Source organism: Cupressus sempervirens, chromosome 5 (genome assembly GCF_028749045.1).
Source record: "Cupressus sempervirens isolate cs-2001-9-10 chromosome 5, ASM2874904v1, whole genome shotgun sequence".
NCBI classification, from domain to species: domain Eukaryota; kingdom Viridiplantae; phylum Streptophyta; class Pinopsida; order Cupressales; family Cupressaceae; genus Cupressus; species Cupressus sempervirens.
In genome coordinates this window covers 164,140,210-164,284,388 of record NC_143122.1, presented here as the reverse complement: position 1 = coordinate 164,284,388, position 144,179 = coordinate 164,140,210, and the positions used below count along the sequence as shown (strand labels likewise).

General features: G+C 36.3%; 1 protein-coding gene across 3 annotated transcripts; it reads left to right on the top strand.

The window, feature by feature from the left end:
* Nucleotides 1–52,630: 52,630 nt before the first annotated feature.
* On the top strand, nt 52,631–116,971 carry LOC149554940 (LYR family of Fe/S cluster biogenesis protein). 3 transcript variants are annotated; one of them, XM_089828953.1, is made up of 3 exons: nt 52,673–52,738; nt 91,798–91,852; nt 116,428–116,971. In XM_089828953.1, the coding sequence occupies exons 2-3, from the start codon at nt 91,846–91,848 to the stop codon at nt 116,763–116,765; spliced, it is 345 nt and encodes a 114-aa protein (XP_089685079.1). In that variant the 5' UTR covers nt 52,673–52,738; nt 91,798–91,845; the 3' UTR covers nt 116,766–116,971. The 3 variants fall into 3 exon arrangements, with proteins under 3 accessions (XP_089685080.1, XP_089685081.1, XP_089685079.1); XM_089828954.1 differs by lacking the exon at nt 91,798–91,852 and having other exon boundaries at nt 52,631–52,738; XM_089828955.1 differs by lacking the exon at nt 91,798–91,852 and having other exon boundaries at nt 52,663–52,760.
* The last annotated feature ends 27,208 nt before the right edge of the window (nt 116,972–144,179 follow it).

Genomic DNA, 144,179 nt, shown 5'->3' with positions numbered 1-144,179 from the left:
TTAACATTCAATTTGTTTGTTTCCAACTTTACAACAATGGTCAACAAAAGGAAATCAAGTCAACAAAAGGTAAATTGTGTGTGAAAGTTTTGAAAAGGAGGGAATAAGAATGAGTTTAAGGCATTCAAGATTTCATGATTTCATTTTAAGCACTAATTTGAGGTGTTTGCACACAATATTTATTTGCACCTTTAAAATGAAGTGTTCATCACATTGGTTCAATTTTTAGTATTTGAAATTCAAGAGTGAATTATTTATTTAAACTATCCAAGCAATCCAGTCAAAAAAAGAGAAAAAAAATGCTCTAAAGACTTAGCCATTCATTCCATGAAAAAGCAAGATTTGTTCAATTTTAAGCCTTAAAACACAGTTATAATGGCAAAACCTGCAAAAACTTGTTAGTGTTTTGCTCCAAAAGGTACCTGTAATAGAGAAATGTCAAAAAGTACCGCTAGTTGGTCAAACCCACAAACCCGTGGGTTTAGGTCACGATCTCATGGCGCAGGAATGTGATTAAAAGTCGCTGGATTGAGGTATAGGGACTAGTGAAAAAAATAGAAAAATAGGTCGCAGGTTAAAAAGTTGCAGAGTGTTCCTGCAAATAGATGGGTTAGTGGGTTTGATTGGAGAGAGAAAAAGTGAGTTTTTAAGGTTGACTAACTATGTTAAGCATTCCTGCTAATCTTTTCTAGTGATCTTGTCGGTAAAAAATAATGTTCCCGCGAGAATAGGTTGGCAAGAATGCAAGGGATGCAATTAGTGACACATGGTAATGGTGGCTGAAGGCAAACAACAATCCCATCTTCACGAGTTTGTGTTCCCATTGGTTTATGATAGCGATCCCGCAACTGCAAGTTTGCGATTCGAAGGTGGCAGGATTGTGAACAAAGTGCATATGGAAGTGGTTTAAATCATAAATCAATTTTATAGTTGGGAGCGCGATTTCCAATTAGACACCTATGTATCTACAAAAATATTAACAAAACCACCTGCATATACATATAAGCACAAAGTGTCAATTTGGTTAGTCTAACATATAGCAAACAAAAACATGATCATAGTGACCCGAATGTGAGGTCCCATTGGACGTGCCAAAATGTATTACCTAATCTAGTAGTGTAAAATGAATACTAATCTAATAATGAAAGTATTAACACAACCAAAGTAGTTAACACTTATGATAGGATGGGATTATCACCACAAAAGGAAGCAAACCAAGAGTGGTAGGCTCCTTACGGTATAGCCTACGATGACATCACTAGTACATTTGAGACCATATTTTGACCATTATTGGTCGAAATTTTGACCCAATTTTTGACCAAACTTCGACCAAATTTGACCAACCCATTGGTCAAAATTTTTTTGATCAAAATTTTGACCAACCTTCTGGTTGGTCAAAATTTTGACCAATATGTTGGTCGAAAAACCTCCATAGCCATGGTGCAAGTTCTGCTAGGAATTGGTCGAAATTTTGACCAATGAAGGTAGAAAATTTTGACCAATAAAGGTAGAAATTTTGACCAATAATGAAAAAAATTTGGACCAATAAAGGTAGAAATTTTGACCAATGAAGGTCAAAACTTTCGACCAATAAAGGTCAAAACTTTCGACCAATAAAGGTAGAAATTTCGACCAATGAAGGTAGAAATTTCTACCAACAGGTAGGTGTAAATTTTTTTCAGGCATTCTATAAAATAGTCACATGCCTTGCGTATGATATGACATTTTGCATGCATCCTGCACTCTCTCATCCAGCTGATGATGGATTACGGAGAGTGATATGAAACCATGATGCTAAAAAACACACACAATCAAATCCAAAATGAACTTGCATTACAAATGGATTGTGGAAATCTGATATTGTTAATTTTGCATGCATGTCTACGAGGACAAATATATGTTTAAGTTGTGATTGTCCTGGTAGACATGCATGCAATTTTACCAATATCGGATTTCCACAATCCATTTGTAGTGCAAGTTCATTTTGGATTTGATTGTGTGTGTTTTAGCATCATGGTTTCAGATCACTCTATGTAATCCATCATTAGCCAGATGAGAGAGAGTGCAGGATGCATGCAAAATGTCATATCATACGCAAGGCATGTGAACTGTTTTATAGAATGCCTGAAAAACACTGATAGTAACTAATATGAAAAATATATAATTAGTTATATGATTGAGACAAATCATGTACCAGTGAGTTGGTCAAAATTTTGACCAATGGGTTGGTCAAATTTGGTCGAAAATTTGATCAATGAAGGTTGAAAAATGAACCCAAATGCACTAGTGCAAGTATGCTCGCCAAGTTGACTCTTTGAGTTTGGTCATCAAGTCACCCCACCAAAGTGCCTCATCAAGGTCAATCTTTAGGTCCGCTCATCGAGCTTGCTCACCAAGTCAACTCACCATGTCACGTCTCTAAGTGGCCTCGCTAAGTCGGCTCGCCAACTTGCCCCACCAAGTTGCCACTTTAAGCCCACTCACCATGTTAGATCGCCCCTGGGCTGACATCCCAAGTTAGCTCGCCAAGCTGACAATTGAAGTATGCTCACCAAGTCGACTCTCTAAGTTCACTCACCAAGTCCACCCCCTAGGCCAACTCTCCAGGTCAGCTCACCAAGTCACCCCCACCCAGTCAGCTCAATGAGGTGACTCATTAAGTCAGCTCATGAAGTCGACTCACCCAGTGGTTTTACCGCCTTGCTACATAGAGTTGCTTCTCTAAGCTCGCTCACCATGTAAACTCACTTGGTCAGCATGCCAAGTTGACACTTTAAGTTTTCTCATCAATTCACCCAACCAAAGCGCCTCATCAAGGTCAGTCTTTAAGTACACTTAGTAGGTCAGCTCACCAAGTCGCTTCGCTAAGTCACCTCACCAAGTGGCCTCGATAAGTCAGCTCACCAACTTCACCACCAAGTCGCCACTTTAAGTCGACTCGCCATATCAACTTGCCAAGCCAACTCCCATAGTCAACTTGCCAAGCTGACAATTCAAGTACGGTCACCAAGTCAACTCTTTAAGTTCGCTCACCAAGTTCGCCCCCTAGGTCAACTCTCCAGGTCAGCCCACCAAGTCACCCACACCGAGTCATCTCAACGAGTTGACTCTTTAAGTCAGCTCACCAAGTCTACTGTTCAAGTACGCACACCAGGTCAGCTCGCCAAGCCCACCAAGTCATCTCACCAAGTTGATTGTTTGAGTAAACTCACAAAGTTGACTCTTTAAGGTCGGCTTGCCAAGCCAGCCCACCAAGTCGACTCGCCCACATGTCCCACCAAGTCCCCAAGTTTGCTCGCCAAGCCGACAATTCAAGTGCTCTCACCAAGTCGACTCTAATTTTTCTCACCAAGCCCATCCCCTAGGTCAACTCTCCAAGTCAGCTCGCCAAGTCACTCCCACCCAGTCACCTCAATGAGTTGACTCTTTCAATCAGCTCACCAAGGCATATCGACTGCATAGTATCAACTACAAAAATAAGATATCAATTTGTGTGTGTGTGCGCGCACACGCGAGCATGCATGCGTGTGCCATGTAAGTATGTTTAAGCACATCAATGGAGATTAATTTTTGTGTGCACATAATTTGTAGCATATCCTTAAATACTCCTTTCTATGAGCATTTCTATCTTGATATATGTCAGTATGATTTAAAAATTGAAAGACTCTAAGCACTTTGCAATTCATGTTACCTCAAAAACTCATGAGCATCTTCTTGTTTTCCATATCCAAGGTGATTGCCAATGTTTTTAATTCTAGAAAGTATTCTAATTGGTGATAAGGCACCATCTCCTCTTCTCACCCTCGAGACAAGAAACTCAAGCTCACACATGAAGCACTAGTCTTTCTTCTGACCTGAGCAGACCCAGCAAATAGTATAGGTTATTGTTTTTGCAAGCCACAACTAATATTGCAATGCCTGTGTCTAAGGATAAATCTACTGAGAAATGATAACATACATTTTTGAGAATGTGATCCATGGAGTAGATAGGCTGCAAGAGGTTTTGTGTATATCAGGAACTGAAGCAACACGTTAGCAAAGCAACTACCAATAGACTAGTGGAAAGGCAAAGATCATGAATAACAATCTAGCCAGAAACTAATTCTTTATGTTTAAAAATTACATGACCGTCTTTTTACAGACAAGAAAAAAAGAGCTTCAGAGAGAGAAAAAAGGTATTAAATTGAAGCTAAAAATAAATAGATAGAATATAATGATACATGATTTATGAGAATATACATGATGAAGTATCACCCCAGATTGTATTGCCAATTCATCATTTGAATGAGAATATTCAAATTTTAGATCATAAACATGAGGGAAGTAAAACTTTGCTCATGGAACAAAATCTACTATGGATCTAGTAATGTCAAATTCAATTTCAAGAATACTTGTATAAATATTTGAAGTTTTGACCTCAATTGTGTAGCAGGACTAACCATTTCAATGGTCCTTATTAAGATGGGGAACATGCTTTATTTTGGGAAATCAAAAAACATAAGAATGTACAGGATTGAACATCAACCAACTTGTATTAGAAAAAGTGTCATACAAATCATTAGCAATCTATGCATTTCCAATTGTAGTTGTGTTAAAATGCATTTAATTGGGGAAGTTGTCAATTACAAGTATTTAGATTGGTTCCTTTTAAGTAATGATGTGCATGGCACATGATTAGGATCAGTTGTTGTTAAATAATCAAATGCATAAAGCACAAATGATATGAATTGTGCACTACAAAAGTAACATGAATTAAGAAGCCCAACTTTGAATGGCTCCTCTTTTGCTTCAGTACTAAAACTTTTATAAAGTTTTTCCATCATAAAGGTGATTGATAAGGAATTTTTTCAGCCAGACAAAGTAAGCTGCTTATTTCCATGCCAAAAAATAGCTAAGTATTTAGATAGCATCCAAGAGAATTACTTTGCTCATAACAGACAACATTTTAGAGAACACAAAAGGAGACCAAACATAAATACGTAACTGATCCTTTGCAGCTATGGTCATTGACAATTACAACAATAGTTGTGTCCAGCTGGCAACAGTAGACTTCTTGCTACAACTGTGTGTCACATAATGTTTCAACTAAATGTTTCAACTAGTATACAGCCAGCTCCACTGAACTGAAGCAATTGAGTGTCACGAATACATTCTTGATAAGAAAATATAATTATCATAGTACATAGAATGAGGTAATTTACAAAATCATTATAATAATGAATAATAGAATGAAATGCTACTATCTTAATCTAGACTCCAATTTTTATCTAGCAAATGAACAGGAAAGGAGTTTGAATGAGAAGCCATAGTGATTTCTTTTCATTTGATTAACTTTGAGAGTTTCGGATTTTAGGTTGCTTGGTGATATTTGCAAGGTCCAATAATGACAAAAGGGGCTGAGGAATTGGTACATGTAATGATCTGTTTCTAACATTTTCATGAAGTGACCTGGGATGCTTGCAATGGCTATTAAAACTCAAGAAGCTCTCTTCCATCATGTAAATTTACATGCAGCCTACTTGTTCACTATCACTTGCACCATATTTTTTAGGACTTGGATGGTCAGTATAGTCAAGTGGATGCTCACTCTCTTCTGAATGGCCACTTAATACATGTGGCTTCTTCACTTCCTCATTGATATGCAAAGCTATCCTTCCAGATGACTGTGTGTAGTCCTCTGCATGATCTATAGAGCTTTTGGATTCATCATCAATCTTTCTAGCCCTTACTGAATCTATAAATTGAGATGTTTTCTTTCCACCACACATAAAATGCTTAATATCTTCTATTTCTAATGTGGCTTCTAGCTGGATGCAATATACCAATGTTGAAATAGTCATCTACATTGAACGTCTCCTTATAAATTTCCTAGTGAGACACATAATTAATAATATAATAGATATCCCTTTGAATAATCATTACCACATGATAATTCCACCAACAAGCATCATACAAATTGCTAACTAGTAAGATTACCACTACAAATGCACACCGAGACATTGACACTCTCAATAACCAAATAGTATGAATTAATATGATTACCCTTAGGAAATATTTGTTAAGAATCTAAGTAGCCATGATATTAGTAATATGGGACATTGTGATATCACGATCAAAATTTAACTATGTAATTTTTTTTTAGTCAAACTCATTGACCTATGCTTCATGAGTTAAATCATGATAGCAATATCACAATTTGACTTGCTGTGGAAAATATCTCCTACTTATCAATGCGGAACATGACTTATCATTCCATATTGACTAGATATGAAGCTTCTCAATCTCATTTTGGAGAGGATATGGGATTAGACCTTGGTCCCCTTTTATTCATTAGATCTATGTATTTGAACAATTGGCCATTTGACTTTAACTGTTGAATATTTACACAAGGAAGAAGTACAGAAAAAGGTCATAGATTCCAAGATATGTTCAGACAAGAGGAGAAATCATGAAAAAATTAAAAGAAAATAAATCAATAGCAATCAAAGTCAACTGTTGACAAAGACAGAGAAGAAGATAAGGCACAACACTACTTGAAATCTGAATTTTTTGACAGGAAAATCAATAAAAACTGATTAACTGAGAGTCCGAGCTGTAGATCCCACCACGACACAAGGAATTCTAGTTTATTTTTCTTCCTTCAATTGACTTTCCTTTGGACCAATCTCAGATTTCTTGAAACCATTTTGCCTCCTGCAATCCAACAAAGAGTGTGTATCAAATCTAGCAAATTTATAAATAATCAAGTCATCTACACAATCATGTTCATCTCATTTCAAGATCAAAAAATACATAGTTAAATGTAGTCGAATCATGGTGTCATTACAAAAAAAAATGCATGTTGAAGGAGATTGTACTCCAAAGTTCAATCAAGGGTTGAGATAACTAATTGCCTTAGATTTCCATATTGGAAAAGATAATCCAAGTTTCGGGGCTAGATATCATTAGTGTCGAGTTTGTGCAAATTGACCAAATGGATAATGGTTAGATTTTTCTACATGGAACTGAAAGACATTGTTTGAGGGTTTGATGAAAAAGATTTGTTTTTGAGCATGCAGATTGATGTATCTTTGAATGGGATGCAGGAGCTCGGTGACAAACTATTTGCCAAAGTACAAGAGGAATGAGTTATTTTTAATTGCCCTAAATTTTCTACGTGTTGAGTTTCTCCTCAATATAGAAGTTGTTGTGAAGGTCCTCCAATAGTGAATAGGGAATGAAATTGAAGAAGTATAGGAATCTCCAAGGTAAGTTTATAAAGTTGCTATTGAATTTTAATATATCAGAATGTGCAAAGTAAAGTTCTACAACAAAGATTTATGCATAGAATCGATGTCCAGATTTGACAGTAGGGTAAAGATAGGATTGTGGTTATGATAAACCCATCTAATGATAATACAAGGAAAATTTGGAATGTGTTTGGTCATTAATAGGCTTGAGTTTTCAGAACTGTGCATAGAAGCTAGCATGTGGGAAGTCTCCAATTTGTAGATTCACTTAAGTTATAAGTTGCTCCTCGTCATGGAAATAGTTTTTTGGAGGTTGTGTGAAGTATCTCTGCATCAAGAAGAGTCTCTTTCAAAATGCAGATTGAAAGAGAGTGTAGCAATTCAAACTTTTCAACAAAACAAGGCCAAACACCCACAGAAGATAGATCGTGTTAAGCAATTTTTAAATTTTAGTTTTCATGAAATAAGAGTACCTTTTAATAATAAGAGTGTTGGGTATTGACCATATGTTTACAAGTAACCTTTCTAACAAACATAAGGAGATTCTCTAGATGATGGATGCTTCATCATCTTGCATGATTTAGATATTGAATGATGTGCTTGACATGGGTAAAATTGAAGATGGAAAATTTCATCTTGAAAAGAAACCTTTCAAGATTGAAGAGCTCGTAAGTTCTTTGTGATGCAGGAGCATCCCATGCTCATCAAGGGCATATTGGAGATTCAAGGACATATAGAGGTCTTGGAACATCTTGTAGGGTCAATTGGGCAATCCTTGCACCAATCATGGCTCATGGAAGCTTAAAAAGTTATAATGTTGTAAAAGGTCCTGATAAAGCCCTATGGGCAACATAATGTAAAAATGGCCAAATGAGCCATAAGGGATAGTTGGGAATAGTTTCTTGATTTAAGGCCTTTAATAAGGTCATAGGAATGATTCCAAGTTAGTAGCATAAGTTAGAAGGTTAGAAAATGCATAGAAACCATAGTTTGCAATTTGAATTTTAAACTTGGTATTTTGGAGGGAAACCTTCTAATTTGAATTTTATAAAGAGATAGTTAGTAAAACGAATTGAAGTCAGTTTAGGAGTTTGAAAACTAACTCTTGAATATATTAACATGTGCTGGTACAACCTATAGTGGAAGATGTACAGACTGTTACAGGAAAGCAATAAAATCTTTTCATTTTTTGTCAAAACTTGTTGTTTTCTGAGTTTCTTTGGCATTAAACCGATTTAGGGATTGATAAGAAGATGTTTTGAAGGTTTCTTTGAAATTTTTTTTTGCATGATCAATACACTTTTAGGTTCTAAAAAGGATAATACTTTCTGGTTTGCATTGGCTATCACAAGCATACAACATTTTCTATCTATTTTGTGACTTTTCAAGGATGTTTGGGTCCATCCTATGAATGTTCTAGTCTGATTCTCATAGGATGGATACCTCTTAACATGTATGATAGGCCACTAACCTTTTCATGACAAGAATGAAGTGAAATTGCAGGTGTACACCGTGGGAGTTGGCTGAAAAGTGCATTGAAGGGCTGCCATAGGTATAGCAATAGAGAATCTGCCTTAATAAGGGTATGTTTTTATGTTTGTAGGAGTTAGGGCATGTCCCAAATATGGTGTTCCATCTTTGAATAGATTCTAGAAGTTATTGAAAGTGGGAGAACCGTAAAACCCTTGTTTATGCCATTTATTGAGAGGGTTTGTTGGAAAGCATGCTTAGAAAGGTCAACTTGGAAAAAAGACTGAGGAATCCTTAGTTTGGCATCAAAATACCATACTGTAGAAAGTTTGAGAGGTGGGGGATAAGTTTAAAGGGTACTTTCTTTGTAAAAGTGGCTTAAAAGGCCTAATTTTGAGACAAAACTGCCTTATTATGTACAATCTATCCAAAATAACGATATCTAATTTTTTAATATGTTATAAAAATCTGAAAAGGGTATCTAAAAATCATATTTTTTTGCTTGGTTTTTTGTAAAGTTTGGGAGAAAAGTCAAGAAAACAGGGTCTGTTGATCCAAAGAAGAGAGTAGCCTAGTCAAGAGGGGTAACTTGGGTTTGTGCATGAACTTGGTTTTGGGATTGTAAAACATATTTATACATGTCATATTGAGTCTGTTGAAACACTTTGTGGGGTTCAAAGAGATAGTTGAAGGTCTATTCCATATTTGTGGTATTTGCCCTTTAAGGTGTCTTAGAACCTAATAGGAACCTTGGGAGTTTGAATCAATTTTGTGGGAATCCATCACCTTTTGCATGCCACTCTACATCACTTTGGTATGATCTTTCAGGATTTCTTCCACATCTATGGCATCTTCCGCCACTTTGGTGGTGTTGGTTTAAGCAGCCCCATGCAAAAGTAGTGTAAAAATCACAACACACACATTTGGCACTACCCCAATTGCATGATGTCTTCCTCTCATCAATTGCAGCCTACCCCTACCATTTCATATATAAGAGCTCCACTTATCTTCATTATCTTTAGACCTACATGATGTCTTCAACTTGCTACTGCAACATGTGAGTACCTAAGCCAAGTTATGCAAATCTAGTAACTACTACTTAAGGAAACAGTTATGGTTTATCCTCACAGGGATAAATTATGTCAAATGATAAAATTATACCTTTGATGATCTTGTTAATAAAAAGCATTATATTTTACAAAAAATGTGTTGATATATGTATACACATTATGTTATCCGACTACCATATACCGGGTTAATGCAGTGGATGCAGGAGAAGTGCTTTCCCTGAGTGTGTGTGTGTGTGTGTGTGTGTGTGTGTGTGTGTGTGTGTGTGTGTGTGTGTGTGTGTGTGTGTGTGTGTGTGTGAGAGAGAGAGAGAGAGAGAGAGAGAGAGAGTATCTCCGGGGAAAGGGAAGTAAATCCTGCAGAAAATCCATGATCATCAAGAATATGAAATCACACATACTCACACACTGGCAATTGTTTTCTGTGGAATTAATATGGTTAACTATTAATTTGCAAACTGTAAGTGCTTTTTTGACTTCTTATCAATGTTTGAACTACTCACCAAACTCTTGCAACAGCATAGAATAAAATTTTGACTGTGTGATTTTCTTTGGTACTAAGTGATCCTCCCTATCCTACATCTATATCTTCTTAAGAAAAAATAATGTGTGGTTATAACATTTTTTACATCTGAAAGGATGCTTTTATGTTTATAAATCTGAGAAACAAAATCATGTATACTTGTTTACACATATATATTTGTCTTCAAGATTCGAGTAATATATAAATAATGGAAAATCAAATACAATGAACAATCCATTATCTAACATAAACAAAATCAGCCCTTTCAAAGTGAAACAAAGATGTCTATAAAAGAACAAAAACTCACCAATTTCATATCGCCTTTACGTGCTCCAATATGAAGAGGAGTCCAACCCTTGTCATCTATTTCATGGGGGTTGGGCATAGACCACCTGCGGGTCAACCTTCAAAATGAAAACTGCCTTTCTTGAGGCATAATACACCCAACTCAAATTCAATTCAGCAAAGTGTTCAATTATATCTCTCATCTTATCATCTGGAAATGGAAGAGATCTACTAAAACCCCTGAAACTCTTATTTGTGACTTTTCATTTTTGCCTAATTTAAAAGATGAAGGAATGTTTCTAGTGATACGCACACCAAAACAACATCTGTGGTATAAGCCTCCTCAAACTCTTCATTAAGTATATTGTCCTAACGAATAGCGAAGGTTGGTGATTGTGTTTGTATCAAAGCCTTGTAGGCACATATGAAAAGGGATCAAATTTATTTAACATATTTGTTAATCCTATTTGTTCAAGTATTGGCTCTCAATGTTTGAGTCTCTATAGGTCTATCTAGTGAGCTGGCTGATAGGTGTCTCATCCACTCATTTCAAAAAGAATTTTACCAAATTCATCTCAGAACTAAAATAATGGATTCCAAATGAAAATCATAAATAGAAAATGTAACTTACAAAGTTGTATCGACAAGATGCATCACGCGCTACTTATAAGTATGATATTGTCCAACAAGATCTATAATCACTTCCTGCTTTAGACCCTACATATTGTAGCTATTCCAATTACAAATCTAATATGTCCTTGAAAATCGTTATGTTGATATTTAATCCAAAAATCTACCCTCATATTATAAAGTAAAAAAAGTAAAATATGCTCCCAAATGTTGCAACATATATTAAATGGAAAGCATCTACAAAAGCAGCCCTCAAGAAAAATACCATGCAGCTAGCAAAATATGCTTAGGATTGAAGTAGAGACTTTGAGTAGCATAAAAACTATGAGGAATTTAGTCTTAACATGAAACTTAGTAAATTAGTTGTATGTTAGACCTACGACATGCAAAGTGTCCATTTTATGTTAGTTTGATCTTCACTTGGTTTCAAGAATACTATAATATTATCTACTTAACAAGGCCAACCACGTGAAGGTGGAAGCTCATCCGGCCTCACCCCCCTCCCCTTAACATCAATCTAAAGTACCCATTATCATCTAATTACATATTTCATTCATTCATTCATCCATTTATGAACTATAACATTCAATCAATACAATCACATAACATTCATTAATATGATATAAAATTCATTAAATGGATGCACATAACTAGCTCAGAGAGATGCTTTCTATTTCATTTGCATCCATTGAAGGCTACACAATTCGCACCAATTTGATCATTATTTTGGAGGAAAAGCTATGTTGTACAACTACACATTGAGGAATCCATCGTCAATAAACATAAAATCTATTTCCTGAGTAGCAGCATTAACAAGCATGGCACTAAACATTATCTTTGTAAAAAAATGTCAATTAATTTAAAATATTTTTTATTGGAAGACTTTTAATGTCAGGTAGGAGGAACACAAGGTCACATGGATATCATGTCAAATTGATCCAAATAACCTGGAGGTCTTTAACCTCGGCCAATTCAAAGTTTACATTGATGAAAATTGAAATACCTACAAGAAAGAAGTTCAACCACTTAGCTGAAATACTCAGCAAAAATATAGTTGAAATAAAATAGAAAAAGAACACTGTGAATTGATTATGTTAATTAGCATGGCACTAAACATTATCTTTGAAAAAAAAAAATCAATTATTAAAATATATTATTTATTGAAAGACTTCTAATGTCAGGCAACAAGAACACAAGGCCACATGGATATCATGTTAGATTGATCCAGATAACCTAGATGTTTTTAACCTGGGCCAATTTAAGGTTTACACGTTGAAATACCTACAAGAAAGAAGTTCAACCACTCAATTGGAATGCTTAGCAAAAATACAATTGAAATAAACCAGAAAAAGAACATTGTAAATTGATTATATGCCTCCCAAAACCAGATCTAACAAGCCTTTCTAGTCATCGCCTATCTTCAAGGCCAACATCAATTTTAAGACAAAAAAAGGTTTGGAAGTTAGCACCACGATGCCAGGTCTGAATGGAGAATGGACTTCAATCCTTCCAAAGATAAACTATGCTACTCAACAAATGACAACATTCCATCCATAAAGGTGAAGGTATCAAATCCTAGAGCATAATAATAAAGAGATTATTGAACTACCAACATCCAAAACCAAGGAAGACTTTACTAGTAATCTATTTTGATCAGCATGTGAATTTTGAATATGGAATCTTCTGCTTTCACATCTTCACATCTTGAAAGTTATTTTCTGAAAAACATGTATCCCTGGTCTATAGATGAAGATTTCAAATATTTTCTTGGAATCGTTGACTCATACTCATTTTAAACTGAAAAAATGTAGCCTGGAAATCATTGCAAATTTGTTAACATCTAATAAGTATATATATAAACTCTTACAGGTAACTGTCTCAAAATTATAGATACCAAGGCTATAATCAACAGAGATTTAGCATCATTAAATTGCTAAGCCAAATAATTACCAAGATCATTTTATGGGGAAGTACAACATTGATTGCAGTTAAAAAATATAAAAAGTTGTGAGACTGAAAAGAGAAGATGTATTATGCATGCATTGGTTAAACTTAAAAATGTGACCCACCTTTCATGGGCAACAACAAGCTGAACCCTAATATAAAATGTGTCTGTATTCCAAGTTATTTTTGACATTTTTATATGTGTCACAACTTTATAAAACTATGTCTTAATTTTACATGTTTTAACTGCTATGTTTCTATTCTTAAATGTTAGTATTACACGAACTCCAGAAATATGCAATTCGGGCAAACTAATTCCTGAAGTGACTCTTTAAGTAAGATATAGGTAGATGACCTCAATAAAGAACTACTTTTTAATAGACTTTTTAAGTGATAAGAATAATGTGCAGTAAGTACAGATCTACGTAAAATGACTAAAAAAGATCAAATTGTATTATCTCTAAACATATACTTTACTATTTAATATCATGTGATACAATGTGAAAATGTGCCTGAGTGCAACCACAACAGGCAATTAAATCAATATTTTACAGATAACCTAAGGATACCAGAAATGAAGCAAATATTTTCTCATTCCCCCTGAATAAAAACCTCACGTATGCTAAGATTACCTGTTTCCACAATTAATCAATCCACGAGGTGCAAGTTCCAGATTGTTCCAGTTGAAAAGCTTGGTAAAATATTGATATGGGAAGAGTAACTGATAAAATGATAAACTTATTCAGAGAAGTAGTGATTAAAATAAAATAAAAACATTATGATTGTAGATAAAATTCATGATAATGGAGGACTTTGTTTGAAAACACAAATTGGGTCTACTTTGATCTTTTCTTAATTTGTCGAGTATATTTATTCGCAACTTTTAAAAGTGAAAACTCCAAGTAGAGTCTGGATTACCTTGTGAGGTTCTAGTAGAAATTCATGTGTTCTTTTTGCAATGTTTGTTGTCACAGGTTTTGGAGATCTAGAGTGCCATGAAGATTTCTCTTTAGTTCTATTCAAAAAATTGGTAGTGGGATCTAATTTATGCATGGAAATTGAGTCATCATTAATGTCAGAATCATCCTTGTTAGAAACAGTGCAACGTGAAGCCCTTTCCTTATTTTGAGAAGAACTAATCGCAGTTTGAGGAGACATTTCCATTGCACCATTAGACATGGAAGTGCTATGACCCTGAAGTTCATCTTCTGGAATTGTAGCATTATACTCATCTGACTCCTGATTTAGAAAATGGTGATTTAAACAAAATGAAAAAACATTACAATCGAAGATAAAATCCATGAAAATGAAGGACATTGTTTGAGAACAAAATGGTTCTACTTTGATCTTTTTGTAATTTGCCAACTATACTTATTCAAAAATTATAATAGTGAACACTTCAAGCAAAATCTGAGTTACCTTGGCATGTTCTACTAAAAAATCATGTGTTCTTTTTGGAGTATTTTCTGTCACAGGTTTTGGAGATCTAGAATTCCATGCAGATTTCTTTTTAGTTATATTCAGACCATTGGTAGTGGGATCCCGACTATGCATAATAATTGAGTCATCATCAATGTTGGAATCATCTTTATTAGAAACGGTGCAACCTCAAGCCCTTTTCTTATTCTGAGAGGAACAAACAACAGTTTGAGGAGACATTTCTTTTGTGCTATTAGATATAGAAGTGCTTGAACTTTGGAGTTCATCTTCTGAAATTTTTGTATTGGATTCATTTGGCTCCTGAATTTGGAACTTAATGAAATTCAATAATGAGCTAGAACTAGGATCACCGATTAGCAAAGCTCCTTCTGAACCTAAGCTAGTAGAAATCTGAAGAAAAGGGACATTGATGCTCGAAATGGCAGAACTAAAGATACTAATATCAGAGTTTCCAAAAAATGGAACATCCACATGACATAACTCACTAACAGTATCTGAAATATGATTTTCAAAAGTAACAGTATCAACAATATGATGATCAGTACTTGAAGAGTCATCAAGAGGATGGTCACAGATGTTATTCTTTGTTTTAGATCCTTCATGTGTACTATCTGGAGTTATTTCAGTAATAAACCCACTAGAATTCAAAAGATCATAAGTGTAGCTCAAAGACCTATTAATTTTCTATTCAAAAACTAGAAACCCTGTCACATTTTTTATGAAACTGGGAGAGACTGGATCATCACACATTTTGATTGTTCTCTCACTGAAACAAGGGATAATATTTGCTTCATCTGCCAGGAAGGTGACTTGATTCACATTATTTTCAGAGGAAAGACTGATTCCTTCACAGGAGCTACTAGTATCTGAGTTGACATAATCTTGTAAAGCCTTCGTACCTGTAATGCAACAATTCGAGAGTGTACATTAACAGCCATGCTTGCCATCCATGGGAGAAGTCTTTGCATAGACATATGTTGAGATGCTACTTGATAGATGGATATCTAAGTTTTTTACTTCAGGTTCAACAACAGAAACAACTGGTTCTCTAGGTTCAGTTGCATTAGAAACTAAAATCTCTGAGATTTCTTCTGTTGCTTCAAAATTAGTCTTTTGCAAATCAATCACTCCTAAAGCAGAGGTTTTAGAAACTTCAGCACTAATAGAAGAACCCAACATTTGAGATCCAGAACTGCAGTTTCTTGCCTCTTGTATGTTCACATCAAAAGATTTAACTTCATCTGTCTTGAATGGAATTGGAAAATCAGATTTAGTGCTGCTATTTGGTGGTTGACATTCTTGCTTGTGACCTTTTCTCCAGTGAACTATCTGGCACTTTCCAGAGTTGCAAATATAGAAAGAAACTATAAGACTATGGTAAAAAGGAAGCAAGTATTTTTTTCATTTTTTAGGCATTTAAAAACTTGAGGTAGGCCTCCACCTCATGATGGAGTGCTCACTGAAGTAGCATTTTACCATTTTTTCTGTAGAAGGTTGATATTCAATCATTTATAATCTTGTACAATTACATGGCCTATCACTCAAGTAGGCCCATGTTCTATTACCAAATGCCTAAGGGCTATCTTCCTCGACCAAATTAAGGCCACGTTCTACTCCAGCCATTACCAATTTATATTTTCTCTCTCTAAAGACAAACAATAATGGATTCTAATGAGGGAACTTGCATATAAGAAAGACCAAGAAAAATAAAAGGGTGTTGTACCTTAGGATTATTAGAATTATTTTGATTGCTTTTTGTACACCAAAGTTCACTTTCAAGAAAAAAAAATTGGTGTTCTGATAAACTATCAACGTTGCATGGGTACTTGTACCCACACCCCTGGAACTCGTACCCACATACCCAAGTACCAGGTACACATATCCCAAGTATCAGGTAATCGGTAGAGAGCATGATAGCTAAGGACCTTGATTGAGATTTCTGAATTTTTTTCCAATTTTTTGTTTGTGTATCAGCTCGTTGTTTATCAAGCTTAATTCAATACCTAATCAATTTGAAACTTTGATAGAATATTGATTAACAATAAACTTTATCATTATTCAAGAATAAGTTTATCATTTCCAATATGTCATCATCATATGATTTATGATCTTGTTCATGTTTAAATTTTTCCTTCTCTGTTCTACTGTTATAATCTACTTGTTATCATCATACATATTAGGCAGGTCACTAATAGAACTAAGGCTTATGATAAATTGGTTTTGATGCAAATATTCCACAATTCCTCAGTACGGTGTGGATATTTGAAGTGAGTGCACAAGATGAAATCATTAAAGCTTTAATATTACTACTTTTTAACTCTCCTTCTCCTTCATTGATCTATTGTTTCGGTCAATTGGCTCTCGTACTTCAATCAAAAACTATGCCTATTAAACTCTCTCCACTTGTGAGTCTGTGACTGAGACATTACAGTGAGAGATTTATTAAAGGTGGTAACAGCATATTACATAGTCTAATAAGTGAATCAATAGTATGTAGAAACAAGAAAATGTAAAATTTTCTCACAAAGTCTCCTAACACAAATCTTTCTCATAGCCTGACAAAGCAAATACAAGATGCCTGCACTACAAGAGGTAGAAGAAACATTTCAATACTACCTATGACTAATCTCTTGAAATCTAGAACATGTCCCACTTTGCAAACATATTTTACTGAGGCCTATATAATGTTTGAAATTTCTTTTGTAGCAACCTTCAAAATGAAATGAAATTCACAACCTTACACTAGGACATTATGAATTTTAAAGCACAAATGAAGGATATAGAACAGCTTAAAAATTAGACACAGTCCACAAAAGTAAAATATGATTAGCTTCCCACTACAACAAGAACTCGTGTTACAAAAAACTTATATACAATCTCCAAATTAATGTTGAATTGAAGGCTATAGCTTCTTTTCACATGTTTACATATTTATAGCAATTTGTTATGTAAGTGATCTTATTCTCAAACTATCGATCCTGTCTTATATCAAGGTGGTTTATTCCTTTTAGTTTCTATTCCATATGCAACTCCATCAACATCATAGTTGTTTATTAATCAAAGGAATCCCAATTGGTTATGTAGGCTGATGACTATTATGTATGTGCAAATATCTGGAAAGTTAAAACAGTCACTCTTGTTAGATCTACATCTCTAGAAGCTTTTACCATGGCTTGATATGAATAATTGATACTCCCAAAAAATATCACAAATTAATAATCTACACTTTTAAGTACAAAAGAGCTTTACACATAGACTCCACGGAACAAGGTTTGCAAGGTGTGACAGTAATATGGAACAATAGAGGAACTATAAAGAAATGTCACTGATACCTGTAATCAACCATGAATTATATTTAGATATTTATTTGATGAATATGTTAGTTAATACCTACTTGTTGTAACTAACAGTATTTTTTCTATAACAGGAACACTAGAACAGGTCTATACAAACAAGAAAAATAATTTTATGTATGTTGTCACTGATTCTCATTGCTCACCATCTATTGTAGCTTAATTATTAGAGTTCCAAGTATCTCTTCGTATAAACCAAAGCAAAATAGAAAGATATCAACAACAAAAATGTGAATGAGTCAAAAGAGGTTATATCCATGCTTTAACTTTTACTCCACGGTTAATGCTATAGTGTCCGAAGTATACCTTATATTATATCTACTAGAAAATGTAAATTCTAATAATAACATAGGTGAAAAGCCTACACTAGAATCGTAAACTAACAAACACATTTTGTTCCCTAAGATGATTCTATTCTTAAGAGAAGCAACCATTCCTTAGCATTATGGAAATTTCACAGCATTGTAAATATAATTATAAATAATAAACGTAAAATATGCAAAAGATTGTACACCATATTCAACATGAGTAGAAATATAATCTGAATACATTAGACATAACAATTCACAATCCCTACAAAGAATAAATTGGGGGGTGGTAATTTTTTAGAAGTTGCATGTATCTGGTTGAGGCCAGTTCACAAACCCTACAAAGAATAAATTGAGGGGCAAGTTTTAGAAGTTACATGTATCTGGTTGATGGAGAAATTTTGTAGAACAAATGAAAATTTGTAGTAAACGTGGGAACAAAACACAAGCATACAAGGCCAGTTATCAAAAAAGAGCAAGAACAAAAACAAGGACAGGAAAATAAGAAAGAACAGGCAAACCTAGAAATATGATTGTGCTTATTACGCCCTCCATTCCTCCTTTTGAACGTCATCTCTTGCTTCAAAAAACCCTGATCTACCTCCTATGCTCGACTCCTGCGCCTCTAGAATGGAGATTAGCAATAGGAAATCAGAAACATCAAATTGTGCAACCATTTTTGCCTCTTCACCAAACTAGCTTCTTCAATCTCAATCTCAGTTTCATGACAAATTTCGCAAATTAAAACTTAAACTTTGGCTCCTTCCTGCACTTGGTGAAATGATTTAAAGTTAAAGCTCGTGTTGGTCAAAATTTTGACCAACACGGGTTAGATTTTTAAAAAAGAGAAAACTTTCCTTCTACAATCCGACCAACCTAAACTTTTTTAATTGATGGTCGAAATTTTTGGTCGAAAAATAGGGTCAAATGTAGTAGTGCGTAGTTGTGTCCCTGATGGGTAGAGATGTATGCTCAAGCTTTCGATTGATGGATGATGATCAAGTACGAGGGTGGATGAATGATTCAACAATGGAAGCATGGAGGGGTTTCAACATTATGATGGTATTTTGGTAGTTTTTAGGCTCTCAAAATATCATGATAACTTTGCATGGAAGGTGGATGATGGATTGTGAAGGGAGAGGGTTTCATTTATAGGCCAAGGGGTAGAGAGATGGATGGTTAGGATGGAAGGATCGAAGAATGGTGAGGGAGGGCTAGGATGCATTCAAAGGAGAGCACATGGATTGTGCTTCTTTAAGGCTCTAGCCTTGTGACAACTATCACAAGGGGATTGGATGGTCAAAATGGGGGGTCAAGAGGAGTAATGAGGGAGGATGAGTGTGTAAGAGGGATGTAAGAGGCATTAATGACATGTAAGAGTCATTAATGCTCTTGGATAGGAATGGAAGGGGTTAAGGGAGACTTGTTGACTTGGCTTGGGTTAACAAGTCTTAACCCTTGCTTAAAGTTGTGCATATGTTTAGGAGGGGGATTAAGCTTAGCTTAGAAAGGAGGTTGGGGGGAAGGTGACTTAGCTTTGATGGGATGGGTTAGTTAGGAGGCTAAGTGAGATTAGTATGGGTGAATGGGTTGGACTAGGGGTAAAGATAGGGTTTATGGATGTTTTAAGGGTTTGGAGTGATTTATTAAATGATTTATTTAATAAATGTGGGATGAGGGGTTAAATTAAATAGATTTGGACATTTATTTAATTTAATGGAGTAATGGGGATTTAATTGATAAGTTGATTTTGGGCTATCGTTCAATTTTATCAATTAGACTATAGTTAGTTAAATCAATTAATTAACTAGGGGATGCCGATTAATTAATTAAATAATAAATATTTAATCAGTAATGTCCTAGGAGATGACTGAATATGATTACCTATTGTGTAATCAGATTTAGGTGTCTACATTAGGTACCAAGACATATATGACATCTAAACCCAGAGGCAACAATGACACGTAGGAAATCTACTATGTAAGAGGGCAAGTGTCATCGCATGAGCCAACTCTAAGCTTACCTTGGCAACTTGATTGGACTTTGGTCCCCTAGTGACTCTATGCATCACTAGTATCCTTTCGTACTGACAAAGCATACTAACAAAGCAAGGTCGCAACCAAGCACCCTCTCTACTCCCATCCTAGCCCATACTAGCACTCGAGGCATGGGCAAGGAAAAAACAATGACTCTTATTAATTCATTTTACTCTCATTTAATTTAGTGTTATCACTTATTAAAATAACCTACAATGGGTTACCCAGGCAACTTCTTTAGGCCTCCAACCTCCATTGCAAGGCACTTCCCAACATGACATACAAATAACCTACCCTAAGCTTAGTAAAAGTAGAAGGTCTCATACAACCATAAATCACCGTCACTTCTAAACAAGCAACTGGAAAAATACTGAAATAAGACTGATTGAAAATCAAAAATTTCACCAATATAATCATCCTAACAAGACTGATCCAAAATCAAGTACATATATACAAAACCATGACATCACCTAAAAAACAATAACTAATAATCACCTCAGTCCTAAACAAGCAACTATGAAGCAATCCAAAGATAAGTGATCAAAGACTCAAAGGTTACACCAGAAAAGTCACACCATTCACCTCAGTTCCACATACGAACAATGAAAAACAATAACCACCAATAGATCAAACTCATCATAGACACACACGACACATCACCAAGTTTGGGTATAAAAAATTGTATACAAAACATCATCATGACATCACAGAACAAACCCCCAAGCCTCTAGTAAACATCCTGAGTTGGTCAAAGAACTAAGTCAATCCCAAAGCCAACACACAAGAAAACATATATCTGACAGTGTAGTTTTATAATTTTTGTTTGGTTTTGAAAACATATAGTTTGAGCTAATAGTAAGGTTCAAGTTTTCATTTCGTTGTAAGTTTTTAGTTTGATAAAGTTTACAATTTTCACTAAAGGTTGTCAAGTTTTCATTTCGTTGTAAGTTTTTAGTTTGATAAAGTTTACAATTTTCACTAAAGGTTGTCAAGTTTTCACTACCAACGCAACAAAATTACTAAGGTTTTCAAATTATCAAAAGATGAATTACATTTCTCCTAATACAGAAATCATTTTCGTATAACATTGAACTATCACAAAATAACCCTAGTTTTACTAAAATAATCATTTCACCAACTACCATTTTCAAAATTACTTTCCAAATATATTTACAACTTCATAATTAAATATTATTATTACAATTGTATTAACTATTATTAAATTATCAATATATATATATATATATATATATATATATATATATATATATATATATTTTTTGATCGATAAACGTCCAAAGCCTTGATCTATATTATAAAATAAAGGCATTACACCAACATATCTCTATTCAAACGGGCAACGGTAGGAAAGAACGGAGAAGAAAACCTCCAGTCATGCTCGAGACAATTTGTCCTATATTATTACAATTTTAAAGGGGCATACCCCAGTGAAATAGATTACCTACTGTTACATTTATTCCTAGGTTATATCCCTGGTAATTACACTTTACAGAATTCCTTTGTCTCTGTCCAATGGTGCTAGGATGGCGAATCATAAAAGGTTTACAATTTCCCATATTTCCTGCCTACATTCAACCATCTAAAAATACTATACACTTCAAGCTAAGGTTAGTAACGTATCAGAAGAGGGCTAAACACCTAGCAACCAAATTAGCTAAATAACAAGTTTAAAACACTAGCTAACTAAAAAGAAACTCAAGAAAAAATGAGCCAGAAGTGCAGTGCTCTATACTATTAGTTAGGTATTATCTTAGCAACATACAAAATGACCATAATGCTGTAATCAAAAAATAAAATAACGCCATTTATTTGATAGGATATCCTCCTTATTATTAAGCAACATGAAGAGGGGGAAAGGAGGCCTGAGCTGAGATTCCACTTTTCAGACATAACTTATCCCATAATTACAAATCATAACTTAATCAGTAATAGAGACAAAGAACCTCTTTAATGATATCATCCGGAAGTAACTGATGGAATCAGTATTCATAAAGGTGGAGAAAAGGGATTATCAAATGAAACATCTGTGCTAAATCCACCCACTTTTATTTCATTAGTTTTAATTAGGGTAAAGGTGTCTTATCCCTATTAAACCTGGATTACATAGATTACCAATCACAGAGATTTCACCTAATTTGCTTAACTTGAGAAATTTACTAAAATTGGGAGTTGTTGGGTATCCATGAAAGCAATGTAATTATCAATTACCTCTGCTGAGACATTTCTTACTTGAACCACCGCCAGATTTATTATATCCTTATTGTAGTTTTCACATGCTAACACTTTATCTATATCGGTTACTTATGAATTTTAATGAGCCTAGAGTTTAAAAGTCTGAGAATTTCATATGATTAATTCTAATCTTAGAGATCTCTCATATACAGGTGTTGTAAAAGTAATAGCAAAATGAACCAAAGTAAATTGGGCATAGAGCGACCACATATATAAACCTTTATCACAAGCCTCCTCCAAAGAAAGGAGTAGAATTTTAGTCAACTAAGATGAGAGTATAGAACATAGCAGAGCATGAAATACAAAATGCTTAGTACTTATAACCTTTATATATATTTCATTGCATGTTGTCACTCCAGTTTACAACAGATTGTTGATCATCACTTACATACCAACATATATACTATTACCATGCTGATTTACAGACTATATACTAATGGCTAATTCCGAAGGACAAGCATCTAGGCTAAATTATGCGTAGTATCAAAATCGCTACCAAAATTAACATCAAGGATTTCTAAAATATACTAATTAACCAGAAGCTAGCACCTATCTAGCCTGACCCCTTCCTTCCTTCCAAAACACCATAATCACATGCACCATGTCGTTTGGATACTCGACTTGGAAATTTGGAGGAAATATGTAGTCGTGTTTCATCCTGCTTAATTTCTCTGAATTTGGAGTGATGAATTCCAGATCATTCAGATTGTCAAAAGACACCCCCGGCTTGATATAAGTGTTGAAACGGTGAAGGTATCTAAGGAGCCAGTCTTTATTTTCCTCTATGATGATCCCTCGCCAATGCAGAAGAAAATGCAGGCTTGCCTCCATTTTTGGCCATTCTTTATAGAAGGCAAGGTTTTTTCGGATAAACAGAGACTGGCGACAAGGAGCTGTGATAAGGTCCAGGTGCCCTACAGGAAGACTCATGTATCTTTCAGGGAGGGGGATCCTAAACTTATCATCAATGCTGAATACTGCTTTTTCCAGACCCTTTCTCCATGATGGGACAAATAGATTACGATAGAGACTGACTATGTCGTTCACCTCTATTTTAGCTCTTACCAAACATCCGATGAAGGACCCGATAATGTCACCATTGGTCCTCCAGGTATATTGATAATCAAACACTCCCTCTCCCAGAGCTCTGCAAATAGCAAAGCGTGTCATGTCATCCACCGGATTTAAGAGACGGTTCCACCTTTCTGGTTTTACCGACCCACAAAAGGCCACAGTCCGATTCTTAGAGGCATGAAACAGGTGAATGTTGGATTCCATGATTACACTGGGAAATTGGGGATGGGAATAACTGGCAATATTTCCTATAAATAATCAAGGGGAAACTTCTATACGAGATCATAAGCTATACACTCTCTTAAGCCTTTTAATGAAAAAGTCGAAGCTTACCTATGCAACGTACTTAACACACTATCTTCGCTTAAGGGGAGATCATAATACAAGATTGTGATCTGCCAGCATGCTACGGCTTACACAACAATGATGACAAGGGTACCTAAATCATTTAGACTATACTTCACATACTCGTGATACCAAGATAGGTTACCCAAGATATTAAAAATAGTAAAGCGGGGATGACTGAAAAGGTTCTTTAGTGCGGTCACTAAAGAAGGGGAAAGCTAAGTACTATTGATTGGCATAAATTAACTATAGAGACTTAAAATATACACTTCTATTAAGACAACTATTAGTTCTCATTTGAGAATTCCTTATTAACGAGCAGGGAATTGACTCCATCTGCTCCTAAATTAGCTAGCTGATCTGCTAGATGATTACCTTCCCTGTAAATGTGACAAATCCTATACTCTTCCAACTTATCCAATACAAGGAGAATATCTTCTAGATGCGAATTTAGATCCAGTTGTAATACCGCAAAATTGGCTCATTGCCATTATACCAATTCTGGTCTATTCCTGATAATTTCAAAGTCCTATTCTAATAGGCAATTCTCATTCTGCTATTCGCTACTTGACTTAATTGTCAGATGCAGAAAACCTAAATCTGCATTCATCATGCTTATTATTTAATTCCTATAGTATTTACTCATATTAGTCACATTAAACCTATTGATTAATATTTAATTTAATTATTAAGTATTTATACTTTAATTAAATTATAATTATATCCTAAGGCTAATGTACTATGGAATTAAATTTATTTAATTTAATAAATACACCTATCTTAATTAATTAAATATAACTATTTAATTAAATGGGAAAGGTATTTCTAATTAATTAAAAGAAATTATTTAATTAAATGGAGTACTTACTTCTAAATAATTAAACAAAGTTATTTAATTAAATGGGAAGACATTCCTAATTAATTAAATGAAGTTATTTAATTAAACAAAAGTGTCTCTAATTAATTAAAGATTATTTAATTAAATAGAAAAAGTAATTATGAGAGCATATTTCATTTTATTAAATTAAATATCTCAACAAAATCTCTCTTCAGTTCAAAAAGGGGAATTTCCAGTTCACTATTGATCAAAAATGAGTTAACTTAGTTAACTCCTTTTTCTACTCAAATTAAAACAGTTAACTCCTTATTTTACTCAAATTAAGTCTGTTAACTCCCTTTAATTTGGGAATCTCCCTTTATGACTGAAACTCATCTTCAATCCTGACCGTTGATCTGAATCGATCTCAACCGTTGATGGATTCCAGGAGACTCTATTTAAGAGACCCTCATCTCTTCATTTTGGAGAGGATGAATTGATTTGCTATCGAATTGCTGTTGAAATTCATGCTCATATTTACTTACATTTCTTGCATATATTCTCATTTTTAGTTTAATCTCATTTTAGTTTAATCATGCATATGCTTAATCTAGTTTGCTTCATTTGTTCTTAGATTACATTGCATCTTTCATTTCTTAGATTAATCTGTATACTCATTCTTAGCTTAATTTCATTATCAAATCCTTTGTTCTTAGAGGGTCTGGTTGTCTACACCTTGATTCTGAGGATATTAATAGGCAAAATCCCTTTAGATAGAAGGCAACAGGTCGCTTTGTAGGGAAAATTTCGGATGAACAATTCAATGTTCATTCTGCGATGAATCTGCAAATAAGGACCGTGTTGAAGTGTGTGTGTTAGCATAGGCCGCATTTCCACGCATACATTTCTGGCGCCCACCGTGGGGCCTGAAAATCAATTTTTCTAGCCTCTTTCTGTATTTTTTAAATCATTTTTTTGTTCTCTGTCCATACGCTTCCGTACATGTTCGAATCTTCGTGCGAAACTATTCATTTTCACGCGAAGATTCTTTCCGCATCACGCGAGAAAGTTCTTTGGCGCGCGAATCTTCACGCGAGACCTGTTTCTTTGCACGAGCCGAGTTTAATTTTGCGCGAGTAAATTTAATCTCGCGCGAGCCGAATTTGATTTCGCGCAAGCCATAAAACTTCTTCGCGCAGACTGTCAGGAATTTTGCGCGAAACTCTGCTGACAAAGGCAATTTTTTTTGCATTGATTTGCGTGTTTTCTGATTTTTCTACTGACTGTTCGCAATTTCTAGTGTTTTTGTGTTTTCTGATTTTTTTTAACAGCATAGCAGCAGTTTGTGGAATAATGGGAAAAGCGTGCTAAAGTTGTCAGAAACAGGTAAAAATCTACTAAGCGCGTTGCGAGGATCACTAGGTAATCTTCATCAGTTGATAACATTTCATTTGGATCTAAAACAAACATCTTTCGTGTTGAGCTTGTGTGTTTTCTTCTGTATTTTCATTTTACAACACATGCATAAACTCATACTAGGGTGTGATCTCTGTTAGTATTCATTTAGCAGGCTTAGTCTTTAGTGATAGATCTAATTAGCTATCTTGGGTTATTGGACTTGCTAATCCGCCGGCCCCTCGTTCCACCCTATGGTTGCAAGCTCAGCACCATGTTAAATAGGGGAGGGGTCTACAGGACATAAGCGTTAAAGGCTCCACAAGGCAACCCTTTTGTGCTTTTTAGAACTCACTAATTTCTGAGTTGTGGACTTGTTTTGGCTTGTGTGAGGGGTTAAATGTTCCACATCTTTGGACTCACCTCACATTAGTTAAAGCGTTAAGTGTACCACCTTGTGCTTTTTGATTACTTTTAGATAGATTTGCTTTCAGGAATTAACATCTGTACACACATAGTAATTAAGCCCCCATGAACACCATTTGTGGATCTTGAGGGAGTGGGTTCCTAGTGAAACTCCTCTCTAAGACGGATTCCTTATGGGTGGGGAGGATAATTTGAGCATCTTGTAGATAGATGAATCTTTGACTTGTTGATTAAGGCATCCTTTCTCCGGAGAGGTTGATAGATCACAGGAAGATGATATCATAGATCTTTAGGAGATAATCTTAGTCTAGCGTGTCGGATTAATCTGTTTGCTTTGATTGGGCTAAAGGTGAAAAGGTGTCAGAACCTTGAATTTGGAAGCTAAGTCCCCTTGTGGTATACTATTGTGAGTCGGTCACCTTTAGAGAGGGTTAACCGTAGCAGACAATCCCTCTACAGGGAAAATTGTGATGACGGAACCTCAAGCGGTAATAGCCATTTTCGCCATGGTAGTGACAACCGCTATATAAATGTCCTTGTGGAAGAAATCTCCACGAGTGTGGTTCATTGTGGGTTGTCAGATCTCCCTAGCAGCTCTTGAAGATTAAGTTCTCAAACTGTGTCAAAACCTCGGTGCGCCGGGATTGGAGGTCACCCCTGTGAGCCATAAAAGTTGCAGAGTCAAACCATTATTAAATACCTTAGAGAAGCCAACTTTTATTTTTCTAAGAATGTGTGCGATGATTGCAAAACTCTTTGAAAATGTACACAAATAGATCTCTTAGGGATTAACACAAACTAAGTCACTTGATTGTTCATGCGCAAGGTTGCTTTTGCCCTTGCTCATTGTTTTCAGACGTGCTTGAAATCACTTGCTTGCTGTTCTACATGCCTGTTTATCTGCCTGGTTATTGGATCGATCAAAAATTTTGTCAAAATTAGTCGTTGTTGTGAAACTGTTATGTCCTTTCGCGCGAAATCATTTTGGTCTCGCGCAAAATCATTTTGCTCTCACGTGAAATCATTTGGCTCTCGTACGAAGCCATTTTGCCCTTGCACGAAATTAAAGTTCTGTTGCACATCTTTGCGCGATCCAAAAACATTCTCGCGCGAAATTAAAAACTGTCACTGATCTTTGCGCGAGACAGAAACATCTTTGCGCGGCCCGTAAAACTTCTTCGCGTGACCCGTAAAGGTTTTTCACGTGAAATTTTGTATCAACATTTACAATATGGGTCTGTTCTAGCTATCTGCAGCCTACACGCTGTCTTTTTTTGCATCCGTTTATCGCTCTCTGTTTGCAAACAGTCCTGGAGCAGCGACACTTCGCTTAATTGAAAACTTGTGTCTTATACCTTGACTAGTCTCGTCTCATACGTAATCTTGGTCCTCGTCTTAATGCTTGCCATACTTTGTGCTACAGTGGTCATAATCTCTAGCTGTTCTAGCCTTTAAATCAGACCATTTGTGCCTTAGTGAACAGCATTCTTGCTACTATCTTGTCCTTTTTGAGACTCAATCTTAGTATAGTCCTTGTCTAGGTTCTAGCTTCTTGTCCTTGCCTATGACTGTCAAAACCAAAAGCGGCAACGTGTTTTATCCTGATAACATTAGACGTGGTCGTGCTAGGGGTCGTAATCACAGTAAAGGTAGCTTACCTTTCGCTATGCAATCTATATCCAGTTTGGCTAGTGAGGCATCTTCACGATCTTCCTCACTTGCAAGGTCATCTCAAGATCAACGAACATTTTCAAATTTGCAACAAATTGGGAATCCTTTTTACCAAAAGGATACTAAGACAAGTAGGAGTCCTGTATTCTCAAACACAATGTATGACCCTTTCTCCACGGACCCTTTTCAAACACAACGTACGGAAATTGAACGAGTTCCTATAATGACTAATCGTGAACCTGAACCGGGTAGCCATAGTCGATATCAAGAACAACCTAGGGATGACAAGGAGAAAGAGAAAGAAAATGACACTGATGAAGAACAAGAAGAGGTGGAAATCCTTCCTAAACACATAGCAAGATGTCGAAGAGACAAAAACTTTTAGAAGGTCATGGGAATCCTAATCAACAAAGAGAAAGAAAAGTACTTTCTCAAACTCGCCCAAGAGGGAGCTAAACTGCCCACACATTTCGATGTCGAGACCATTATCACACGTGAAGAAGAAACTAAGACCACTAAACTCCAAAAACAACTGAAAATTATGCAAGACCAATTGGCTCAGATGATGCATGAGAAAGAGAAACCCAAAAAGACATACACATTGGACGCTCTTTGTTCATTTCCATTTGACAAAAGTATAAACATGCCACCTTTTCCAAGAGGTGTAGAACTACCCAAATATGACAAGTACTTTGGTACTACTGATCCCCAAGATCACTTGCAGGAATTTGGTGCTTTGTCTATGGAGTTTATACACAATCAAACGTACCTCATGCATTTATTCCCTAGAAGCCTAGGTGGTCAAGCTTTGGAGTGGTTTTCACATTTACCTCCTGGTATCAAGACGTTTGACAAAATTGCTAATTCATTTGTTCAGCAATATTCTCATAACATTCAACATCCTGTAAATATTCAAGATCTATGCAACCTTAAATAGAAGGTTGGTGAGCCTTTTCTCACTTTCCTCCAACAGTGGAGACAGCTTTATACCAAGTACTCCCATAAAATCCCAGAAACGGAGAAGCTTGACATTTTCACTGATAACCTCTTACCTGATTTCGAGTATAGAGTCCAACTACAAGGTCCACGTACCTTTGAAGACATGATTAAATAGGCTATCTGTATCGAAGAATTTATGGTCAAGAAAGGTGAGCTCACTCTTCAGAGAGACTCAAAACAAAGTTCCACTTCCAACAAGGATAAAACCAAACATATCAACAAGAATCGAGAAGTTGTACATGATGGGGTTGTTGATAATGTCACACCAAAACCTGCTAAAGCAGCATTTAATCTCACAGACTGCTTCAAAGTGGCCAAAAGTGCTGAGAAGCCTCCTCCTGACAATAAAACGTCTGGGAACAAACCAAGAAACTCATGGGCAGCACGACCCAAGCGAGAGTATACACCTTTAGGAGAACATTTGGATGTGGTTTACAAAACATTTCTACAACACAAGCTTATCTCACCAATGGATAACCCTCGTCCCTATGATCCACAACCACGTCCACCATGGTGGAATGAGACCTCATTTTGTGAGTATTACCAAAACAAGGGACATAAAACCATCAACTGTATAAACTTACATCATAAATTCCAGGACATGATTGATGCTGGTGAACTTGTGGTAGATGGACATAACAAAAACTCAGACCACAAGGCATTCAAAGAGCCTTTCCCACCTTATGAAAAAGGAGAGACTTCGCAACCAGAACCCTACAATAAGGTCAACTATATATATTCCAATGATGACAATGTCATTCACATGGTTGAACCTGTAGATTTTGAATACTACGACGTTATTACCATAAAGGGGAAGCAAGATAACGATAAACCTAAGACACCATTTGTCTTGAGAGGCCCTACTTCCAATAACATGGATAATACATCTTCGCAACACTGTGCTAACGCTGTTACTCACTCTCATGCAAAATTGGTGCTCAAAGGCCCTACACCTCCTACTTCAAATCTTGAACAACACAAGGACAAAGCCCTTGTTGGTCCATCCGGTAAAGGTGCAAAACACACGACAAACTTGACTGCAACCAGTTATAGTGTTCTAGATCAATTGAAACGAACCAATGCTCACATTTCTATATTTGAGCTGCTTAAAATCTCGCCCGCTCATAGGCAAATTTTGGACAAAGCCCTCACTGAGGCAAACGTTCCTCAAGATCTTGATCTTGAACAATTTCAATCCATGGTAGGTCACCTGACCTCACCTCATCTTATGACCTTCTCCAAGGAGGATGACAACTCACTGAATCACCCACACAATCAGCCTCTACACATTGAGGTTATGATCCACCAGACACGTGTTCGTCAGGTACTCATTGACAATGGCGCTGGCCTAAATATTGTTTCTGCGGATCTGCTTAGACAATTGGATTATTCTAAGGACTCTATTGATCCTCGACGAAAGATCACTATTAAAGCATACGATGAAGTAGAACGAAAGTCACTAGGTCTTTTGACTTTACCAATTCGCGTCGGTCCTGTCGAAAGGGATGTCACCTGTCAGGTGCTTGACATTCCCTTAGCCTACAACATTCTGTTGGGACGGCCATGGATACATGAGATGCGCACTATGCCATCCACATACCACCAATGCATTAAATTCCCATTTCATGGCTCTGAAGTTACTATTCCTGCAACTACTAGCTACACTTGCAATATGCTCAAAGCTGTTGAATCTTTCGTCCCTGCTAACCGTGAGTCTACTGATTGTCACAACAATAAGCTAAAACAAATTGAGAAGTCATTTAAATTGAAAGAAACTGGTATGGGAGAGTACCACATGGAACCAGTGTTATCATTAACATCAATTCCAGAATCCCCTCGACATTTTGGGAAACCCTCACTAGCAAAGAAGCCATTCGTGTTGGCACCTCAAACCAAGTTTAATGGCTCTTTTGTCAAAGCTACAATTCCCTTAGAAGATGAAAGCGAAAATAGAGCCATTGCTGCATGGCTTTACAAAGAAGAGTCTCCAGTAGACCTAATAGAACAAGTTCAAGAAATCACTCCTAAGAAGTATGGACCTGGTCTTAAGCTTATGAAGCGTTTTGGCTACAAGGGAATTGGCTCTATTGGGTGCAATAACAATGGTCTAATAGATCCTGTCAAAGCAACAACTCAAAGCAACAGTGATACAACTGGCCTGGGGTTCAAGAAGGTCCCTTTCCATTTGGGATCCAATAAATTCATACCCGTACCTGAGAGTTCATCTGAAAATGAGTCACAATCTGAATCAGGTACTCAAAAGGAAGAATCTGATGATGAGGATTCTTACCCTCATCCTATTCCTTACGATCTTGCTAAATTCTTTGCTGAGCCAGATGACTTTGTGCCATGTGTTAGCACTTTGGATGATACTAGTGATTCTTCTGAGGACAATACTGAGCAACTCAAATATCATTCAGAAAAGGGAGAATCTAGTCAGTCATTCCATATTGAGTATTTGTGTAAGAATCTAGAAGCTAAAGGAGAGTATGTCCCTATCACTATTGGGGAGTTCTATAGTCTCTCACCATGTAGCACCGATTCTCATGAATATGAATTTGACAATCTTTCAGAAGCAACTACTGATAAAGATGACTTCCCACTCCCTAATATTGATATGATTGTGGACATGACAGCTGGCTATGAGATGTACTCACTTATGGATGGTTTTTCTAGATACAATTAGATAAAAATTGCACCAAAAGATCAAGAGAAAACAACCTTCACATGTGCATGGGGAACCTTTTGTTGGAATGTGATGCCATTTGGTTTAAAGAATGTTGGAGCTACATATCAGCGAGCTGTTACTACAATTTTCCATGACATGATGCATAGAACTATGAAGGACTATGTTGATGATACTTTGGTCAAAAGCGCTAAACGCAATACCCATTTGCACGATTTGGGACCAATCCTAGATCGTATGGAAAAATTTAGTCTTCAGCTCAATCCTAAGAAGTGTGCATTTGGTGTCACATCAGGAAAACTGTTAGGATATATTGTTTCTGCAAAGGGAATTGAAGTAGATCCAGAAAAAGTACAAGCAATAATGGACATGCCACCACCTCGAAACATCAGTCATATGAGAGGACTACAGGGAAGGCTTCAATCTATTCGCAGATTTATTTCACAATTCGTGAATAAATCACAACCCTTCACAAAGACCTTACATAAGGGTGTGAAATTCAATTGGAGTTAGGATTGTGAGCAAAGCTTAACACAGATTAAACAATATCTTGTCAATCCACCAATCCTGATGCCTCCTATGCATGGGAAACCTTTGCTTTTATACATTTTAGCTACTGAAACATCTTTGGGAATCCTGTTGGCTCAGGAAGACAATGATAACAAAGAAAGAGCTATTTATTACTTGAGCTGAACATTGGTCTCTTATGAGAAAAACTACAGTATTATTGAGAAAGCTTTCTTGGCAGTTGTCTTTGCTTCCCAAAAGTTGAGACACTACATGCTTGCCCACACTACACGGGTTGTGGCTAAAATAGATCCATTAAAGTATTTTCTTAGCAAGGCAGCTCTCACAGGAAGATTGGCTAAATGGGTCATGATACTAAGTGAGTTTGACATCCAATATGTTGAACGCAAAGCTATAAAGGGACAGGCAATTGCAGACCAGCTGGCTGAGGCACCAATACAGAGTCTTCTACCAATAAACATTGATTTTCCAGATGAGTAAATTCTAACACTCACTCACCATACATGGGTTATGTTCTTCGATGGATCCTTCACGCAACAAGGATTAGGTGCTGGATTACTTTTCATCACACCACAGAAATACTCATTGCCCAAAGCATACAAGATTTTGTTTCCTTGTACAAATAACATCGCTGAATATGAAGATTTGATCAATGGTATGAAAATTGCAGCTGAATGGAGAGTAGATCAATTGGATATCTTCGGTGACTCTCAGCTTGTCATCAACCAAGTAAATGATGTGTATCAAACAAAGGATGAAAAACTAGTTCCTTACAAGTGCATGGTTGATGACTTGACGAAATATTTTGCACACATCACCTTCCAACAAGTTCCGCGCGCAGATAATAAAGCGGTTGATGCCATGGCCACTCTGGCCTCCCTTCTACAAATGCCAAAAAATGATCTCCGACATGAGTTCTTGGTGGAAGCGTTACACTACCCAGCCTATGACACACCTGATTCCAAGATGATCTATTTTATTATAGGACAAGAATCATCCCGCTACCATCACATCTATTCCTACCTTCGTAATCAAACCGTTCCGAAAGGTCTGACCCGAAATGAGAAATGTTACCTAATCTACAACGCTTCACATTATGTCATTATTGCTGACGATCTGTATAGGAGAGGTCTCAACGGAACACTTCTTAGGTGTTTAGAACCCGACGAGTCCAAACGTGCGCTAATTGACATTCACAAAGGCATTTGCGGATCTCATTCCAATGGCCTAACACTAGCTCACAAACTCCTTCGTGCTAGTTACTACTGGCCTAAAATGGAGCAAGAAGCTATTAAATATGCTAGGTCCTGCAAACAGTGTCAACTACACGGGAATCTCATTCATGCTCCAGCTAGAGAATTGATTCCCTCTACTACAAGATGGCCATTTCAACAATGGGCCTTTGACTTGGTGGGACAGATTCACCCAACCTCTTCTAATGGGCATAAGTTCATTATCACCGCTACAGATTATTTCACGAAATGGGTAGAGGCAGTCCCTCTTACAATTGCTGATGGCAAAACTGTAGCACTTTTTATCACAAACTACATCATCTGTAGATATGGTATACCGTCCTCACTCATTACTGATAATGGAGGGAAATTCAAAAATAAAGACCTTAAGGAACTGTGCAAGAAATTCAAAATTACACAACATTGGTCTTCCATTTATTACCCCCAGGGTAATGGCCAAGCTGAGGCATCCAATAAGGCAATCCTCAAAATTCTTCATCGCACAGTCAGTAAGTTAGGGCGAGACTGGCATCTCCAGATCAATCCAGCCCTGTGGGCATATAGAACAAGCATTAGAACTCCAACGGGCACGACTCCTTTTGCGTTGGTATATGGGGCAGATGCTGTGCTTCCGATAGAGGTCGAGATTCCTACCTTGAGAATCTCTATGAAAGGCCTTATCACAGATGATGACTATAGGATAGCCCAGCTTCAAGAACTTGTGTTGTTGGATGAACGATGACAAGTGGCCTGTGATCATCTACGAGCATATCAACAAAGAATGGCACGAAGCTACAATAGGAGAATTAGGCTACATGACTTCCAGCTGGGTGATCTCGTCCTAAGAGAAAATCCTAAGAATCAACAACAACGAATGCAAAAGGGAAAGTTTGAACCAAACTGGCTAGGTCCTTACATCATTACTGCAGTATATGGATCTGGCGCCTATCAACTTTCCACAACTGAAGGAGAAGTGCTTAAAGAGCCTATGAACACTCTCCACCTGAAGCGGTTTTACAGTTGATTCAATCTCAGCAAGCTCTCTGTACATATCTAAATGTCCTGAAAAAATTTTAAAAATCAGAAAAAGTCCTGAAAAAATCCTAAAAATCAGAAAAAGTCCTGAAAAAGTCGTTACCCTGATAAAAACCTAGCAATAGGTTCCTTTGTAATACCAAAAAAAAAAAAAAATCCTGCCAAGAAGGTGAAAACTTGGTAAACAAGCGCCTCTTGTTAGTCACTTTCATGCTTTTGCTTTCCTGCTTTTCTTGTTCATGTATCCATGGATTGAGTCTTGTCATAGCTCGGGGGCATTTCCCCTTTAGTGTCACTCTTTTCGAGATTCTCCTCATAGAATCTCCTTCGCGACAGTCACCAGTCGTTTTGACTGCATCTGCCTACTGTCACCAATGTCACTCTTTTCGAGATTCTCCTCATAGAATCTCCTTCGTGACAGTCACCAGTCGTTCTGACTGTGTCTGCCTACTGTCACCAGTGTCACTCTTTTCGAGATTTTCCTCATAGAATCTCCTTCATGACAGTCACCAATTGTTCTGACTGCATCTGCCTGCTGTCACCAGTGTCACTCTTTTCGAGATTTTCCTCATAGAATCTCCTTCGTAACAGTCACCAGTTGTTCTGACTGCGTCTGCCTGCTATCGCTAGTGTCACTCTTTTCGAGATTCTCCTCATAGAATCTCTTTTGCAACGGTCACCAGTTGTTACAACTGTGTCTGCCTACCGTCGCTTGGGTCATGTCTCAAGATTCCTTTTTGGAAGATCTCTTTTGCGTTAGTCACCAGTTGTTCTGACTGTGTCTGCCTACTGTTGTCACCCTACTAAAGAGGTTTTTTTCTTACATGTTCTGGACATTGACACTTGACATCATCCCCAAAACATTAAACTCAATGATATACTTGTTTGGATATGCGGAGCATTTTCTTTTATTGCTTTGTTTTGCTTTATCATATCTCCTCGACCAACTCGATGATGTCATCTTCGACTAGAGAAGTAATGACTGGGGGCATGATCTTTTTATATGCTTTCTGTTTGCGATTTAGTTCCAATAAATTGATCTATTCCTATAAGAGGGGTGTCCACTATAAGAGCCTCCATTTCATATTGGATGGCCGTGTGTACCTCAACTCCTTTTATACAGATATGTCAATGATATTGGTTCTTCTCCTTGTTTGTTCGAGTGAACTCTTCATGCTATAGTACATACTGATACTCGTCCTATTAAGTGAACGTACGGGTCACTGCGAGTATATTTAGCACACTTCTGTCTCAGGTTACGAACGCAAGAGTCGTTGCGGACAACATGAATATTGAATACTTTGCATAAGAGGAATCTCCCATGTGTTTGGTGTGCCTGTCATGCAAGCAACATTCAGGTCATCCTAGCATTCATGCTTTGATGCTTATGTTAACTTGCTACATTAAAAGGGACAAATGTTCTGGTCATTCTGGCTTCTTGTGCCTCGAATGCTTATATTTAATCCCGACATCCCAATAACATATGTTATATTCATATTTTCATGATTGCAATGTCAGTGAGAGTTGTATAACATATGAGCTTTATTTTTTATCCAGTGATGATAAATCGTCGAGGCTTGGTAACTAGACCTAGGGTTGCATTTAACATACTCTTGCATTACATACTCCATTTGCATTAGCATGCAATTCGATGGTAATTCTATTCATACTCCACATGCATCAGATTCTTCCACGGTAGCACAAGCGTTTGGTTCGTCAATTCTCGCTCCTCAATAGAATACTTGTGACTGTCAAACAAAAACACACAACACTATGTCAGATGTCAGTTCATACATATGCATTCTATCTAAACATACATCTCATGTACATCAGAGCAAAACAAAATAGACAATGACATGTACACAGGAATACTCGACTCAAAATCTTGTATATATATATCAAACAATGGGTCAGTACAAAAAAAAATGGGCGCTACTCGAGCACAATCGATCAAAAACGATACATCTGGTGCTGGCACACCAATCGATACATAGCCAGAAATCAAAATAAAAGTTAGGCATAGAGCGTCTAACTCTGTCCCGAACTCTTGCCTCTAGGAGGAGCAGGAGGAACAGGGGCAGCAGGTGGCGGAGGCGGTGGTGGCATATCTGGCCTGACAGGAGGTCGTGCACCTCTGGACTCTCGTGCGTACTGAGAGAATTGCTGCACCTGCAATGTCTCATCAGGTACTGCACTAGTGTATGTAGCATAATAATATGTAGCTCGAGCAGACTGGAAGCAGATCTCATCTTGTGCCAGCTCTAGCCTCCGCTCTGCAGCCTCCGTGCGCTCTCTCTGGCGATCTGTCTCTCTCTGTCTCTCTACTAGCTGCGCATCCCTAACTACCACTGCAATCTGCAACTCTCCCAACTGTCGGGAGGCTGCACGAACCCGCTCTTGGTACCACCATACCGCATCCTGTACCTAACCTATCGGCTGATCCGGCATATCCTCATCGACCATCTCTGGTGCATGCTGCTATGGAGGTGCCTGCTGCGGTGGAGGTACCTGCTACTGTGGGACCTCCTGTTGAGGGGCCTGCTCCTCTATCCTCTACCTCCTCCGTCGACTGTGTCCCGCTCCATTGCCCCTAGCACCTGAGTCTGATCCCATCTGTCGTGGGGGAATAGGTATCTACTGTACCCGGTGCTAGATCGGTGGTAGCACCTGTGGCTGTACCTGTCCCTGCCCCTGTACCTGTCCCTACCCCTGTACTTGCCCTACCATCCCTAGTGGATCTGTGAAGCGTAGGAATGGATGGCTCATAAAAAATGCCTGATATGCAGGCGTCATCCCGGCATCTACTACCTCTGGTAGGTAGTCCCACTGAACTGCAACAAGGCTGCGAATATCTATCATGGATTGTCCTGGATCCATCCGTGGAGGCCATCCCCGCTCTATATCCTTCTACACCCTGGCATAGGCGCAGTACTTAGCTGAAATGTCCTATGGTCGGCCATACTGCCGCCACACTCGTGAGATGACAAATCTCTCTATGACTGATTTCGTCCTGCCTACCAGCGATCGATAACTAAACATCCAGGGCAGCTCTCTCAAGGCATCATCCCAAACCTCTGTCTCTCTCCAGGGTCACCATATAACAGACACCAGGTCATCGAGATGTGTCCGCCAATGCTCAGTCTTACCCAGGTGGGCCTGGGTAATATGCCCTCGATATCTACAGATGTAGGGCTCCATGGGCTCCCGAGAATCCTAAAAAATCGGCCTACATACAGGGCGATGCTCCCAGGCCCAGATCTGTAGGACATAAACACCTGTTGCCATGGTCTTCTTCTCATGGAAGACAACCTCATGCATCTCATGAAAAATATGGGCCAACATGCACTGACCCCACCCAAAGATCTCAGGTGCCTCAACCATCCTACGGAGCATGACACCCCATCCACACTCCAACCCATGTTGTCCCTGTCAGGACATAGGAAGCAGCTCAAGAAAATACCCAACACAGATGCTAACCTGTGTGTAGGTCCATAAGTATGCATCAACTCATCCCAGCTGATGGCCCTGCCTCTCGGTAGCTCTCTCTCAAAAACAATGGATAGTGCCTCTGTCCCTAATCGAGGCACTGTATCATACATGACGCGGGCACCGTGAAAGGGGATCCTCAAGATCCTCCATATGTCCTCTGGTGTGATGGTCATCTCACCCATCAGCAAATGAAATGTTTTCGTCTCTGAATGGAAATGCTCTACCAATGCAGTTAGTAAATCGTGATTCACCATCACGACTGGAATCTGGCATAGTGAAGACAAACCCAATTGGGCAATGTGTGCTCGATCTGCGTCATCCAAACTCTGCAATAACTCTCCATAAGGCGAATAATGAGATCTAAATGATACGTCTCCGAATACCTCCTGCACACACAACAAAAAATAAAATGACAAACAAACGATCAGTATCAAGTCCAATCGAAGCATCAAAACAAAATAAAATGCAATTTCTAAATGTAAAAATCACAAAACTGGCACAGAATTTCGTGCGAGATTGGTGAAATCTTGCGCGAAGACATATGGTTTCGCGCGAAATAGTTCTCTTTGCGCGAAAAATCTCGCCTTCGCGCGAAAATAGATCTCCTCGTGCGAAGATAGATCGCGAAACAGGAATTGCCTCGCGCGAAGAATCTCCATCTTCTCGCGAAGCCAAAATCGCCCCATGCGAAGATATTCCGACCGCGCGCGAAGAAACAACACATACTATTTCTTCGTGTGAAGAAAGATCTTCACGCAAGAAGAGATTGGTCTCGCGTGAAGAAAGAATTGAACATCCTAAAACATGCTAAAAACGTGCATAAATGAACTTGAAATGCGTGAAAATGAAAGTACGAAGATGGAAGATCGATGACTCACTGGTGGTCCGTAGTCTGTTGGCCGGCTGTGTCGTCTGGAGCGCTCAAAACGATGATATCTCAAGTTCACTGCCATGTCTATATCAGAGCTCAAAATCACTACAAGACAAAAGCTCAAATGAATTGAAAATGACCCTTCGAGCCTTTATATAGGTGTTGACCAAATTATTCAAAGTGCTCGAATTTGCGCAAAAATCACACCCCTGGCTAATTGGACCATTCCGGATCCATTTTCGGGATCAAATTCAAAATTTGACACACCTAAGAGCCTTAAAAATGTGTTTTAAAATTTTGGGGACCGACGTGATCGAACGCTTGTGCAGCCCAAAATCTTTCTGATACTTTATGATTCTTGGAATCCTTTCAACTTTACATTCTCCATATTTTCAAAATTTATTTTGAAAATAGTCAACTTAAGTCAACTGTGGTTGACTCTGGTCAACTTTTGGTCAAACTTGATTTTTTGCGACTTCGCAATCATTCCAAATCAACCCAATCTTTAGATTGTTCTAATCCCTTCTAGATTCTGCTGACATGATATACTGCTTCAAATCATATTTCTGGTGTGTCATCTTTCGATTTTGCTCCCGAGGGGGCAGGATGATTACATCATTAAATACTTATTGCTCGGGGCATCTAGTTCCCATCTTATGTCCTAGTCACTTGGGGCATCTCATCACTTGGGGCTTTTTGTTCCCTTCTATCTGACATCTCTGCCATCTATCTTATCTTTTCATCAATTGATCAACCTTATAACAACTCTTCTCAGAGTTCGATGGACAGGTATTGGGACAGTCTAAACCCCGACTCCTGAGGATCAAACCTCGTTCTGGGGATGATTCTATGACTCATGATGGGACCTTGTTATCTTTTATCAATCTCAGGTATCTAGGTGTTCTATCTGGATCCTTGAAGGTTAAGTTCCGTTCTGGAGGTAACCTTCTAAATGCTTATCAATATTAGGTATCTAGGTGTTCTATTTGGATCCTTGAAGATTAAACTTTGTTCTGGAGATAATCTTCTAAATACTATCATTCTCAGGTATCTAGGTGTTCTATCTGGATCCTTGAAGGTTAAGCTCCGTTCTGGAGATAATCTTCTAAATGCTTATCAATATTAGGTATCTAGGTGTTCTATCTGGATCCTTGAAGATTAAACTCTGTTCTAGAGATAATCTTCTAAATGCTATCATTCTCAGGTATCTAGGTGTTCTATCTGGATCCTTGAAGGTTAATCTCCGTTCTGGAGATAATCTTCTAAATGCTTATCAATATTAGGTATCTAGGTGTTCTATCTGAATCCTTGAAGATTAAACTCTGTTCTGGAGATAATCTTCTAAATACTATTACTCTCAGGTATCTAGGTGTTCTATCTGGATCCTTGAAGGTTAAGCTCTATTCTAGAGATAATCTTCTAAATGTTATCAATTTCAGGTATCTAGACGTTCTGTTTGGATCCTCAAAAAAAAAATTACGTTTTGTTCTGGAAGTAGTCTTTTAAATGTTATTAGGTATCTAAGTGTTCTACTTGTATCCCTTAGGATTAAGCTCTGTTCTAGAGATGGTCCTTAAAAACTTATCAATTGGTCTCCATGTCATCAACTTCGGAACCAATCTCATCTTTGCATCATGCTTTCTGATTTTCTTTGAATTAAACATGCTGCTCGCACATTCATTCAAAGAGGGGCAAAATGTAATACCCCAAAATTGGCTCATTTCCATTATACCAATTCTGGTCTATTCCTGATAATTTCAAAGTCCTATTCTAATAGGCAATTCTCATTCTGCTATTCGCTACTTGACTTAATTGTCAGATGCAGAAAACCTAAATCTACATTCATCATGCTTATTATTTAATTCCTATAGTATTTACTCGTATTAGTCACATTAAACCTATCGATTAATATTTAATTTAATTATTAAGTATTTATACTTTAATTAAATTATAATTATATCCTAAGGCTAATGTACTATGGAATTAAATTTATTTAATTTAATAAATATGCCTATCTTAATTAATTAAATATAACTATTTAATTAAATGGGAAAGGTATTTCTAATTAATTAAAAGAAATTATTTAATTAAATGGAGTACTTACTTCTAAATAATTAAACAAAGTTATTTAATTAAATGGGAAGACATTCCTAATTAATTAAATGAAGTTATTTAATTAAACAAAAGTATCTCTAATTAATTAAAGATTATTTAATTAAATAGAAAAAGTAATTATGAGAGCATATTTCATTTTATTAAATTAAATATCTCAACAAAATCTCTCTTCAGTTCAAAAAGGGGAATTTCCAGTTCACTATTGATCAAAAATGAGTTAACTCAGTTAACTCCTTTTTCTACTCAAATTAAAATAGTTAACTCCTTATTTTACTCAAATTAAGTCTGCTAACTCCCTTTAATTTGGGAATCTCCCTTTATGACTGAAACTCATCTTCAATCTTGACCGTTGATCTGAATCGATCTCAACCGTTGATGGATTCCAGGAGACTCTATTTAAGAGACCCTCATCTCATCATTTTGGAGAGGATGAATTGATTTGCTATCGAATTGCTGTTGAAATTCATGCTCATATTTACTTACATTTCTTGCATACATTTTCATTTTAGTTTAATCATGCATATGCTTAATCTAGTTTGCTTCATTTGTTCTTAGATTACATTGCATCTTTCATTTCTTAGATTAATCTGTATAATCATTCTTAGCTTAATTTCATTGTCAAATCCTTCGTTCTTAGAGGGTCTGGTTGTCTACACCTCGATTTTGAGGATATTAACAGGCAAAATCCCTTTAGATAGAAGGCAATAGGTCGCTTTGCAGGGCAAATTTCGGATGAACAATTCAATGTTCATTCCGCGATGAATTCGCAAATAAGGACCGTGTTGAAGTGTGTGTGTTAGCATAGGTTGCATTTCCATGCATACACCAGTTGGGGGTTCATCTTTTCCTAATAGCGTTTAAGATAATTTGAGAGTCACCTTCAATGATAACTTTGGGTAAATTGAGCTTAAGGCATAACTGAATCCCTTGGTGAAGAGCCTCCAATTCTGCTATATTATTTGAGGTGGGTTGGATAGGCATAGCTTTTTTGGCTATCCAAGTTCCTACCTCATTGTTAATGATGCAACCAATCCCAGCTATACCCGAGTTACCACGCGCAGCTCCATCGAAATTCAGCTTGACCCATCCAATCGGTGGAGGCTCCCATTTGCAGATTTTCCTAGCCTCTATACTTTTCTTAATGTAGGTAAGGGCGGGGGTTAATCAACTTTGACCATCGCTTCTTCATGAGGCCGTCCCAATCTAAAAAGGAACCTTCCTCTAGTCTTGAATTACTTAAGTGGGAGTTGACCAATTCTACTATACTAGCTTCAATTTTGACAATAAGTTCTATCAGATTGAGTTCCAAGTTTTGGAAAACACGTCGATTCCTCTCCTTCCAGATTTCCCAAATAATGATGGAAGGGGAAATGTTCCAAAGCATACTATAGACTCCCTTGACCATATTCGTGGTCCAGCCAAAAAGCAAGTCAGCTAAGGAATTCGGAAGAGGTGTAGACCAGCCTAGCATCCACCTAATCCATTCCCAGCAACTTTGAGAGAAGGAACATTTAAACAAAAGATGGTCAGCATTTTCAAAATTACAATGGCAAAGGGCACACCTGAAGGGACCCTGAAATCCAAGCATGTATAGTCTATCCATAGTTAGGATCCTCTTTTGGATAGCTAGCCAAAGAAAAAATCCGACTTTAGGTAGACAAGATGGATCCCAACATAGTTGTGATGGGATGTCCACAAACTTTGGTTGTTTCGCTTTGACAATAGCCCTATAACCATTACTAACAGTGTATTGTCCATCATTGGCAGCAACCCAAATTAAGGTATCCTCTTTGTTTGTTAGTTTGATATTTCTACCTTCCAATAGCTTATCAAAGCTTTCAGAAATATCATCTTCAAAACCTAACCCTTTGATCGATTTCCAAGACCATTTTGGTGAGCCTTCTGATTCTACCAGAATTTTGTAATCTTTAACTCTATTGCCCCAGAGGGTTTTTAATTTATTCAGGAGGGTCGAGCCATTGAGTTGGATAGCGAGAGGTGGTTTACCATCCCAGGAGTCCTCCTAGAACATGGCTTCATCACCCAAACCTACATCCCATGTTAGAAATTTATGAACCAGACTACGACATCTTATCATGAAGTTCCAACATTTTGACCCTTTGGGAGGAGAGACAATTCTAAAAATTGAAAGCGGATCCTCTGGGATGAGATATTTATTATAGAGTATCTTAGCCCATTTTTTATTATATTCTTTGTAGAGACGCTAAATAAGTTTTTCTCCCAAAGCTTTATTTTGCCATTGAAGGTTTTTGACCCCTAGACCCCCAAGTTCTTTGGGTTTACAAATATGCTCCCACTTGATGAGAGCCCACTTATTGTCTCCATCCCTATCGTTCCAAAGAAATTTCCTCATCTTGGACTCAAATTTCTTAAGATTCTGCTTAGAAAGAGGGAGACAAGAAAGCGAGTAAGTAGGAATGGCTGACAGGACTGCCCTAATCTTGGTGCATTTGCCTGCCTTAGTTAGCCATTTATCTTTCCATGTATCTAGCTTGGAATCTAGTTTTACTAGGGTATCATCCCACACTTTACTCGATTTAGCACCTTTCTCTAAAGCAATACCAAGATATTTGCAAGGGAAGGTTCCTTTCTTATAACCCATGATCCGGCAAATTTGCTCCTCTACTTCTTTCTGTGTGTTTATAAAGAAAATTTCAGATTTGTGATTGTTGACTTTCTGACCCGAGGCTTCCATATACAGGTTAATAATGCTTTTGAGTGATCGAGCTTCAGCAGTCGTACTTTTCTCGGGCAATATAGTATCATCAACAAACTGTTGATGGGTTATATTAGAAAAAATTTGGAGACTGTGATACCTGAGATCTATTGTCTGTTATATGCATCCTGAACAGCTCTTCCAAAGGCTTTCGCCATAATAATAAATAGTGAGGGGGATAGGGGGTCCCCTTGTCTAATTCCTCTAGATATGTCGAAAAAACCTTCTGGAGTTCCGTTAATGAGAACTGAAATTTTACGAGTAGAAATAATTTTAAAAATTAGGTTAATCCACTGATGTGAGAACCCAAATGCCTCTAATGTTTTACATAAGAAACTCTAGTCCACCATATCATATGCTTTTTGGATATCTAGTTTCATAAGCATATAGGCTTCTTTGTTTATTCGTGCAAAGTGAATCATTTCTTGACTGGTGATGATGCCATCTAGAATGGATCTACCCGGCATAAAACCAGTTTGTTCCTCCAAGATAATCTTAGGGAGGATCTTTTTGAGTCTGTTTGCTATAATCTTGAAAAAGATTTTATAGACAGTATTGCATAAAGCTATTGGTCTATAATCTCCTGGGGAATCCGGATCAGACTTCTTAGGGATCAATGCAATGAAGGAGTAGTTAATTTCAGTCAGGAGAGAGCCTCCATTTTTGGAAGCTTCGATTGCTTTCCAAAGGTCAACACCTATGATATCCCAACATTTTTGGAAAAAGAAAGCCTGGAATCCATCAGGACCTGGAGATTTATCCAGATTCATGTTAAAAACCACATTCTTAACTTCTTCTAAGGTGATAGCTTTGTTCAGATCAATGTTATCCTGCTGATCAACAACTTTAGGGATGACTTTCAGAAGGCTAGTTTGCGCTCTATAGTTTGAGCCATTCTGGTTATTTAGTAAGTTTTTGAAGTGATTAACTAAGATGTTCGCAATTTCTCCTGGCTTTTCAGTTGAAATTCCTTGCTTATTTTTGACACTCGTGATTCTGTTCTTTGCTCTGTTGTAAATGGTTGAGTTATGAAAGAATTTAGTATTGCGGTCACCTTCTGCCAGCCATCTTTCTCTCAATTTTTGTCTCCAAAATATCTCTTCTTTGGTTAGAATATTTTCTTGTTTGGCTAACAAATCTTTTTCCAGGAGAAAACTCTTATTATCCATACCTTTTCTAATCACTTCCGAGTTAAGTTCTTTAAGTTGGTTTTCTATATCCAATTTTACTTTGAAAATGTTGTTAAACTGTTCTTTATTCCATCTTAGGATATGTTCCTTAAGCATTTTTAATTTGTTACCGAAGATGAACATTTTAGACCCTGTGAAGCTCTCTTGGTCCCACCAAGATTTTATGTTATCGAGAAAATTAGGATCTAGGAACCACATCTTCTCACATTTGAATGGGTTTCTGACCGGTTTAAGGGGCTCTATGAATTCAAATCTAACTGGAAAATGATCTGATCCTGCAGTAGGTAGAATAGAAGAATGAAAATTAAGGTTGTAGGAATCAAGATCCCCTTTAAGCAAAAATCTATCAAGTTTCTCTGCTATGTAAGCAAAGTCTTTTCTTCTATTGTTCCATGTATATATGCCATTATTGGTAGGAGTGCCAAATAGGTTATGATCGATACACCATTCTTTAAATGTTTTAGAAGCTTGCGATAGCATCTAAATACCACCTACCTTTTCATTGAGGTTAAGGATGGTATTAAAGTCTCCTCCTAATAAAAACAATTCGTTATTATGACTATGCAAGAGTTGACCAATTTCTTCCCATACTAGTTTTTTATCAATATTACTAACCGAACCATACACATTAATGATAATGAAATTAAGTTTTGATTTTAAGCTTTGTACTTTACCGCTGATCCAATTATTGGAACTATTAAGGATGCCAAAACTAACCTTCCTGGGGTCCCAGAGGATTCCCAGTCCCCCTGATGCCCCTGAAGATTCCTGAAACATAGACCGCCAGACTCCAAGCATCCTGCTAAACTTATCTATTTCTACAGACTTTAATTTAGATTCTTGAATAAGAACAATATCCGAGTTAAAACTTTTTAGGTTATGTTTTAATAACCTTTTTTTGCTAGGGGCGTTGAGACCCCTAGCATTCCAAGTAGTGATCTTCATACCTGACCAGGAAGGTGCTTCCCCTTCCCATTGTGGAAAATCTGATCAATCTTCTGCTGTTCTTTGCTCAGGCCTTCTGCTTCTCGAAGTAATTTTAGAGATTTTCTGCCTCTTTTACCCTTTATTCTGCCACAATTTGGTGATTTAGGTCCTTCTTGGAACATGTAGATACCTAGCTGATCCAGGTTTACTTCCGCGATCTGTGTTGTATCCTTTTTTCCTATTATGGACTGATCCTGCTCTTTTGGTTCGACTTCTGTTAGAATCTGTTTAGCTAGACTCTTGTGACTGACGAATTCTGTTGCCAAGTCTTCCATTTGAATATCTATTATATCTCTTCTGAGATCTGCATAAGTGTAATCCTCACCCCCTAACTGTAAAATTCGCTGAATAAGCTCTTGCTTCTGCTCTGCTATAGTATTGTCATAATCTTCAGGGCTAAAAGCTAGGACTAATTCATCAGTGAGTTGATTAATCTTCTCCCCTTCTTCCTCTGACACATCTAGTGTGATGTTATATGTATCTGAGAAATTTTCCTTGTTCAAGAATTCCTAAAATTCTTTGATTGTTAACCTAGCTTCTTTGTCACTGTCTTTATCTTGATCCTGAAGTCTATTGTTAGGAGTGAATGGAGAGCTGTAGGTAGTTGCTGGAGTTTGCCAAAACTTATTTTTTTCTTTGGGCTTCTCTGGCATGTTATCCTCAATCCTTGGCTGATTAGGTTTTGGTGAACTTACATCCTTTTGAGGTTCTTGAATACTGATATCCCTGCACGAAGTGAATAGTATGCAGTTTTCTATCTCTTCTACTTGATCTTCTTGGAAATCTTCTGGATCATCTATTTGTTGAGGATCATGGATCTTTCCCTGTTGACAATCTTTGCTTTCTGTGGCTATAGTTCTCTTATAATCCTTGTGTTGTTTACCAGTTGGCTCTTCCATTTCTTTGTTACAATTCCTTCTGACGCTTGAAAACTGTTTCTTTAAACCATCATATCCACTTTTATTAGTCTTGTATTTCTTTCTTCGAGTTCCCGTTTCCTTAAATTTCTTGTTGTTTTTGGGGAAACACCCTTCTTCACTACCCTTATATCCTTTGTTGAATCCTCTTTTGAGGCTATTGATGAGCTTACTATCTTATTTGAAATTATACTTTTCAATGAATTCCTCTGCCCTATCTGAGGAGCTTGAACGATCTGTAGATCTGGATGTTTGATTTGTTTTTCTTGATTTTTGTTTCTACTGACAATCTTAGAACTTAGCTTTGGAAAATTGTTCTTGAAGTTTGTGTTGAGGGGAAGGACCTCAACGTTGTTACTATGCTTACTATTAGATTTCAAAATATCAATGATTTTCCCTTTATAAGCTTGAAAGCTTATAACATAGGAGGCTTTCTTGGTAATAATTTTCTTTTGAAACTCTGAAGGGTGATTGATATATAGATTAATGAGAATTTTTACACTGTTGCAACTAAAAAAGGAAGCGTCAATAGCAATAACTTTACCTATTGCAGAGCCTATCTCAATAATAATGTCAACATCACATAGCTCTGGAGGGAGAGATACCATGGAGAACCATAACGGAATCATACAATCCACCCTATCTATATGGAAATTTGGAAGCCATTCTACAAATTTTACACATAAACCTTTAAAGAAATATTTAGAGACAACAATAAATTCATTTTTAATCGATTCTTCTTCACATTTTAAAAACAAAGTGTTTTCATCGTGGTGGAAAATACTTACCTGTTCCTGGCAGTTACCTGAAAGCCAATCCATTAGGGGATGGATATCTTTGGGAGGACTAGTCCAAATTGCAAAGATCCCTTTTGATTGACATTCAAACCAAGAATTATCAATATCTTCGATGGTGATGTGAATAGGTTTATCGAGGGGGGTTTGACCGCAGCATTTCGGGAGAATACTTGCGGATGGATGATTGGGGATTCTGGGTATGCCGTTTGTGAGGAGGTATATAAGATGAAGGGGAAGCTGGTTTCATATCAAATTCAGCAAATGAAAGGTCAAGATAAGATATGGCATTCCTTTGTACAATTTCGGATATGAATGGGTTTGGATAAAAATACTTCGTCATATTAAAAACTTTGATCTGTTTATCAAGTTTATCTACCATAAAAATAGGCAATTGTGGGTGACTTCCATGTTGATCTTTGCAATCAGAGGGGGCTTCCATATTGGTTTTGGCTACTGGAAGCCCTTCTTCCTGACTCAAGTTAATTGTTGCCACTGTTGATTTATCCAGTGCCCTAAATCTGTTGGCCGTAGGGACCTCGAACCTTGTATCTATAGTTCCAAATTTTTTGTAATGAGTCTTGCTTTGGTTCGCTGGAGAGCATCCTTGCCTGGTTATTTCAATCACGTGAGAGTTCCTAGGGTGTCTCCTTCTGTCCCTCTATCCTCGATTCGGGCCTGAATGAAGGATTGGAATTTTCGCTATTGGCATATTCGCAGAGCTTTTTTTATCAATAAAAACTTTTAATGACATGCAAATGGAGATGCGAGGTATCGAACCCCGTACCTCTCGATTGTGATGGGTTATCCTTTAAATTATCAATATTAATAATTATTTACTTAATAATAAAATAATATATATGATATATATTATTTATTAATAATAATAATAAAAATAAAAAACAAAATAACATTAATATAATAATATTAGCAATAATCTTATTAATATTAATAATATTAATAACTTTGAGTATTAAATAGTTAATAACATTTAGTATATTTAAATAACATAAATTTTAATCAACATAATTTAAAATTTATTAATTAAATTTAATATAAAAATTTAATAAAAAAATTTAAAATTTTGAAAAAGCGATTAGAATTTGCTAACCCCAAACATCTGGGGAGACCTTTTAAAGGCCGACTGCTTTGGCAGCCCATTGTCTCAGCAGTGCTTGTTGCCTTGGCAACCCGCTATCTCGGTAGCGGCAACTACTTTGGCAGCGTTGTGTCATCACAGAGCCGAGGGGGGGAGTTCACAGCCCCTCCTCTCTTTGATATTTTATTATATATATATTTTTAAAAATATTTTCAAAACAACAAAAAAACATAAATCGTTGTCCCCTCCAAAAGCAATTTCACAATTTCTTTTTAATATGAAATATGTGATAAAAATTATCACAGTAAATATTTTATTGTGGTAATTTTTATTAACATATATATATTTTTGAATAAATTTCTAATACAGATCCACTAGGAAAAATATAGCTATCAATCAATGTTTTCAATTCAAATCTTCATATCTTTTCCAAACCCTTCTTGATTAGATTATAACTCTAAAAAAAATGATGGTTTCTAAATCTCAGTTCTCATATACAAATAATCTCAGAACGAAGAACATTTAAAATATATGACAAGGGTTTTAATTTAATTAATGCGTTCACAGACAAAATCAAGAACAAAAAAACAATAAATTTCAACACAAGGGTTTCAACCAAATCTAAAATTCTGAAAACATATTTATCTAAACATAAAGAAGACAAGAATTTGAAGAATGAAAAATAATTGGGCGAATAATCCACAAGATTCTCTTGAATCTGATGCCAATACAACAGATGCATAGAGCACACAAGTAATCCCCTTTCTTTTGAACCCTTCTTCTCAAAAAATTGCTCCTCCAAAACCTAGTTCTTGATAAATGAACTCTAAATTGCTAATAAAGAGTTTTTCCCCAAATTTAAAGCTTTGATTGTGCAATCACATGAAAAGCCCTTTCTTCTATTATTTAGTTATATCTTAGTTTTCATGCACAATCTTTTTGCCATTTAATTAAAATATCTTTATTAAATAATTTTCTTTCTCTCTTTAATTAATTCTCAAGACATTTTTGATAAAAATATTTATTAACTTAAGCAATAATAATATTTAACATTTATTTAAAAATGAAATCCTAAATATATTATTATTAAATTAAATAAATATTATTACACCCAAAAACAACTTTTAACTAAATCTTTAAATTTAATTCTTTATTTAATTAATTTCTCAATTAATTAAATATAATTAAATATAATTAAATATCAAGTTTTTCTTATAAAAATTCTATTAAATTAAATCATTAATTATTCTTTTAAATTGATTTAATTATAACAAAAAATCATCTCAAGGGTTAAAATCATGAAGTTATGTCACTTGACAAATTCGAAAGGGTAGACAATGCAGATAACTTGTCCTACTTTCTAAGACAATTGGCTCAAGTTTAGGATTTGGACTCAAGAATTATCTCCCCTTTTTTACCATTGAGATACTACGGTAGAGTACGCTCATCCTGGCAATTCAAGGAAGTCGATACCCCGTACCTACAATCTACATAAAATCCACACATGTACATACACATATTTTCTAAACTAATCAGGCAATGGCGAGAAGTGGTGCATCGTGTATGTCCCGACTAGCAGGTGACTACGACTCACTCCCTCAACCATATCAAAAACATCATACATAAAATAAAACATACATGTACAACATACACATGCAAATATGGGGCAAATATCCATAGAAAACACATATAAATAATCCATCTACCTATCATTATGAAATAATTGGAATCATTGTATACTATCATCATCATCGAAGAACAATCATGCATACGTGAAATAACTAGTACCAAAATAACTCATCATATAATCAACTAAGTATGAAATAATATCTAACAATCTAGATAATAAATGTCACTGATCATCAAACATAAACATAAAGTTGGCCTAACAGAGTTTGACAATAATACGAAAAGTCAACTAGGGGTAGGCACTACAATTCTAGTCCTCAAAACCCCTCTGGCACACCTTCCTGAGGGGGAAAACTGAGGACAAAAGGACCTAAGTGTAGTTATTGTAAAAAGCCAATCATAACGAGTGTTATTGTTGTGAGAAAAGATATATGGATATGCAAAATAAATTTTAGGTTTGTTCTCTTCGTATGAAGAGAAAAATTGACATTCCTTCTTCTTCTACTTCTCACAAGTCTTCTTGATCATCACCATTACGTATAAATAGGAAGGATAAAGGAAAGGGTCATGCATTATGTGCAATAGTTAGTCCATACTATTCTAGATGACTATTGGTTTCAAGTGCTTTACACCACATGGCATTCTCTTTGGATTTGTTCTCTTCTTACGAGGCTTTTCTTACCCCACACATTTTGATGGAGTCCAATACTAATACAACTATATGTGGAAAAGGTTTTATTGACATTGATGACAATTCTTTCAATGATGTACTATTTGTTCCATCTTTATTCTCTAATATTCTCTCTACCTATACAATTACTCACATCAAAGACAGTGAGAAAAGCAATATTATTGAAATAGGGATAATGGATAAATCTTCTCATCTCTACTCTTTCTCTCATTTTGGTCCACCATTTCCACTATTGAAGAATCACTATTTTTTCACAAAAGCTTGTTGAAGTGAAGTGAAGTCACTTGAACTTATGTCATTCTAACTCTATGCATCGAGCCACCTAGTGTAGTTGTTGAGGAAATATTAGAGGGCATTCATATCATCTCAAATAATATATTCAACACATTTGTTATCCCACATTCATTGGAGATTCCTTTACAATATTCTCATGCATTGTCTTTTGAGTATCATCCAGACCTTCTAGTCTCACCTCAAATTCAACAATTCCCTATTCTTTGTTTGTTTCCTTCATTTCTTCCACATTGGAGCCACATTGGTTTGACCATCAATGTAGGGGTTCTATCATTCTTATGACAATTTAGAGTCACAATCCTCTCTCACAGGGGGCTTGGTTGTACTTATAGTTTTGTGAGAGTCCCTCCAGACATTGCATTTGTACTTTTTTTCCATCTCTTTTTTGAAAGGAGTTTTTCCCTAGAGAGTTTTCTCCTTTTTTCCACTTTAAAGAGATTTGGTTCTGATTGGTACCTCATCAGACCTAGTTTATCTTAAGGGGGCTATTAATAGTTGAAAAAGATTTAAATTAATTAAATTAATCACATTGATTAATTAATTAAGTCACCTTTTTTCTTAATTCTTTTATTCCTTATTGAGATTGAGTAGATTTTCTATTTTTATCCTCGTTGCTTTCTACAAAAGCAACAAAATCTTTTGTAATTATAACATCATTGCAATATACAAATTTTTCCTTCATGCTTGCAAAACACTTTCTTGTTTGAGTATTTTCCCTTATAAGTGACATGTGAATTGTATACATATGATTATTAGACTTGTGAGAATAGAAAAAGTTAGTTAAAAGAACTACTAATTCCCCTCCAAAAAGTATTTTCCTAAAACAAAATTCAAACAAATAACTTATAATCTAACACGTATGAACTCACATATTATTATACATTAATAAAACTTAAATAATTACTAACTCATAAATTATATTTATATATAAAAATTCCTTTACAATTTATACAATTTTAATGTTGGGGCTAGGTTGGGAGAGTACCTCCTAATATAAGAAAAAGAAAAACACTTTAAATATCCAAAAACATTTAATTATTACACAAAAATAATTTTAATTGAAATAAAGGATATAAATATGTCATATATGAAGGTAATTTCTATTTTGCATCCAGAGCCACAGGAGCGCTGCGCAGATCGGATATTGAATAAAGTTAGAACCAGCGAATCAGCTACTAGGTTCGATTTTATTTTGGCTTGTGTATGTGACTCAAAATTTGGAGTAATAGAAATCTCTAATTATTGCTGTGTCGCTGTTGTTTCTTGTACAGTTTTAAAACAAGATCTTTCGTTATTTGGTTAATCCAATTTACACGCTCTATACCCGCAAACCATAGATACTCAACGATATATGTAAGAATCGGCTACTGAAGAGCTTATTGTGCGATTAGTTGAAGGATTTAAACCATCGGGCTTAGGGTTTTTAAGTTTCAGTTGAAGTTCTTTTTTCTTTCCTTTTTTTCTGAAATTAAAGATTTTACTACAACATTTTTCTCTTGCAATGAAATTCTGGCAAATGTTTGGGTTGTACGCTGTGGATTGTTAATCGGTGATTTTTTTTGGAGAATGGTTGCTGGTCCAATCAGATAACCATAAAAGACCATCATGGAACCATAAAAGAAACATCACTAAGTCAGCTAGTATTTGCACCAAGATGTGTAAAATTTCCTGAAGTTCGGCAGTAAATGTAAACTCAACTTGTTTGTTTACTGTGAATAATCACTCCAATTCTGTAACTAGGAATACCACTCGAATGCAATGAGTTGTAAGCTATACGCAGTCCCGCAAACCGTCCATCTCCATGCATCAAATATCGAGTTTCTTTTGTTTTTACAATAGTAGCAGAATGGACTGCATTGGGCTTCCAAATGATCTGGCTTTGCAACAAGAGAAAAATCGCAGTGTATTTCCTTGTCAAGTAATTTTCAAATCGTATGCTCCCTTGCAGCCCATCAATTATACCATGCTTACATTCCGGGGCATGCTTGCTGGGAAGTTTCTCAGTCTTTTGCTTCGACCGATATTAGTTATCAGTCATAACCAACTGCCCAATAGAATTTATTTTTTCATTCCATTGAAAGTGGGTCTTGATATTTCTTTTCGTTTTTTCCCAAAAGCAATATGACTTTTGTACGCATACAACTTAAACATAGTAAATTTTGGCTCAGGCTGCGGAGAATGGATCTGAAGGATTTTTTCACGAATGTTTTTCTTCTGGAGAACATGATATGATCTTCACACACAGCTGCAACATGGTAAATAAATATTTAGGGGTTCTATCCTGATCTGTAAACTTGGATTATATTCCACACATTATTTCACAAGCAACGGCCCATGGGTGCTCCTTTAGAAACCCCCCTGAAAACAATCTTCAAACAATTATTATTCCCCCAACTATGGCAATATTGTGTAGTTCATTCTGTTGAGAAAATAGCTTCAGTCGGATTGAAGCTCATAATATATTATAATTGAATTAACATATATTTATATATATGTACACAAGTATCTCTCTCTCTCTCTCTCTCTCTCTCTATATATATATATATATATATATATATATATATATATATATATATATATATATATATATATATATATATATATATATATATATATATATCAAATGATTCAATTATAAGCGAATATATTAAATTCCACATAAAGCAGATTGATGTATTTACTTACCCAATGATCTGGTTAGTAAATTATGTAAACGCTCATGTTATTTGGATCTGGCCAATAACATATTGGTTGCTGTTATCAATGAATGAAATTTATGTATTATCAATGGCAAGTCAATATCATTGTTGAATGCTGTATCGAATATGATAATTGATATCATTTCATTGTATATAACAGTGGTCACCTTTGAATGGTTGCAGGCTATGTGATTATCGAGTGGTATTATAATTAGTTTGTATAACCACGTAGGGTCATGACCCTACATGGGGTCATGTCCCTACGTGAGCTTGACTCCCCACTCTTATATATATTTACTACTGTTGCTGGAGTGAACATATCAATCACAAAGTAATACAAGTACCCACAGCAGCAGTAAATACAAAAAGCTATACAAGCACAGTACATTGCATATATCAATCACAAGAAATCAATCCACAAAACTCAACATGGTATCAGAGCCAGGTTGCCAATGTAAAAGAAAAGCAAAAGAGGAACCGGTGAAGATAGAGATAGAGATTGGAGTTGGAGAGTGGGATAATTTCAAGGCAGACAGATCGTTGCTAGTTATGGAAGCCATGTTGGATAGGCAACACCACAAGAGGAAGACAATCTTGCAACGTAGAGGGAATAAGGATCCTCCAAGACAAAATTATATCATGGACGACTCTTATACCAGTGCCCTCAATGGAGCATCATTTGACTTTACAAACTGAGTGTTGGAAAAGGGGATAAACGAATTGACATAGATGTTATTGGTGACTCAGCAAAAAATAGACTCCATTTGCACATTCATAGCCAGCAAAATGTACATATGGACTAGACATCTGAGTAATGATGATTGGTAATACAGATAAGTGTTAGTCAATGCTAAAGTCGACAAATTACATTGAGTAGTAGGGAATAACTTAGACATTTGGAGGTTGACCCATATGCTTCAATCAGAACAGAGTTGCAACATTTTTTTTCCAAAACAACAACATGCCGACTATCAAAATGTTATTTCATACGATGCAACAAGGTTGAAGGCGGACAAATTCTTGTATATGCCAAACATCTCAAATTCTCAATGTTATGTAATAAATATTGCAGAGTAATTGACAAGGCGATGTTAGTGGAAATGGAGAACTAGAGATGGAGCATCAGGTATTATGAATAAATCAACAAAGATTGACTAGTGCAAATTATGGAGGCAACATCACAACAAATATAGATTTCCTGATTGGGGAAATATCCCAAAGTGGACAATATACATATTATTCAATGGTGTCAACATTGTAGAAATTGACACAAGCATCGTAGTGGAGTGACATTGTAATCAATCATTGTTAATGATTTGGAGCTATGGAGATCACATCGGATTAGTCAAATCCTCAATAATATTAATTAAGCAATGTAGAAGGATATTTGTATGAAGATATAATGAGCATTTACAAATTTGTGAACCAAACAACACAAGTTCTTGTCTCCTAAAAGGAAAATGTTTTGACTGGTCATTGAACTATTTGTCCACGCTACTCACTTTGAAGTGGTGTTGTGCAAGTTAGATGATTTAGGAAATATTGGAGTTACAAATTGAAGGCATATGGCAATCTATTGACAAAGAGAATACGTTGTCGTATTCAGAAAGTACTTTATAATGAAACATTAGAAGTTGAGGACATTATTAATTGCTTGTCAAGAGATGGGAATAATATTTTTGAAAGGCATTATACTTATGTTGATGATTGGCCATGATTTTTTCTTAACATTAGAAGGAATCTATATTGGAATTTCTATATTAGCTTGAAGCCTGGGAGCCTTATTGGAAATGGTGAAGTCAAGATGGGGACTTAAATTCATAATTAACAATAATTTTGAAGGAACGTGTGTTCTTATTATTCAAAAGTTAAGTATTTGTTGAACGAGCAATATTTTTTAAAGAAGTGAATCAATTCGGTGTTCAGAGATGGTCTGTGAAGCATGAGAAGTGAGTTTTTCCGGACCTTGAAAAGTAATCATCGCAACATCCAATTAACACATCATGAATGAATTTGTAGTAAGATTAGCTCATAGGAAAGTAACCACACAAAACTAGTGTAAGTCAACGTTGAAGTTTATGGAATTGATGAGTCTTGATCAAGCTAAGAGTTGGAGTTGGTGTTGTGGGCAACTAAAAAGAAGCAAATAAAGATTTTTGAGTTGCATATAATGACAAGTTTAGAGTTAATAATCGCAACTGCACTAATTTCGTATGAAAGTGGTGACACCAGTATTGTACTCCGTGTTGAAAATTTGAAAGACACCTACTCACACTTTGTCTACAGACATCTCAAATGCAATGGAAATTGGAGGAAGAAGCATCAGGTGAATTCATTCCATTGAAATTATCTCTTGCCAATTTTGTGTATTTCTAATTCTTGGCACTAAATTCAAGTCACTTGAAAAATGATATACAAAACAATGTTAATCCTAAGTATGGAGCAATGTAACACTCGACACAACCATTATGAGAGCCTTATGGTGTCGCTAACAGAGATGTTTAGCAGTGTTGTAATAGCATCCTACTGAGTCTTAGAATCTAAAGGAGGACATAGAAGAGGGACCAGTAAACGGAAAGCCCTAGCCATACACATGTGGATCTTTGTCCCATGTTTTACCAGAAGGGATAAAGACTTATGAAGAAAACATTAACTTCTTCTGATGATCTATCTAATGATCTATCCCTGAAAAAATGTGGGAATTTTACATTATGGGGGGTTGAATAATTACCTTAACCAATGTTTCATTCCCATTGAAGGGATTTTCTGATTTGATGCACATGGACCTTCATTGGAGAAATTAATATCAAGGATGTTGATGTACAAATTAGCATTTATCATTCTGAAGCATTACATTTATCTACTCATTATAGTCTCTTATTTTTTTTTCTATATGTACTATATGAGTTATTTTCCTTGATCTTTTCCTTTATACTTAAAGATGATCTTGCAGGAAAATAAGAATGGTACATTATGCATATTGTGCAAAACTCAAGCTTATGATAGTAGTTCCAAAGAAGTTGTGATCTAGAATTCATTAGTCATTTGATGATTAAGCTAGATAAAGTGAAGTTTTTGAAGAGAATATCTTTGATAATTGAGATTATGAGTATCCTTCTACATTAAGAGGGAGTCTGACACTTCCTTAAAGGCAATGTAGGAACTCAGAAGATTGATATTCAGAGGGAGTCTAAAAATACATGTGTGTGACTGCATGATTTTGATGGGCCTACCCTTGTGTACATCATGAGGAAGAAACGACTTATCACTAGAAAGTTAGAAGATTGATATTAGACTCAGAGGGAGTCCAACAGTTTATCATAGGCATCCCTGGATGGAAAGAGCCTCTAAGGGAGTAGGTAGAGGATAATTTTGAGGTGCAATTCTTTGTTAATGAGATCTTCTCTATGAAAGAAAATTTCGAGGTGAAATTCCTTGTAATATATTTTTCTCCGTGAGAGAGAAGTAGACCTTGTTCCACCTTCTAATCTGGTTCATGGTAAATTTTTTTTGAGTTACTACATAATTATGTTGGAAAACGTCATGAAAGGTGACGATCTTTCATTGATCTATTTGTGAGGTCACTATTGTAAGGTGACGATCTTAGCAATAGCTTGACTTGTTATCATGATAGACTACATTAAGTTGATGTCCCGAAGTGTGCCGGAGATCATGATAACAAACGTATCATGTTTGACTACATCAAGTTGTTGTCCTCTAGTGTGCCAGAAATCATGATATTGAGATAGTTTTTCTTGAGTTCTTGATAGATTATCATGATTGACTACATTAAGTTGTTGTTCCAAAAGGTGTCGGGAATCATGATTCTATAATTGTTGTGCGTGAATTCTTGATCTATTATCATGATAGACTACACTAGATTGTTGTCATGATGGACTACATTAAATTGATGTCCCAGAATGTGTATGAGATCGTGATAACTGTGGTACGAGAGATTACCTTGTTGTCCCTGAGATCAATATTATTATCTAATGGACTTCATATAAGCGTTGTTCCGGAGTGCCGGATATTAGATAACTCATATCTTTCTAAAGATATATATTATTCTCTTGCTTGTGCATGTATCAAGAGAATATCTTTATGATGGTTGATTTAATCCTCTTTTGCTGAGAGGGAGTGTTAAGAAAATAGCTTCATTCGGATTGAAGCTCATAATATATTATAATTGAATATATATATATATATATATATATATATATATATATATATATATATATATATCAAATGATTCAATTATAAGTGAATATATTATATTCTGCATAAAGCAGATTGATGTATTTACTTACCCAATGATCTGGTTAGTAAATTATCTAAACACTTATGTTATTTGGATTGGGCCAATAACATATTATCAATTGAATGCTGTATTGAATATGATGATATCATTTCATTGAATATTGTATTGTATATAACAGTAGACACCATTGAATAGTTTCGGCAGGCTATGTGATTATCGAGTGGTATTATAATTAGTTTGTATAACCATGTAGGGTCATGACCCTATGTGGGGGTCATGTCCCTATGTGAGCTTGACTCCCCACTCTTATATATATTTACTACTGTTGCTGCGGTGAACATATCAATCACAAGGTAACACAAGTACCCACAGCAGCTGTAGGTACAAAAAGCTATACAAGCACAGTACATTGCTTATATCAATCACAAGAAATCGATCCACAAAACTCAACACATTAAGGCCCTTAACATGCATCAAAGAGCAAAAGAAAGCTAAGAGAAGATGTAAAGAAGTGTCACACAACTGAAACAACAAGTTCCGGTTGGAGATACCCTACAACATGGAGAAAACTCCATGATAGTGAGTAAAACTCTTCATTCTACTATGTTTTCACTTACAAGTGTCAGTGTTATCACTTAGATTTCACTGTTGCTAAGTGCCTAACCTAGCAATCTAGCTATACATGGAAACACTCCAGGGCCTGTGGGTTGTGGATAGGTTGGAGTGAATCTCCAGAGAAGGCTGGTTTCTTTGAAACTTACCTAAGCTAGTCTTTGCTGGGAAACAAGAAAGAAACTGCAAAAAAATAAAAGCTAAATTTTAAATAAGTGATGCACTAGGTTGTTGTGAGACATTTGTCACTGCATTACATACAAATGCTCAATAGTTCAGCTGTTAATGCACAGTTTCAATGTATTTTGTGTTCTTATGTGTCAATGTTTTGTGGAGAGGTGTGAGTGTTTGGCAGTTTTAGAAGGAAATGATAAGCGTTTTCTCACAACAATGGCTGTTTCTGTTGAAAATTTTAGCCCAGAAATAAAGATAACCAGCTGTAAGAAGAAACCAAACAAGATGCAAGAGACACAGAAATAGCTTGGGAAAACCCTTCGAGAATGAAGGGAAAAACCCAGCCATACAGCAAAAATAATCTTTATTGATCATGAAATGTTGAAGTGCACAATGCCTTTCACTTGTTGCAATATTTATACATAAAGAAAGACTCTTCACATGCCAACCCAAGGTCTCTACAAATTCCAAAATATAACTCTTTATTTTCAAATACAACTCTTTGTATTTCCATGCCTTAATGCATGTCAAATGACACGTCTTTATATTTAATATTACAATTTAATCATAAGTGTCATCTTAAGCTGAAGGTGACCATAACAGTAATAACGTCCATATTTCTAGAGATAAAGATATCTATTGCAGCTACAATCTCCAACACTCCCTCTTAGCCAGAGAGAACTTTAGCAGAACAATCACACAAGGCTGCAACCAAATTGTCAATGATAAATCTTATCGCATAGATCCTGTAAAATTCATGGAATCACTCAACATGAAAAACCTTGCAAGAAACACATCCAGCTTTCATTAGGACGTTGTCATGGAATCTCTTAACATGACACTAAGAGAACAATTTACTCATTGTTAATAATTGTGGAATCACTTAACATGATAGACCTGTAACAATTACTCATAATATGGAATCACTCAACATGAAAAATGTATAAAAATCACATTTACTTTTCATCATGGATTGACTCAATGTGATGCTGTCATGTAATCTCTCAAAATGACAAACTTGTAGGAAACATAATCAACTTTCATTACGGACTCGCTTAACATGATGAGTCATGGACTCTCTCAACATGACAAGTAAAAGGTTTACAGCCAACATTTTATCACAGACTCTCTCAACGTGATATAGTCATGGACTCTCTCAACATCACTTCCAGCTCCCATCATAAAATCTCTCAATGTGATGACATCATGGACTCTCTCTACGTGATGCTCACTATGAATCTATCATAAGTGAAAGAGTTATCAGGTTGTCTTTACAACTTATTATTAATTTCACATTAATAATAACTCATAAAACCAATAGCTGAAACATTTTTTTAACAAAAGTCTCAAAATCTATAATATCAAAATATTAACAATATATATATATATATATATATATATATATATATATATAAGATTCCATAAGCACTCCCTAAGCACTCCCTCTTAACAGAAATAGCTATGATCACTATTTTTAGATAGATGATGTAACCTCCCTCTGAGGCTGAACATCTCCCTCTGAATCACAAGTTCCCTTGGAATGCAATCATCAATGCAATATCCTCATCTCCTTTTATTGCATCCTCTATTACATAGAAAAATAACTCATAAGGTCATCCTATCGGAGAGATCAAAACAAATTGCCTACTATTCAGTATTTAAGGGTGTTAAAAAAAACTTATCTCCTTGATTTATTAATCTCAACATGTAGGGAAAGAAAAAAATGCTCCTTGAAAACTAGAGTGTCTGAAACCTGTTACATAGGCAACATTTCTTTTATCTAATTGACATACAGGTCTCGAATGATCAATGCCGATTTCTTTCGCAGCTTTATCTTCCGTATCCGGGATGAATACAGTTGATTATTATCGAGATAACAACCATTGTTATCGATTTTGGAATGTTTCTCCTCATGCTCAGGCTTATGCACAAGCTCGTGCTTCACAAACTCCAAATATATATGACTCTTCAGAATCAAAAGAACCCCCTGACACTTGAATCTCTGAGTAAAAGAAAGTAGACAGAGCACTACCAAACGATAATGTCACTCTTGATTTAATTCTGTGAACTTCACACAGAAGTTCATAATCGCAGGTGAAACCACAAAATGAGTTGTTCCAATTTGCTCAACCTTATGCAGCCTGCACAGTAGCATGTAGATTTCCACTTGAAAAAGAAGACACCCAACCAATGTCAACACTAGCATGTAAGGCATCGATAGATTGGCATCACTTCTCATTTCTGAGGGTCTTCGCACTCTTGTGGGAAGGAGATGGGATGATAGGTTTGGACTTGGTCTCTAAAATTATAAAATACTTATTCATACAAAGCAGATGCAAATTCCTCCCACACAATCATACCCAAGCCCATTGTTGTCAAATTTACCAAAGTTGATGTGCCTCGACTGCTGTTATAGAAGAACGCATAATGAAATAAATGCCAATAAGGAATTGACAAGAGATAACAGTTACAAGAACTACTGACATCCAACTTGATGTTACAAAAGGAGACTCAGGCGGAATTCTAAATAAAAGAAACTTTAATGATATACAAAAGGCATTTTTCCTGAATTTATTAGTAAGGAACTGACACACAAAGACATGGAATGAGAAAAGACTGAACGATGCAGCCACAACTGCCAATGCACACGATGTGGAAAGAAATAGAAAGAAATCTGATGAGATCATAAACATGAGCGGGGAATATGAAGAGACAGAATACAAAAAGACAAAAAAGCTGCCAAGATGCTAAGATAATAGACAAACAAAGCCACGAAATAACTAAAATATTGTCACCGACAGATATGAAGAGAAACGACGAGAAGAAAAGAAGAACGATCCATTTAAAAACAATAAGAACAAAATTATCTCAGGCTCTCTAGAAAATAGATTTGACCACAACTCTCCTTAACAGGAATGAGACTGCCAGCGTGGATAAAAGACCACAAACTGAGAAGAAAAGGAAAATGCCCAGACACATGAACCATCACATAAAAGGGCAGTGCTAGAAAGAGACAAAATAACATACGCATGCCACAATTACTGATGACATACAAGAGAAGATGTAAACGCGCATAACAAATAATCAAACAATCAACTCCTGAAAGTATTACAATAATAGATAGTTTCTATTATCTTTGTTTAGTATCTAATGGTTATTTATTGTAATCTTCTGTAAATATTAGAATGCTTCTAATATTTAGTTTTCTTATTCTAGAATTGAATGTTTCTATTCTTTATGATTGTTTTTTAAGGAACATCGTTCAGTCTCTTGTATAAATTGATCTCTTGATCACTGTTAATAACAAACAAATATTTTCCAATTACTTCGTAATATGATATTAGAGCCAATACTCTAAATTTTTTCGAAAATAATTATAATTTCTTGGTTGAAATTATCTACCTTTTTATTTTCGAAATTATTTACATGCATATTTGCTTCCATCTAGGTTTTTTCGTTTTTAGAGATTTGAATCCACCGACTTCTAGTTTGGTTCTACAACCCATTTCTATCCAAATCCGTCTGTTTTTTCTGCTCATTTTTGCCATTTTTTGTGGTTTTTTTGCAGTAGGGCAGTCTTTCTTCAAAAGCCTAATTTTTGGGTTTAGAAGAAAAAATTGTTTCTAGATTCTTGGTGGGTTTTTCAAGAGCTAAATTGGGTTGTTGTCAGTTTTTGTGAGTGCCTCGATTTTTATGGTTATCTATTGTAATTTTCTGTAAATATTAGAATGTTTCTAATATTTAGTTTTCTTATTCTAGAATTGAATGTTTCTATTCTTTATGATTGTTTTTTAAGGAACATTGTTCAGTCTCTTGTATAAATTGATCTCTTGATCACTGTTAATAACAAACAAATATTTTTCAATTACTTCGTAATATGGTATTAGAGCCAATACTCTAAATTTTTTCGAAAATAATTATAATTTCTTGGTTGAAATTATCTGCCTTTTATTTTGGAAATTATTTACATGCATATTTGCTTCCAACTAGGTTTTTCGTATTGAGAGATCTGAATCTGCCAACTTCTGGTCCGGTTCTACAACCCATTTCTGTCCAAATCCGTCTGTTTTTTCTACTCATTTTTGCCATTTTTTGTGGGTTTTTTGCAGCAAGGTTATTTTTCTTCAAAATACTAATTTTCGGGTTTAGAAGAGAAAATTGTTTCTAGATTCTTCGTTGGTTTTTCAAGAACTCAATTGGGTTGTTGTCAGTTTTTTTGGGTGCCTCGATTTTTGAGCCAATCAATCCAAAAATCGACAACATATTCTTTTTTATTTTTTCAAGCTCTCTTTTGGGTCACCGTTCAAATTTTATGGGTCTCTACTTTTTGAGGGTCACCCTTCAAATTTTATGGGTCTCTACTTTTTATGGGTCACGTGTTGTTTGCATGTGTTGCTTTACCTTGCAAAGTCTCGTGGTTTGCCTCTCTTAAAAATTCTAGTGGGTTTTCATAATTTTTTTCCTCAAAAAAAAATTTCTATTAAGATTTCATATTTTTTTCCTTAAAACAAATTTCTTATGGGTTTTTATAAATTTCCCTTAAAAATTTCTGGTTTTGTAATTCTCGAAGTTATGTGGGATTTCTTTGTGGGTTTGTAATTTTTTCCTTAAAAAAAAATGAAGCTTTGTAATATTGGGTTTTGATTGATTTTTCACCACAAAAATCATGTTGGGTTTTGATTGATTTTTCACCTCAAATCATGTTGGGTTTTGATTTTTTTCACCACAAAAATCATGTTGGGTTTTGATTGATTTTTTAGGTGGAAAATCAATCAAAACCCAACATGATTTTTGTGGTGAAAAATCAATCAAAACCCAATATTACAAAGCTTCATTTTTTTTTAAGGAAAAAATTACTTTATGGGTCTCTACTTTTTATGGGTCACGTGTTGTTTGCATGTGTTGCTTTACCTTGCAAAGTCTCGTGGTTTACCTCCCTTAAAAATTCTAGTGGGTTTTCATAATTTTTTTCCTCAAAAAAAAATTTCTATTAAGATTTCATATTTTTTTCCTTAAAACAAATTTCTTATGGGTTTTTATAAATTTCCCTTAAAAATTTCTGGTTCTGTAATTCTCGAAGTTATGTGGGATTTCTTTGTGGGTTTGTAATTTTTTCCTTAAAAAAAAATGAAGCTTTGTAATATTGGGTTTTGATTGATTTTTCACCACAAAAATCATGTTGGGTTTTGATTGATTTTTCACCTCAAATCATGTTGGGTTTTGATTTTTTTCACCACAAAAATCATGTTGGGTTTTGATTGATTTTTCACCACAAAAATCATGTTGGGTTTTGATTGATTTTCCACCTAAAAAATCATGGCTTTTTGTGGTTTGTTTTGGAGCATTATGCTCATCTACAAAGTTTTGGAGCTTTATCCAAAGTACTATCAGCAGTCTTCTTAGTAGACATCAACTATTGTCACAAGTTTGGGCACATGAAGGTTGAATGTCGCAAGCGCTTAGCTGCCCTATCTATGCAATCTGGTTCGCAGCCCACAGCGAACGGTGCAGAGCACTTTGAGCAGCCAAAATCTGCCTTTTGCGCTTTTTGACAACTTTGTGCTCTGGATAGATTAACCATTAACGGAGGGTATTAAGATAATAGATAGTGTCTATTATATCCGTTTAGTATGTAATGATTATCTATTGTAATCTTCTATAAATATTAGAGTGTTTCTAATATTTAGTTTTCTTATTCTAGAATTGAATGTCTATCCTTTACGATTGTTTCTTAAGGAAACATCTTTCAGTCTCTTCTATACATTGATCTCTTGATCACTTTTAATAACAAGCAAATATTTTCCAATTACTTCGTAATAGAAAGATCATGCACACAAATATTGAGCTTTTGATGACCATGCATAAAGCCAAGATATTATCTGACATACCTTGAAACTGCATCAAAGAAAAGCCACATAAAAAACATAAAAGATAACAACCGAGCTCCACACAATGCTGAACTAACATATACAATGCACATGACTTGATACCGCAAAGCATCTCAATTCTTGAAGAAGCTCAAGGCAATTCATCATAAGAATGAATAATTTATCTTGCAGTAAAAAGCATTTCAACACTCCTAGATTGCCTAAGAAATAGCAATATGAAATAAATAACAGACTAATGAATAAAAGACTCAATTAATGCTGTTAATCTATCCCAGCTCTGATACCGTGTTGAAAATTTGAGCCCACAAATAAAGATAATCAGCAATGAGAAGAAACCAAACAAGATGCAAGAGACATGCAGAAATACCCTGGGAAAACCCTTAAAGAATGAAGGGAAAGACCCAGCCACACAACAAAAATATATCTTTATTGATCATGAAATGTTCAAGTGTACAATGTCTTTACTTGTCGTGATATGTATACATAAAGAAAGACTCTTCACATGCCAATCGAAGGTCGTTACAAATTCCAAAACATAACTTTTTATTTTCAAATACAACTCTTCGTATTTCCATGACTTCTTGTATGTTGAATGACACGTGTCTTTATATTTAATATTACAATTTAATCATAAGTGTCCTCTTCAGCTGAAGGTGACCATAACGATAATAACATTCATATTCCTAGAGACAAAGATCTCTATCGCAGCTACAATCTCCAACAGTTCCAACTGTAACACAAGCTACAATCCCAAATCTACAGTTTCCTGTTTCTAAAGTGCTGCAAATCAGATATTCAATTAATGATTTGACAAGAAATCTCAGAACTAAAGATAAACAAACAATGGAACATAAAATAGTAGTCTTGAAAAAGGAAAATATTGAGTTTATAATTTATATTGACAAACAGATTTATTAACAGCAGTGCAAAGTCTGAATTGCTTTGATATTGTTTTCAAAACGAAAAGTCACCTGCAGATTTCTGTCTTCAAGACTGGTCATTGAGCCACAATACAATATCTTTCGCTTAAAGAACTTCCAAAAGTTGCAATGTTTTTCCGGTAATTGCAAGAAATAACTGACTTAGTGCTGAGAGTCTAGATAATCTATGATGACCTCATAAGTGTTTGTAACATGTGCAATAAAAAGAGCAAGACATTTGTTTTGCCTTGTTGGTTCTAGGTGTCGCTTGATGCTTGGAAATGGTTTCCAACTACTGGAACAGAGTCAAAAGCTCCCCTACACTTTTTTACATCTGCTCCTTTTTTCCCAGTGTATTCTTGCTCCACCTGGGCAGACTGCCTTACTAGCTTCCCAAAATGATAGGTAATCTAGTAATATAGTCTCTATATGCCTTTGTTGGTTTGACACTAGTGTAACATGGGATCCTAAACCCCCATGAACCTGGGTGAGGGATGTCTTTGAGACGGAGACTTAGTGTTTCCAAGCCTCCCCACTACCGCCTTTTTGTCACCATCTTGCTACTGGGGACGTCACGGGGACATTTAGATGTTCCTTGGGATGTTCGGGGGATGCCCAAGTGTGCCTCAACCATCTTGGGGATGTCTGCACATCCCCCATCGCTGGTTGACCTTACATAGTGCCTTGCATTTCATGTACCTTAAGACACACTTGCACAAGGAGAGCCCAACAACATGATGGGATGTAGAGCTAGAGGAGCCATCACAAATTGATGAGGATGAGATTGCAGCAGCTACAGATGTAGGGCTGGTTGGTGTTCCTTTTGCGGATCTTGACCGTGAGCCCAGTAGTTCGAGTGATGAGGAGTTTGCCTTGGGGGATGATTAGAGGTCTCCCTTCTACATTTTGACATGATTTTGTACTTGTTTTGATATCATGCTACTCACTGTAATCATCTTTAAGATATTTTTGATATAATATAAATCAGAATCATCTATTTGCTGATAATTTGAATTTTTAAATTTCAAATTCTTAATAGTAATTGGTAATTTGATATTCAATGTTCAAAGTGAATACTTCAATGTTTAATGTGGCCTCCCTTCACTACATTTTGACAGGATTTTGTACTTGTTTTGATATCATTCTACTCACTGTAATCATCTTTATGATATTTTTGATATAATATAAATCAGAATCTTCTATTTGCCGATAATTTGAATTTTTAAATTTCAAAATTTTAATAGTAATTGGTAATTCAATATTCAATGTTCAAAATGAATACTTCAATGTTTAATGTTCGAGTATACTGTATTCTTTATGTTGCAATTTTGCTATGGTCAAGTATCTGGTATTATAATTTATTAGTTCTCATTTCATTACTAACATTTCAAGTACTATATGTATAGTGTATTACAGCAACCCCCTACCCCCCATCTGTCCCCGCTGATGTCACCAAATTGAAGCCCTTTTTTCCCTGTCCTGACATACCCAGTGCCCGTGTTACATAGTTTGATACTGCCTTGGGTTAGATGAAACTGAAAATGGTCATTAAAGTTTCTCCCAACAGCCCCAAACTGAGTCATAAAATCTTCAATTATTCTTTAATTTGTCAGCTGTTGGTAGCACCCAAGAACAGCAACCTACGAGCCAAAGAACCTTCACAATGTAGAGAGAAGCTGCACTGAGATACTATTTCATCAACGAGTGATTAATGAAATTGAGATACGAGGTATTGAGGTAATTAGAATGTACAAACACCTTGTATATAAAACAAGGAGGCGATCAGGTAGAAGCTAACAGCCTGCAACCAAAATTAAATGCATATGAACAGTATTTAATGCCAAGTAACTAAAATTTAATAATGAGATATGACCCATTATAAGGAGAATCTAGAAGTCCACGTAAGTCCAAATAATTTCAAATTTTAAGTCGTGTGATTAACCATATTCACACCAACATTAATTACAGTTGAGTACAGGATTCATAAAACCAAGTCTGCCATTGCACTCGAAAATTTCTATCTTCACGTCTTTTTACATTTATCATTTATCCTCTAAAAGTTCCTTGGTAACACTATCATGTTTTGTACTGTCTTGTTCATTTTCCCTTTGAGGCTCTCTTGCCATTGGACTGTCACATACCCTGCCCACTGTACCTTTGAACGCTATATTTCCTTCCATCTTTATTTCTTCAATAAAATTGGCTGATATTTGTTGATGCGAGTTTTGTGTCACTACATAACATATTAGTAATTGGATGCTTGATATAGAATATCAAATACACAATTCCTCTCTTGAAAAGTTATCTCTCATGGGACATGAGTATAACTCCAATGTTCCTTACACCGTTGGATACTCGCTCAGTTTTATCAATGTGATTTGCTGGTAATCACGTAGGCGGCCTTACGTTTTCTTGTTTGAGAAAAATTTGGATCTTGGTGAGAAAATGGAGATGGTGGTTCGGTGTGAATGCTAGATGATGTTGATGGCGCGATGATGGCAATATAGGGTGAATGGCGATGGAAGGTGAGAATGCCGATGTTTTGGTTTACTTCTCTAACTAACCTCTTCTAAGCATGAAATTTGGCTGCTCAACTACTCCTACTCCTAAGAATGGAAGGTTAGCAGATGGACGGGGATCGAATCTAATGAAGGCTAACCAGCGGCCCTACCTCCATAGATGCAACGCTTCAAAGGAAAGTAAATTAGATCACCACACAAAGCCTCCCAACCAGCCGCTAGGATGCTAGTGGCCTAGTGTTGACCCCTATCAAACATCTACCAAAGCTACCATGCAACTATCCATTTTATTTTACTCTTACTCTAACAACTTGAAATGAAATTGCTTCAACTTGAAAAGAAAATTTAACTATGTGGAAGTAGAAAACATGCAATAACACCCAATGTTCTTAGTCAACATGCAATGAAAAAGAGAGCACTTTGGTATTATTTTCGCAACAATTTCTCCAACCCCCCTCTTACAAATGAGAGCCAATGGCCTTATATAGAGGTCCAAAATACAATGGACGGTAGAGATCAAAACAAGATCGACGATCCAGATTGGATCCAAAAACCCTAATTAGGGTTGCCGGTAGAGATCAAAACAAGATCGACGATCCAGATTGGATCCAAAAACCCTAATTAGGGTTGCCACCCCATTGGCCAATGAGAAGATGCCACCTCATCAATGGACCAATGAAAAAAGTGCAAAAGTGGCAACCAATGAGAAGGCACCAAAATGGTGGCCAATCAGAAACAAACACTTGTCCTATTCTAGAAGAAAGAGAAAGTTGCCACTTGGGCTTACATAAGATGATCTTCTAATATAATTCTTCCTTTTTCTTTTGTTCTTTTAGCTAAGGCAATGAACTTAGCTAGCCTTTCGTTAACTTCTTCCATAGGAGGACAAGGTGTGTGCTTCGCTCGGAGTTCTGCTGACTTTGCCACGCTGTTTGCTGCTTGTAGTATCCTTTCGTGATCCTTCTCATATTCCTTTGCAAACCCAATAAAAGCATTGAGTGAGGAAAGGGTGTTCAGATGTTTCCTTTTGACGGCAGCCTTTCCTAACTCATCCAATCTCGATCCAAATCCTGTCTCACTGACATCCTCCTCTCTAATACCCTCAAAATCAAGCGCCACCCCAACGTCGCTCATCATGGTCGAAATGGAAGTGTCGACACTTGGGCCGTGTTGTGCAATCTTATCATGAATTTCTTTAAGTGTTCTGAATCTGGTAGTCAATGCGACATACCAAGATTCAACTATGCTCAATCCTCTCTCATCAACCAACCGGGCTCTTTCCAAATATGCCTCCTGTAGCCTAATGAACGCCTGCAGCCTAGGAATAACCAAATCCTTGATGGGAAGAAAATTCTTCCATTCCTCTTCAAATAATCTGAATTTGTTTCTAACAGTCACCAATGACTGGAATGTTGAGATAAAGGAGGGCAAGAAATTTCGCCCATCTTGGATTGTATCATAGATCCAACCCCTTACTTCTGATTGATGCTATGCCTTCCTGAACCTCCTCACATTCCATATCATCTGTATTTCTTCCCAAATTATGTTCTACTATTTCGTACTCCCGGGCTGCAATCTCATCCGCTGCCTTATTGACTGTTGGTATAGCAATCTGAACCCTTCGGTGACCATCACTGTCGCTTCTGATTACCCTTGCCACCGTATTTGCCATCTGTTTTTGGTTCTCGCTATCATCCTTTTCTATTAGTCCTTGGATATCATCAACTGCGTGAGCCATTACCACCTCGCCTCTCGGCATAAGCATTTGCCTTAACCATAGTGGTGCAGTGCATCTCTCCAAATCCGGATTCGGTTCGACCAACAAAGCATCACCAACGGCCTTAGACGCCTGACTTATCTCTTCAATATCAATCGGCCCATCTTCTTCTCTACTAGTTTCTGCCATATTTCCTTGCTGGTTCTCCGAGAGAGGGGAGTACTCCGTACTTTCACTGTAGCCACTTGATTCCGAATCAGAGCTCACCTCCACTGCGGCCCCTTTATCACTCGAATTGACCTCTTGGCTTCTAGCCTTAGTTATACTCTCCCTTGACGGCGCTGCCCGCTGTCTCTTGGCTGGAGGTTCCGAACGTTCTTGGCTTTTCTCTACCTCCAAAGCCCTCTTCTTGCTATTTCTAACTGTCTCCGATTGCCGGCCACTTCCTTCACCCTTCTGTCCGATTGATTCTACTAGACCTTCCTTCGGTTTCATCATCTCATAAGTAAGGAGAACCTTTTGTCTTTGTAGCTTTCTCAACTTGGCATTATACCACGACTCGGTATGCAAATCTACTGTCTTTGTGACTGCCTCCAAGGAAGGATCCTGATGATCGTCCCAATCCACTGGATTCAACTCTGTTCCAACTACTGTCTCATAGTCTTCTCTCAACACACTACGATCATCCTCCAATTGATCGGGAATATCAAGGCCTCTCCATCTGATATCTCTCATCATGTTCACCGACAATCTCGAGAAAGCTAGCTTTCTCACGTGAAAATCATCCTTTGCATTGGCCCAAAAGTCCTCTATAGTGGGAACATGCTTAAATTCGCTTCCATGAGATGCCTTGATAAGACCAACAGGGTCGAATCCTTGCCTTGCTTTGTACCATCCTAGATGATACCACTCCAATTCCTTTTTCGCAGCCTCAAAGGCGGCCCGATTTGGGCAACTATCATTGCCAATTATAATTGAGAAGGAAACGCCTGTTTTCCCCTCATTCCTCATTACTCTATCATAGTGCTCAAGCTGCCTAGCCAATTCCATCAAAACTACCTTGTCGGGCGGGTATCTTGGAAGCCTCTTGGGACAAACTGTACTTCCTGCCACTCTAATGTATGTGAATTGCGGGAATTGGATGAACCAACTCCCAAACTTCTTAATCCTTGCTTCTGCTTCCGATGAAAGTCTCTTAGCAGGCGCCCCTTGTAATACCCTTACTGTCTTCATGGCGAATGCATCGCAAAACATCTTGTAATCCTTGTTATTGTGCAAATGAAGCTGCGGATAGCATTCATGCACCAAATATTGCCCCGGTCCATTACCATTCTCTCCTAAGGCCCTAAGTCCCGGACTCTCATACAATCTAGCAATTAAGTAAAACAGATAGGATCCCATGTAGAATTGCCTTTGGTTTTGAACTGTTCTAAGTTGCAACTCTAAATTTTCACTTATGATCCTAGCCCAATCAAATTTTCCTTTTCCCTTTTCAATTTCATCAATGAAGAAGTACATCCAGTTTTCGAATTGCATAGCTTGAGCTAGGCCCATGATCCGGCTGAGAAGAACAATGAGATCGCCATATTCTGGCTTGAAATCTGCTACTGTAAGCCTTGTTGATTTGTTAACTCCTTTCCTTCCTTCGTGTATCCAATTCCGCTTTAGATGTGAGAAGTAGGCCTCTTGGTTACCTTGAAATGATTTGGCCGCCTGATCCTCCATTACAACTGTCATGCCCTTGCTCTGGGGAATATTAAATGTCTCTTCAATTGCTTGTTCGCCAATGTTGGCCAACACTCTCTTCCCTTCGCCAAAAATGATGGATTTACTGTCTAGATCAAATCTGGATGCACACTCCATAATCAATTCCGGACAAGGCAAAGTAGGAGGAAAAGCTGCTGCATGTACAATTCCGCTCTTGTATATCCTCTTCGCCAAGGGGGATTGTCCTTCCTTTAGTCTGTCCCTCATCCGTATCATGTCCACTGTAGCGATATTAGTATCGGTTATTTTCTTCATTTTCGAGAAGAAGGAAGTTTTGGGCGTCATATCCTCTTTGTCTTTCTTAGCGTTTGCCCGCTTGGGATTCTTACTTGCACTATCATCCTCCATGCTCGTCGCCCTATTACGGGATGGTAGAGTGGTGGACCAAAAGGCAAGAAGAACCAAGTAGTGCAATTCTTAGAAAAGAGCGAAAGAATGGATGTCAGCTTAAGCACTCTTTGCAACTCTAGATGATGACTTTCACCTTAACTAATAATCTTACAGCAACTTTTCGGAACTCGGGATATGACATCAAAGAATTACAAATCCCTTTGCAAATTAGAAAACAAAGCCTCTAAGCTTATCCAACACTTGCCTTCTATGCAAAAATCAAACTTTCATATGTATCTCTTCTCCCAACAAAATTGCCCAAATCTGATATAAAAATTGCAGCCCCTCTAGAAAATCAAAATTTTGTCTTCCACAAATTTCGGCCCTCACAAAATTCGGCTCCCACAAAATTTGCCCAAGCAAAGAAGGAGCAAAATCTGTAAAATCTGCCACCTAGGGCACACAAATCGCAGCCCACAAAGTGGAGCAAAAATTCCCAAAATGCAAAAAATCTGGCCCTTAGACAAATCGCCCAACAATGGCAATGGAGAAATTGCCCAAAAATCGCCAAAAAACTGCCTTCCACCAATTTCGGCCAAGTCTGGAAATCTGCCCTTGCTTCAAATTCGCCCAAGCATGAGGAGCAAATGAATTGATGAAAATGAAATGGGAGGGGACTCCCTTTATAGCAGCTTTCACCTTCCTCCCAGGCTGGCCGACTTGGTCCTATAGAGGAAAAAAAAACCAAAATTAAAGCTAAGTTAGTGGCCCACTTTAAATACTTTGCCAAAATTTTAATTTTCTAAAATAAAAACTGCACTTTTAATTTAATAATTAACCACAAATTGCAAAACGAAATTGAATGGTGCCTTGGGGATGCTAAAAATTTCTATTTAATGAGGGTTTGCTAATTAATACATCCTTGAAGTTGAATTTTGGCTAACCAAAAGCCATTTCTTAATATTAATTTACCAATTTCATTAAATACCAAAAGCTTTCAAGGCAAATTTAATCTATTAAAGCCAATTTTTGCAATTTTTCTCTAAATCGATTTTGCTAAATAATTAAAATTTTATGACAAAAAATAAAATTGCCTCTAGAGTAAAAATCGATTTTGCAATTTAACTTCATCTTACAAAATTAAATTCTATTTCACCAAAAAAATAAGATTTTCCAAGAACCTAAGTCTAACGAAAAATTTCCTTATTTGAAAATCATTCAAATTTACAATTAAATCCAAATTTTCAAAAGAAATCGTCTAAGTACAAAATTCACAATCTTATCCTGCCAAGTTGAAATCAATTTTGAACTTATTCGGCCTAAGGATAGAACTGATAGCTCTGGAAAATCAAGTTGAAACCGGGTGAAAAATACATCTAACCTTCTCCACTGGCCCTAAAGGCGATTAAAAAGGGGGTCCCCAAGATTTTGGGGCGATGTGTGAAAACCTCACAACATCTGGCGACTCCACGGGTGAAATGTTCCTGAACATTTCGAGAAACAAGTAACTTAGAACAAAATCTCAGGATGGCCTATCCGCAAATCACTTAAGGACGAGCACTCAACAAGGGAAAGGACTCTCAAGTCGAACCTAAGCACTCTGACCATAAGTTACTCACGTGTGTGCAAATGATTTATTCTCCGCTCGACAAGAAGTTGATAGTCTCTCAGATCCATTAAACTTAGCTATTATAAATATCCTTACTTCAAAAGCAACCCGGATAGAGCTCCGCTGCCAGTCAGGCGTCTATAGCCCCGACGGAGTTATCGCTGTGGCACCACAATCACGGTTCTGCCTTTAGTGATTATCTTTATAGCACCGACAGAGATGACTGCACACCCTTTAACCAAATTTTATCTTTATTTTCACTTTAATATTGCCTTTTCTCTTTTCTCCTGATATTTTCTCTTTTTCTTCTCTCTTTTCAATCTTTTGTTTGGTTTGCAGGCAATGAAGCTTGCGGAGGGTTTGGAAGACCACAGTGGCGCTGAAGCAGGCGTATGATTTTTACTAAGTCCAACTTCACTTTAAAACACCAAGAACTCAGAGCAATTAAGTGTGAGTAGAATGTTGTAACCATGTCAAAAGATAACTTAAGAACCTCTATAGAGTCTAACCCAAATTTAGTACAAGTCCTACCATAGACCAACGACTGAACACATCCTTTAATCTCTGAACCTTGTTAAATGCATTCGAGAAATGAACAAGGCAGACTCCGTTTTGTCCCAATATAATATAAAATCTACACACCTCGCCCCTGAGTGATAACATGGAACCCTCCTTTGCACTTGCAAAGGTCCAAAACCAAAACTACTCTCCGACTGAGGGAAGCAAAAAGATCTCAAGTCAAATGACTTGATGCAAATCAAATTCAAGCTCCCTCAAAACACCTAAACTAAGCAACTAAAAGAAAACTACTCTAAACAATTGAAAGGGAAACTACTCTAACCCTTGGGCCAAATGGTCCAAGATAAACTCTATTCTAAAGAACTGAAAGCAAACCTAAACTAACAACTGAAAGCAAACCTAAACTATGTACAAAGGGCTCCAGACAGAGTCCTAGGCTTGGAAATAGTGCTTGAGGAATTGCCCATTGACGGGCAATGGGACATCTCCTCCAGTGAGTGTCTTGAGTCTAAATGCATTATCTCCGATGATCTCAGCAATCTGGAAAGGACCTTTCCAAAGTTTGTCGAATTTATTATGTTGTCCTTTCTTTTCATGGGCTTTGTCCCAATATAAGACCAAGTCAGAAATCCTGAAGGCCTTGTTTTGTGCTTTTCTGTCAAACCAACGTTTTACTATCCCTTGATGTTTTGTAAATTTTTCCAGGGCTTCGTCTCTTTTCTCATCTAACTGCATCAGTTGAGTCAACCTGACTTGGACTCTGTCTTCGTTCTCATCATAGTATTCCTGTATGAACCTTAAAGTTGGAATTTTCAATTGAATTGGGAATACAGGGTCTTGTCCATAAACCATATGAAAAGGTGTGATCCCTATGGACTCTTTAACTCTTGTTCTATCTGCCCACAAAGCGTATCTCAGTTGTGTGTGCCAATCTTTTGGGTTCCTGTCTAAAAGTTTTCCAATCACAGTCAAAAGGTTCTTGTTTGTGGATTCTGCTAGGCCATTTCCCTGGGGATAGTAACCTGATGAAAATTTTAAAATAATCCCATGATCAAATGCCCATGTATGAAATTTCAAAGAAGTGAAAGCAGAACCATTATCACAAACAAAAGCAGAAGGACACCCAAACCTGGTAGTAATTCTTTCCTCTAAAAATTTGATAACAATCTCAGCAGTGCAATGCTTGAAAGCTTGGGCTTCTGACCACCGAGTACAGTAGTCAGTTGCGGTTAGAATATACCTGTGTTGTGCTGAGGAAGGTGGATTGATAGGACCGATGAAGTCAAGTCCCCACATCGCGAAAGGTCTCACCTCGATGATTGGCCGCACAGGCATTGCCGGATTCCTTTGTCGTTTTGCCGAAGTTTGGCAAACATGACAAATCTTTATGTGCTCGTGAGTATCCTTGAACAAAGTTGGCCAATAATATCCTTCTCTTAGTATCCAATGTGCTGTGGCCAAGTCTGATCCGTGTCCTGTTCCCCATTTATCATGAAAATGTTCCAAAATATTTCTGGCTTCTTCCTTTCCGACACATCTCAAATATATCCCTTCATGATTTTGCTTGTATAATACTGCTCCTTGTAACATATATCTTCTGCTCTTGAATCTCAATGCTCGCTTCTGTACTGGATTCAAATGTGAAGGGCACCGATGATTTAACAAATAGTTGGTTATGTCCCGGTACCATTCATCGGGATGTACATCCTCCAATTCATAAACTTGTTGCACAAGTCCAGGCCCCTCTGATGCCATGGTCTGTGCCAATTGTTGTCCTCTAACCAATTTCATTGGTAGGATTTCTATGTCATATTCTTGGATAGTGGCGACCCACTTGCCTCTTCTTTCTCCAAGCTCACTCTGCATTAGTAGCGTCTTCACTGCTATATCAGGTACAATTGCACGTACTTTACTTCTCAAGATGTAGTGCCTGAATTTCTTCATTGCCTTCACCAAGGCATAAGCTTGCTTCTCCACATTTGGATAATTCAATTCAGCTTCTCTGAAAGGTGCACTCATGAAGGCTATCGGGTGCTCTTCATCTTCTTCATTCTTTTGTGTTAAAATAGCCGCGCATGCATGATCAGAGGCGAAAGAATATATATTGAATGGCCTCTCATAATCTGGACTCACTAGAACTGGTGCATTGATGATAGCATGTTTTATCTCTTCAAATGCCTTCTTAGCTACTGGAGTCCAATCCACTTTTGCATCCTTTTTCAACATGTCATTCATTGGCTTCACGATCTCAGCAAATGCAGATATGAACTTTCTCACAAAGTTGATCTTTCCAAAGAACGATTTGAGCTCCTTCTTACTTCCTGGCATGCCAAGTTTGGAAATTGCTTCCACCCTCTCTGGATCTATCATGATACCTCTTTCTGAAATTATATGTCCTAGCAATTTACCCTCGGTGACTCCAAACATACATTTCTTCGGGTTCAGAGAAATTCCATACCTACTACATTTCCTGAAAACTTTCCTCAAATCCAGAATGTGATCTTCTCTGTTCTTTGAAAATACGGTTATGTCATCCATGTAGATTATAATGCACTTGTCTTTTAAGTCCTTGAAAGCATAATCCATGGCTCTTTGAAATGTTGCGCCTGCATTGATCAAGCCAAAAGGCATCCTTCTGTATGCAAATGTTCCCCACTTCGTGGTGAAAGCCGTTTTTAACCTATCTTCTTCTTCGACTATCACTTGATTGTATCCCGAGTATCCATCCATAAATGACATCATTTGGGCTCCATTTACAATTTGCAAAACCTCGTCTAGTGATGGCAATGGATAATTGTCTTTTTTTGAGGCTCTGTTCAAATTTCTGAAATCTACACATAGTCTTATCTCTCCGTTCTTCTTCCTTACTGGGACAAGATTGGCGACCCACGTTGAATGTCTCACTGGGAAAATGATCCGCGCATCTAGCAACTTCTTTACTTCTTGATATATCAATGGTTCTAACAAAGGATTGATTGGCCTCTGCCGCTGCCTGAATGGCTTACTCCCTTCCTTCAGTGGAATTGTATGTGTGATGATAGAAGGATCATATGTTTTCAAATCTCCATATCCCCAAGCAATTACATCTGGGAATTCCTTCATCAAACTCAATATATCTGCCTTCTCCTTAGGTGTGCAAACTTTCCCAATGTGAACTATTTTGGGACAATCTTCTGTCCCCAAATTAACTTTTTCACACTCATCGCCCCCTGTGGGTTGATACTGCATTTTGTGGAACTGGTCCATGTCAAATATCCTTTCTAACTCAATAATCCCCTTTGGAATAGTATTTTCTTTTAAGCTCATAATTCCTTCTGCATCAATCTCTGCTTCTTCATCCACTTCACCATCTATGATTTGCGCTGTGAAAACATCTGAATTGGTCAAGAATTTGAGGATATGTCTATCATCTTCAAACACTTGGAAATTCTTGACATTGTCTGGTACTGATGGAACCGATGCCAACTCAACTCTGAATTTCTTCAAACCATCCAACTTAATTGGTGCCAGCGAGCTTGCAGTCTGTGCGAGGGCATTTGCCACCTGATTGTTCGCTCTATAGCTAAACTTGATATTGAAGGCATCGAAGTCCTCTATCAAATCCCAAACCCTATTTCTATATCTCTTCAATCTCTTGTCATAGCAGGCGAACTTCCGTTTTATCTGCTCAATTATCAAATATGAGTCCCCAAGAACATGTAGTATTTTGGCACCTTTCTTGATAGCGCATAACAATCCTAAAATCAAAGCTTCATATTCTGCCACATTGTTAGTGCATGAGAATTGCAATCTATGTGCCTCTAAATATGTTGTCCCTGTTGGGCTGACTAACTCAAATCCGGCTCCAGCTCCTTGTTTGGTTCTGGAACCATCGAATCTTAGAGTCCATACTCCATTTCTTTCTAGATGCTTCTCCTTTTGGAGACTCTCCGACTCGTCTATTTCATCATCTTCTTTTATTTCCGCACTGGGTGGTGTAATTTGGTTCTTTGTTTCACCCATCATGTTGCTTTCTGCTTCATCAACTTGTTGAATCTCAACCTTCTCAACTTGTTGAATCTCAACCTTCTGTTTACCATGTTGATCTTCTCGTTTTAGAGCCCCTGGTATTCTCTTTTCCACTTGTTCTAAGGCTACTGTACACAGAGAGCAAGATAACTCCGAGTGGAATGCATTGTGAATTCTGCACCAATTGGGTAATAATAAGTCTCTCACTGGTGTTCGGTTACCCAGCTCCATTCCTTGTTGCACGGTCCTAGTCACGAAATTCTTGAAATTTTCAAACATGCCTTCACCCTCATCGGACGAAGCATCTGGATCTGACTCAATCAGGATCTCAGTGGAATCCCTTCCTTTGCTTATGATATTCATTGTCAATACTTCTACTTTCTTTGGTCTGTAGGTGCTCATATTTGTCTCCACAAACAATATTTCGTTTGACTCCCCATTTTCGGTCACTGTCAATCTCAACCTTGGGGTGCTATCAATTCTGATTTGATTCGCCAAACCTTTCCATGGGAGCCACATGTGGGAGAAGTCAGTAGCCATATATCCATTCAATTTTCTAGCCCAATCTCTCCCTAGGATCAATCCGTAGGTATCGGCTACATCCACTACTGAAATGTCTACCATGTGTTCCATCCTTGGATCAGATGCCAACTGCATATGTATATTGTGTAATTCTCCTACCACTGGCACTTCCGTTTTATCCAATTGAGTAACTCTTCTGTTGGAGTCCAAAGGCGTGATTCCTAACCTTCTGCAAATGTTCAAAGGCATGACTGAATCTATCAAACAATTGTGAAGCAACTTCCCGAACATCCTTACTGACAACAAGAATGGGGCTGGTTCCTCTTTCCCTTGATAATATACCACAGGTGTCTTATGTGCTTGCTTTGGCTTCACTCCGAAATCTATTGTTTGAGTAATCTCTTCCTTCTTCACCTTTTCTTTATTGTTCACCGGATTTTGACTCTTTTGAGTTTGTTGTTCTATAGGCGTCGATCTTTGAGCCACATAAATTGGTTGAGGCCCTAACTGGCCATTGAAACTGCTAATGTCGCCATATGCAACCTCTTGTGTAGGGTTCTCCCCCTCACCATACGAAAATTCTTGAGATGAATTTGTCATATTCGCTCCTAGAGCGTCTTGGATTACATGCACCGAATTAGGAGACCTCCCTTGAGTATGTGTTACTGTACTTTGAGTTTGAGATCCTTGTGGTTTGTTATCCTTCAAATTGTTAAGGAACGTATCCCTAACCTCTGCTATCTTCAGTAATTCGAACAAAGGGAGACTGATCTTGATCTTCCTCATCTCCTCTGTCACACTTTGTCCCAACTTCTTCAATTCTTCGTTATTGACAGTGTCATTTCCCGTTCTTCCTCTATTTGTTTCTTGTGTCGACTGGACATTCTGTGATCTTTGAACATCTTGATTGTTCTTTTGTGTACCCTGTTGAAAATTCTGTTGTCCATTCCCACTGCTATGGTTACTCTGTCTGTATTCAGGGGCATCCCTTGAAGCATTTGGTACATTGCTCGCATTGGGGTGTGGAGGTGTATTGAAATTATTCGGGGGAATGGAGGATGTGAAGGGTCCATCATTCCTCCTGTTGTTTCTCTGATAAAATCTTGCGTTGCTAGCCGGTTGTTGAAATGTTTGATTCCCACCTGTTCCTTGAACTAGAACACTATCCTCCAAAGGTGGGAAAGAAAAATCCGACTCATTGTTATATTCATTTTGATTTATCACCTCACTAACTGGCCCATTGGCTGATTCGGGTGGAAATCTTCCTTGGTGCTCTTTATATGCTTCAAATTCTGGCGGGAATGAAAACTCCTCAAAAGTCAAACACTGATCATATCCCGGGGATGGAACAATCTCATACCCCGTGACCTTCACATCTTCCTGACTATTTGACTCATCTATTATGTTTTGAAACAGGTTAGATGCCCTCTTGAACTCAGCACATCCTAACTCCGAATGTAAATCAGTCTCATGAAATCTGCAATATTTGGACATAGCGGACTCAGCTAGAAATATTCTATCTACTGGTCTACTGTCCGCTGAGGCCTGATTATCAAGTGGCGACACCACATTTCCATTGTTTGGGCCTGTGTTCCAAGTCTTCCTTTGGTTAGACTGATTGCTATATCCTTGGTCTTGTGATTGATTGTTACCTTGATAGTTGTTGTTTTGATAGTTCCTTTGATAACCACCACCTTGATTGTTTCTTTGGTAGTCTCTATCCTGATAATTTCTTTGGTATCCCCCTTCTTGATGGTTTCTTTGATACCCTCCTTGATAACTTCCACCTTGATTCTGGTAATTATTCCCTTGGTTTTGATAATTGCTTCCTTGGTTGTTTCTATGGGAACTTTGGAGTTGATTGTTCTGATTTCTCAAATAGGTGACTTCCGTGGATAGCTTCTTGACTTGGTCAATCAACTCTTTCATCTCATCCTTCTCTTCTTGTGTCCTCGTGGAGGAACCTGCACCTTGTAGATAAACTGGTACTGAGGGTGGTGCTTGAGATAATGGAGGGCCCGGGTGTACCACCAATTGATTTGTAGGAGCTTGGTAAGCAAGTTGTGGAACTGGATTGTTCGGATACCTTACACCTTGAGGTTCTATTCCTTGTTGGCCTAATTGCCTCCCAATCTTAATTGCTTTAGTGTAAGCCTCAGTTAACGTTATAGGAGCAGGATTCGCCATCCTTGTGAACATAGCCATCTGGCTGTCTAAGGCACTGTAGTATGCTTCCAATGCACCCACCTCTATTATTGTGTAAGGAGCTTGCAATCTCGTGTAAGCCTTATGGAAACGATCATTGAAGGAACTTATTGACTCTTTATCACGTCTCCTGATGTCCACAAACATTCTATGTAACTCCAGTGGTGTGGTGGGCATACCAAACTTTGCAATAAAGGCTTCCCTGAGTTGAACCCATCCCGTTATTGATGATGCTGGCAAATTGACAAACCAGTAATATGGTTCCTCACTCAATGAATAGGGGAAAAGCCTACATGCAACATCTTCTTCTTGAATTCTTCTGTTGCATAATGCCTCTTGAAACACTTTGATATGCTCTTCTGCTGTGCGGTTAGGGTTATTGACAAAAAACTTGGAGCAAAAAACCTCAGGATTCTTAGGTAGATCATGGTACTATTGGAATGAAATGGGTGAAGCATTGTTTTGAATCCATGGTGGTTGAGCCATTGTTGGTTGATTGGCTTGAACTTGAACTTGAACTTGAACTGGCGAATTAACCAAAGCTTGGATTGTTTGACCACTTGAGGAGCTAGCTAAGTTTGAGATATCAGCTACCTGACGATTCCTTGACCTTTTGGGAGATTCTAACACAAGTAAGTCTTCTTCTTGGTGTGGTGTATTTCTCAATATCCTCTGTCTCTTATCCGATATCAATCTCTCAAATCTTTCAGGGGAAAAAGATCCAATCTTTCTATCCAGCTTGAATATAGTTCAGACCCGACTCAAGTGATTCTCTAATTCGAGTTTTCTTTGATAATAGCTTGAGCTTGTCTTTGCGCCTTTCTTTCTCTCTCAAGCTTCCTTTCCAATTCTCTTTGGCGTTCCAACTTCCTTTGAATTCTCCTTTCAATAGCTCTTGCTTTCCTTTCTTCTTGATTCAATACTTCAATGGTGTCCAAATACTCTCTGGTGTTTTCACTTTCCTCCCAAGCAATTGAGCCCAAACTGGCTACAAGGTGATCCTGAAGTGTTCTCCAAGTTGCTCTAGGTTGATTTGATCTAGGAAGCACCATTCTTCTTCATACTTATCTTGAAAGTTTCTCAAAAGGGAAAATTTCTTGCCCTCCCTCTAGCGCCAGATAATGTTGATGCGAGTTTTGTGTCACTACATAACATATTAGTAATTGGATGCTTGATACAGAATATCAAATACACAATTCCTCTCTTGAAAAGTTATCTCTCATGGGACATGAGTATAACTCCAATGTTCCTTACACCGTTGGATACTCGCTCAGTTTTATCAATGTGATTTGCTGGTAATCACGTAGGCGGCCTTACATTTTCTTGTTTGAGAAAAATTTGGATCTTGGTGAGAAAATGGAGATGGTGGTTCGGTGTGAATGCTAGATGATGTTGATGGCGCGATGATGGCAATATAGGGTGAATGGCGATGGAAGGTGAGAATGCCGATGTTTTGGTTTACTTCTCTAACTAACCTCTTCTAAGCATGAAATTTGGCTGCTCAACTACTCCTACTCCTAAGAATGGAAGGTTAGCAGATGGACGGGGATCGAATCTAATGAAGGCTAACCAGCGGCCCTACCTCCATAGATGCAACGCTTCAAAGGAAAGTAAACTAGATCACCACACAAAGCCTCCCAACCAGCCGCTAGGATGCTAGTGGCCTAGTGTTGACCCCTATCAAACATCTACCAAAGCTACCATGCAACTATCCATTTTATTTTACTCTTACTCTAACAACTTGAAATGAAATTGCTTCAACTTGAAAAGAAAATTTAACTATGTGGAAGTAGAAAACATGCAATAACACCCAATGTTCTTAGTCAACATGCAATGAAAAAGAGAGCACTTTGGTATTATTTTCGCAACAATTTCTCCAACCCCCCTCTTACAAATGAGAGCCAATGGCCTTATATAGAGGTCCAAAATACAATGGACGGTAGAGATCAAAACAAGATCGACGATCCAGATTGGATCCAAAAACCCTAATTAGGGTTGCCACCCCATCGGCCAATGAGAAGATGCCACCTCATCAATGGACCAATGAAAAAAGTGCAAAAGTGGCAACCAATGAGAAGGCACCAAAATGGTGGCCAATCAGAAACAAACACTTGTCCTATTCTAGAAGAAAGAGAAAGTTGCCACTTGGGCTTACATAAGATGATCTTCTAATATAATTCTTCCTTTTTCTTTTGTTCTTTTAGCTAAGGCAATGAACTTAGCTAGCCTTTCGTTAACTTCTTCCATAGGAGGACAAGGTGTGTGCTTCGCTCGGAGTTCTGCTGACTTTGCCACGCTGTTTGCTGCTTGTAGTATCCTTTCGTGATCCTTCTCATATTCCTTTGCAAACCCAATAAAAGCATTGAGTGAGGAAAGGGTGTTCAGATGTTTCCTTTTGACGGCAGCCTTTCCTAACTCATCCAATCTCGATCCAAATCCTGTCTCACTGACATCCTCCTCTCTAATACCCTCAAAATCAAGCGCCACCCCAACGTCGCTCATCATGGTCGAAATGGAAGTGTCGACACTTGGGCCGTGTTGTGCAATCTTATCATGAATTTCTTCAAGTGTTCTGAATCTGGTAGTCAATGCGACATACCAAGATTCAACTATGCTCAATCCTCTCTCATCAACCAACCGGGCTCTTTCCAAATATGCCTCCTGTAGCCTAATGAACGCCTGCAGCCTAGGAATAACCAAATCCTTGATGGGAAGAAAATTCTTCCATTCCTCTTCAAATAATCTGAATTTGTTTCTAACAGTCACCAATGACTGGAATGTTGAGATAAAGGAGGGCAAGAAATTTCGCCCATCTTGGATTGTATCATAGATCCAACCCCTTACTTCTGATTGATGCTATGCCTTCCTGAACCTCCTCACATTCCATATCATCTGTATTTCTTCCCAAATTATGTTCTACTATTTCGTACTCCCGGGCTGCAATCTCATCCGCTGCCTTATTGACTGTTGGTATAGCAATCTGAACCCTTCGGTGACCATCACTGTCGCTTCTGATTACCCTTGCCACCGTATTTGCCATCTGTTTTTGGTTCTCGCTATCATCCTTTTCTATTAGTCCTTGGATATCATCAACTGCGTGAGCCATTACCACCTCGCCTCTCGGCATAAGCATTTGCCTTAACCATAGTGGTGCAGTGCATCTCCCCAAATCCGGATTCGGTTCGACCAACAAAGCATCACCAACGGCCTTAGACGCCTGACTTATCTCTTCAATATCAATCGGCCCATCTTCTTCTCTACTAGTTTCTGCCATATTTCCTTGCTGGTTCTCCGAGAGAGGGGAGTACTCCGTACTTTCACTGTAGCCACTTGATTCCGAATCAGAGCTCACCTCCACTGCGGCCCCTTTATCACTCGAATTGACCTCTTGGCTTCTAGCCTTAGTTATACTCTCCCTTGACGGCGCTGCCCGCTGTCTCTTGGCTGGAGGTTCCGAACGTTCTTGGCTTTTCTCTACCTCCAAAGCCCTCTTCTTGCTATTTCTAACTGTCTCCGATTGCCGGCCACTTCCTTCACCCTTCTGTCCGATTGATTCTACTAGACCTTCCTTCGGTTTCATCATCTCATAAGTAAGGAGAACCTTTTGTCTTTGTAGCTTTCTCAACTTGGCATTATACCACGACTCGGTATGCAAATCTACTGTCTTTGTGACTGCCTCCAAGGAAGGATCCTGATGATCGTCCCAATCCACTGGATTCAACTCTGTTCCAACTACTGTCTCATAGTCTTCTCTCAACACACTACGATCATCCTCCAATTGATCGGGAATATCAAGGCCTCTCCATCTGATATCTCTCATCATGTTCACCGACAATCTCGAGAAAGCTAGCTTTCTCACGTGAAAATCATCCTTTGCATTGGCCCAAAAGTCCTCTATAGTGGGAACATGCTTAAATTCGCTTCCATGAGATGCCTTGATAAGACCAACAGGGTCGAATCCTTGCCTTGCTTTGTACCATCCTAGATGATACCACTCCAATTCCTTTTCCGCAGCCTCAAAGGCGGCCCGATTTGGGCAACTATCATTGCCAATTATAATTGAGAAGGAAACGCTTGTTTTCCCCTCATTCCTCATTACTCTATCATAGTGCTCAAGCTGCCTAGCCAATTCCATCAAAACTACCTTGTCGGGCGGGTATCTTGGAAGCCTCTTGGGACAAACTGTACTTCCTGCCACTCTAATGTATGTGAATTGCGGGAATTGGATGAACCAACTCCCAAACTTCTTAATCCTTGCTTCTGCTTCCGATGAAAGTCTCTTAGCAGGCGCCCCTTGTAATACCCTTACTGTCTTCATGGCGAATGCATCGCAAAACATCTTGTAATCCTTGTTATTGTGCAAATGAAGCTGCAGATAGCATTCATGCACCAAATATTGCCCCGGTCCATTACCATTCTCTCCTAAGGCCCTAAGTCCCGGACTCTCATACAATCTAGCAATTAAGTAAAACAGATAGGATCCCATGTAGAATTGCCTTTGGTTTTGAACTGTTCTAAGTTGCAACTCTAAATTTTCACTTATGATCCTAGCCCAATCAAATTTTCCTTTTCCCTTTTCAATTTCATCAATGAAGAAGTACATCCAGTTTTCGAATTGCATAGCTTGAGCTAGGCCCATGATCCGGCTGAGAAGAACAATGAGATCGCCATATTCTGGCTTGAAATCTGCTACTGTAAGCCTTGTTGATTTGTTAACTCCTTTCCTTCCTTCGTGTATCCAATTCCGCTTTAGATGTGAGAAGTAGGCCTCTTGGTTACCTTGAAATGATTTGGCCGCCTGATCCTCCATTACAACTGTCATGCCCTTGCTCTGGGGAATATTAAATGTCTCTTCAATTGCTTGTTCGCCAATGTTGGCCAACACTCTCTTCCCTTCGCCAAAAATGATGGATTTACTGTCTAGATCAAATCTGGATGCACACTCCATAATCAATTTAGGACAAGGCAAAGTAGGAGGAAAAGCTGCTGCATGTACAATTCCGCTCTTGTATATCCTCTTCGCCAAGGGGGATTGTCCTTCCTTTAGTCTGTCCCTCATCCGTATCATGTCCACTGTAGCGATATTAGTATCGGTTATTTTCTTCATTTTCGAGAAGAAGGAAGTTTTGGGCGTCATATCCTCTTTGTCTTTCTTAGCGTTTGCCCACTTGGGATTCTTATTTGCACTATCATCCTCCATGCTCGTCGCCCTATTACGGGATGGTAGAGTGGTGGACCAAAAGGCAAGAAGAACCAAGTAGTGCAATTCTTAGAAAAGAGCGAAAGAATGGATGTCAGCTTAAGCACTCCTTGCAACTCTAGATGATGACTTTCACCTTAACTAATAATCTTACAGCAACTTTTCGGAACCCGGGATATGACATCAAAGAATTACAAATCCCTTTGCAAATTAGAAAACAAAGCCTCTAAGCTTATCCAACACTTGCGTTCTATGCAAAAATCAAACTTTCATATGTATCTCTTCTCCCAACAAAATTGCCCAAATCTGATATAAAAATTGCAGCCCCTCTAGAAAATCAGAATTTTGTCTTCCACAAATTTCGGCCCTCACAAAATTCGGCTCCCACAAAATTTGCCCAAGCAAAGAAGGAGCAAAATCTGTAAAATCTGCCACCTAGGGCACACAAATCGCAGCCCACAAAGTGGAGCAAAAATCCCCAAAATGCAAAAAATCTGGCCTTTAGACAAATCGCCCAACAATGGCAATGGAGAAATTGCCCAAAAATCGCCAAAAAACTGCTTTCCACCAATTTCGGCCAAGTCTGGAAATCTGCCCTTGCTTCAAATTCGCCCAAGCATGAGGAGCAAATGAATTGATGAAAATGAAATGGGAGGGGACTCCCTTTATAGCAGCTTTCACCTTCCTCCCAGGCTGGCCGACTTGGTCCTATAGAGGAAAAAAAAACCAAAATTAAAGCTAAGTTAGTGGCCCACTTTAAATACTTTGCCAAAATTTTAATTTTCTAAAATAAAAACTGCACTTTTAATTTAATAATTAACCACAAATTGCAAAACGAAATTGAATGGTGCTTTGGGGATGCTAAAAATTTCTATTTAATGAGGGTTTGCTAATTAATACATCCTTGAAGTTGAATTTTGGCTAATCAAAAGCCATTTCTTAATATTAATTTACCAATTTCATTAAATACCAAAAGCTTTCAAGGCAAATTTAATCTATTAAAGCCAATTTTTGCAATTTTTCTCTAAATCGATTTTGCTAAATAATTAAAATTTTATGACAAAAAATAAAATTGCCTCTAGAGTAAAAATCGATTTTGCAATTTAACTTCATCTTACAAAATTAAATTCTATTTCACCAAAAAAAATAAGATTTTCCAAGAACCTAAGTCTAACGAAAAATTTCCTTATATGAAAATCATTCAAATTTACAATTAAATCCAAATTTTCAAAAGAAATCGTCTAAGTACAAAATTCACAATCTTATCCTGCCAAGTTGAAATCAATTTTGAACTTATTCGGCTTAAGGATAGAACTGATAGCTCTGGAAAATCAAGTTGAAACCGGGTGAAAAATACATCTAACCTTCTCCACTGGCCCTAAAGGCGATTAAAAAGGGGGTCCCCAAGATTTTGGGGCGATGTGTGAAAACCTCACAACAATATTCAGTTATTAGGACTATGGCCTGCATTATCGAAAAGTCATAAGACTCTTCATGCCATGATGGTGTTAGGGAAAAGTTACATTCATTAGGAAAGTCTATATTGAATGGGGTGAACTCTGATGATAATTACTGCTGGGATTGATCCTTAGAAAATGATATTCTAAACTTCTTCAACACTTATTCTCCTAACCCATCCATTAGTTTATTAATCTTTCAACACTTTTATTTTGAAGACATGTAGAGACATCATATCAGTGTCAAGGATGAAGCCACAACTATCATACATTGTCATGAGCTTTTACCAATTATTATGTCGCTGTCTTTTATCCTATCATGAGCAGATGTCCTCTTTACCTGAACATATTACCTGGCTTTCTATTTTTTGCTGGTCTTATCGGGCACTTGTTTAACCTTTTAACAGTCACCTTTGAGGAGATTGCTCTTTAAAAATAGCTGTCACATGACATCTTCCACTTTGTATTCTTTTACACTATCACATATTATAACCATAGGCTGTTACTTATCCCATCACTTTCCAACGGCCATGTCACTTTTTGAACATTATAATGATGACTCTTATCCCTTGCACAGACAACTGTGTTTTGACTGTCATTATATGTTTCGACTGTTATTTTATCTTTTGTACTGTCATTTATCATTCTTTCTTTGCTGCTGTTCATCTTCTTGCTGTCCTTTCTTCATTACATGACTAGTGCACTACAAGCACTGTCTTCTTGCACTTAACCGCTGCTACATTTGACATATTTTTTCACAGCTATCCATTGTCTTCTATGGACCGTTCACTATATATTACTATCCAAAAGAATTGTTCATGTTACTATAATTGATTTTCATCTGCCACTTGCTATCACATTTTAACATGCATGAACTACACCTTTGTCTCAAGTCTGCTACCTTCTTTTGCTAACTGTCTTAGCCCTAGTCACCATACCTTTCACACTTGCAATGCCATAGAGAATTTCCTCTTAAGCTTGAAACCGCCCTCTGTTGAAGTTAACCTATTCCCATCCTATAAGCTTAATGACTAGTACTTTATAACAATGTCTTTACTGCCCTTATTCTGTAGAAGACCTCTGCCTTGTACTCACAAATTTCTTCCTGGTTCTGATCTCATAATAATCTTTACGCTTTTAGCATTTTTCTTCACGTTATATCTCTATCTTAGCACTGTCTGAGTGCACCTGTGTATGATATTGCCCCCGAATGCTAAGTCTTTGACTCTTTGTGATGTTTTCCTCTGCTGTCCCTAGTAATTTTTGTGGACTGCATTCATAGTCATCCTTGCTACTATTATTTAGTGACTTTTTTTCCCCTTTATGATTTTGGTCTTGGTAACTTTGCCCTTCCTGTCATGCTTTGGGTATATAGCCTCATTGAACATCTTCTTGTCTAGTTCATGATCTTTGTTGTTTGTATTTGAATTAGAAGTCAAATCTTCTGCTCAGTTGCATTGAGTACACATTTTCTTGTACTTTCGTCTCTTCTTCAACTTCAATTTAATTCTGATTTTTCTTCTTACGCTCTCATCACATTTGCTTTTCATTGAAGTTTTGAGCTTTGTTGCCTAAAAGCTTGCTCTTTATAGTCACTGTTAGCCACCTTTTTCTGAAAGTTTTGTAGGCGTTCTCTCATATGAGTGGCTACCAACTTAACTTTCTTGGCCTTTCTTAGCCATGCAGCATACATTTTAAGGTTCCTCATTACATCTTCTTTTCATATTTGTATTGTGATTAATTTCTTACCTACCTTAGGGTCCCCATTTGTTGCTTGTGTATATGGAGGTGGTTAGTAACTACAGAGACAACATGAGAGTTGATTGATATTGGTTTCTGCTTATTCATCTGCTTGTTGTCACTTAAATGTGCACCCTTGTTAAACTTGGTTCAACCATTCAGTGAAACATGAGAGTGAAACTAGGCCTGTGGGTTGCCAAGAGGGGGTGAATCTTGAGAGAGGGATGATTCCCTTGATGGATCACCTAAACTACATCTTTTCAAAGAAAAGGAAAAAATGACAGATTTGGAGTGAAATACTATTGCCTATGGGGTGCTACACTGGACTTTATAGGATCTACTTATTGCACTCATTCACAATTAACTACTTAAAAGATTTATCTATGCTCAAAACTTTAATCAAAACATGTCCGGCATATGTATTTCATAGGAAGTTTTTGAATTTAACATTTGCATGAATGAAAATGATGATTTTTAAACCTCAACCTGCTAAAATCATGGTTATGTGGAGACCTGTCTCTGCCCTAAAAGACACATCTCGGAGACAGAGACGCATCTCGGAGACTTTTAACATCTCCATAGACCTCAAAAAAGGTTGGAGATTTCATGACAAAGTCTCCTGAAGTCTCCCAGTCTCCTAATCCAAAAAGTGAAGTCTCCTTGAAGTCTTCCAATAAAAATAAATGTAAAATATAATATTAAATTATTTATGTATTTTAGCCCTCATTTTAATGCTATTAATACAAAAATTAAGACCAATGACGATTTAAATGATTTTTTGGAGAGCATAATAACTGAAGACCTTGAGATGGATGATCACAACCTTGTGGAGTAGATGATACTACCATCAACATACTAGTACTAAATAGATTCTGGTTTTTGTTTACTAGTACCAAATTTGTTCATTTTTGTTTGCATATCAGCAATTTAACATCAAACTATACTTTTTTGAATTTAAAATTTGAACATGTAATGATAATCTCAGCGATTTTCAATCTGATATGATGATAATCAGATGCAATATTCAGAAAACAAGTATGACTATGAGATACAGTAATGTGATTATGTGAGTGTTGAAATATTTGACTCTATTTTAATTTGACATTAGTATTATTATTTACTTTACTTCTTTAGTTTTACAGTACTAGTATTTTATATTTAGTATTAGACTCTTTTAACTATTAAAAAAAATTGCCATCTCCAAGTACCCCCATCTCCTATTTTTGTAAAATTGCCGTACCGGTACCGAAGACCTCCAAGTCTCCCCGTCTCCCGGTGACCTTGGCTAAAATCAATCAAACATAAACTATGACCAGCGCTAACTATGTTGTTCTTGCACTGTTGATGTTTGAGTAAGACAACATTTAGAGGATCTGACTATAAATGACAAAAAGCACATTGATTCATTCATTGGAGAAGTAGACAAGAAGCTTAAAGAAGGACCAATTGCTGCACTATATTGAATTGAAATGGATTTTGTTGTTACACTAGTTAGAAACATGAGTTACAATGTATTCCTCTTTCACATGCAAAAGGGAAAAGAAAGAACTAGTTAAGAAGAGGACCTCTGCTGCCTTTTAAGAAAGGAAAAGGCTTGAAATTAGGTCCTTGACTGACTCTATATTATGTCATCTCCCCTGATTTGGGGTGTGTAGGTGCAGCTGAACTAGAAACATTGGCAGCTGTGTCTCTGTCCCTGAAATTAGGACTGAGAACGTTGACATGTGAACTACATTTTTTTGAAACACAAAATTTCAACTTTGTCACACCCTTAAAAATCATGAATAATCTCTTGCACTGACTTTCAGTGACCATAAAATCAGGTTCAATTCATGATATCTCAAAAATTTGAAAACCAAAGGGCTCCTTGGGCTATTGGTATCTCTCAACTAAAGGGCCTACATTCATGATACACCTCCCTAAAATCAAGATCCTGCCGTATTTGGCTTAATCTCACTGTTAAACAGTCACATATCTGCTCTCAACTATCTTAAGATGAAATTTTTGCTGGTTCAAAGCTATCATAATGAATATTCTTTAACTTCTCTTTAATCTTTATAGGACAGTGAACCTGATTTCTGTGCTACACTGCAGTGTACGAAGACTTGCAAATGACTCTGGATAGTATTCATCTTGATTCACATGTTATGTGAGTATTTTACATATTTTACCATCCCTCTTTGATATGATATGCTTACTATCTCATTTACCAGAGTCACTGGACATTTTTAAGGACAGCAAAGATTAACAGGGTATTGAATGACCTTTTAGAACAGTGATTACAGTAGTTGAGACAGTAGAAGGAACTCTTGAGACCATGCAAACAACTCTTGTGACCTTGAATAAGTGAAAATCTTGTTTGGAATGGTGAAAAAATTATCATTGAACATGATTCCCTCGCCATTTTCACGAATTTTTTTCCTATATTACTCTTCCTTCTGCTCTACAAGACAGTGTACCACTGTTCTTTAAGACATCTTTGCGTCATAACAGGCTAGGCTTGCTCTTTTCAAACTTTTGAACTTTACTGGTAATCCCTGCTTAAAAACATGGACATGCTCACAATCATAGTTTAAAAATTCGGTGAGATATCGCCATTCTCGCGATATTTTGCCAAGCAAAAACCCAGGCGATTAAATTGCGCCAAAAACCGGCAGCGAAATATGGGAAAAAATCGCAGCGGATATTTAAGAATATATCACCGTGAATACAAAAACTCGCTCAAAGATATCGTTGAAAAGACATTCCAACTCTCATTCGTCTTCGTCGCAACCTAGTCGACTCCCATTTGTTTGCACTCTGCATTCGAAACCTGCATTTGACTTAGCGTGGCATTGCTTGGCTTGCCTCCAGGGGGCAAACAGATCATCTTGTCGCTTCGGTGAACCACTTGAGCCCCCTGCATTCGATGACTCAATGACATTGTCTAGAGTGGCCATTCGACGGTACTAAAATTATTTTGTAAAAGTAAAAGTAAAATATTATGGTTTGATAAATAATAAAAAATTAAAGATATATTTTAATTGTTAAATTTCCTGTAATATTATATTATTATTTATATATATGATTTAACAATTACTATTTCATTTTTACTATAATAGTATTTATTAATTTAGTAATTTTATGTAATTCAAATCTACTATTTTAAATTTACTATAATATTTAATTAATATTGTTGTTTTTTTTTTTTTTTTAACTTATAATTAATATATTCAATATTTATAATACATTTTAATAGATTTTAGTAGATTTATAATATATATTAATAGATTTAATAGATTTTAATTTTTTGAGATTTATAATTTTATCGCTAACTAAGTTTTAGTTGCAATGAATTACGGTTTAACTCAACTTGGATATCTCAAATTATTAAATGTTCTACAAATTTGGTGTATATGTATTTATTTTTAAGAATATTCTAGAAATTTTATATTTTCAAATGTTCGATAAAAGTGTCGATTTATTGCCGTTTTTTTTGCCGATTCCAAGTTTTTCAAAAAATTTGGGCTGGCTGAGATATTGCCGATATCAAGTTTTTAAACTATGCTCACAATAACCATGATTTTTTTTAAAACCTTGAATATGCATCAATGAAGTCATTATAACTGCCTAGAACAGTACAATCTTCTTCTAGATCAGTCATAACTTTTCTAGATCAGCACTGTCTTCTGTCTTTCATATACAAAACAGTCTTTCATATTTCATTTATCACTATCTTCATGTCTTTTTGGGCGTAGTGGAGTACCGCTTTCTTGTCACTGCCCTTCCTCTGTTTATATCATGTTTGTTCTCTCACTGTTCTTATGATAGTGTATCTTTTAAAATCTGGTGAAGAGTCTGTCCAGTGCTGCAAAACAGGAATGTGAAAGACAATGTTTCCTTGGCCTTTGTTCCTGTGGACATAATTGCATCCTTTCATCATAGGCTTTCATACTGAACATGCTCTTCATGGTTTTGCATTGTGATCTTTGTGTTGTCTTGTGATATCTTTTATCTCTGATGTTCAATAAGACGGTGCTCCAATCTCGGCATTATCTATCTTAATGCTGCTCACCTTTATCAAGCACAGATCTTCTAGTTTTACCTCTATCTTTGCTTTAATATGAGGATTACTTGTTTCTCTCAAGATAGTACTCAAGAAAATGTGTTTTTGTGTCTCTTTCACCATGATTAACATCTCATGTTCATGACTTGTTGTTATCCATAGAATCCGCTGTTGTTCATTGTAAGTCTGCTGCGAAACTTGTGTTTTCTGATTCTCTTATAAACATATACTATTTCATATAGTTTCATTGCTTTATTATTATATATTACACTTTTATCCCCTGAATGATGGTGTCTTTTCATTTAAACACTACTATTTCAGCTTTGTAATAGTAACCACTGTCTTGGTATCTGGAAAACAGTCATTTCAATTTTTCAACTCTAGGCATGATCACTACACATTACAGTCACTTTGACATATATATCAGTGTTTTGTATTTTTATTCAGTGTCTTGATAGTTAATATCAATGTTGTCATTCCATATGACTTTTCTTTACATTATTACACAGTTTGTATGGTACCATTGTCTTTCATTTACACAAAAGGTTGTCTTCTATTATAGCCTCCGCCTGTACTATGATATTAATGCATGTTACTGTCATAATTATGGTCCACTGCTATTGACATTGCTGATCTCTCTTGATGCAACAGTGAAGACCTTTTAGAACAATGATAAGACTTCATCCCTCCTAGAGCAATGGATGCATCCTTCTTATCAAATCAATAATTATAGTTACAGAAATTGCATTGATTCCTCCCAAATGTATTGTTTGCTGCCCCTATCATAACTATATGCTGTCATTTAGGCTACAAACTGCGGTGAAAACTGACACAGTCAAGTGAGGAGAAATTCTAATGGAGATGTCCAACCTTGCAGCTAGAGACAACACAACGGAAATGACAAAACAAATCAATAACAACATCAGCACATAGGGAACAATGATCTTCGATATTTACATCAAATTGGCCCGCAAGTTCAGATTATAGATGTTTTAACAAACATGCCAAATCACTAAGGACATAAGCCTTATTCCCGATCATCACTATTGGATCTCTTGGCTATACTTTCTACCATGCAGCTGCTACCTCTCAGCTGCCCCTCCTAAACAAGAACTACTACCTTACTTATATACAAGATTGCCAACCACAAGTCAGCTTATCTGATCAACAATCTATAAAGAAATGTATTTCAATAATATAGGTCAGGATGCAAATCCATATGAACACACAAGGAGGTCGGCCACATGTATCAGAACATATAATAATGTGCCATAAAGCTTTGCATAACGTAAATCTCCATCGCAAGCCGAATCTTGCCTACCTGGCTGTTAGAACAGGAGAGCCAATAGGAACGTACCAATCATAAGATGACTTTATCTGGAAACATCTGACCAAGTTGCACATCTAGACACAAGATCTCCAAGATGTCTAGAACACACCATATGGATCGCATAAGATAACGAGCCAACTAGATTGATTGCTACTTAAAACGCAGAAAACTGCCCAACTGGAACAGAATACAGATAAACTGAAAGGGAACATTATTTTGGGCGATGCAAGGTTGCCAACAACCCAAGGATGCTCCTGCATCAAAAACCTTATTGCCAAATTGAACATATCTTGCCTTCTGCTTCTTTTGATTCACACAAGGTCATTGTCCTTTATGATCCCTTTGAAGTTTGAACAGTCAATCTCACGGAATGGTCATTGATACTCTCGAACAATGAAAGATCTCCCCAAGCAAGTACACCTCTGTTCTAATCAGTGAAAAAAAGAGCTCCTCAAAGAATGCTCAAGCCTCTCTCTTAACATTCAAGCTGTCCTCCTATTGAACTACTCTTTCCAAAAGCTAGAACAGTTATGTATCCTCAAAATTGCTCAAATCCCAAAAGAGCCTAAAACCCTAAAGAGCCAAAGAAAGAGATTTTAAAATGAAACAGCAGAACTTATTGAAATATTAAAAAACCTTGAAACTGTGCATGAAAAGAATCAAACACTTAAGTGATGTTGGGTTTGTGGGCTTTCTCAAAACCCTTCCTTTTCCAAATGCTTGAAAATCTCTTGTAATCTGCTGTTAAACACCTTTGATATGTATAGTGGTTTTTCATCAATGTAATATAGCTGCTCTTGCTTTAAATAAATTGTCGTCTCTGGTCTATGCAATCATGCATTCTACTGTAAAAGAGTGTTGTCCACTCTATAATGGTAAATCAATGTTGTATCAAATAGAGGAGATGAAAGCTCCTTATAAAGATTGACAAACATGACGTTATCAAAAGAAACAATCGTGAACTAAATATAAAAATAGAAACTACCTAATAAATTAAAGATTAACCAAGATGACCATTAAAGAAACATTATAATAATTCTACTACCTTTTTTAATGGTTATTGTCTAACTGTTGTATTTTTGGTCACAAACACTTTAAAACATTTTGCTATTGTTGAGATGTTTCCTGGATCTACAAAATCTTAATGATCAAGAAGCTGCCCAATCTGATGTTGTGTAACAAAGCTATTATTCCCTATAGCCAAAGACGCTGAGATGAAACTCAAACTGCGATTTTCAAAAAAATCACCAAACCTTTGTTTGTAGATGAGCATTGCAACTCAGCAGTCTGCAAGAATACACAATTTTTTAGGAGAAAAATTGGAAAACTAGACACGATTTTTGAGGTAAAATATAGATCAAAAGCAGGCAACAGAATTCAAGACACAAATTGGAGGATAAAAACCTTTGTTTCTGAGGAAAAATGGTAAAACCCAATAGATAATTTTTGAGATTTTTTTTATTAGAACCCATTAGATAAGTTTTGAGGAAAAAATTATAAACTCATCAGAGAAACCTTCATACAGTGAAACATGAGTTTTTATGTGGTAAAACACCACATGCAAGTAAAATGGAAGTACATGCAACTCACAAAATGCACATGCAAGCAACATGAACAAACATGCAACTTTAAAAAATCAGAGACTTTTGCTCAAACCAAGAAATTATGCGATTAAAACCCTTGACCAAGCTTACAATTTTCATAAAATACCTCCAACAATTTTTACTTTAAAAAATGGAAAAACAATTTTCTGGAAGAAATTCCAGATCAAAAGAGGCTCTTAAAAAATGTGCCAAATTTTATGAATTCCTACACTCTGATACCATGTTTTGGTAAATCAATGTTGTATTAAATTGAGGAGACGAAAACTCCTTATAAAGATTTAGAAAGACCATGTTTCTAGAAGAAACAATCATGAACTAAAGATAAAATAGAAACTACCTAATAAACTAAATACTAACTAAGATGTTCATTAAAGAAACATTATAATGTTGTAATACACTCAACAAACCTGTAAATGTCCATTTGTGGGACTGACATTATTCATGATATCTGATTTCCCTTTGATGAAAAGCACTGCTCTCTGGAATGAAAGCCCAATATTCTATAATGAAACTTACTCTTTCTAAACAGAAGAAAATGCTGCTCCTTTGCTCATGCATTCTCTGCTCTCGAATGCATATGTGCTACTCCCTGTATGAAATAGCTGTGTTTTCATAAAGGGAAACCAATGCTCTTTGATATGAAACTGCAGTTTGTCTTCATGGACCAAGCACTAGTCCATCTCAATCTTCTGATGCAGATTTGAGAACTTCTGACCACCATGAACAAGGCATACAACTGAGATCCGCTAAACAAACCTGTAGATGTCTGTTGGTGGGACTGATATTATTCATGATATCTGATTTCCCTTTGATGAAAATAGCTTCTATCTGGAATGATAATCCAATATTCTTCAATGAAACTTACTGTTTCTAAACAGAGGAAAATACTGCTCCTTTGCTCATGCGTTCTCTGCTCTCAAATGCATATGTGCTGCTCCTTGAATGAAATAGCTGTCTTTTCATAAAGGAAACCAATGCTCTTTGATATGAAACTGCTGTTTGTCTTCATGGACCGAGCACTAGTGCATCTCAATCTTCTGATGCAGATTTGAGAACCTCTGGTCACCATGATCAAGGCATGCAACTGAGATCACACTCTTTCCTCCTTGGTTTCTCCCTTAGCCATGGGCCAGGGTTTTGTCCCTTTGAAAGTTATTTTTACCTTTTTACTTATTTTCTGAAAAACATCGCTGTCTTTTCAGAAATAGCTGCTCCTTGAATGAAATACCTGTCTTTTCATGAAGGAAGCCAATGCTCTTTGATATGAAACTGCTGTTATTTCTGATTGATCCAACCAAATGCTTGCGAATATTAGAAAACTTAACTTAAAATGCCCATTAGAAGAAAAGGATGCACTTTTCTTTTCTAGAAAGAATGAACTTAAAAATAAAGGTTTCTCTTTTTTAAAGAATCAAATGAAACTTTGAAGGCACCAAGGGTATAGTACCCACATTTAACACACAAAACCTTTATTATGAACATAAGACTTAATGTAAGGCTATTTTGACCTAGAGGTGGGAAAAATAGGCAATATTTTGGCAACTCCCAGAGTTGTTCACTTGCTAAACATGAAGGCAGAGTAGCCTTTATGATATCCATTCGACATAAGAGGGTCAAGAGGTCTAAAAACAACCTAGGACAGACCTGTATAACTTTGCTGTTAACAAACACTAACAACAAATAATCTTCAAACCAGACCTAAGCAACTTGTGCTCAAGCACTTGAAGGAAATGAACAATGTTTAAAACACACTTAAAATAGACAAACTTGTGCAACATCACTTAAGGAAGGCGAAGAACTAAAGTGAAAGATGTCCATCAGCACTTAGGAGGAATGAAAAATCTTGATCTAAACTATACTAACCAAGAATAACTTTTGCTCAAACAAAAGTATTTACTGGTTGACTAAAATAGATCCCCTTTGTTCTCAACATAAAATGCTTTTTATGTTTGAAGACAATTGATTAGAAATGAAGACCAAGGCATCCAACTAGTAGCTGCAATTGCTTGTTCTGTTACCTGTTTCAGTTGGTACTGAAGTGCATAAATAGAGAGAGCATTCTCTTCTTTGACTGCAAGGTCATGCTTAGCTCAATCTTTGACCGTGTTTTCATACTTGGGTGTAAGCATGGTTTGTGATACATAGTTACCCCCATTCTGTATAGTTGTCTAATAGGACAACCTCTTGTGAATGAAAGTTGGAACTTCAATGCTTGTCTCTTGTTGCCGGGCTGCTCTCTTGACATCATTTTTCTGATTGGGAACACTTGTTTCATGCCTATGAACCATTTCCCTGATATCATGTTGCTGGCTGAAATGAGTAGTTCCATGTGAATTAAATGGAACCATGTATTGACCCCTTTGATTGTGCTGCTCATAAGCTGCTTCTTTAGGAAATGGTTACTTTTCATCAAGTTTTAAACAATTTTGTTTGTATGCTGCTGGAAAAATGATCTTTCTTCTTATTGATCCTTTTATGTACATTACATCTTACCTCAACATCATGCCTCTATTCTTGAAGAGTTGAAAGAATATTCAGGTCCACATTTTGGGAAATAGGGTGCTGTTTCTCACTTTTCTCTACTCACTAAACTCTTCCACCCACATTACCCTTTTCATCTTTGAAGGCAAGGCTGTCTTTGTTTGCTTCTTGAAAGAACAACACCTTGTCCAAATGATCCTTGTCTTCTTGGTCAACAAAACCAGGAAGCTCATTAAAACATTCTATTGATTCTCTTTTTGGAAGCCACAGTTCCTCCAAATTGCTATTCTAGCTGTAAACACTCATCACTTACTTGCGACAGATCCGATTTTTCATCTTGACAGTCATGCACAAGTGTATTACTAGCAAGAGCCTTTTCTTCTACCTCATAAAATCCCTTATTTTTCTCACTAATCCATCCCTCTTGATAAGATTCATTTTGTAAAGAAATCTGGGGAATTTTTGGGATATGATGAAATATAACAGGCTCTTGAAAAGGTTTCTCTCGAGGTACCATAGGTTGAACTTGTAATGAAGGATAAGTCCTTAAACTTGAAATTTCAAGTTTAGAAGGCTTACTATTTAATAGGCTCATCTTGTATAAAGCATATTGCTTTGAACATAGGAACCTCTTTCCCAAAAATGGATTTGGATAGGTAATAGCTGGGTGGGCTTCTTGCTTAAGCACAAGTTCTTGCAATGAAGGTGGCCCTCTAAAACTTGGAATGTCAAACTTGGAAGACCTTGCATGAAGCTTGAAAAGTTGCGCTCAGGAGCTGATTGTATTTCTAGGTCTTGTACTTACCAAGCAAAAGTCTCATCTGCTCTTTTTTTGCAGCTCTATCTCCTTTGTAAGATTCTCTTCAGAATGTCCTTGTTGTGCCTCAAAATCCTATTCATGGGGGTAAGCCTAATAAGCCAATTGATCTTGCTGCAAATCTGATTCTTGCTGCCTCTTAGTGCCATCAATCTGCTTGGTGAAGTCTAGATAAATGTCCTTGACCATGTCTTTAATATTTGTAAGCCTCATGTTTTCAGTATTTTGAGGCTAGTAAGCATTGATGGGTGTTATTGTCACTACACCAACACAAAATAGAATACCAAGGTTTCTTATCCCCTCCTTAGCAAAATCCCATGCATGCTAAGATTGCGAAAGATCATACAAGTGATTCCAAGGTTCTTTTTTGTTTGGTCTTGATAAATGGATAGGCTGCATGGTCGTAGTGATATGCTGATAATACAAAAGGACGTACACAATTTTCTTTCAAGATGACTTGGACAATACTGGTTTTGGAAGCTGTTTGAATGATTTGGCAATGATGAGGACTTAAAGTGTCTACACAAATTTTGTTAAAAGTAAATGAATCAGGTTAACATATCTACTCTAATCCTAAGAACTTTAAAAATAACAATTGCTTTGGGGAGATCTACCCCACTTTGCCTCAACGAGTCAACTTCACAAATGAAGTGCAATCTTCACAAGTTGTGAGAAAAATTCATATTACAAATGAACACCATCATGGAAAAATTCACATTCAGTTATAGAAGTTAAGCATCCACAAAGAAGATCAAGCTAACCTTACACTGCACATAGAAACCCTTGTTAATGATCTCTCCCCTATAAGGGAGAAGTTCAAAGTGGAATTCTTTGTAAAGTATGCTGGTATGTGAGAGAGAAGTCTGAGGTAAAAACCTTTATTCCACCCTCTAGGAGCAGCTATGGTGGATCCACCCTCTAACTTGGTTCATGGTGGATATCATGTGAGTTAATAGATGATTCTGTTGGAAAATATCACGAGGGAACAATCTTTCATCGATGTTTGTGTATGGTCGCTATTGTAAGGTGACAATCTTAACAATGTCTTGACCTGTTATCATGATTGACTACATTAAGTTGATGTCTTGAGTGTTGGATATCATGATAATGAATGTATCATGATAAACTATATTAAGTTGTTGTCCCAGAGTGTCGAAGATCATGATATTTGTCATGATAGAGATCATGACATTTTGATTACTTGTTATCATGATGGACTACATTAAGTTGCTGTCCCAAAATGTGCCGGAGATCATGATAACGAACGTATCATGATAGACTACATTAAGTTGTTGTCCTGGAATGTGCCGGAGATCATGATGCTATATTTGTTGCTCTTGAGTTCTTGATCTAGTATCATGATAGACTTTATTAAGTTGTTGTCCCGGAATGTGTTGGAGATCGTGATACTTGTCATAATAGAGACTACTTTGTTGTCCTTGAGATCAAGGTTGTTATCTGATAGACTACATTCGGTATTGTCTCGGAGTGTGCCGGAAATTAGATAACTCATATCTTTCTAGGATTTATAATAATATATTTGTTGGTAGGTATCATGATGTTGATGCTAGTGTTTATATCACATAATATGTTATTGATAAGCCTCAAATTCAGTTCATCATTTAATGAGATGATCATATTGATCAAATCCTACCTCAAGATCATGATACTCGTCATGATGGACTACTTCAAGTTGTCCTTGAGATCATGGCTGTTATTTGATAGACTACATTCAGTTGTTGTCCTAGAGTGTCGGAGATCAGATAACACATATCTTTCTAAGATGTAACATATTCCTTTGGTAGGCATCATGGATTTGATACCAGTGCACATACCAAAAGAATATAAGTATGATGAATATCATATGTTTGACATTTCTTGTTGAATCATACTTCAGATTATATTGAAAGATAGCATCTAAGTTGATGGATATATATTGATATCCTTAAATATGTCATTCTAGGAATATCATATTGAGATGATATCTCTCCATATGCTTGATAGCATAATGTGTTCTATAACGATCCTCCCTAGCTAAGAGGGAGTGTTAAGGTTGTAGCTTAAGCTAGATCAAATTGACCTACAGATAATTCTTTTATGAATAGTTGTAAATCATCATTTAGACAAATACTCTTATATATATATATATATATATATATATATATATATATATATATATATTATAGTAAATAATATATTTATTATATATATGGATATGGTGATGTATATATTATTGTTAATATATTATCTAATGATGATTAACCATAGAGACATGTCTCTTAGTGAGACGTGTCCTTTCATATTTATAAGTCATTCAAATCTGCATTTGGAACACACTGATATAATGGCAGTGTTATTACATTTGCAGAAACAATCTTATAAAAATCAACACCTCACACAACATAAATTCTACAAAACTATGCTTAAAAAACATTTCAAACAACACCCAAAGTAAATTTGGAAACAGTTATAAAAGCAACCAACAATCCACCAAACTTCCTTCAACCCAAATGCAATCTCAAGGAGAATGTCCTCTACGAACAAGGGTATCCCTCCTCTGCTCATACAATGCTCATGGGTTTCTATCCACAAGCTTTCTCTTTCAATGGGGTTTCACCCATTTAAGAAGCTTCAGAGTATAAAATGATAATCAACAACCCCAAACTATACCAAAATCTCAAAATTTGTGTCCATTATGCACAAAAGATTTTGGCACCCAAATTCAAATTGTCTACTTTGGAATTTTTATTAATTTAATAATGAAAATTGTTAAAAGTTGTCATTGAATAATCAAAGATTCTCCTCCACTTGTAACAATGCAAACTTTCTAAAATTCATCTTGTAGCAACTTCCGAAATGGCACAAACTCAAATTCAAACCACCTCTTGTATTCCTTGTAATTTAATTATGACTATTGCCAAAACAAGTCATTGAGCTATCAAAGATTCTCCTCCATTTGTAATGGGGGAAACATTCTAAAATTCATCCCCAACAACTTTCCCCTAAATGACAAATTCCAACACCCCACTAAGCGATTCAAAAAAATTGATTTATTATTTGAATATCATTTTGCTACATAGAATATTTGGACATTTCTAAATATTAAATTAATTATTTTACTTAAGTTTGTCCAATAAACTATGGGAGAATAAATGGATTAATGTTTGCCAAATCCAATTTTAATCAAAAGGAGACATGGCATATATTCTCTAATTAACATAGATCTGATTACAGTTGCGAATTGTATCATCTTTCTTCATATCATGAACACCAATGTATAATATACAATGTTCTCTGTGTGTGTGTGTGTATTAGTGTGCCGACAAATATTTCATCCAGATATATATCAGATTGAGTGAAATAGTACAAGATATTGATAATGTGCAACCCCATGTATATACAAACAGCAACATGGATATCTAATGGCTGTGTTCACAAACTGTTGAATTATTCTTCCCTTCGTCCTTCTGATCTGTGTTGCCTTCCAGCGATTCTTGCATTAAACTCCCTGTCGTATCTTTGAAGTGGTTTGACCGTATTTTTCCTTTGCTGATGGGTTTGAAGTAGACACTCAAGGCACTTCCCCAATCGGACCCCTTTTCTAAAACACAGTGCTTCATACAAGCATCTTAAAGCAGCGATGGTTTAATTAAATTGTATGCTTCATACTTATAATAATAATGGAGTATATTAAACATTTTATCAGCATTTAGTTAATGTTAAATATTAATCAATCAGTTATATTTAGTTAATATTTCAATCAATTATATGTTGCTAAAATATCAATGATCAATAATAATTATATTTGTTGGTATTAATCAATTAAGCTGGTAAATATCAATTGATAAATAGTAGTCAATTAAATATTAATCGATTAAATGTATTATGAGGGGGTTACAATAAAGAGCCTAAAACTTTAAAGAGCCAAAGAAGAGCTTTTAAATGAAACAGCAGAACCCTATAAAAATAGTGAAAAATCTTGAAACAGTGCATGAAAAGAATCAAACACTTAAAGTGCTCTAGGTTTTGTGGGCTTTCTCAAAACTATACCTCTCACGAAGGCTTGAAATATCTTGTACTATCCTGTTATAAACTGCTTTGACATGTATATTTGTTTTTCATCAATGGAATATTGCTGCTCTTCCTTTGAATAACTCGTGATCTCTGATCTATGCAGTCATGCATTGTACTGTAAAAGAGTGTTGTCCACTCAACGAGCTTGTGAATGTCCATTGGTGGGACTGACATTCTTCAGGATATAGGATTTCCCTTTGACGAAAAGAGCTGCTCTCTGGAATCAAAACCTGACATCCTTTAATAAAACTCACTGTCTCCAAACAGAGGAAAATGCTGCTCCCTTGCTCATGCATTCTCTGCTCTCAAATGCATCATGTGCTGTTCCCTCAATGAAATAGGTGGCTTTTCATGAAGGTAACTAATGCTTTTTGATATGTAACTGCTGTTTGTCTGTATTGACCAAGCATTGGTCCATCTCAAACCTCCGATGCAAATCTGAGCATCTGTTGCTGCTACGAACAAGGCACACAACTGAAATTATGCTCTTTCCTCGGATTCTTGCTGGGCCCTGAGCCAAGTTCTCCTTCCGTTGAATTTTCCCTGCCTTTTCTCTTCTTTTTTGAAATTCATAAAACTTTAATCTGTTCCAAGTACTCTATCCCACCAAATGGAACTTTGTAATTATTAGAAAACTCAATTTCAAATGTCTGTTAGAAGAAAAGCACACAACATGAAGGTTTTCTTTTCATAAAAAATGAACTTAAAAACAAGGGCCACCCTTTACTAAAGAACTTAATGAAACTTTTTGAAGGCACCAAGGGCATGGGACTCGCATTCAACACACAAAACCTTTGTTATGGGCATAAGACTTGGTGTAAGGCTATTTTGACCTGGAGGTGCAAAAAATAGGCAACACTACTGACTTCTTCCTTTTCCTAAATGATGACTCTTTTAACTTTGTTTTCAACTGGTATATAGGATTTCAATTGTTGATGTTATAGTATCGGGAGCTATCTATTGTTTTATCAAAGACAATAAAGGGTCTTCGCTTTGAAGGGACAAGACATTGAAGAGTCAAGACAAGGAAGGGTCAAGACATTGGAGGGTCATCACTTTGTAACGACAAGACAATGAAGGGCCAAGGCAATTTTATATATTCTTCAAAAAGGAATTCACTACAGATATTGATATTCTTTGTTGAGTATTATATCAAATGAGTATCTCACTTATTTTTTGCGGATCATAGGGGTAATGATCATTGCTTAAGTTTCCGTCTAGTTCTGAACATTGTAAAACAGTCTTTTGCTTGTTCATCAATATATAAGTGATATTTTTGCTCTTCCCAGGATAATTCGTGTCTTATTGTGCATTAATTTTTTTGCCGTTCATCTTTATTTCTGGTATGAATCTCCAACATGGTATCAGAGCCAAGTTGATAACAACAAGTAACAGACTTAACTTCTACTGCATTTGGCTGTGTAAATTGGGGATCTTATTGCAACAGAGTGGCTAATTAACAAACGAGCAGGGATGGAATGCTCTTCTGGAGGCAATCTGTACGTGGAGTGATCAAATTGCCATGACCATCATAGCATTACCAACCCATGGTATTGGCCAAATGGTGCAGGTGTTTGGCCCACCTCATTGCCTGTATGATGTCAATGAGGAATTTTCATATTGAGATCAGTTTTCACTTGATGTGTTCCAAGTTGCAAGTTGAATGATCAAAGGTTGAGGTTGATGAGTTCTCATGATTCCTGAACGATTGAATAGAAACGCTGGAGCAAATAGCAAAGTCAATACCATATTTGCATTTTCCGTTTAGATGTGAAAGTGAAGCTGTAAAGGCTTGAGAGTCTTTAACTACTCTAGATCATTCTGGCACAGGAGACCTGTATATGAGATGCTGCTTCATGCCTTCAGGTATTCTGTATGTGGAATGTCGTAAGGAGAGGCTATTGAGACATGAATCTATTTCTCCTCATTGCAAACAAAAACATTTTCTATATTTGCCATGATTGCTAGAGCGTTACTCATGAACGGTTGATAAAATTGATGTGTACCAAGTAAGGAATTTGCAACTTCATTCTTTTGGTCTTCTGGAGATTGATTTCTATCGAGTTCTTAAAAAATCTTCATTGCAAATACTTTGAGATTTAACTCTTCTTATAAATGGATGTTGGGCTTCCACTCCTAGTGGCACACCTCTCTTAGAAGATTGATGCAAACAACAGTTTTTGTACAAGTATTTCTGGGTCATTTAGGGATGTTTGTTCTGCTTTAGAATTTAAATAAATATTAAATGTCACTTCATGGCACCGAGTGAAAAGAATATTTGTTGTTGGGTGTGAATGGTGTTATACCAAGTAGTGGAGGAGATCAAAAGACTTATCTGGGTTTGGCTTAGCTTCAAAACTGATTGCTACAATGTTGTTAAGGTTTCGAGCAGCCTTTTTAGTTTGTGGAAATTGGTATGTTTGAGTGGAATGCCGAAAGTCACCAGCAGAAGACTAGGTGTGAAACATTTCAAGATTTCCGATCAATACTTTGCCACAAAGGGCTGAATAAAATTCCTTTGTTTCAATATATTGGATCTCTTATGCAGATAAGTCCTTTTATCAATTCTAATATTATGTTTGCTGTGAGAGTTTATATTTTAATTTGGGATATTTAATTCAAGTATTATAGGTCTGCCTTGAGATTATGCAAGTTTCTTATTTTCCTCGAGATAATTGAAAGAAGTATAAAAAATTACAGCTGCTGTAGGTTAATAATTATCATAGTTATGTAATAAGATAATTTGCAATTGTTATTATTATTTGATGTTTGGCCCAAATATTCCAATGGAAGCTACCTTCTATTGTTAGGTTTGATGTTTTAATATTCATCACCTAGGCTTTCTAATTTTGGCAGAGATACTATTGTGGTGCAATTCCAGACTTATTGAGTTGACATAATTAAGGAAACCTTGGCAGAATCAACAGATCACATTGGGCATTTGCGTTGTTTTTACTATTGTATTGGCTACTGAAGATGGAAGCCAGGTCTCATCAACAAAGACACTGAATTTTCATCTCACTTGAGCTTGAGCAAGAATTTTTGGACACCTTTTTTCTGGATGTGACTGCAATCGGTGGGTTCCTTCTTTGCATTGAGCAAAGCATGTCTAGATATTGCCTTGTTCAAGGGTGCAAATACTTTGCATCGACTCTTCCTTCTTATCAGATTAGAAGATTTGTTGACATTTGAATTTATTCATAACCATCTGCTTTGTGCAGGGTTAGAGGAAGAGATTCAAATTGATGCACTGGAGAATATTACGAAGTCGAGGAGAATACTATTAATTACATAAAGGAAAAGCTCAATGAGATGAAGAGGGAGGGTTTCTTTAGGCTCAAGAAAATTTTAGAGGGAGCTTGAGCGCTCAGATAGATGGAGAGTGCCAAGCCCTTTGCAGAGAATCAACAAACTTGAGAAGCAGTGTGCCTTCGAAAGCTCCTTGTTTGGTCAAAGGTTGGAACCAATTGTAATTTATTGTGATAATCAAAGTTGTGTGAAGCTCTCTGTCATTCTAGTTTGAGTATCCTATTGTCATTGAGAGAGGGACTCTTTGCTGAGAGGGAGTCTCAGTATCAATTTCTTTTATTATATGCTTAAATGTATATTTCTTTGAGATAGAGAAATATGAGGTGAATTCTCTTGAGAGATGTTGCATTTTTAATGCATATTTCTCTAAGACGGAGGAATATGAGGTGAAAGCCCTTGAGAGATGTGCCTCTTTCCACACATGGGAGGAACTGTGGTAGACGTCATGTTGAGAGATTCCATGACGACATCATGTTGAGTGATTACATGAAGGACACTTGTGTATATGCTTCTTTCCACATATGGGAGTAGCCATGGTGGATGCCATGTTGAGAGATTCCATGATGTTATCATGCTGAGTAATTCCATTGCGGGCACTTGTGTATATGCTTCTTTCCACACATGGGAGTAGCCATGGTGGATGCCATGTGAGTGACTCCATGATGTTATCATGTTGAGCAATACCGTGATAAGCCTTTTTTCCACAGATGGGTGTAGCCATTGTGGGTATCATGCTGAGAGACTCAATGAGAGGGATATCTGGAAAGATACCTTCCTAGCTAAGAGGGAGTGTTGATGTTATAGCATTGGGAGCTTTCTTTCTTTCCAAAATTTGAAATACATAAATAATCTATTTGCTATATAAGACAATGAAAGGTCCCCATTTTGAAGGGAGATGACGTTGAAGAGTCAAGATAATGAAGGGTCAAGACATTGAAGAGACTTCACTTTGTAACAGCAAGACACTGAAGGGCCAATTCAATTTTATATACTTCTAAGAAGGAATTTGCTACAGATATTGATATCCTTTTTTGAGTATCGTATCAACTGAACATTTCATTTATTTATCTGCTGGAACTAATATGAATGACTGCTGCTTACTTATTGAAAGCAATCTGAAAACAATTCTTTTCCTGTTAGCCCTTAGGCTCACAGGATTCTCAACTTTGATAGCACTGTAATATCCCCAAATACTCACAACACAAGCATTCACATTTGCATTGTGATTACTGTTCACAAGCCTATTGTGAATATCTGTGTTCAGCATGGGCACAAGCTTTGATTCCTACACAACATTTAGGAGTCCAATCTTTTGTATATATTGAGGTTGTTGCTGACAATCCCAATGCTGATGGTAAGACTTGAGGTGTCGTATGTATTCTGAAGGTTGGCATTCAATAAATACAGTGCAATATTACTGCTGTTAAAAAGGTTGGGCTCATCTATCTCTTTTAAAAAGGTTGGGAACTGTTGATGTGAGTTTTATTCCACCACAACATACAGAATCAAACACTTAATGTTTTGGAGTGAAACACCAAATATTCAATCCTCTCTTGATTTAAGGTAATTTCTCATGCTAAACTTGCAAAGTAAGATCATGAAATGACTTTAAGGTTCCCTTCAAAGGTGGATACTCGCTTAGTGAAATAATGTGATTTGCTGGTAATCACTTAGGGGACTTACGCTATTCATTCAATGGACATCAACCGCTTGCACTTCTAAAGATTTAGCTTCACAATGTGCAATGAAAATACGTTTTCACTTTTCCACTTTAGCTCTAACTTAAACTTCTAACCTCTATTACTACTCCTACTTCTACTATGAATGCAAGGAAACATGGACGGACTTGGACTCTACTAGATGTAGCTTAGTCGGAAACTCCACCCACCTAGTGAAAGCTTCTAAGGATATACTCAAATGGTTTTCAAATCAATATCTACTCTCTTCAATCCCACCATTGGCAAGAGGCTAGTGGCCTAGTCTATATTGGAGTCAAACAAGTAAACATCCACAATTCTTTCATCGAACTAAACTACTTCTAAACAACATGAAATGAAATCCTAAGTTAAGTGAGCAAATATGGATCACCATGCAATAATGCAAACTTGATCACAACAATTCACCATGCAAGACACAACAATGAAAAGTAGAGCGGATTTGGCATTATATTAGCAACAATTCTCCAACAAGTCCTGCTTTACAAATGAGAGGGGTGGGGTTTGTATAGGAGCCCCAATTACAATGAACGACCAAGATTGATTTAAAATCAAGGGCCTAGATTAATCTATTACAAACCCTAATTAGGGCAACCAAAAGTAGCCAATAGAAATGAAGCACCACATTATGAACCGATGAAAAAATTCAAAGGCCTGGGGACCAATAAGAAACAAGGAAGCCGCCAAGTCATCGTACAAGTCATCGCCTAAGAAGTAGACTTCTTTGTTCCTCTCCTTTCTAGCAAAATCAAGGAACTTAAACAAAAGTTCACTAAGTTCCTCCATGTCAGTACTAGGAAGGCCTCCATGTTATAACTCCATGAACTCTTAAATTCTCAATGCAATCTTTGTCTTAATTCCACCACCTTACCCTAGGGATTCTTCATCGCTTTTGGACTTCTTTCTCTTGAATGGATAGACTTCACAGTGCTTGAAGTCTTGGTATTTTAACCTTCATTGTTTGGAATTCCTCTGTCTCCTTCATCTTCGGATTTGATCCTTGGAGAAATCCCTTGAACACATTAACTTCTTCATTGGCATATTAAGTCCATTTCCTTTTGTGGCTTGATCATCATTAAGATCAGTCCCTTGATGAGAGTCTTGTCCTTGGATTCCTTCTTGCTCTCAACCTCATATTTATCTCCTTGCTTGATGATGGTTTGATCTTTGGATACTTCCTTCAGCTTGATCCTTGAAGCTTCTTTCCTTTGCCCTAGTTTTGGAGTGCATCATCTTGAAGTGCGGTCCTTTGAACTTAATTGCTTTGAGGCTAGTCCTCTTCCATTGCTATCTTGGGCCATGAGCTTGAACTTGTCTTCCAACATCTTTTATTCACTTCTTTGTGAGTATCCCTGCTCTTGGTCCGAACATGATTCCTAGTACAAAGCTCAAAGTTAGTAAGGATTAAAGACTCATGAAAATATTCAGTCTAGATCATGAAAGAGCTTGAATGTATCCATGGATTAAAAAATTAATCTCACACTTAGTTTTAAGGAATTAATCCAAGGAAAGAAACAACTGAAATGCAAGCAAGAATATCAAGAGACCAAAGATCCTTAATATTTAGACAAACTTATGAATTCTGATTTTCAAATCACTCACGATAACATCCTTGAATCGGTCCTACTAACTTATTAAATTAACTACAAATCATGACCTGAGATTCAAACAAGACCTTGGAAGCAAATAACAATCCAATCATGACAATGAACTAGTTACTTGGAATGCTTAAAACTTTTGAAGACAAGTCTGCAATTTCATTTTAATTCCTCTTATGATGATCCCAGCATTCCAAACTAAGCAAAGTCCATGTTTTAGGAACCCATTGGTGAACCATGAACAAAACCATCAAGTGCTAAAACCAAGTTCATGATCAAAACTAATCAAAACTCATTCTGAGGACAAGCCTGAAAATGAGTTGTAACTGATCCAAACCATGCTCAAAATCCACGCACAATAATTGTAATTAAGGTTTGGAACCCGAGTTTGTACTTATCCATGAGTTAGAACAATAATCCATCACTTAGAAGTTAGAATAATAGAATCAGACCTCAGCAAAGTTCTGATTTTCTGAAGACAATCCATTGAAAGTCTGAAAATGCCCACATACGAGTCCGAATTTATCTTAGATTATGACTCAAAGTCTCACTATGGAGTAAGAATCAAGTTGGAGATCAAACATAATGGCAAATTCATCATCATTATTCTGAAATTCTCCTGAGGATAGGACGTGTTAAGTCTGAAGACATGTGTGAAACATACATCCACTGGCAATTTGTCTTAAAGGTTAGTGATCCCTGCAGAAGAACAAGCCCCCTAACACTTACTAATGACCCTTAAGACGATCTTTCTAGTTGGTCACTTATGGGTATTTTTCTTCAGAATTGCCCCTGTACATGGATGCCTCATATTTGTTCTGTAACTTTTGTTTTCAGACTTGCAGATGGCTTAGAATTGCTTTAAGATGTTACCAAAAGCCTGCAACAAGGTTAGGATCAGATTGCAAATAACAACATCAAAAAAAAACCCAGATTTTAGGATTTTCAGACCCAGTCTTCAGATTTTTATTCATGGCAGCCTTACCACAGACTTTGACTGTCCGAAAAAGGTTTGAAATGATGAGCAGTGGGCAGGGGAAGACTCAGCATATAAGTCTGGACACATTGGAAAAAAAGTTGATTTTTGGTGAATTTTTTGACAAAATCGCCCGTTCATGAAATTTCAGATCTGGGCCTGTTTACCCGTGATTCGATCCTCAAATGGTTTCCAAATAGATGCCCAAGGATGGGGAATTGGTCTAGAATGCGTGCTTGGCAATCTGGACACCTGATAAAAATTCATGGGTTTCTAATTTTTTTTTTTACCAAACTCAGAAGTCTGCAGATCTGAACTGTACAATCTCTGTCCTTGGCCTTCCAATGGCCTTCAATGTCTCAAAAATACACTCCACAAGTCTCAGACTCTAGCAATGTCAGGCCTCTTCAAATGGCAGCCACCTTTCTTCTTCACCTAGACTCCTATCACCAATGTTTGATTGTGCTTCAACTTGGTTGCCTGCTCCAGATTTTCAGCCACTTAGCCTTTGCCTTTATAAATCCTTAGAATTTCTTCTCTCAGTTCATGGCCTTTTAAAGGGTTTCAGCTTGTTGATTTGCCTCCCACAAGCAATGTGGGATAAAAGTTTGATACCCTGCTAGAGGCTTCTTACTTCACCTTATCAATTTCCCTTTATTTACTTTATTCAATGGTAAAAAGGGCCCTAAAAGGGAAAAACGACCCAGGTATAGATTGCCCCCCCCCCAAAAAAAAGGCCAAGTCCACATTTCCCTCTCCAACACATCATCCACGGACCCGAAGGTCACATCCACACTCTACCTCCATCCTTGTAAAGTTGGAAATTCAATTAGGATTTGGATAGGATTCATTATGTACTTGGTAAAATTCGATCTTGTTTTGTTATTACAAGGGGTAAAATCCACCCTTCTATGGACACTCTCAACACTTTGAAAATCTTTCCACATTTTGCTGTTGGAGGGAAAATCCACCTTAGTCCAGACATTTCCAACACTTCGAAAAATTTCCACCCTTCCAAACTCTCCTTGAGGGAAAAATCACCCTAGTTAGAACAAATTTGACACTTAGAAAATTTTTGGACTCCACACTCACTACCTTGGGAAAAATGACCCTTGTCTGTACAATTTCCTGACTTAGAAAATATTTCATGTTCCACTCTTGGTCTTGGAGGAAAAACAACCCATGTCTGGATTTTCCTAGACTTGCAAAAATTTTGAGTTCCAAACTTCCTACAAGGGAAACTGACCCTAGTCTAGACAATTTCAACACTTGAAAAATTTCAAGTTTACACTTGGGGGGAAAATCACCACTTGTCTAGATTTTTCCCAAACTTAGAAAAATTTCGAGCTCTGAACTTCCTTCAACGGAAAACTGACCCTAGCCTGGACAATTTCAACAATTGGAAAATTTTCAAGTTCAAACTTGGGAGAAATCACCACTTGTCGGGATTTTTCAAATGCTTCGAAAATTTTCAAGCCAATATCCTCCAAAGTGGTGAAAATTTATCGTATGCTTGGATTTTGACTTCCAACACTTAGAATCTTTCTTGAAAATGCCATTTTAGTAAGGGAAATTCATTTATAGTCTGGATTTTGGCCAAAATATGAAGGAAAAATCATGTATAGTCTGGATTTTGGCCAAAATATGAAGGTAAATTCATGTATAGTCCGGGTTTTTTGAATTTTTATAAAGAAAAATTGATTTTCTTTAGGATTTTAGTCATTTAAAGTGTGGAAAATCAATTTTTACAAGGATTTTAAGGCCCTTATGCATGAAACATGCCTTTATATTGAATTTTGGACTAATTGACTAGCCAAAATATAAATACACTTATGATTCTTAAGTTCAACCCATTATAACATGATCCCTACAGACTTCAATTTTAACGCGACCACTTCAAAATCCCAACTTGGAAATTTGGCTATAGTGTTACCCTTCTGTTTTAAAGCTCTCAACCGCACAAACTTACCACTAAAACTTAACCGGCTTAACAACTACGAGCAAAAAAAGGGGGTCCCATTTGCAATGGGGTGATGGTGTGAAAACCTCACAATAGGAACATCTATTGTTATGTTATTGCTAAATCTGTGTTAAACTATATCTAGTCTAAGAATAGTAGCAATTATTGACATACTCTAAGTTCATAAACAAGTTCTTTTTGGAAAGTGGTAATACCTGGTTAGGGGTATCGCAAATCAATAGCCTAGGTAGTACAAGTATGTATAAATAACAAAAGAGACTTGAGCATGGAGAGTCATGCATGAAGAGTTTCCTAAACCTCCTAATCAATCATAGAAAATCTATTCAAAAGGAAGACTTTGGGTAATGTCACCATGAAGAATGGGGCATCCTCCAGTCCTTGTGGAATATGGTTGTCCACATTCAAGTGACTTCAATCTTTATGTTCACCATAGTTGGCATAATCGCCGAATACTTGGTGATTTGCCACTAATTGCCAAGTTTTTCTCGGTGGCAAGTTTTTGGCAGTTTTACTTGCAGAAAAAAAAAATCACTGATTTTTTCAAAAAACTTGCTGTTTAATCACCAAGTATTTGGAAAAAGCTTGGCGAGTTTTACAAAATGATTCGGCTGCGACAGGTTAAAACCAAAAACGTTATTTTTTTTGACAGAAACTATTTACTATTTTGCTTCCCGTCATCAGCATTCCGCATGGGAATGCAATATGTACCCACTATATATATATATAAAAACTCTGCTTGTTTCTTTTGTGCTCTCTTTAATTAACTCGTTAAATGCATCTTCTCATTGAAATTTGCAAAAAAAAAGTATTTTTAATTAAATTTTAGCCATTTTTTTAGGTTCCCGAATTTTTTGGAGTTTTTTTAAAAAGCTGGCCGATTTTTTCCCGAATAATCTTTTAGGGGCTTGGCGAGTTGTTGCCGAGTGAGAGTTTGCCAACTATGATGTTCACCATCACTTTGGATGGCATCTGTGTTAATATGTGGACTGCTTGAAAAATCAGAATACCAGCATTATCAATGTCAGATGTACAATTGCATAGGTAGAAACCTGGTTAAAACATCATTCCTGCTGATTGTAAGGTGCAACCCTAAAATGATTCCTGCCAATCTCTATATACTTCTCTTGCCAGAAGATCTCTTGTGCTTTCTTTTGTAAGAATCTAATATGAACAGAAAATGGTAAATTAGTACCAGTGTTAAAGATTCTAGCAGCAAACTGCTCAGTTCTATCTCAATTTCAGCATTGGGTTATTATAAAATCATTTTTTGAAATATTTCTTTAGGAGCAATGCCCTTCTAACTTCACCTCTATTTGTAATGAAATTCTGACTTTCAATTTAGTTGTAATCAGAATTTTGTAATGACCTAATGTGGAACTCCTCTTTTCTATGTAAAGGGCTTCAGGGTCCCTTCAAAACCTATTTTTGCTTAATTAAAAAATACGGAACTGCTTTTCTATTTGCATAATTAAGAACATCAACTGGGACCATGTATGTCTGTGCACCAGGAACATGTTCTTTGGAAGCAAACTGATTAAAAGCCTTCAAGGTATTATCTACATTGTGATATGTGCGAAGTGCTTTTATAAGCACCCCTGGCAGCGCTTTGACTGACCAGTATACTAACAAGTGCATGTGCTTCAGGCACAAACATTCTTCATCCTCTTTATCGACATTTTACAAATAGTGATTAGAATGGTGGCATGCTTTCATCACCAGTTCTTGATTAAATGTTTTCAACATTTTGATTTGACCTTTACTAGGGAATCTCTTTATCTTATTTTTTATACTCATTAGTTTCAGGTGTCAGTCTTCTGATTGCTGCATTATTGATTTTTTTTGTTACATAGGCTGCAAAGCACACACAGTGATAACAGTATGCAGGGCATCACGTGCTTTGCCAGTTGCATTGATGATTGTTGTTACCTCAAATCTCAACATGAATTGGTGTCATTGACTACAATGGCCCATTATAGCTGGGCACACACAAGATGGGCTTGTTGAAATATCCAAGAAGATTTTGCCATTCTGATTCTATGGTATTATACTATGATTATTCTAATACTACGATGTTTTTTATTTCTAGTTTCATCACATTTTCTGCATCATCATGTCATACCCTATATTCATTGCCCAAGCATTCCTGTTGTAGAGCTTGCAAGGTTCATATATGAGAGTTAAAGAGAAAATCATGTTAAATGGAGATAATCCAAATAATATGTTAAAATGAAAAATGCCTTTTGCATTATTACCCATCATTCTTTGGACACTAAAACTTATCATGCAAAGATTGATCAATCATTCTTCTTGTACCTTTCTTAGAATAATTGGTTATTCATACCATTTACCTTAGATTTTCATTTCAGCCACACATGATATAGAAAACGAAGTTAGTATGACATACCTTTTTCAATTGATTATGAATTGAACGAACTTGGTTTTGGGAAAAGGGTAATAAAATGTAAAATTCTAAGCTGCTAATCTATTACTGAAGCTTGTTCCCATCCACAACGTTTTGATCAGAAATTTTTTTCTCAATCTGACATGGAAAATAACTAATATAAAGTGTTTTAGGGGAATCATTAATGTTATTCTTTTCATCTTCTGATTCTATAACTTTATACAGATGTGCATTAATTATCCCAGTATAGTTAGTGTAGAAATTGGAGTGGACCAGTTTTGTCAATTTCAACTTGTGGTTAACTGCTCTATAAATACATACTTATACCTGTTAATAAGATACTTAGTCTTAGGTCTGAGCCACAAAGCTGATTTTTTGGGACTTGTTTTGAAGGGCATATTGAGATCTTGTATATACTACAAACACAAGGTCTAGCAATGACAACTATGGTAGGGCATCTGCCATCAACATCAGAGGTCCGATCTTTGATTCGCTCTTTGCTGCGAACAGCTCGCAGGTTTCCAGATTACAATATTCGAGAATACATCAAGAGGCGAACAATTGAAGGGTGTAAACAAAATCGAGATCTTTCTGATCCTAATGCTGTTTGTTATGCTTTCAAGGAAGGTAAATCACAATTGGAAGTGGCATCAAGGCAGGCTATGGTTTACTCTATTTATGCTCCCGATGTCAAGAGCATAATGGAGATTCAACCTAATAAATCTGGTTAGTGTAAATCTATTCTAATATAATGACTGGACATTTGTATGGAAAAAGTGTGCTGTCCTAAATGCGAGAGTTGAGATTCTAAAATGACAGATGCAATTTTGAAATGGTGATGTAACTGCCTTTTTAGGGATTATGTTGTTGCAATCCATTAACAGAAAATAATAATCTAAATAAATTATAAATAGAAAGTTTGGAAGTTTATATTTAATCTAGTGAATTTATTGTTCTATATTAATACAAAATTGAGCTTTAATTTTTTTGGAATTGGAGCCTTGCATTGATTGCCATGATTAGTTTCAGAAGTGGAAACTTCCTAATTTTTAATGCTTTGAAATCAAAGATTCCTATGAATTTGAATGTAAGTGCATTATAATATCCATCAATGTTTTTCAAACCTCATTGGATGCTTGCAAATATTTGCGGTTAAAATAGAAGTGGATAGTTCGATGTCGAGCATAATGGAGATTCAACCTAATAAATCTGGTTAGTGTAAATCTATTGTAATATAATGACTGGAAGTTTGTAATGGAAAAAGTGTACTGTCCTAAATGCGAGAGTTGAGATTCTAAAATGGCAGATGCAATTTTGAAATGGTGATGTAACTGCCTTTTAGGGATTATGTTGTTGCAATCCATTAACAGAAAATAATAATCTAAATAAATTATAAATAGAAAGTTTGGAAGTTTATATTTAATCAAGTGAATTTATTGTTCTATATTAATACAAAATTGAGCTTTAATTTTTTTGGAATTGGAGCCTTGCAGCCTTGCATTGATTTCCATGAAGTTTAGCATTAGTTTCAGAAGTGGAAACTTCCTAATTTTTAATGCTTTGAACTCAAAGATTCCTATGATTTTGAATGTAAGTGCATTATAATATCCATCAATGTTTTTCAAACCTCATTGGATGCTTGCAAATATTTGCAGTTAAAATCATAGTAACACGGGGACGCGTCCCCCCCCTTTTTGCCCGACGTCTCGGAGACTTCAACGCACCGGAGACTTGGGGACTCCGTCTCCCCGTCCCCAGCAGTGCCACTAGATTCCACCACCTCCACCAAGGATGGGGGACATCCTGTTATTCAGTATTTGCAAATTCGACTATTTATGTTTAATGTTCGATGTTCCAATTCAATGCAATGTTTCAAGTATTCACTCTTTTACATCTTTACATCCTATATTGCAATACATATTTTCATAACTAACATTTTTAAATACCATATGCATAGATATATACACCCCTCTTGTCCCCTACCGCCGTCCCCCCACCGTCCCCCTGCCGTCCCCAAATTAAGGCCCCTCTGTCCCCCCGTCCCGGAAACTTGTCCCCCCGTTTCGCCGTCCCCCCGTCCCCCAGGGTGGTGTAACTATGGTTAAAATAGAAGTGGATAGTTTGTTTTTATTCACGTGAAACTAGAGTTTCTAGATTTATACAAGTCATAACTGTTCTTGGATAATGTGTTACTTGGAACCTAATTTACTGATTCTGGTTCTGATTCTGATGCTGGTGTGGGGTTCTGATGCATGGATGTGTGGATTTTTTTAATAGAGATTTTGGATGCGTGGATTTTTTTTATAGAGATTTTGGATGTGTGTGTGTGTGTGTGTAATAAAATATTATTTCTAGAAATCAGCTGCACTTGCAATGTTTATTCAGGTAACTATCTCGGTTATCACACTCAGATTTTTTTTAAACTTGCTCACTGGTATTTATCTGCAACAAGACATTTACAGGGAATGCATTTTCCAATATAAAAATTCAATTTGGGCTCATGCATTAGCACCTAGAAACACCCAGTAAATATTATGAAAGGAACGACTTGAATTCTGCAAATTGAAAGCATTTGGATCCCAGTAAAATAGTATGAAAGGAACGAGAGAGCATTGGTGCAGAATCCAGGCGCATCCGTGCGCACCAGCACCAGCATCCGGGGCAAATCTGAGCGCACTGGTATCTAAGCTTGGAACTAGTAGTTCACTGTTTATATTACGACATAAGCAAAAGTTCTTCCAGGTATCTAAATATGCTAAGTTGACTACTGACCAGGTCTGCATGCTAGGAGTTGCTAGAATTTTTAATTCTTTTGTCTGATTTTACTGACTTTAAAGTTATGCCCAATTGTTTAAATGTGTTTTTCATTGTTACCTTTTTCATATAATTTCATTTCCACGTGACATTGTATCATTAAATCATAAATGTATACCCTGATTTATGTGTGGGGCAAAGACATAAATATTGACCCCCAAATCTAACGTCTAGTTCTATACAAGTTTTTTCAGAATGATTTCATCTGAATCTCCATAAGTTGATCATTTTTTTCCAAATCTGACGTCTAGTTCAGTACAATTTTTTTCAGAATGATTTCATCTGAATCTCCATAAGTTGATCATTTTTTTGACATTTGAAATATTTGAACATTGAATTACTGATTAACTTCATTACATATGCCAAAGCAGTTGATTTTGTTGTTTACAGGTTTCATGGTCACTTGGTATTTTATGCTAAATTTCCTCTTAAATGATAATACGTCAATAGATTCATTGTAGTTGTGGGGATTATCTTATACCTTAATGTTTAATATGCTTTACTTTTTATGGTTTTGTCAGACATGATGGCGTTCCTTTTCCGTTGGCTACATTTGATGTGAAGCCTAAATTTGCAAGTTTTATCTGTCGATGCCACTTGTTTCTATAGTAGCAAATATGAGTTCACATGAAAACTGTCAATGCCACTTGTTTCTATAGTTAGCAAATATGAGTTCACATGAATTTGTATGGTCACATAAAAAAAAAAGTTTTTTTTGCAATGTTCACAGGAATCACGTTCTCATGAATTCCACTTGTAGAAATTAATTACCCAATACTTTGCCAATCTGCTATATATGTTATTAATGCCGTTTTGACTCAAGATAGCTCCTTAGCTGAGGTTAATATCTTAACATGGGCATAGCTAATCCTAGATGTTACGATTTGCTAAAAATGGAGAATTGTGTGTACAAAGTGGCAAATCAATAGAGAACAAGGCTCAGAAGTTGCAGAGAAGGATCAAAGAGGCTTCATGGGTTAAAATGCATGTGTGAACAGCCCACCAAAAGGATTGATGGCCACATAAGTGATGCCATAAGACACACAGAGTTTGCAATAAAGAGAGACTCAATATATCAAGACAGAGGGGAGGGAGGGAGCTGTGCAACGAGGTTTTTGCAGCAAGGGCTAGGGTTCCAATGTCCTAGCCGTTGACTGCATTCTCTTGCCTACAAAGCAGGACAGTTTAAAGGCTGATCTTTGCGCAAATCCAAAGACTGGAGCAGTGGAAGGAGCATGTTTGGAGAGTTGTTCAGAACAAAGTTTGCAGACATGACCTTAGCAAGCTCTGGGCTTTTGGAGGTAAATATCTCACTGGAAAATAAAGTAGACTAGTAAGGCAAGAGGGTACTCTAAAAGAGGATCTATTCCATGATTACTGTTACTAAACAGATCTGTCCTTCAAAAAGAATTGCAAAATATGACTCAAAACGTCCAAATAGAAGAGCAAACAACTACTAACAGTTGGACAAGTTATCATTGATTGATAACTCTCCTCTGAATTGAGAGGTACAACTCCCTCATAAAAGATATTTAACGAATTAGATAAATTGGTTATGTTTTTAACCTGAAGACATTAAGGTTTGCTAACACTCACCCATCAACATGAAATGAATCCGATTACAAGGTTTACGAATATAATAAAGAGAAAAAGAATAGAAAATAGCCATATGACCAATCATTCAATTCTCTTTACATCACAGAGAAATGGAGAAAAATATCATTCTATTATGCAACTATAAATAACCACAGGACTGGATTCAAAACACGAAGATGTGACCATACGATCAACAACGATTGGAGAAATACATCTTCAGACCATAAGACCTGATAAACATAACCTATCTTTATTATGAACACATAATAGAAAACCATACAATAACCTGCCCTCGCAGTTACAAACGGAATATAGAAAATAAAACCAACTCCCCATTCTCTGTTACAATCAGAATTTAAAAAATGTCTTCTCCGGTAGTCTGAGGACTACTGAAAAAAAACCCTTGTTACATCTAAGTTTTGCAATAAATAATGTCTCTGGGTTGTGTTTCAGTTATTGTAACCGTTTCTTGGAAACCCTTTAATTATTTCTTCCCTTTGCTATTTCTCCACCACTTTGCTTTATAAACATCATTTCTGGTCAACAATAAAGATGTTCCCCCGACATTAAGTGATTTAATATTTTTCTTCCCTTTATGATTAAATACTTTTACCAAACCTTTCTCACCTTTTGATATATTTATCATCTTCATAATTATTGAGGTGGCATTTTTAGGATGTTGGAGTCGGGTGTATTTGGGTCTCCTCTTGATGATTCTCCATGTGGACAAAGCCAATATCAAGTATTTCCCAACCATTACATGCGGGTTTCTTCAACTTCCATTGGTTTAGGGAAGTGTCATGGTGACGTATTGTCAAACATATTGCTAATGGCCCTTACATTTCACTGTCAGGCATATTCTTCTCCAGTCAAAAATTGTTTGATGAGGATTGCCTCTCTTTCAACCTCAAATAGTTTTCCAAACGCAAAGAGTAAGCTTTGACGATCGGCCAACAGGCCACATACTTCTTCACCGCAAGCATTTCATCCTTTGTAGCGACATTAGATACATAGGATTATATCTTACTGTGCATTTTGTGTGATGTTTGATTGACAGAAGCATTATAATCTCGATCCTCTTAAAATTCTCAATGAAGACCGAAATGGTAGTCAATGTGAAATGTTCCTCTTCATGTTTTGGTTAATGCAAAGATTATTATGCTAAATTCTCAGGAGCAGTGTCCCAATCAGTAACCCTTTCCAAGGGGAAACTCTTGCTCTAACCTCATCATGCCTTATCTATCCATCATGCATCGGATCACTATTCCAAAGCAGTACCAAACCGTGGGATCCAAAAGATTGGTAATGCTTTCATATTGCAAATCGGGTTTCTTCCTAACACGAAGGGCAGGCTTTGACTTCCAGTTACACAACGATGTCATGATGATACGATTTGGCTTATGATGTGAATATAGAGGGGGCGCCTGTGTCTTCTAATGGAGTCTGAGCATTTTGTCAAGCAGTTCACGAGCAATATTCTATCTCAAACATGATATTTTAGACTTAATCCTTCGTGACCACGCCTCTGAGAATGATTCTCAACCTATATTTTGCCTCGGGCCCATTTGCGATCCAATATTGAAGACTACTTCAACCGTTATCTATCCAAGGTCACTTTCATTGCCAATCACCACCGAGCATCTCATGGTTGACCTTTGTTACACAGATTTAGTGTTGTCCTTTTATAATCTCTGATTGCTTAAACATGAAGCAAAGCATGCAACCTGACTTGACATTCTCCATGTGGGATTGTAAAAGACAACCTCGAGGTTGTTCCATCATAATTTTCATGCGGTTATGATCCATATATGCGACTGCACATTCATCATTTGCTTTCCACCCAAAGATTTTAGTATGGTTTTTGGATTAGCAGGCCAGGATTTAATGGATTTCACGGGCTCCTCGACACTCGACTATGTGCATGCATCTACGTTGAGAAAGGGGATGAAGTCCATTGATGTGGTGTCTACAATCGCTCCTTGCTTAGTTCCGTCAGTAAAGGCATGCATCGGGCATCAATTTAGTCACCACTTTATTTGCCCTGTTTGAATTCTTAATACGAAGTCTTCGGCCTCATGAGTTAGATCATTTCAAACACCTTCCTTTATCTTTTCCAAGCTCGGCTCCATTTGGCATTTATCCTTAACTTGGAAAGAATCTCACATATGATATTACCATTGACCATTTTGATACCCATGGCGTCGCTGAATCAACATCCTTGAAATGGTAAGCAGATGAACCATGAACTAGAAGCTTGACTCTGAATTTGCGAACATAGTAGTGAACTTTGAATTTTGAACTTTTAAACTGTACTTCTGAATTTCAATCCTCAAACTTTGAATCACTGAGTTGAACTGTGGTACTTGGAACTTGCAGATCTGAACCATGCATCGTAAACCTTGAAACTTGGTGAGCTTACACCTTAAAATTCACATTTTGAATCGAGGAATCTGCATCTCAGGTTTGAACCACTACTTTTGCATTTGGAACATTTTATCTTTGAACTTTGGATCTATAGCATTAACATAAGTTCGAGGCATCATGTTTCATGAGTGTCCTTGGACATTTTATCAAATGGATTGCATGCTCCCACTGTAAAATCTCATGGAATTCTGCACTATGTCAAAATGATGCCTAGTTTATTGGATTGGGAAAGTATCCCAATCACTTGATGACTACCACTTCTCCTAAAATGCTATTGCCAAGAAGTGCCACAATTTCCATTCTTCCTATCAGAGTCACCTGACTTGTCCCTTTTCTTTAGGTTTTGGAGCTAATTGTGAAATCAAATTTGTGTTTTGGATCTTATGAATTGAACCTTGAATCATCATCTTTGCATTGACCTTTCCTTTCGAATTGAGCTTTGACTTCACACTTAGAGCTTTAAACTTGAACTCCTGAACCAATGAATCTACATGCCATGATTTTGAATTAAACCTTGAACATGAATCTAGAGCTTGAACCATGCATTTGAACCTTCGAACCTTGAACTTTAAGGTTCAAGTTCAAGTTCAATGTGATCCTAGAACACCAATCCTTCTTAAATCAAACTTTACAATGACAATGTCAGCAAGAAAACTCACAAGAAACTAAAACAATTTCTCCACAGGACCAATTTGCAAGGTTTAAAAACTTAGGCACTGAAAGCATGCTTACAACTAGCTTTGACTGGGGATGTGGACTGTAAGGGACATGAAGACCAAAAAACCTCTGGTAGAAGAGCAATGCTTAGCCATTGGGAAAATAGATTCGTCATACAACAATGATCAAAGGGATTGCTTGTGGAGAAGGGAAGAGCAGGGGAACACCCAAAAACACCTAAACTACCATCAAGAAAAAAAAACCATCTATATAAATTGAACACCACCAGAAGCTCATAAAGTGACAAGCCATTTACAAATATATATAGGTGAGAAGAACTCACCATAGAACTAGAGTTGGGGAGGACTTACACAAAACCATTTATTGGTTGCGACAAGAATGATCCTTTTTGGAACAATGAATTGCGTTGGCATAGCGTAATGCAACACAATCCCCATCAAGCAAACTTTTCATCTTGAAAACCAAAACTAATCATGTGCACTGGCATTATCAACCAATCACCACGCCCAAAGAGCCGCATCTCATTATAATTTTGAGTTTTCTTGGGCCTTTTCTAGAGAACTTCCAAGACCTTTTCCAACACCCAACTAAAATAAAGCTTGCTCAAACATTTCCAAAGAAGAGATTATATCATTTTCAATATATACACTCTTGGGATCAACACAAGTAAGAGGATCTTCATGATTGAAAATCTCCTCAAAATAAAAGTTAGCTTCCTCAAACATGGGATCAACTTTGATCGGGATAAATTCATCATCACTTGAAGCTACTAAATTTGGAAATCCTTGATCTAAAACTGAGAAATAAGGACTTATAGCTGGAGCTTTCGTAGAAGAAACTCTTTCTTTGTCAGCTCGGAAGGATCAGAGAACAACTTTTTCAACATCAGGCAATGTGTTTGCTGAGATATCCAATAGTTCTTGGGGCTGCATTACCTTAGAAACTTGGCATTCTCCTTGCTTCACACTTGTCTCAACACTTTCTATCCCAAGAGCAAAGAGACAATCTTTCTTACTTGAAGATGATATCTGGAATAGAGGGTTGTCTATGTGCTCATAAGACCTCGTTGGTAGATATAACGGGTTAGGCATACTCCAAGTAACTTTATCCTATAGTTTGTGAATTCTTACTCTATCTTGCTTGCTGCTGCATCTGTATTTGAAAACTCCTTATCCAGGCTGATTGCATCATTACTATTTGAGCATTTACCTTCGAAATATTCTTGTTTGATTGCTGACAAGAACCTTTTGATAATCTCCTCTTCATTTGAAAAATCACTGCCCAAGCAAGTAGATGTTGGCTTAGGTTGTATCCCTTCAACATCCTCATTATTTTAAGTGCTACACCCATTTCAGATTTCTTTTCCTCTGCTAAATAGTTAGAGTCTATAAAGCTTGCAGCTAGGCATGAATTAATTCTACTCTCAGCATAAGAAAAGTCATACGAGGGGAAAGACTCTACAATAGGCTGATTTAAAGAACCATACTTATCTTTATCCCAAGTAGAAGACAAGACTTCAAACTCTGGTTGTTCATACATCTGAGAGCATTCATCCTTAAACTTACTACAGAAAGAACAACTACCGACATCTTTAAACTTGGGAAAAATAATGAAATCTGAAAGGCTTTCCTCACTTATACCTTCCTTTCTTGCTGATTTTTGATCTCCATAAGGCTACATTGTTTCTTTTCCAGCAGATAAGGATGGCCTCTTTGTGGTTTCATCTTCACAAGGGGTACCTCCTAGGCTGTTTGGTGATCTTTGAGGCTGAGTTTTTTCCACCACCATCAACATGATCTCTTACTTCAAGAATCTCCTTTCTAAGCATACGTTTAGAACAATAGGGCTGACTTTTGGGGCATAGTTCCAACTCACTTCCATCTCAAGTTACTTTCTCGTCACAAGGTTGAGAGGCTTCTTGCTGAATCCTTTGCTCATTCATAACAAGGTAGCTATAGGAGAGGGATGGAACTAGAGTAACTGGAGCATCATTATCAACCTCTAGCTCCTTCTCAAGCTATTGCACTCTTTTCTTGCATTCTTCCAAATCTTTCAGCTTGTGAAATCTATAACACAAGCTCCTCCATAGCAGGGTATAAGTGTAATCATCTTCAAGGCTAAGGCTTATTTTCATAGCTTGCAAAATGCGTTCTTTACAATGCTCCTAGAAGTCTTGCAATACTTTGTCTTTCATTTGCTTCTATTCGGCATGATCATTTTCACAGTCACCAATCTCCTACACATAAGAGATAAATTGAAAACTGAGCAACGGAATGTCAGACATCGATATTTGCTTTCAAGTCCCCAACAAAGTCACCAAAAATATGTTAGTAAACAGATTTGTTCTTCGAAAAGAATTGCAGAATATGACTCAAAACACCCAAATAGAAGAACAAAAAGCTACTAACAGTTGGATGAGTTATCATTGATTGATAACTCTCCTCTGAATTGAGAGGTATAACTCCCTCATAAAAGATATTCAACAAATTAGATAAATTGGTTATGCCTTTAACTTGGAGATATGAAGGTTTGCTGACACTCACCCATCAACATGAAATGAATGCGATTACAAAGTTTACGAATAGAGTAAAGAGAGAGATAATAGAAAACAACAATACGACCAATTATTCAATTCTCTTTACATCATAGAGAAATGGAGAAAAATATTATTTTATTCTACAACTATAAATAACCACAGGACTGGATTCAAAACACGAAAGATGTGACCATATGATCAACAATGATCCAAGAATTACATCTTCAGACCATAAGATTTGATAAACATAACCTATCTTTATTATGAACACATAATAGAAAACCATACGATAACCTTCCCTTGCAATTACAAACAAAATATATAAAATAAAACCAACTCATTCTCTGTTACAATCAACATTTCAAATATGTCTTCCCTGGTAGTTTGAGGACTGCTGAAATGAAGAACCCCTATTACATCTAAGTTTTGCAATAAATAATGTCTCTAGTTGTATTTCAGTTCTTGTAATCGTTTCTTGGAAACCCTTTAATTATTTCTTCCCTTTTCTATTTCTCCACCTCTTTGCTTTATGAACATCATTTGTGGTCAACAATAAAGATGTTCCCTTGACATTTGAAAAGTGATTTAATATTTTTCTTTCCTTTATGATTAAATACTTTTACTAAACCTTTCTCACCTTTCGATATATTTATCATCTTCATAATTACCAAGGTGACATCTTTTAGGATGTTGAAGGAGTCGGGCATATTTAGGTTTGTTGTTGATGATTCTCAGTGTGGACAAAGCCAATATCAAGTATTTCCCAACAATCACATGTGGGTTTCTTCAACTTTCATGGTAGAGGGAAGTGTCATGGTGATGTATTGTCAAACATATTGCTAATGGTGTTAGCATGAATGTTGATGATACTGCATTGGGGGAGTATTCTAAACATTGGAGAGTAATGACATGTTGCATTCATGACTATGTTTGTCATTGATGTCAACATAGCAGTAAGTTTGTGAAGACTGACAGAGTAGCAAATAGAGATCTTAGTTGTATAGACAATGTTTTGATTGTCTGATGATGCGCGTTTATGGACATGTTTAGTACAGTGTCCTGATGTGAAGGTTCAATGTGCAATACATAAGTCAAAGACGTATGGAAGCTGTACCTAATTTATAAAGAGCAGTATAGAGATAGAGTACTTGAGAAGCAGTTTCTGATGTTTGCATTATATCTTTTGGCAGTGATAGAATCTATTGATGTGTGGTCAGTCAGTGATTGATGAAAGTCTAATGATGACATCAACAGATGTGCAAGCCCTAGTGTCACACGTGTGAGAAGTTGTATAGAGTGTGAGCTGACAATGCTATTATAATTGTAAATTAATTATCTTATTAACTAAATCTCAAGGAATTATTTAACAGATGTGGTATAAAAGAAAGATGTTTTCCTTGTTTGTAAATAATAAATGGAAGTGGTGATCATTGTATTGAATGCCAAGTGCAAAAATGAGTAGAGTGTTTCGTGAATGTAAGTAAGTGATCGAAGGGATTATTAGATGCGAAAGTTGTGATATGGTTACAAGATGAGAAGGAGCAAAAGTCTAGTTCATAGGACAAAGAAAGCGGAAGGAGTAGTACTATTCATTCCTATTATTCTGCAAAGAATAATCCAAAGATTATTTGGATAGTGGGTTCATTGGTCTTGCCCTGAAGCTGTTTGGGTAGTGTGTCCATCTATCTTCTACAACTCTTAACAAGGTTGACACAACTCTTAAGAGGGTTGCAATCTCCTGATAGGGACTGATATGAATTGAATTTTGTTATAGACTCTAATAAGGTCCATCCTGTAACAAGAAATATTTATATTAGTACAACATCTTGTGGGTACCATCCCCATCAGAGTTTTCCCTTTGATCAAGGGTTTACCTAGTTAACATATGTGGTGTTATTGTGCATGAGTATCTTGTTGTGGTTTCTTATTATATTGCTCATATGGTTAAAGTTTAATAAGGTTGATAATTGTGATATTAGTTGGATAACTGATTCACCCCCCCTCTCAATTATATTGGTGGACTAAATATTCTAACAATTGGTATCAGAGCATCAAGTCGTTGAAGTATAAGCTTAACAGCTTTGAGAGATCAATGACAAATCTTTTTAGAAAGGACAGTCCTAGATTTGATGGGGCCAACTATGATAGTTGGAAGAAGAAGATGAAGACTCATGTAATGCCTGACCCTAGTTGACTTTTTGGATTGCATTTTATGATTACCGGTATTTGGTTACCAGATTGTTTAGATGTTATTTCATACTCAGTTGATTTATCTGATGAGTTATTTGGTTATTTCATGTGTTTATATTTATCCTTTCAATATATATATATATATATATATATATATATATATATATATATATTCAGTTAGTGATTTCAGCTATCTTATGATGGTTAGATGAATGATTTATATGCATTTTCTATGGACACTTACTTCATACTTGTCTATTTTACTTTATGATTGACGTTCTTAATGTGGTTGAGGGAGGGAGTCATAGTCACCTGCTAGTTGGGTTCTATATGATGTACCACTCCTCGCCATTGCCTATTTAGTTTAGAATATATGTGTTTGTACATGTGTGGATTTTATGCAAATTGCAGGTATCGGGTATCGACTTCTCTGAATTGCCAGGATGAGCGTACCCTATCGTAATATCTCAATGGTATAAGTGGGGAGATGACTCTTGAGTTTGAATCCTAAGCCTAAGCTGATTGTCCTAGAAAGTAGGACAAGTATCTGAGTTGTTTAGCCGTCCGAATTGGTCTAGTGACATGAATTTGTGATTTTGACCTTCGAGTTTGTTTTACTTTGTTATTGGATTTCATAGTTCATCTTGTGGATTTGTGATGATTTTTAGTTGCAATTAAATCAAATTAAAAGATAGTTTATTGATTTAATTTAATGAAAATTTTATAAAGAAAATTCATATTTAATTATATTTAATTAATTGAGAAATTAATTAAATAAAGGAATTAAATTTAAAAGATTATATTAAAGTTCTAATTTTTACATAATTATATTTATTTAATTTAATGATAATTATTTAAGAGTTTTATTTTAACAATAAACTTTGATGTTATTAATTAAATTAATAAATATATTATTAAAAATGTCTCGCAAATTAATTAAAGAGAAAGAAAATTATTTAATAAAATTTATTTTAATTAAATTGCATAAAGGTTGTGCATGAAAATTAAAGTATAATAAACGATAAAGATCAACGAGTCTTCTCGCATGATTGCACAATCGAAGCTCTAAATTTAGGGGAGAATGCTTTATTAGAGATTTATAGCTCATTTTTGCAATAATCAGGGTTTTGGAGGAGCAATTTTCAGAGGAGGTTTTCAGAAAACGAGAATTTTTTGCATGCTCTGTGCGATTGTCGTTTTAGCATCATATCCAGGTAGGATCTCGTGGTTTATTTGTATAGTAGTTTTTGTTCTTCGAACTAAAGTCTTCTCCGTGTCTGTTGCGTATTCTTGTTTCAAAATGTTGTATGGGTTGAAACCTTTGTATGCAAATTTATTGTTCTTTGATTGAGAAATATTTGTTTTTGCTTTGAAAATTTGAGAACCCTTGTATTAAAATTATCACTCTTCGTTTCTTGATAATATTGGTGAATTTCATTTCATTTTGAAACCCTTGTTCAATGGATTTGAAGGGTTGTTTTGAATTGTTAAATCAGGTTGTGGGTTTTGAAAAGAAAAACAATTTTTGTTTTATAGATTTTGACTGATTGATTCGAGTTTCTATACCAAGGTTATATTGAAAATTTTATCAAATAAAACAAAATATATATAATAATGTAATTACACAGTAATTTGTAATTACTATGTATTTACATTATTAAATATAAAAAAAGTGAATTTGGGGGGGGGGGGGGGGGGTTGTTTTTATTTTAAAATAATATAATATAATATAATAATGTTTGGGTGGGCAGGGGCCACCAACTCCCCACCCCCCTTCTCCTTCATTTTCCTTCCTCGTCAGTGGCATTTACTGCTAGCCAGGTAGTAGGAGGTATTGCTGAATATATATATATATATATATATATATATATATATATATATATATATATATATATATATATATATATATATATATATATATATATATATATATAAAATTGTTATATTAATTAATTTAGTTAACAATGTTTTAAACTGTTATTAATTAATTAAATTATTATTAGACTTAAGGTGTAATAATATTAATTAATTAATTAATTAATTTTATAATTATGAATTTAGATTATATGTCAGTTTTAAATGACGAGTTTGGGGATGGTTTTCTGTTTTAAAACCAATTATGTTATTTGTGAATTAATTATTATAAATCTAATAATGATTTAATTAAATAATTATTGTTTTGTAAGAATGGAAAAATTGGTAAACTCGGGTTTTGCTTAATGATACAATTTTATATGAAAATGATTTATTACACTAGGAAAATTTAATGATTCGAGAACCTTAGTAGTTTTGATACTTTGGTAATGAAAACTAGAACTCTGGTTGTAAACGAAAATTTTATCAATCTGTCATGTTTGAAAAGATGAAAACTGTAATGTGTATGTTTATTGAATCTTATGTTTTGATAATGAATTGAAATATGAAATAATGTTTAAACAACTTTATATGAATTGTTGAATCGTTTGAGATTCTAATGAATTCAGAAACCTTAGTGAATCTGACAACTAGAGAAATGAAAACTGAAACCTTGATTGAGATTGAAAACATTATAAACTGTAATATTTGGAAATGAAAATGAAAGCTTGAAACCACAGTGAAAATTAAACCTTTGTGTTTTCAAAACCTTATGTATTGAGAAAGTTACATTGTATGTACTTTATGGAATGTGTGATTTACTAATATTGGTTTCAGGGTTGACTTAACTTTGGCCAGTTAGGATGTTTACTAGAGGCTTGGGAGTTTTTTTTTGTGTGATGTCATGATGATGTTTTCATTACGATCTTTTATACTCGACCATGGTGATGTGTCATGTGTGTGCTATGATGAGTTTGATCAGATGTTTTGATATGCTTTCCAATTTCTTGTGTGGACTGAGGTGAATTGTATGACTTTCCTGATATAACCTTTGAGTTTTCAATCAATTATCCTTGATTGCTTCTCAGTTGCTTGTATAGGACTGAGGTGATTATATGATTTGTTTTTGGTGATGTCATGTTATGACATGGATTCAGTTTGTGTAATTGATTTTGGATTAGTCCTATTAGGACGATCGTATTGGTGGGATATGTGATTATGATCATTAATATTTTAGTACATTCCAGTTGCTTGTTTGAGAACTGATGTGTAGTTTATGGTCATTTGAGATCTTTTGCTTTTGTTGAGCTTAGGGTAGGTTATTTGTATGTCATGTTGGGAAGTGGCTTTCAATGGAGGCCAAGGCCCTAAAGAGGTTGACGAGTAACCCATTGTAGGTTATTCTAATAAGTGACGACATTTCAGTAAATAAGTTTAAAATGAATTAATAAAATGTTGGAAACACAAAAAGTCACTAGGGGGTCTAGAGTATTAAAAGATTGCCAAGGTAACTGTAGAGTTGACTTGTTAGTATGCCTTGTCTGTAAGAAAGGATATTGATGCCACATAGAGATACTAGGGGATCTAGAGTCCATAATGGCTACCAGGGTATTGGCTCATGCGATGGTACTCACCCACTTGCATAGTAGATTTCCTACATGTCTTTGTTGCCTTTGGGTTTAAATGTCATCTATGTCTTGGTACCTTTGAGCTAGTTTTCTTTCAAGACTTCCTTCACCTAGGTGTTGGATTTGACTTTTGAGTTTGTTATTCATATGGGACTTGAGTTTATCTCCTTAGTGCAGTGGGAGTGGGCCATTTAGGTTCCACGAGGTCAGGTGGCAGTGCAATTTTTTTATACCATTGAAATCCAATAGTTCGATGTCGTGGCTGGAGTTCCTTGTTCTGTGTTTCCTTTCGTTCTATTCTTGTGTATTATGATGGATGGTTATACCTATTGTATTGTATTTTAATTCATGGATCTTAAGAGATGATGTAATCTATTTTTATGATGTATATTCTTTTAGGCTCTCACACCCTGTGACTTGTACAATGGATGATTGTGCATCATATTTATTGCCAAGTGGCATTTAGGATAATTGTATATTATTTAAATGGATTCGTACTTTTAGTTATTCTTTAATATGGATGTGTTATATATTGGTTTTAATATTAATTGAACTTAAATGTGATTCAATGTCATGGGACCCTTAAGAATTGTAATCTATTTTATGGTATGTGCTTATGTGTATGTTAATGCTTTTGCTATATTATTTCTATTGTTAAGTTATTATCTTTGAAAAAAAAGTTTGGAAAACTTAGTGAAACTTTATGTTAATTTCTTTTGGGTTCCCTAGTAGGGCATTACAACTCATCTTCTTTGTATGGGTCTAAGTTATTGGCTCTTGACAAAGAGTGAAAAAGACAATTGTCGAAGAAGGGAAACTTGAAGAATGCAGTGAAGCGGAGAGAGCTCTATTCATGTGCAACATGAGAGCTGGAGAAGCTTTACTATCAGCTCTTCTAGAGAATGAATACAATTAGGTAAAATCATTAGAAACATCTCATAAGATTTGGAAAATATTAGAATTTATTTTTGAAGGTGATACACATACAAAAAGAGTAAGATTACATAATTGGAAATGTGCAATTCAAAATGCTAACATGATGGAATATGAATATGTAAGAAGCTATATTAGAAGGATATCGGAGATTGTTGTAGATATCAAGACATATGGTGGAAAGAAGAAAGAAGATGAGATTGTGTAGAAGATCTTGAAGACTTTGACACCACCATTCAGGCAAGTAGCTCAGATGATTCAACTACTTATACCCTATACTAAGGAGTTTACTAGGGAAACATTGCTTGGAAGATTGGAAGCAAAATAAGTAGGTCTAAGAAAATCAGGAGAACTGACAAGAGTGGAGACAACTTTCAGTGCCTTAAATGTTTGATCAAATTTGTCTAGAAGTGCAAGTACACATAGAGATTTTTCTAGTAGCAGCAGAACTAGATCTGATGAAGACAAGAAGATTGAAGAAGGTATAACACTTCTTGTGAGAAGATAAAAAGATGGTTGGACTTGTAATGAGTTTGGTCATTATGTATCTAAATGTCCTAAAAGAGAGAAAAAGTATAAGGGAAAATTTAATCCTAGAAGACCTAGGAATTTCTTGTATGCTAATGAAGAAGAGGAATCTGATGAAAAAGGTCAGAGTGAAAGTGATGACAAGCTAGGATTTGTAGCTATTAAGGAAGATGAGCTTGATAGAGAAATTAGAGAAGAAAATGGTCAAGTTTCCCAAGTTGAAAAGAAATCTGATTGGATAATAGACAATGGTTGTTCACATCACATGACTAGTGATATGAATAAGTTTGTTAAGAAACTATGACGGAGGTATTATTAAAGTTGGTAACAATGCAACCTATCATATTATAGGGATTGGATCCATTACTTTAGATGGAAGAACTAACATTGATGCTGTTTATTTTTTTGATGGATTAAAGCATAATCTGTTGAGTGTTGGATAGTTGGTGGACAAAGGGTATCAATTGCAATTCATAGAAAAGACTTGCACAATCAAGTATAAAGATGGTAAGATGATTGGAACTAGAACTTGGTCAAGAGGTAATGTATTTTAGTTGAATCCCACTGAAATGACATGTTTGGTTGCTAAAGTGGGTAATAGTTGGTTATGACATAGGAGATTCTGTCATATAAACTTTGATAATGTTGTAAAAGTTAGTAGCACGTTTGTAGTCAGAGATTTGCCTAAGATAATAAAGCCTACTAATGTTGTTTGCAAAGAATGTATTTTGGCTAAGCATAAGAAGGTATCATTTCCCAAAAAGAAGTTCACAACCACAGAGAAGCTAGAGATTGTTCACACAGATCTAAGTGGTCCCTCTACATCAAGAGGATTCTACGGTGAAATGTATTTCATGATTTTTGTTGATGATTTCACTAGAATGATGTGGGTAGCATTTATTAAAGAGAGGTCTAAAGATTTTGAAAAGTTTGAGGTATTTAAGAATAGAGTTGAGAATGAATCTGGTGTTAAGATAAAATGTTTGAGATCAAATAGAGGAGAATTCACCTCTAGAGAGTTTAATATGTTTTGTAAAGAGAATGGAATCAAGAGACAATTATTTTCACCTAGGACACCTAAACAAAATGGGATTATAGAAAGAAGAAACATATCAGTAGTAGAGGCAACAATAGCAATGCTGTTTAAGAATAATGTATCTATGACATTTTGGAGAGAAGCAACCAATACAACAATGTACACTATGAACATAGTACATATCATAAAATGTATGAATAAGACCCCTAATGAATTATAGTTTGGTCATTCACCATTAGTTAAGTATTTCAAAATCTTTGGAAGAAAGTGTTATATTAAAAGAGATTAAGATATTGGTAAGTTTGATCCAGGAAATGATGAAGGTATGTTTCTTGGATATTCATTGAGAAGTAAGGCATATAGATGTTTTAATCACAAAACCAAGACAATAGTTGAGTGCGAAAATGTAAAGATTGATGAAAAATTTGGAACTAAGGAAAATATGTTAGATTACAATTTAGATAAAGAAGAAGATAATATTGGAATTGTTAGACAGAATGTAGAAGTTTTCTTTGAGACTAACAATGATTTGCAGAATGATGTGAAAATTTTTGAGCAAAGAGGAGAGTATAGGTCTAAACCTAGAGATGAGATAAGAGTTGAGATATCAACTCCTACCCCTAATAGGAACATGACTAAGAATCACCCTCCAGAGCAGATAATTGGAAGTAAAGAAAAAGGCGTGATGACAAGAAATCGAGTTAATGAGGAGATATGTCTGATTTCTCAAGTTGAACCTAAAAGTGCAGATGAAGCATGTAAAGATGATCATTGGATTCAAATAATGAAGGAAGAATTAGATCAGATTATAAAGAATGAAACATGGGAGTTAGTTCCTAGACCTAAAGACAAGAATGTAATAGGAACCAAATGGCTATTCAGAAACAAGATGAATGAACAAGGTGAAGTTATGAGAAACAAGGCTAGACTTGTATGCAAAGGTTACTCACAACAAGAAGGCATAGACTATGAGGAAACATATGCCCTTGTAGCCAAAATGGAAGCAGTAAGAATGTTCTTGGCTTATACAACGAATAAGAAGTTCAAAGTATATCAGATGGATGTTAAATTATCTTTCCTGAATGGAGAACTCAAAGAAGAGGTATATATTGAGCAACCTGAAGGTTTTCCTATGAAAGAAGACAAAGATATGGTATATAGACTAAAGAAAGCTCTATATGGATTGAATCAAGCACCTAGAACTTGGTATGCAAGGCTGGACAACTATTTGACAAAGTTTGGATTTTCTAAAGGTACGACATGTAATAACTTGTACTTGAAAGAAATTGAGAATGGTTTGTTGATAATAGTAATATTTGTTGATGACATCATATTTGGAGGTAAAGATGAAGCAAGTGTTAAGTTTTTTGAAGAGATGAAGAATGAGTTTGAGATGAGCATGATAGGAGAAATGGAGTTTTTCTTAGGATTGGAGATTGTGCATAAAAATGATGGTATTTTCATTTCACAAGCTAAGTACTTGAAAGACTTGTTGAAGAGATTTGGATTGAAAAGTTATAAGCTTGTTGGTACACCTATGATAATTAGTCACAAGTTATCTAGCAAGAATGAGACACCTACAATTGAGCAGAAGAAGTACATATCCATGATTGGAGGTTTGCAATATTTGACTCACACTAGACCAAATATAGAAAATGTAGTTGGAATTGTAATTAGATTTCAACCTGATCCTAAGGAGTATCATTATGCAACAATGAAGAGGATATTTCAATATTTGAAAGGAACATCTGACTATGGAATTTGGTATGGTAGATTGAGTGATTGACTCTATGTGCATATAATGATGTGGATTGGGCAGGCAGTATGGATGACAAAAAAAGCACCAGTGGTGAAGCATTTTTTCTTGGAGGAAGATTGGTTTCTTGGCTGAGCAAGAAACAAGATTGCATTTCACAAAGTATGACTGATGCAAAGTATATTGCAGGAACAAACAATTGTAATCAAGTAATGTGGATGAAAAATATGCTGAAGAATATCAGGATTGAGTTTGCAAAACTTGTTATCATATACTGTGATAACACAAGTAAAGTAAGTATATCTAAGAATCTAGTATTGCATTCTAAGACTAAGCATGTATCTATTAAGTATCATGTCTTGAGAGAGAAGGCAATGAAAAAAGATATTAGACTAGAATATGTGAGTACTAAAGATCATATTGTAGATATCTTTATGAAGCCCTTACTTAAAGATACATTTGAGTACTTGAGACGTATACTTGGGGTTATGCCCCTACCTACTTCTGAGTAGATGATGTAGAGATTGCATTAGTCAAGTGATACAAATCACTATTGTTAGACTAGATTGAATGCTGATGCTTCCTATATGGGGGAGTATCTGTGATGAGATGAGTCATTAAAGACTCTTGGTATTTGGTCTTGAATAGTGTCTTCAGACACTTGAGTTGGTTGAAGACTTGGAGTAGTAAAATTGACACAATGAGGCCTTTTTCATTGATGTCGATGGGGGAGGATATGCATGAAAAAATCTCCTAAGTATGCATGGTGAGAAGAGTGCATGAGAAATCTCTATTTTATTAGGGATATTTAGAAAGATTCATGTAAACAAGAAGGAGGAATATCTCTATGAGGGAGATATGCAACATAAGGAATTCTGATGTATTGCAAGTTGTTTAGTGTGAACAACTGTTGCCGATCCTAAAGAAAAAGAAGAATAGAGTAGTGTTCTAGAGGATTTTGAATTTGATTGATGAAGAGGATTTGAAAAGATGAGAACAACAACAACAACAAAAAAAGAGTATTCTTGGAACTTAGATGTTTTTCATCTATGTTGCTATCAATGTCAAAAGGGGAGATTGTTAGCATGAATGCTGATAATACTACATTGGGGGAGTATCTTAAGCATTGGACAGTATGGACATGTTGCATTTATGATTGTGTTTATCATTTATGTCAACATAGTAGTAAGTCTATGAAGAATGCCATAGTAGTAGACATAGATCTTAGTTGTATAGACAATGTTTTGATTGTCTGGTGATGCACATTCATGGACATGTTTAGTACAATGTCTTCATGTGAAGGTTCATTGCATAGTATGCAAGTCAAAGACGTACAAAAAAAGTACCTGATTTATAGAGAGAAATATAGAGATAGAGTACCCGAGAAATGGTTTTTGGTTTTTGAATTATATCTTTTGGCAGTGATATAATCTATTGATATGTGGTTAGTTAGTGATTGATGAAAGTCTGATGGTGACATTAGCAGATGCACAAGCCCTAGTGTCACACATTTAAGAAGTTGTATAGATTGTGAGCCGACAATGCTATTGTAATTGTAAATTAATTAATTATCTTATTATAGATTGTGAACCGACAATGCTATTGTAATTGTAAATTAATTAATTATCTTATTATAATTAATTGGGAATGCCTCAAGGCCAACTCAAGGAAATATTTTGAAGATACGGTATAAAGGAAAGATGTTTTCCTTGTTTGTAAGTAATAAATGGAAGTGGTGATTATTGTATTGAATGTGAAGTGCAAAAAGGAGTAGAGTGTTTGTTGAATGCAAATAAGTGATCCAAGGGATTATTAGATGCGAAAGTTGTGATTGTAAGGAAACTCAGGTGCGAAAACAACTTCTTACACTAATATCTTAAGGAAAGTATTGTGAAAATTCCTATTAAATCCTTACAATTATAGGTTTGATATTATGTAAACAATCATATTGCAGTCAACCATGAATACAAAAATAGATAGAGAAATAATAACATATAAACATAAAGATATGCTGGTGGGGAAAAACCTTTCGATAAAAAAACCCCACCCCTCCAAAACCTGCACAATGTATTATCTTCAACTCAAAGATTACAACACACTTGCAGTGCAAGCTCTTTCAGGACATGGAAGACTTATCCAGTACCAACTAACAATACACTACTCACACTCTACTATCTACACCCCCTAAAAGTGCTTATATAATGTGTTTTGCATTTTTAGGGAATCTTCCAAAGATAGCTCTTACACGTCATAACCATTTCAGTCATGATTTTCTTACACACAATTAAATTTTCTAAAGATAGCTCTTACATGTCATAGGAATTCGTCATAACCATTTCAGTCATGATTTTCTTACACACAATTAAATATTCCAAAGATATCTCTTACACATCATAGGAGTTTTTCATAACCGTTTCAGTCTTGATTTCCTTAGACACAATTCAAGATACTAACACATGCAGGTGGAGTGACACATCAACATGCCAATTAGACATGTACACTCACACTTAAATACATTATTTGCAAAAAATAAATTTACAAAACAAATAATAAGAATAGGAATTATCCAAGGTTGAGACACCTTATTCCTAACATTCTCCCACTTGTTGAACACCTTGTAAGAGTAACAAGAACACAACAAGAACTAACCACTATAGGCCAGAAGGCCCATAGACTCCGAAGACCATCTAAACTTCTCTGTGCCCACTGATTTCATCAATGCATCTGCAACATTCTTTATAGTATCTACCTTCTCCAAATTTACCTTTCCATCTTCCACCATATCTCTCACAAAGTGAAACTGCACATCAAAGTGCTTCGTCTTGGCATGGAAAGTTGGATTCTTTGCAAGGAAAATAGCACTCTAATTGTCGCAAAAAATAATAACATGTCCTACATCAACACAAATATTAGAACACAATCTCCTAAGCCAAATGGCTTCCTTACAAGCATGGGTAGCAACCATGTACTCAACTTTTGTAGTGGACAAAACAACCATGGGTTGTTGCTTACTCATCCAAATGATGGCACCACCAAACATAGTGAACACATAAGCACTGATGGATCTCTTGCTATCAATATCACCAGTCCAATCTGAATCTACAAACCCATGAATACAAACTAAATGCAGAGCTCTAGAAGAGTTACCATGATAACAAATGGAGCAATCTAATGTACCCCTCAAATATCTGAATACTTTCTTAACTACATCCCATTGTATCTTCCTAGGATTAGCCATAAACCAGCTCATAACTCCCACTGCTTAGGCAATGTCTAGTCTAGGACATACCGTAGCATACATAAGACTGCCAATTGCACTAGCATAAGGTACTCTACTCATGTCCTCCACCTCATTAAGATATTTTGGACAATCATCTACAGATAACTTTGTTCCCATAGAAATAGGAACACACAATGGTCTACAATCTGCCATGTTGAACCTTTCTAACACAGACTTCACATACTCTTACTTATCCAAAGTTTTCTGTTAGACCTATCTCTACTGATTTCCATAACCAAGATGTACCTTGCTGCCCCAAGATCTTTCATCTCAAACTGTGCTGACAACTAAGATTTAAAATTAGAAATCATACCCTTAGCCTTCCCAAACAATTACATATCAACAACATATAATGCACCAATAAGAAGGTGATCATTTTTAACTCTGAAATAAATACAATGATCTGATTTCGATCTTACAAATCTAATTGACAACACAAAAGAATCAAACTTAAGGTACCACATCCTAGGAGATTGTTTCAAACAATACAGAGACTTCTTTAATCTACAAACCAAAGATTATTTTACCTTTAACAATGTAGTGCTCAGGCTATGACATATAAATCTCTTCCTCCAGATCACCATGAAGGAAAGCTATCTTCACATCCATCTGTTCTATCTCTAAATCATATGATGCAACAAGAGATAACATAAATCTAATAGATGTCAACTTTGCAATAGGAGAGAATCTTTCACCATAATCTATTCCCTCTACCTGTGAGTACCCCTTTGCAATCAATCTAGCTTTGTACCTTTCAACATTGCCATCTACACAGAATTTCTTCTTGAACACCCATTTGCTACCAACAAGTTTTCATCCTTTAGGAAAAGGTACAAGGTCCCAAGTTTTGTTTTTATCCAATGAAGCCATCTCATTATCCATGGCCTCAATCCAGGAACCTACATCTTTTATATCCAAAGCCTCTTTCATAGATCTAGGCTCATTAGTGTTAGTAATCAAAGCAAAGGCACAACTGAAATCTAACATAGAATAACCAAGCTTGTCTGGCTGTTTTCTTACTCTTGTGGATCTCCTCAAGGGTTGAGGTTGAGGTTGTTCTTCCTCTTCTTCTAAAATATTAGAGCTACTAGAGCTCTCCTCATCATTAGACCCAACATGGTCTTTCTATTCAATCTTCTTAGGGGTAGGAGGCAACTAAACAATATCTTCCTTCTTTTCTTTTTCATCTCGTTGTAGCACAATAAAAGAAGATGTTAGCTCTCTAAAAAAATAACATTTTTGCTATACAACACCTTACTAGTCATAGGGTCCCAAAGCTTGTATCCTTTCATACCAACACTGTCTTCAATGAAAATACATTTGACAGCTTTGTTTTTCAACTTAGATCTTTTCTCCTTTGGAACATGTGCATAAGCTTCACAACCAAAAACAAAAAGATGTCTAATTGAAGGCTTCTTACTAGACCACACCTCCGTGGGTGTCTTACCAACAAGAGCTGATGTAGGAGATCTTTCAACCAGATAGCAAGTAGTGGCCACAGCTTCAACCCAAATCTTTTGTTCAAGACCAACTCCACTAAGCATACTCCTAGCCTTCTCCATTAGTGTCCTGTTCATTCTTTCTACAACTCCATTTTTTTGTGGGGTATAAGGAGTTGTCTTATGCCTCTCAATACCTCATTCTTTAAAAAACTATTCAAACTCTACCAAGCAAAAATCACCACCATTGTTAGTTCTCACACACTTAATCTTCTCACTAGTCTAATTCTCTACAAGGGCTTTAAATTCCTTGAACTGACTAAAGACTTGTGTCTTAATTTTTAGGAAATAAATCCATGTCCTTCTACTATAATCATCTATGAAAGATACAAAAAATATAGAGTTGGAGATTGAAGGAACTTTTATAGGACCAAATACATCGGAATGAATAAGATCCAAAACATTAGAAGATTTGTGAGAATTAGAGTAAAATTGAACATGATTTTTTTTACTATAGACACAATATTCATAGAAGTCAAACTCAAGATTACAATCATTTAACCCCTCAACAATGTTCTTGTTTTTTAGGGTTCTGAGACCCTTCTCTCCAATGTGGCCAAATCTCATATGCCACAACATTGTCTTTTCTACAGGAAGCTTTCCTTCCAATGTGTTTGCACCCTTAGGTACACATCCTGCACTACCACCAGAACCAATAACCACAATCTTCTTTACTGCTCGTTCAGATGGTGAGGATGAAGTGATAGCTACTCTCTTCTTTGAAATGAAATAGCTATTGCACTGAGAAATGCATGGATCAAGCTGAAATAGAGTACCTCTCCTAGTACCCTTAGCAAGCACCATAGCTCCTCTCATCATCTTACATCCATCTTTAGAAAAAAAAACTTGCACACTTACATCATTCAACATACTTACTAGATAATAGGTTTCATGCCAAACTAGGGATGTGCATTACCCCGTTGATCCCCTTTACTCATCTATCAAGAAATTTGATAGTGACCCATCCTCATCCAACTATCTTTAGGCGAGAATCATCACCAAAGTACACCTTTCCACCATCAAAAACCTCATACTTTGAGAACCAACTTCAATGAGAGGTCATGTGGAAAGAAGCACTCAAGTCTATTAATCACACATCATCAGATGCATGTGCTGCTAAGGCTACAATGAAAGCATCAGCATCTTCTTGAGATTTTCTTGAACCTAAATCTGAAGCCTTCTTCTTTTTCTTTGGCTCTTTACAGTCTTTACGAAAGTGCCCAGCCTTATCATAGTTCTAGCATTTTCCCTTGGACTTTCCACGATTCTTTGATTTTCCATGGGATTTGGATCTACCCTTTCTAGACTTTTTGTCATTTTTCTTGCCTCTATCACTGGATCTACTATGAAAAACAAGAGCTTCCTTAGCCAAACCTAATGACATTCTCCTCATCTCCTCAGATAACAACGAAGACACCACATCATCCATTCTAGAAGTGACTAAAGTACTTCCAAGAGTCATCATAAGATGGTCCCATGAATCTGACAAGGAACATAACAATGTCATACATCGATCCTCCTCCTTTATTTTGACACCAGATGATGTCAACTATGCAATCAATAAATTAAAAGCATTTAGATGATCTATCATAGATCCTCCTTCCTCCATTCTTAGAGAATAAAAATTCTTCCTTAGGAACAACTTGTTCACTAGAGATTTGGCCTGATACATAGACCCAAGCTGTGTCCACAAACTGTTTGTAGTCTTCTCATCAAGAACATTTAGGAGAATTGAATCAACTAGACAGAGTCTAATGAGACCCTTAGCTTTCCAATCCTTGAGATCCCAATTTGCTTGAGATATTGTTGCGGGTCTCACATCAAGTGAAGTCACCTCCCATAGATCATGATCTTCAAGCAAGTCTTCCATCTTGAGTTTTCACAACTCAAAATTATTACCATTAAATTTCTTCACCTCCATTTTTTCGTATGATGAACTAGCCATCTCAATCTACAAATTAGATTTAGAATGCTCTACAAAAAACTCCCACTCAACTTGAGATTAGCTCAAAAAACCCTACCCAAAAACTAGGATCGAAAGATGATCAAGCTTTGATACCACTTGAAAGGAAACTCAAGTGTGGAAACAATTTCCTACACTAATATCTTAAGGCAAGTATTGTGCAAATTCCTATTAAATCCTTACAATTACAGAATCGATATTATGTAAACAATAATATTATAGTCAACCATGAATATAAAAATAGATAAAGAAATAATAACACATAAACACAAAGATATACTGGTGGGGAAAAACCTTTCGGTAAAATAACCCCACCCCTCCAAAACTTGCACAATGTATTATCTTCAACTCAATGATTACAACACACTTGTAGTGCAAGCTCCTTTAGGACATGCAAGACTTATCCAATAGCAACCAGCAATACACTACTCACACTCTACTATCTACAACCCCTAAAAGTGCTTATATAATGCATTTTCCATTTTTAGGGAATCTTCCAAAGATAGCTCTTATGCGTCATAGGAATCCATCATAACTATTTCAATCATGATTTCCTTACACACAATTAAATCTACCAAAGACAACTCTTACACATCATAGGAATCCATCATAACCATTTCAGTCATGATTTTCTTACACACAATTAAATATTCCAAAGATAGCTCTTATGCATCATAGGAATCTGTCACAACCATTTCAATCATGATTTTTTTTACACACAATTCAAGATGCCGACACATGCAAGTGGAGTGACACATCAACATGCCAACTAGACATGTACACTCACACTTAAATACATTATTTGTAAAAAATAAATTTATAAAACAAATAATAAGAATAGGAATCATCCAAGGTTGAGACACCTTATTCCTAACAGTGATCTGGTTACAAGATCAGAAGGAGCACAAGTCTGGTTGATTGGAAAGAGAAAGAGGAAGGAGTTCTACTATTCATTCCTATTATTTTGCAAGGAATAATACAAAGATCATTTGGATAGTTGGTTCATTGGTCTTTCCTTCAAGCTATTTGGGAAATGGGTCCATCTATCTTCTACAACTCCTAACAGGGTTGGCACAACTCCTAATAGGGTTGGAACCTACTCCTAATAGGGTTGGAATCTCCCAATAGGGATTCAAAGTCTCCTAACTAGGACTGATATGTATTGATTTCACAGGCTCCTTGACACTCGATTATGTGCATGCATCTAGGCTTAGAAAGGGGATGAAGTCCATTGATATGGTGTCTACCATTGCTTCTTGCTTAGTTTTGCTAGTAAAGACATGCATCAAGCATCAATTTAGTCACCAATTTATTTGTCCTATTTGAATTCTTAATACAAAGTCTTCAGCCTCATGAGTTAGATCATTTCAAACACTTTCCTTTATATTTTCCAAGCTCGGCTCCATATGGCATTTATCCTTATCTTGAAA